The sequence below is a fragment of the Mus musculus genome, chromosome 2, assembly GCF_000001635.26.
Source record: "Mus musculus strain C57BL/6J chromosome 2, GRCm38.p6 C57BL/6J".
Classification (NCBI taxonomy): Eukaryota; Metazoa; Chordata; class Mammalia; order Rodentia; family Muridae; genus Mus; species Mus musculus.
The window spans coordinates 101,143,144-101,287,322 of record NC_000068.7 but is presented as its reverse complement, the minus strand read 5'-3'; positions in this window follow the sequence as shown (position 1 = coordinate 101,287,322).

The following is a 144,179-nucleotide window of genomic DNA, read 5'->3' as shown; positions in this document are numbered from 1 at the left end:
ATTTAAATTAATTTTTTATTACATAACTACCAATGTAAGCTTCTTGGCTATATTGTGTCATGTAAACTTTTATGTACATTTGAATATAGTACTCTTGTATGTTCCAAGTAAAAATTTCCCTTCTTCATTCATTTAAATTGATCTTATACACACACACACACACACACACACACACACACACATACACACCACACGCAGACACACTGTGCTGTCTGGTCTAGGAGAAAGTCCTATTAAATTGCTCACTCTAGTACAAATCTTGCCATAGAGTAGTTTGGCAATAAATATTTGCTGAATGGATCCATGAATATTTCTTCTGGCTTAATATCTGCTTGGGGACATCAAAGGGATGAGTCTCACTTCAAGGTCAATGGGAAAAAAAACCTTTAAATATTCCAGTTCTTGACACCTGACCTCAGTATCACTTTTTTTTGAAGTGCCAGGCCACTGTTAATATTCAGACTAAGGGGGGGAGATTTGTGATGTGAAACTAAAATGGGAAATACTGAAGACAAGAGAATCACTAGGACCCAGTGCCCCCATTCCTGGGCATCTCTGAAAATGCTTTTGAGATTTGTTTTCAAAGTTCAGTAGCTGAGAGGACGAACGTGATGCCTATCTGATATCCACGTAATTGTTCATTTCAGAACAGACAGCCCACGCTGTAAACAGTGAGAGTTTTTTCTTCTTATTTGTTTTCCCCCTTTTGTTTAGCTAAAAGTAATTATGTTTGCATTAGATTAAGCACTGGTTTGTTTTTGTGCAGAACAATAGGGCTCCCTCCCTCCCTGTCTCACTTTCACTATGTCATCCTGCCTGTAGAACTTGGAAGAAAAGCCACAAACATCCCCCAGCTGGGTTCTGAGATGCTGACTTGCCCTTTGCAGAAAGAAAATGGGGCTGGGAGGAAAGGAAATTGCAAGGAGGGAGTGAAACCACTTCAGATAACCTAGATGAGTTTAAAAAAAAGTTATGAAGTTTACCGTTTTGCATTCCTAGGAACTTCAAAAAGAGCTGAATTCTTTCAACATTCATTTGGTGCAATTAAATTGTGATTTGAGTCATTCATATTTTCTCATCAACCTCACCAGTTTTCCAGATGTGTGTGTTTCCTCCCTCTGTAACTGCCTTGGCTAGACCTTTCTATCTATCACAGGACACAGTATAGAAGTTAGAGACGTCTGGGATCCTCTGCGCCTGGGTTTAGGTGAGAGAAAGCCTGGGGACAAGTAGAGATCTGAATAAGCTTCTTTGTCTCCCTGGGACATCTCCTGAGAGGGAAGGGTAGGCTTCTGTATTGACTAGTGGTGGCCTTAGCTCTATAATCAGAATTCTGCGGATAACTGAACATTCCGACACACTCCCTCCCTCTCTCTGAGGATGGCTATACTCCCATGTTTCTCATGGGGACCCTAGGTATTTTCTCAGATATTGATGCCATAAATGGCTATGTTTGTTATGAAAGCTTTCATTTTGGTCAAGACTTTATTGGAAACTTTCCAAAAAGTTTACTCCTAACATCTAGTTCATTTTCCTCTCTGTGCCTAGAATGCTGTCTGGGATACACAGTGACAAGAGAACCTCAGAGAAGTCTGCGTAGGACTCAGACTCTCTGCCATGCAATCCTTGCAGCAACACTAGAGCTTCATTCTGTCCTACCAGGACTCATTTTGTCCCTCATGAAGGAAAAGGCAAGTGTTTGCTTGGTTCCATAGATGGCTATGAAGGAAAGTGTGAAGTGATGTAGATAGGACATCACAGTTTGGCTCTGTGTTCATATTCAAAATATGAGACCAGAAAGTCCTCCAAGGAATGCCTATCTTTGGCAGATTATGTCAGAAGCGACAGTCCCATTTCTACTTCCATTACACAGAGCTGTACTCTGTCCTATCCTTAACCAGGTATTATTTTATCCACAGCACTGTCTTTTAAGATAGGATCATAGATATAATTTTCTTGCATTACCTTAATATTTAATTAGTCAGAATGTCTATTGCAAGAGACATCTTATGTCACATAGTTTCATTTCTGCATCTCCTCATTTATGAGGGTTTTAATTAGAAGAGAAGGCACTTCAAACTAACATTTATTAAACACCCTCTATTGGCCATCTATAAATGGCATGTTATTTGATCTTTATAATGACTCTGGGTAGAAGATTTTACAAGTGTCACTATATTACAGGTATGGGATCCAGAAGCTGGCAGCTTAATGGTTACTCAGGAGGAGGTAGGGCTGGGATTCAAGCCAAGGAGTCTGATCTGAAAGCCCTTGCTCCTACAGCAAAATGCAGTTCTGGCTGCTGCCTCTCCCCTCCTTAGCCCTCTCTCCATTTTGCTGTCCCCTTCTCTGCCCCCCTCTCTCTTTATATTATAAGGAATAAAAAAAAAAGACATTATGGAATGCTCAAAGGGTTTAACTTCTGTCCATGAAATGATTTATTTTTTTTCCTTTTTTTTTAATTACGTATTTTCCTCAATTACATTTCCAATGCTATCTCAAAAGTCCCCCATACCCTCCCCCCCAATTCCTTACCCACCCATTCCCATTTTTTGGCCCTGGCGTTCCCCTGTACTGGGGCATATAAAGTTTGCATGTCCAATGGGCCTCTCTTTCCAGTGATGGCCGACTAGGCCATCTTTTGATACATATGCAGCTAGAGTCAAGAGCTCTGGGGTACTGGTTAGTTCATAATGTTGTTCCACCTATAGGGTTGCAGATCCCTTCAGCTCCTTGGTTACTTTCTCTAGCTCCTCCATTGGGGGCCCTGTGATCCATCCAATAGCTGACTGTGAGCATCCACTTCTGTGTTTGCTAGGCCCCGGCATAGTCTCACAAGAGACAGCTATATCAGGGTCCTTTCAGCAAATGCTTGCTAGTGTATGCAATGGTGTCATCCTTTGGAGGCATCTTAAAGGACAATGAAAAGACTCCTACAGAGAAAACACTCCAGGAAGACTCATGTGTGGCTTAGGATTCTTCAAGATGTGGTTTGGAACTGAGATTTGTAGCTACATTCTTGCTCCCAGAGAAAATTCCCACTTTCCCTTCTCACATAAGTCCAAGAAGGCCCCCTTTTTATTAGGTTACCCCTTAGGCACAGGTTATAGCCACAGACAAGGGGTTACTATGCAGTTTGAATAATAGGCTGAAGTGAAACCATTTCCCTTTGCTGATAGTGTCCCATTAGCCACTCCAACCCATAGTCAGCCATTATTCAGGCCATATTCACTCAGCTTTCTGAGGGAGTCACTGAGTGACTTTGAGTGATGGAAGGAATCTGCGTTCTGAAAAGCATGGCAGACTGACAGCTGGACAAGTTGACAGCTTGGCTCTAAAGTTACCTTTTGGTTCAGTGTAATTGGAGATAATTTTGTTCGGCTTTGTGCTGAGGTAGATGATGGCTTATTTCTCTCTATATAAAGAACTAGACCCAGTGTTGTTTCATGGCATCTATTATCCTAATCACTAGAAAACCTTAGAAGAAAGATTAGATTTAGACAACCTTACTGTGGTTATCACGCTGTTGTCTCCTTGTTTGTGTGGATCCATTTTCTATGAAGTTTGTATGTGCGGGATGCAATGAGACCAAAAGGTTGTCTCACATAGACGTTTGTGACTAGGTGGGTGACCAAGAAGTGATTACAAGCTGTTCACAGTAGTGTCCCCACAAGGGGTTACCCAGTTCACCAACACAGGCATTTCAAGTTATAATAGAGCCTGCAAGCTCTATGACAGGTAGCATTTTAAAATGAATTTCCAGACTGGCATGTGATATATAGCCAATAAAAATACATTCACAGAACAGATAAAAGAATGCTATGATAGGCAAATGAGAGATAAAGACGGGTTTCAGAGCAAAGTAGATAATTGTGGCTTTGTTATTTATTGTGTGGTGTGTGCCTAGTCATTGGTTCATTTTTCCCATATATAAAATGTGTGCAAAAGTATTTCTTGGTTTGTGATGATCTCATGAGAAAATGTTTGTAAAGAAACCAGAATGAATCTATGTACAAGAGCTGTAAGAGCAAGTCATATACACATATGTATACACACACAGACAGACACACTCACACACACACACCCCTCATATTTATTTTATTTCTTGTTCTAAAAGGATAGTCAGAATATATAGAACTCAAGTTAGGAGGATAATAAATTTACATGTGTATATGTAAGATATTAATCTTTAAAAAATATTAGTGAAGAGAAATTGGCATTAGGAAGACAGAAGTAAAATTTACATAGGTTGGATGTACTTCGTAAAGTGAATATCATACTACACATTTACAGAAGATTTATATGGACAAGAAATGCAAATTCATTTGCAATCTTCCTAGCAAACAAAGCAAAATTTACCTGATGAGATATGTAATTCACATTGTTAGTTAGATAAAATAAGACTATTTCTGAGAAGACCAATCCTGAGAAAACAAATGTGCTCTGAACTACACTATTATTCAGTGACTTCATTTTTCTCTACTATTTTAGTGCACATCAATGTGGAATTTAGTAAAAATTATGGCTTAATCTAGGAAGAAGAGAGTAAAACCTTGAAATCTAAATGTATGATGGCCATTCTTTTCTCCAGGATAAACTTAATTTATTCACTCTTATTGCAATTTAGAAAGGCTGTATAAGATAAACAAGACATTGATAACAAAATTGATGGTCAGTAATATAAAAGGCTGAGCACAGACATTTTATTTTCTTTTTTCTTTTAATGGATATTTTGTTTAATTACATTTCAAATATTATCCCCTTTCCCAGTTTCCCCCCTGGGATGCGCCCCCCCCCATCCCATCCCCACTCCCTCTTCTTTTATGAGGGTATTCCCCCTACCTACTCCCACCTCCCAGCAATGGCATTTCCCTACACTGGGGCATTGAACCTTCACAGGACCAAGGGCCTTCCTCCCACTGATGCCTCCCACAAGGCCTCCTCTGCTATATATGCAGCTGGAGCCATAGGTCCCTTTATGTGTACTCTTTGGTTGGTGGTTTAGTCTCTGGGAGCTCTGGGGGCTCTGGTTGGTTGATATTGTTGTTCTTCCTATGGGGTTGCAAACCCCTTCAGTTCCTTCAGTCCTTTCTCTAACTCCTCCATTAGGGACCCTGGAGCACAGACATTGTAAATAAGGACGTTATAGCATTGGTATTTACCTGATACCAATTGTATTGAGTATGATTTAGACATATTTTAAACATCTCATTTTTCATTTATTATTGTTGTTAGCTCTAAAATAATCAGTAGTCTGTTTAAATTTCCCTGAGCTCTTTTCTGGTGCGATTCATATTTTGTATTGTTAGGTTTTTTTTTGTTGTTGTTCTTCAAGTGCCATCTAGAAAAGAAAGAACTAGAGTTGAGAAAACGCCCCATCAGATAATCCTGTAGTCAAGCAAGCATGGGGTGGGCATTTTGTTGAGGAATGACTGGTGTGGGTGGGCCCAGCCCATTGGGTGGTATTATCCCTAGGCTGGTGGTCCTAGGTATTATAAGCAAAGACAATGAGAAAGATCTAAGAGCAAGTCAGCAAGCTGAATCCCTCTACTGTTTTGCTTGAATTTCTACCTCCAGATTTCTGATCTGTTTGAGTTCCTGTCTTGGCCTTTCTCAGTGATAAGTTGTAGATTGTGATTGATCAGATATGCAAAGCAAATTAACCCTTTCCTCTCCAAGGTGCTTTTGGTCATGGATTTCATCACAAGTAATAGAAAAGCAAACTAGTACAGTCTTCGTAATATTTTTTTAAAAAAATTTGGACGATAATTTCATTGGGTGTAAAATTTTAGTCTTAGTTATTAATTTCCTTTTTAGTATTTCTGAAAAGGCAACATTCATATTTTCTGTTTTAAGAAAAGACTAAAATTATTAATTAATTTCAGACTTTGTTCAATATGTGTGTAAAGCAAAATTTAAAAAGTTATTTCACAAAAAGGTGAATAATTATGAAACCTATAGGAGGAATAAGGAATAATGTGAAGAATGATTAATATAAGAATAAAAAATGTGATAGAAATTACAGTATAAATAAAAACAATAAGTTAAAAGAACAGGAAATGATGGAAAATTGATAGATGGTGATATTGTAAAGGAAGTAAAATAGCTCTTTAAAGTGATAAAAAAAACCCTTGCTATTTAATTATTTAAAGAGACATTATTAAATCAAAATACATAGTCAAGGTAGATATAGACTAGAAGAATCTGAAGTCAAGAAAATTAAGTACATGGAATCAATCATTATAATCATGGTTAATATTTTTTATGGCTTTCGCAATGCTTATGTATTTTTAAATGTCCTGTTGTAGCTGTGTCTCACTTTTCAATTGGAAGCAGAATAAATGACATGAGATTACATGAAATGGGTGTGGCTGTTCTTATGAACTGTATACATTGAGCAAGTGGCATTTTCAGAGGAGTCACAGATGGCTGAACTGATCTCTTCTATCTCGGACTCTACATTAGCCGTGGTTCCCAAGGAAACCAAATTACGGAGGCCAAAACGTCCCAAGATCTATAGTCAGAAAGCTGGGAATCCAGTTGAGCCCACATTGTTGTTTCATTTGAGCATAGGTAGGCTTGAGACCCAGAAAGAACTCATGTCGCAATTCAAATCGGAGGCAGGAAATTATTATTCTCTGCCAGATCAGGTCTACAAGGTCTCCTCAAGACCTTCAGGCTGATTGGATGGGTCCTTTTAGTTATGAAAGGTGATCTACTTTATTCATTTAAAAATTCACATGTAAATTTTAGCTATAAGTACTTTCATAGACATAATAAGGTTTGACCAGGTATCTGGGTACTATTGCCCAAGCAGGTTGACATATAAATGATGTCATTACATCTATCTAATGAGTTTTCAGTTTCAGGTAGAATCCTTTAAACAGGGAAAGGATGGCTGGAGAAATCCAGAGCCACATGCTTTTACGTCTATTATGGGAGTTGGAGACTAGTTCCTGGATTTGTACCACACAAAATACTGGCCATTTGTTATAGCAACTGTTTAATACTTATCAGCTTTTATTACATTTCTTGTAGAACCCCTTATATGTTTGGTGAACAATTTGTAGAAACAAACTAACATTCTCTTTTTTCTGTACAACTTTCTTGTCATAGAACTTCAGACCAATTATTTGCCTATTGTCTTTACAAGCTGATGTGCTCTGGCATGCTGATCAGCTTTTGGATCATGTTCTAAAAAATGGAGCGGGATTTCTAAGCCAGGGCTCTATTTTTTTCCTGAATGTCTGTGAGCCCTAAGTTTAAAAATGAGTTTTCATTAGAAATCATAATTCTCTTTCAGTGTGAACATTTTATGACTTTTATAAGCTCATTTGGGCTCAGCTTATATAGTTGGTTGTCAGTGATCTGGGGATGGTTCAGGAAATTAACACTTGAGGCCTGTGGCTTGTTAACAGCAGGGTGACATTCCTTATCCATCTTTAGGCCTGGATACACTTAAACTCTCATTGCGAGAACAGCAGAAAAAGCAGGCTTAAAAAGAACCCCACATACTAATCTAAACTTAACATATCATTGTCTACAGGAAAAAAAGTGTTTTGCTCTATCATGGACTAAGAGTCACCAGCCTTGATTGAGGGTTTGGTGGGTAATATATCAGCGCAGTCAGTAGATCTGTGAAGCAGGTACTATCTTAACACTTTGCGATGTAAGCATATGTGTGACGTGAATGCCTGTATGTAGACATGCTAGCATTTATGTGGTGCAGATGTATGAGGGTTCATGTGAAGGATAAAACTTGGCATCGGATGTCTTTCTTGATCCACATCTCTTTATTTACAGAGTCCAGTAGACGAATCCAGAGCTTATTGATTCTGGCTATCCTAAGTAGCCAGCTTGTCCCGGGGAAGCCCTGTCTCTGTCACTTGAGAATTTGAATTACAGGTGGGCATCACACATGTCAGTTTTTTATGTGAGTTCTAGAGCTATAAATTCAGGACTCATGATTTCATGGCCTGTACTTTACCCACTGAGCCATTTCCCCTGCCCATTTACAACTCCCCCCAGGGACCAGCTAGAGATAGTCTGGAAATTTAAATTGCAAAATGATGTGATCCTACAAAGCATCCAGTTGATAAGTCCATATGGTATAGCTGCAATTATAGGTCAGATCCTATCATTTCTTAGTTGTGCCTAAAACTTTCCAATGATACCCCTTTCAAGGTCTAACTTTGTACATGTCTTCAGAGGAAGTACATATCGATTCTATTACCATTCTTTTGTTCTCAGCCAGCTGTTATCTGCTTCTCACACCTGACTGAATCTGAACACAAGCTGAATCACAGTTAATAGAAAACCTTTTAGGGACCACCCTTCAACCAGTTTCCATGGAAACAAATGCCAGCCTAGTAATAGGCTAATTTTTAGTTTGATTAAAATTTTGACAAAAAGTCATTTTATAGTAAGTGTTTCTTCCTGATATGATAGACTCATCTATTTGTTTTCATCCATTCAAATATTCTGGATGCTGTGTTTGATGATCAACCAATTACCAAATACTGATTAACACAAAGAAAATTTTATTTGGGTACATCTAAATTGGGTTTGGGTTAGAATATTAGTATAAACTCTATATATACAATTTAATCCTGTGTTAAAATATTCAATAACTTAAAAATAATCTTTATAATGATATAGCTTATTTTGCACAGTAGATTAGTGTGACAAAGTAAGAAATTCTTATTTCAGAAACTATTTCTTGGAATTTTTTTCTCACTCACTAAAAAGGGTAATTTTAGAGTAGAGTTCTTGTAAAGATTTAGACACATGTTTTTATGTGCCTTCGGCTCCTCAGTATATGTATGTAATCTACTTGTGTCCTCTCTGGTTAACTCCTTCATAGAGGAAATACAATTTTATTTTACCATTTTTGAAAATTCTTTAATCTTTTTTCACAGTCTAGTTGCCATCCCTTTCCCAATCTGCCCTCCAACTGCTCCCCCTCCCACTTCCCTTCCCCTGCCTCCAAGAGCACACCTCCAACCCCATAACCTCCACACCATCAGACCTCCCCACTCCCTGAGGCCTCAAGTCTCTCAAGGGTTAGGTGCAGAAGACATACAAGTTTAAAGGAGAGTTGCCACAACTTGGAAGGAAAGATACTGTAAAGAGAGGATTGAATTATAAGTAGAAATCTTAGTCCCAGTGACCATTTAAACAGCCAGATGATGGAAGTAAAGTCACTTCAGTCATATGAGGGTTAGAATTGAGTCATGTAATATTAAGTTTCTTTTAGGTTAAGGTGTGTGTGTGTGTGGTGGTGGTGGTGGTGGTGGTGGTGGTGGTGGTGGTGGTGGTGTGTGTGTGTGTGTGTGTTGGTAGTATGGGTGGCCATGAAAATATATTATATTTTATAAGAAAGAGTCATTGGCCTGGAACTCACCAATTTCCCTATACTGGCTGGCCAGTGATATCTAGGAATCTGGTTGTCTCTGACTCTACTCTTCTGGAGTTTCAAGTTGGAACTATCATACCTGGCTTTTTTATTTGGATTCTGGTCAAAACTCGGATTCTTATATTTGAAGGGCAAGTACTTTCTAACTGAACTATCTTTCCAGTCCCATCTCTAGATTATTTATAGAATTATAGATTTAATTATAGAGTTATGTTATTAAGGAGGAATAACTTCACTCCCTCTATTTGTAAGAGGTTACTATATTGTCTAATTTTGATACCGATATACAGACACCATTGAAGAAAATTATGAGAATCTGAGTGTGCTATATTGTCATTTTCAGGAGGAAAATAAGAAAGGTTTTCTTTATCTTTAGTGTTTTAAATTAATAAAAAGATGTAAGAATCTTGTGAAAGAAGACAAAGTACAAGTTCTCTCTATCTTTGTCTCTTTCTTTTTTCCACAATGAGCTAATCATTAAGCAGGACTACAGGTTTGTGTCTGAAATAGATCCAAAAGACTTGTATTCTCTACCCTTATTTATTCTGTGGCCTATGTTTAAGAATAAGCCAAGGGCTCAATTGAGGATGCCTCAATCCCACTTGGGAAGAGTAGAAAGCAATCACAGGAAGGGGGAAGGGAGGGAGGAGCCTGGGTATGAAAGGGGACAGGAAAGGGAAGAGGGGAACAGGATCAGGTATTGGGGGTGGGGGTGGGGCAGGACTGAAGAAGCCCTGAGGGCTAGCAGAAAAAAATGGAAACAGGCAACCTTGGGAGGTAGGAGGTGGAGGAACCCTCTAAAATGTACCAGAGAGCTGGGAGATGAGAGACTCTTAGGACTCAAAGGGAGTGACTTTAGATGAAATGCCCTACAGTGTGGGGAGAGGGAACTTGTAGAGTCTACCTCCAGTAGAAAGATAGGGCATCAAGTGGAGAGATGGGGTTGCCATCTCACAGTAAAAAAAAAAAAAAAAAACAAAAAAACAAAAAAAAAACTCTGAAGCATAATTGTTCCTGTCTGAAAGAACTGTAGGGTCAAAGCTGGAGAAGAGCCTGAGGGAAAGGAGGTCCAGTGATAGGCCCAAATGGGGATCCAGCTCAGGGGGACTGACACTATTACTGATGTTATGGTGTGCTTACAAACAGGGTCCTTTCATGACTGCTGTTCGAAAGGCCCAACAAGCAGCTGGAAGAGTCAGATGCAGATATTTACATCTAACCAATGGACAGAAGCTGGTGACCCCATTGGTTGAATTAGGGACAGCTGGAAGAAGTTGAGGAAGAGGGCAACCTTTTTAGAATGACTAACAGTCTCAAATAACTTCGACCCCTGGGATCTCTCAGACCCCGAGACACCAACCAGGAAGCATACACCAGTTGCTATGAGGCCCCCAACACATATACATCAGAGGACTTCCTGGTCTGGACTCAGTCAGAGAAGTTTTTTTTTTTTTTTTTTTTTTTTTAAAGTTTGCGTGTCCAATGGGCCTCTCTTTCCAGTGACGGCCGACTAGGCCATCTTTTGATACATATGCAGCTAGAGTCAAGAGCTCCCGGGTACTGGTTAGTTCATAATGTTGTTCCACCTATAGGGTTGCAGATCCCTTTAGCTCCTTGGGTTCTTTCTCTAGCTCCTCCATTGGGAGCCCTGTGATCCATCCAATAGCTGACTGTGAGCATCCACTTCTGTGTTTGCTAGGCCCCGGCAAGTTTTACCTAACCCTCGAGAGACTTGGGGCCCCAGGGAGTGGGAGGTCTGGTGGGTGGGGTGTGGGGACATCCTCTTGGAGACAGGTGGGGGAGGAGCTGTGGGATGTGGAATATTTGGAGGGTGGACCAGGAGGGTGATAAAATCTGAACTAGAGAATAGTAGTAGTAGTAGTAGTACTAGTACTAGTACTAGTAGTAGTAGTACTAGTAGTAGTAGTAGTAGTAAAGAATAAGCCAACTAAGGGGAAGTTTAGGTCTGTAACTGGATACAGTTTTGTTCTTAGTTGTAGTATATTTGTTAGTAGCTGGAAAAGAAGAAAAGACATAAAAAGAATGGACATTCAAGGTATGCCAACCTTTGATAGATTAGTTCCACTTGGAAGAGAAATGTGAACCATTAGCAAGCACATTCCATAGAAAGCTTGAGATGAGTAAAGGGATGTGCCCAAGGTGAAACTTAAAAAGGGATTGAAGCGCAGTGCTTTCAGAGAGGAGCAGACCACTAAAAACTGCTTCCTGGTGGTAAGGAGCTCTACTTTGTGTTCTGAATGGGAGTAGAGAGAAATGACACAAGAGAAAGAAAGGAGGCCTCTGCACGTGGAAACATGCCTGCCCCGCACTACAGAGAAAGCCAGGGCTTCTTGATACTGAGACACATGCCACTTCTATCATGATGGTGCTTTGAGTAGAGAGTAGTGTAAAATGGGAACTGAATTGGTGGCTCAGCCCTTGGGAGGTATGCAGTGAGCAGGATTTTTGAGCAGTGGTGCCGACATTTAGAACCATTCAGAAAAGCCAAAGGATGTGAATAGATGTATTGCTGAGGCAGGATGAAAGTGAGGCTTGGAAATGTCTACCCTAAGGGAGATGAGAAAGAAGCACCCTCATAGATCCAGGGGGAGGGGGATGGGATAGGGGATCCCAGAGGGGAAACCAGGAAAGGGGATAACATTTGAAATGTAAATAAATAAAATATCAAATAAAAATGTATTAAAAATAATAACAATTGAAAAAAGGATACAACACACACAGAGACACACACAGACACTCACAGACACACACAGACACACACACAAAGAGGAACCAAGCTATAGAAGGTCCTTGAGGTGTCATGAAAATTCTAGGAGGAAAGAGTTTCAAGAAAAGAATCATATAAGTTGGGCTGGATATTGGGGAGAGATACCCGAGGGAGAGAACTATAATTCATCACCACTGGTAAGTTTTAATAGAGCAATGTCAACTTTGGATGTGTATAAAAGTCAGTCTTTATAGTGTAAAGGAGGTTTTGGCTGGTACACAAGCAGTGATGCCCTTGCTAAGAAATTCCAGCTATTAAATAGGGACTTTTACTCAAGGAGGCAACACTGGCAAGGAAAAGAAAGATTTATGATTGGAGAGAGCTATTTTCACACTTATTGGCGGGCACTGGGATTCATGCTGCAGCTTTCTTCATCATTGCTGTTTGAAAACAGAGCTTCAATTAAGCCATAAGATTGGAGTTGAGTATAATCTTTGACATCATTAACCTGACAAGTCATGATAATTGTAAGCAAGGGTGCAGTGAAACCACGAAACATTCATTGGGAGAAACAAAGATTTATTTAGGGAAACTCAAAACTGGTGAGGCTGTTTCTCTATATCTCTGGGAACTGAGAGGAGAGATAAAGACTAAGAAGACCTTGTCCATTTTAAGGGGGTGTGTCTGGACAGTGGGAGCAGCCTGGGAGTTAGAGGTTTGCATAGGGACTTGATATGTGTTACTGGTGTGTGTTGATAGGGAACTAGAAGGCTTATTGCTGGAGGGGACAGTTAAAGGATGTAATGGTTTTTCCTGACAAACAGAAATCAGTTTCTTAGGAATGCTAAATTTAGGCCTTGTTTATCTGTAAGTAATTCTTCTGTTTTCTCAGGTCAGAGTCCAGCTTGAGCTGAGCGCAAACATTCATTTATAACACTGTCAGTGGCACTGGGGGGCCCACTTTGGGCTTAACATCAATGCTGTCTGAACATGGCCCTTTTCTAACACTATATTTTTTCTTTCTCCTTCTTTTTTCCCTCTATTCCTTCCTTATGAATATTTACATAGTTTTAGGCATGGGGATTACAAGTTTGAAAGAGATCGATATGGTCTCTCCTGTCACTGTGGTTTTAAAAAGCGACAGAAAGGATTAGGAAGGGACCAAATATTTCAGGAGCCTGAAGTTTTATATCTGTTTTACCAAGTGCAGAAATTTTATAAGAGCATTACTTATTGATAAGTTGTCAAGACAGAATCAGCAGTGCTTATTTTTATTGAAATTGGAAAGTTGATTATGTCCAACAAGCTTGACAATTTATGTGGATAAACCTTGGGAGAGAAGTCAGTCTTTTAAAATAGTGTACTCGGCCATCTTGCATCCAGGTTTCTTTTATTTAATGAAGATCAATAATTGTATTTCAACAGCACACTCCTGTTTTTTTTTTTATTGCTACTTGATCCAACTAACAACTGTTCATTAAGCCAAAGCTCATTTGTTATCCTTGATTTTGTTGTTGTTGTTAGTGGTTGTGGTGTCTGTACCTGTGTGAGTGTATGTGATGAGTGTGTTTATGTGGTGTGTATGGGGTGTGTATGTGTGTGTGTGTGTTTGTGACAAGTGAAAGATATTAAATTATTTGCAATGATTTCTTTATCTTCTGGACAGGTTTTGGCACAGGGGAACTATTCAGTGTGTGAGGTGAGCTGGAAGGGACATTCGTTCCTGCAGAGGTTACACGAACAATTGCACTAAACTACAAACTAGCTGTGGGGATGCAATGGAATTTTCAAAAGGAAAATATTTCATGTACATTGCCTTGTCATGTTAAAGAATCTACTGCTCCCTGTAGGGTTTAAATTTTAACAATGGCTTCTGTGACAGGACAGACTCACATTGCACGATATATTTAATTCAACTTGTGCTTTTATAACACCTAAAACTGATCTACTCAGGACTTTGGTAAAGCTGAAAACCTCCCTGTGCCTCCTGATCACCTTTCGACCTTACTTGCTGGCTGGCTCCATTGTTGCCTCCTCACTGGGTGGGTGTTGGGCATCATGATCATGCTCAGCACCTCTATCTGTTACCCTCACTTATCTGCCAGAAAAATGTATCTGTTCTATTTATACCAGTTTAATAAAAAAAAAAACATGGCATGGTGTTACCTTCTCTCTACTCTGCCATTTTATTTATATTTCTGTATTAAATATAGAAAAGAAGAAATAGGAAATAAGTATATTTTGTAAATTTCATCGTGTTCTTTGTAAGCTCAATCAATGTCACAGTCATTGACACTGGTTTTAATATGTTCATAGAAAACTACCCAGAAACTTGACTTTAGTTTTACCCTGTCAGGACTTTAGCTGTTAACTTGACACAATCTTGCAGTCATCTGGGAAGTGTGTGTGGGGGGGTATGTGGTGTGAGGGCTCAACTGAAAAATTGCTTTAGTCAGAGTATCCTGTAGCCATGCTATGGAACATTTTCTTAGCTGTCAACTTATGGTGCTGCCCTTACACACTTAGATCTAAGCAGGGAGCTGAGCAGGAGCCTGGGAGAAAGCCCAGAAGCCTCACTCTTCCATGGTTTTGCTTCACGCTCCTGCCTCAAGTTCCTGCCTTGGTATCCCTCCATGATGAACTGTAACCTGTAAACCAAATAAACTGTTTTTCTCTTCAAGTTGCTTTTAGCTGTGGTGCTTATCACAGCAACAGGAACCAAGCTAGAACACCTTCCAATCATAATATATCCCGTCTCAAGCTTCCCTTCGGTTTCTTGGAAGCAAGCACACAATTGTATTTCTCACAGATAATCATCAGAAGTAAATGAGATGACTCACATGAAAGTGTTTTAGATATTTGTAGAGTAACATAAGTATAGAAATTATAACTACAAATTGAATTCTCTAGACCATTGATTTTTCACATATGTTATCTGTTCTATCTCAAAGTCTCTGGAGTCATATTTACCACATAGAACTAAGCAAGCATCAGGATTACACTATAAAGGAGTGTTCTCCATTTTGCCCATGAATGAAATGATCCTAAGACGCAGTGTTCTCATACACTGTATGGATGCACACTATGATCTTGTATGAACTATAGACAGCCCTAAAGCTCATTTGCCTTGTTATCTGTTCAGGAGATTCGAAAGTTGTATGCTTTCCCTTTTTGTCTCAATATGACAGATGATTTATTTATTTATTTATTTATTTATTTACATCCCAAACACTGCTCTCCCCACATTCCCCTCACAGAATCCCTCCCCTTACCCCTCTTCTCTTCTGAGAGGGCTCCCCCTGAGTATCCCCCATCTTGGTTCATCAAGTCTCTGATAGATTAGGTGCATCCTCTCCCACGGAGGCCAGATAAAGCAGCCCTATTGGGAAATTGATACCACATCCTTACTACAGCTTTAGGGAGAGCCTCTGCTCCAGTTGTGGGGGGAACCACATGGAGACTGACCAGACCATCTGCTACATATGTGCTTGGGGTCTTGTTCTAGCCCATGCATGCTCTTTCATTAGTGGCTAAGTGTCTGAGAGCTCTCAGGGATCCGGATTATTCGACTCTGTTGGTTCTTCTGTTGGTTGCCCATCCCCTTCAGGGTCTTGCTTCCCCCAATTCTTCCAAAAGGATCCTCAACCTCCATCTAATGTTTGGCCATGGGTGTCTGCATCTGTTTCAGTCAGCTGCTGGGTAGAAACTCTCAGAGGACAGCTATGCTAGGCTCCTGTCTGCATGTATAATAGAGTATCATTAGTAATGTCAGGGACTGGTGCTTGTCCATGGGATAGGTTTCAAGTTGGGCTGTTTTTTTGGCTGTCCATTTCTTCAATCTCTGCTCCATTTTTGTCCTTTTAGACAAGACATATTTTGGGTGGAAAGTTTTGTGGGAGGGTTGGTATCCTTATCCCTGCACTGGGGATCCTGCCTGGCTATAGGAGGTGACCTCTTCAGGTTCCATGCCTATGCTGTTAGGCATCTCAGCTAAGGTCACTGGCATTGACTTCCTGGAGGCTTTCCCATCCCAGGGCTCTGGGACTTCCCCAGCTACATATTTCCATTCGTTCTCCAGTCTCTCCCCACACCTATTACCCTCCCCTCTACTCCCCTCCAGTTTCTCCTTCCCTCTGCCTCCTATCACAATTTTCTTTCACCTTCTAAGTGTGATTCAAGCATCCTTGCTTGGGTCTTTTACCTTGTTTAACTCCTTTGGGTCTCTGGGGTGTACCATGAATATTCTATAGTTTATGGTTAAAATCCACTTCTCAGTTAGTACATACCATGCACATCATTTTGAGTCTATGTTACCTCACACAGGATGATATTTTCTAATTCCATCCATTTCCCTGCAACATCCACAATGTCCTTGTTTTTAATAGCTGTATAGTATTCCATTGTGTAAATGAGCCACATTTCCTGTATCCATTATTTGGTTGAGGGATTTCTGGGTTGTTTCTAGTTTCTGACTAATATGATAAAGCTTCTATGAACATAATGGAGCACATGTCCTTGAAGTATGATAGAGCATCTTTTGGTTATATGGTCAAGAGCAGGTTAAGTGGGTCTTCAGGTAAAACTATTCCCAATTTTCTGAGAAACTGACAGATTGATTTTCAGAGTAGTTGTATAAGTTTGCAATCCCACCAGCAATGGAGTTTTCCCCTTTCTCCTCTCCAGGATGTACTATCACAGAAGTTAATTATCAAAGAAAGCATTTATTCTAGGTTGAATTTGAGTTCTGAGATCTTGTGATCTAAGGATGTGGCCATAGGTTTCAGTGTGCACCATGAAAAGACGGGGTTACCAATAAAGAATAAATAATTCTATTATAAGAATAGAGAACCCAGATCTCCCTCAACAGAGGAATGGATACAGAAAATGTGGTACATTTACACAGTGGAGTACTACTCAGCTATTAAAAACAATGAATTTATGAAATTTTTAGACATGGATCTGGAGGATATCATCCTAAGTGAGGTAACACAGTCACAAAAGAACACACATGATATGCACTCACTGATAAGTGAATATTAGCCCAGAAGTTCAGAATACCCAAGATACAATTTGTAAAACACATGAAACTCAAGAAGAAGGAAGACCAAAATGTGGATACTTCAATCCCTCTTAGAAGGGAGAACAAAATACCCATGTAAGGAGTTACAGAGACAAAATTCAGAGCAAAGACTGAAGAAATGACCATCCAGAGACTGCTCCACCTGGAGATCCATCCCATAAACAACCACCAAGACCAGACACTATTCTGTATGTCAACAAGAGCTTTCTTACAGGAGCCTGATGAAGTTGTCTCTTGAGAGGCTCTGCCAGTGCCTGACAAATACAGAAGTGGATACTCTCAGCTGTCCATTGGATGGAGCACAGGGTCCCCAATGAAGGAACTAGAGAAAGTATCCAAGGAGCTGAAGGGGTTTGCAGCCCCATAGGAGGAACAACAATATGAACTAACCAGTACCCCCAGAGATCCCTGAGACTAAACCACCAATCAAGGAAAACACATGGTGGGACTCATGGTTTCAGCTACATATACAGCAGAGGATGGCCTAGCCGGACATCAGTGGGAGGAGAGGGAGGCCCTTGGTCTTGTAAAGGTTCTATGCCACAGTATAGGAGAATGTCAGGTCCGGGAAGTTGGAGTGGGTGGGTTGGGAAGCAGGGCGAGGTGGGAAGAGTTAGGGGATTTTCAGAGGGGAAACTAGGAAAGGGCATAACATTTGAAATGTAAATAAAGAAAATATCTAATAGAAAATTCCAAAAATAAAATAAGTATTCTTGAAAAAAGGAATAAAGAACACTTGATTATATAGTTTAGCTGAACAAGACTTTAAAATTATAAGTAAGATAGATGACAATCTGTTTCTTGGTAAATACAAGTTGTCAGCTAGGCATAGGAAAAAACTTGCTACTATAGACTGACTTGCTTAAACTAAGTTACAAAGGAATTACTGCTTTGTGGTTATGATGAACTTGTGGAGAGAAAGATAGATGGGAAATATTTAGTATGAGTTTCAAAAGAAGAATATATAATCATTAATCCTGTTGTAATTTCCTTTTGTATGTAATGATTCTAATCTGTTTTTGAAGAGTATGTTTTTGTGGTGATTGTTTTTAGAGAACATGTAACTTGTGGGTGTGAGTTAATCTTTTCTTACATAAAGAACTTTGTCTTAGATAGTATAAAAAGACTTAGACTAAAAATAAAGTTGTTGGAATAAGCTCGTTGATTCTTGCTCCATCCACCAAATGTGTATGTGTGTAAAATGGTTGGAGCTTTGCCCATTCTCCAGATGCATGTATCCATATGTATTTAAAGAAGTTGGAGCTTCATCCACCAAGTTGGAGCTTCATCCACCAAGAGGGTGTGTGTGTGTGCGCGTGTGCCATGTGCCTGCCTTACACTTTTCCTGACTCAACCTCCCCTCCTTAGATCAATGAACACACTGATAGAGCTGGAATTTGACAGTCAAATTTATGTAGACATAGTGTAGTTATTAGCATAACTACCATAACTTAGTGGTGTAAAATACAAGTTTATCATCTCATAGTTTTATGTGGCAGAATTTAAATACTACTCTCATCTTATTAGGTTCAAATAAAAGCAATTATTTCTGGAGACTCTTAAGGAAAAATAATTTTTTGTCATTTCCATTTCTACAGCATATCCTTATGGGTTAATTTATGATCTAGTTAATTTATCATCAAACTCATCAATGTGAAAACTCTAATCCATTTCTATTATCCTATTTTTCTATATCTGCCTGACCAGAGTCATGAATATTCTCTGATTTTAAGTACTCATTGGGTCCACTCCATAGAGCATAATATTTAAAATTCTCTTGCCACAGAAGTTACCAAAGTCATGGGTTCTAGGAATTACACCATAGATATTTTTGCAGATATTATTTCTTCCATAAAAAATAAAATTTATATTTACTTAAAATTGCTCATAACTATATTATGCCAGTATATCCTGAAAAGTTTAGGTCTTAGTCATAAATTAAAAATCATTAATGTAAGTCCTAATATATTTTAAAACTCTCACCCTTCATTTCTTTTGGGAAAGGAAGTAAAATGCTTAATCTTGATTATCAGCCTGATGAGGGTTACAATCACCATAGTAACAAACCTATAAGCATGTCTTAGAGCTTTTCTAGATGAGGTCAATTGCAGTAAAGAGTCACCCTAAATGTAATGGTACCATCCCACGGGATGGGTTTCCTAAACCTAGTAGAAAGGAGAAAGTGACCTGAGTGTGAACACTCAAAGAGTTTTGCTTCCTGATCATAAAGGCAATGTGACAAACTGCCTCTCTTTCTAGCACGCCTCAGATCGTGTTGCTATGACTTTCAAACCATAAAGGACCATATCTTTAAACTATGAGTTAATTAAATCATTTCTTGTCAGGTACATGATCATGACAATGAGGAAAGTAACTGCATTACGTTTCTCAAGAGCTTTAGGTTTATGGCTATTACAGCTATTATAGTTGGATGATTCAGAGTGCATGGATTTGATGAGAAGTTTTAGAAAGTGGTCAGGTCCAATGAAAGAGACTCAGAGCAGGGAAACACTTCAACAGAAGTTCCTATCTATGGGAAGAATTTCTATATGGTTAAGTAGCATCTTAAGTGTGAGGGGATCCCTGTGGCAGTGAATTTCTATATGGTTAAGTAGCATCTTATGTGTGAGGGGATCCCTGTGGCAGTGCATGTTTACATCACACACAGTGGCTTGGATAACAGAGGAGATGATCTGTATGGATTTCTTAAATTTAAATACTATGCGCATCTAGAACACACCTAAAGTGAATATGCCATCTGTCACAGAACTGTTATGCAGAAGTAAGTGTGAGCTAAAAAGGACAGCAATAAGGCTAACAATATGTCATTGTATCAGTAATATTGAGACACTTTTGGAGTTCTGTTATGTGCACTGGGCTTCCTCGTTGATCTCATAAATAGAGCCACAGTAGTGATTCAGTAGTTTCTTATGAGTAGACAAGGAGGGCACAGCCAACAGATTGCATATGATATGAAATAAAGGTGTGTAAGAATTTTACAACTTCTTGTTGGGTACTAAGTTTATAGCTCACCCCTTAGGTTTTTCTTGATCCCACTGAAGTAGCTGCTATTAACTATCTGTCCTTGAACAAAACAAATATTTTCACACCTCTGTGTATTGCCTTAGGCTGTCCCTGCTATTACAAAGTCCTTTCCCTCTCTCCCTCCATCTTCAAACCCCAGTTCAGTAAAGACCTTCTGACCCCACTGGATTTTTATCACCTATTCTTTCCTCTGAGTTGCAGTAATACTCCAAATATAGCTAGACAAATATAACCTTTGGAAGCACCGTCTATTCTTAAGGTGTAGCAATTGCTAATGGTTGCTAATGATAAATTGAGGTCACTAAGAAGACAGACATGTAAACAATTTAGTGCCCTGACTGCTGAATTCCCATATGCAGCATCACTAGATTTAGCCAAGGGAGATAAATTATAGTGTACGATAGTCTTTTTAGAACTTGGGCACAAATTCCACACTGAATCACCTGCTGTATCTTCTCCCTTATCAAATCTTCTAAGTATGTAGCATGCAATATGGGAAAATTTTCTTCTTTTGGGGTTAAGTCTAGTACTTCCAATATCTAGAGAGAAAAAACAAACATTTCCCTTAGGCTTATCTTGTCTCTGAAAGTCTCTCTCTTTGCTATCTACTTCTGTCTTCAGCCCTAGAGTAGCTAGTTAGTGTGCAGTTCCTGGAAGATGACATACTCTGTATGTGGATCTGGAAAACTGTCTCAAGGAAAAGACTGGAAGGAGAGACAAGGACTTGGGAATTCCGTGAAAAATGAACTTGTAGAAGTATCTAAAAACACGGAGGTCTGTAAGCCACAACCAGTTCTGTAGCATGCAAGCAAACAAGTGAACTATAGCATACAAAACCAACTCCAGTCCTTGGCCACCTATGGACCTAGCAATGGTTCATTTTCTTCAATGCATAGATACTAAATGAACTAGCAGAGGACTCACAAGATGCCAACTTCTTTTCTTACAAGAAACATTTTTTTTCAAGCAGAGAAATGTGGTATGAATGTAGGTTTGTCTTCTCCAGAACATACTCAATATGCAACATTGGACAACTTTTATTTGATTTATGGCTCTCAAAGTTTCCAGTAAAATGAGAACTGCAACCAGTATTTCAAAGGGCACAGTATCTGCCTTTTTGTCCTACTGTTCTGCATGTTAAAATGCTCCTAGACCTGACTTGGCTGGGCCTGACTTACATTATTGAAAACAATGAGCAACATGTTTCTGTATCCTTGAAGGAAGCTGCTACTGGGACAAATCCAGTTTATCTGAGATGCTATCTGAAAAGCACTGGAATGCAAACAATAAGATTCTTTGACTCTTTTCAAGCTCCTTGAACTTTAGTTAAAGATGCAGGGTATACATTTGTAAAATTAAATAGCCTATTATTTAAAAGTCAGTATGAACCACACCATGAAAGGATAACAAGCAATGTGGTGGGAAGTGCAGGATGCAGACTCACCACACCATCAAAAGGTAGTGTGTAATGTGAAGAGGAGCTCGTCAATGCCATTATCAGTAGCATCAATAAAGATGATATGGTGGAACAAGACCTCAGGGCCTGTAAGATGAGTGTGTGCCATCAAGGCAGTGACTTGAATTCAATCCCCAGGAGGAACGAGAAACCTAACTTCTATAGGTTGTGTTGTGGATAGCCCTGGGGCTAATTATATTTGATGATAATTCTGCTCTCCTGTGAGTGGTTGTGAACAAGGAATGAGTCAGCACTTAGGTGATTTCCTGTAAACCTGCTTCCCACCTTAATTTGTAAAATAAAGGAGAGCTGATGATTGGGCAGATAAAGGGAAGGTGGAGTGGAAGGTCAAGAGAGAGAAGAAGAAGAAAATGGAAGAGGGAGAGGATGCAGAGGAGGAGGAAGAAGAAGAAAAGGGGAGAAGAAGCACATGGCCTGGAGAAACCACAAGTTCTAAGCGGTCTCATAAGCTGTGGAAGATGGTAGTGTAGCGGTAGATCTGCCCAGTCTAGGCGCACAGCATGTAGTCATATGAGTTGAGTCTTGTTTTCATTGCTGGGGCATAATGGCAGGAGATTCACTGCAACAGGTTGTGCTCTGACCACCACACCTGAAACACGGCACACATCACATTGAATAAATAAATAATTGTTAAAAAGAAAAGAGGACTCTAGATTTTAGAGGATACTAGACATTGATTAAACAACTAAATCATCCATATAGTCATCTAAGCCAAGAAATAGCTCATTATCTTCAACCATTGTTTCTTATTCAATAAGCTTTATTAGTCTAAATGTGAGGCAAAAATGGCCTAATTAGATTATCTGGCCCTGTGGGGGTTAAGCCATTGATAAAATTAGTTTTATAATTTTATATTTACTTCCTTGTCTTAAGTAATAGAATATTGTTAAAAATAATGGATTTGATAGGGAAGAGTTATAGGCCATAGTGGGATGCAAGAGTAGCAAACTGAGAACTGAGGTGGGTAATCAATAACCTTTAAGTACTTTTTTTTTGTGGGAAGGGCTAAGTTTTTGTACTTTTGCTTTTTGTTTTATGTCTAGGTAGTTCGTGGTAATGCTCTCTCTAAAATATTCTAGGGCACTGAGAGCTGTAACTACCTGCATTCCTGTGAAAATCAGGGTTTGTATGTTGTGTCTGTTAGGTAAGCTATCAATAGAAAAAGCTTCGGCTTGTACTTGACACCAAACCGTCAGTTTGGATTTTAGAAATGATGGTTTTAAAACATGCAGTATACCGGCTCCAGATTTCAGTGCCAGCGACAGAGATCAATATCATTTGTCCACTACAGCTGGGGCATTTGTTAAGAAATTACTTCCTTTGAGTCCCAGGGAGAGAATAAGGCTTCTCTTGCTGAAGTTCTATGGCTGCTCTTGGCAGCTCTCTCCACTGAGAGCAGCAAGCCCCTGCCAGGTCCAACGAGCTGTGCTGTCTATCTGTGATTATGTTTGTATCTTGGAAGGGTGGGGCCAGTTCTCCTTTTTACCGAGCCCCACCCCCAAGCATTTATCACTACTTACATGTTCATTCTGGAACAAGAACTTTCATAGAAAATAATTCAGTTGGGAACAGTACCTCCAATGCACACCGAGAACAGCATGGTTGGCTGATGGAATGACCAGAAGGAAGCCAAGCTCCCATGGTGGGTTGTGAGGCCGTCAGAAAGAAGCATTTCTGAATGTAGCCTGATTTTTGACATAGGACACCAAGGAGGGAAAACCATGATGGGACTGGATAGAATATGATGACTGTAAATCAAATTATGCAAACCTTTGTTAGAGAGGTTGTAGGTATTAAATATAGGGGATCACAGTGAATATAAAATCATATGTACACAATTATGAAAGGAGCTAAAAAATCCTATTGCTTATAGACATGGCTGTTGAAGTGTCTTGGCCTAATACATTATTCATGTGTTTATGCTCAAAATATAATAGTTATATAGCACATAGCATCATATATGGTATTATTTGACATTAGCAAAAGACTTTCTGTCTTGTGTTTGTTATGCTATGTTTTAACCAGTGTTAAAAAGTTGTCAAATATAATTAAATCTATTATAATGTTTTAAATTATTCACCACATACATCTATGTTATGGGCAGAATGCCTCTGTCTCCTTCCTTCTTGTGGTAAATATTTAACTTTGATGCCTTAACACCTACTATGATGGTAATTGGAGGTGGTTTTGGGAATGTAACTAGGAATATATAAGGATGTGTTATATGACTGCAATTGAATTAAGACCTTTATGAGAAAAGACAGTTCTCTGTCTCTCCTATGTAAGCATGTCAAAATTAGGTCATGTGAAGATGGAAGATGGCAGCTTTTTGGAAGACAAAAACAAGAAGCTACTAGAATAATCCCTACATCGCCAGGTCCATGAGTCTACACTTCATAGACTCTAAAATCATGAGAAATAAATTTGTGTTTTCAACCATCTAGCCCTTGATCTTTGCTATGGCAGCCCAAAAACATTACACAGCTTCATAATGCTGTTGTTCACATATATTTTGTTGTACATATTGAATGTACCTTCTTATAAACTATGCTTTTTGTAATATTGTAGTCAGCATGATTTCACTATCAGTAGTTATAGAGCTTAAGATATATTTATTTGCCTCATAGTTGTACTTCACCATTTATAGGGTAAGAACTATAGAGGTATATTTTAAAATTGAAGTTATTTATTCCTTGTTTTCTTACCAATAAGAATAGGAAATTTATTTCCCTACCAATAAAAGAAAATACAACTAGCTATTTTTTATAATTCCAAATACCATATTACTGTACATTTTCTTGAAAAGAAATAATTTTTCTTTCTGTGTTTACAATTTTGCAGTCCTTTTGTACAGGCTTTACCATTTCAAATATGGCTTCTCCCCCATGACCTATATAACTCCACTGCCAGGTGCTGTAGGGCAGGTACACATTCAGTAACCTCTATACCCTGTAGTGTTGTGTTTATGACACTGGATGCGTTGGCACTGAGGGCTATGAGAGGAATCCTGAAAGCTGTTGTAGCCTGGTAAAGCTGGCGATAACTATAAACATCTGAAGCGAGGTGTATCTGAAGTTCAAAAACCATATGATAGAAATCACCAAGAGAAGAGATGAGAGTGATAAGAGAAGAGTCTTAATGAAAACATTCTCAAATTTTTCCCCCCAGAGCTCCATGGGACTAAACAACCAACCAAAGAAAACATGTGGTGGGACTGATGGTTCTAGCTGCACATGTAGCAGAGGATGGCCTAGTCAGTCATTAATGGGCGGAGAGGCCCTTGTTCCTGTGAAGGTTCTATGCCCCAGTATAGGGCAATGCCAGGGCAAGGAAGCAGAAGTGGGTGGGTTGGGGAGCAGGCGGGGGGGGGGGGGTAGGGGGCTTATGGAGGGGAAACAAGGAAGGAGGATAACATTTGAAATGTAAATAAAGAAAATACCAAATAATTTTTTCCAATATATAAAAGATATAGGTCTTCCTTGTCTTTCATTGTCTTTTGACAGAGGGTTTTGGATTCTCTTCCATTCTGAAAACTTATGTTTCATAAACTTTGTGTCTCTGTGATTAGTTGCATATATGCATGTATATGTGTATGCATATATATGTGTATATATATATATATATGATGTATATGTAATAATATTTTCTGATGGAATCATCATTCAATTTCCTTATTTATCATGAAAAGCATATTTTGTCTTTAAAAATCTAACTTTTAAAATACAATCAAAAACACTTTTGCTTATATACTTACTAAAGTGGTAATTGTTTTGATGTTATGTAAAATGAAGTATCATTTTTATTTGTATGTTGTCAAAATCATGATGATTAGAGAAGAGATATCTTATATCAAAAAATACATGCTTATCATAAGGAATAAGTAATCTTGTCTATAATTCAATTACTATTTGGATGTAGGTCAGTGAATGTAGGTCAGTGGATGTAGGTCAGTGAATGTAGGCTCTCCAGCAGGCTTATGAAGCATCAGTGGTCTGGATGAGGCTTAAAAAACAATCACAGTTGTAACTTAGAATCTCAATTTCAGTTTGAGGTGATAGAAGAGATCATATTTAGTTGTTTTATTGTTTTGTTTTGTTTTGTTTTTTTAAATAAATCTGTAATTCTGTTCTGTTGTATCTTTTTATCTATCTATCTATCTATCTATCTATCTATCTATCTATCTATCTATCTATCTATCTATCTAGTAGATATTTCTTTATATACATTTCAAATGCTATCCCGAAAGTTCCCTATACCCCCCCCCTCCGCCCTGCTCCCCTACTCACCCACTCCAGCTTCTTGGTCCTGGCATTCCCCTGTACTGGGGCATATAAAGTTTTCAATATATGGGGCCTTACAGAGACAAAGTTTGGAGCTAAGACGAAAGATTGGACTATCCAGAGAATACCCCACCCAGGGATCCATCCCATAATCAGCCACCGTTGCATCTTAATAACAGTTTCTGAATGAGAAGAACTTGTCTGTAGGTTCATCACCATGGACTTATTTTTGAGTTAGCAACAACTCTTGTTGGTTTCCAGGTTACAACGTAAGTGCAGGTCTGTCTTCAGCTTTGAAGTCTTGCCTCATTGCCCATAAATTCTCACCTCTAGGATTCTTTCCTGAGGAGGCAAACAGCCCCTGTTCCTGCTCTGTGTCCTTCAGTTTTTATACTCCCATTATTAGTTTTCATACAGCACAGTAATTATGTAATGTCTTCAGAATATTAGATAGTGAAGTTTTAAGACAATAAAGTTTATGTATTATTTATCTTTGATTCTTTCCTGTCAATATATGGTGCAAGCTTTGTAGGCACTTTGAAATTTAATTTTAACATTTGACGTAGTAAACTATAGCTAGAGAGTTTATTTGGGGAGTAAGAGAGAATAATAAAACAAAATTTAAGCAGGAGATTGTGAGTACTCATGTACAGTATTATGACTCCACCTTAGAATGAGGAAATAGTTTATAGAATTATATGTTTAAACATTAATATTAGTCCAACGAGATAACTGATGCTCAACTGATGCTCATTAAGTACTAATTGGTATATTATCTTTTATATTAATAAGTATTAATTGATATAATATATAATCATATATAATTTTATATAACATATAAATAAAATTTAAAATACAAAATATAATATATAAGATTTATTTTGTTTTTATGTTCTACTTAACACAGTTATTTTAATCACAAAGCAGTTTTCTTTTTAAGTAACTCTAAGCGTGGGTTGGGGGGAGGTTGGTTCAGAGGGGGAACCAGGAAAGGGGATAACATTTGAAGTGTAAATAAAGAAAATATCCAATAAAAAAGAAAGAAAACATACGTACAAGTAACATTCTATAGACTATATTTAGGAATATATATGTATATAAAATACATATTTGCCTACAACAATGAAAAAGAGGTCATGATTGTGAAGGAGGGTGGAGAGTGGTATATGGGATTATGCTGAGGGAGGAAAGGGAAGAGATAAATGTAATTAAATTATAATCTTAAAACTATGTTCATTTGGTACTCCTAACAATGAGAGTAGAAGGTGGCTTTGAGTCTCACCTGTTGTTGGGACCCCTTTTCTCCTCCTGGGTTACCTTGTCCAGACTTACTATGAGGGATGGGCCTAGTCTTATTGTAACTTGTTATGCCTTGTTTGGTTGATATCCCTGAGAGTCCAGAGTTTCCTGAAGGGAAGCAGAGGAGTGGACCTGGGGGAAAGGAGAAGTGGAGGAGGAACTGGGAGGAGTGGAGGGAGGAAAAACATCTTTCAGAATGTAACCGATGAGATAAGAATAATAAAAAATAAATGTTATATACATAGATGTACACACACACACACACACACACATACATATATCATACCAATAGCATAAAAGCCTGTTACTAACGAGAATTTTAATAAATTGCTGGGTTAAAATAGGATTTTATTTAATTTAGTGAAAGAAAGAATTCTGCCAAATTAATATATTGATTAATAGTTATTACGTTTGTCAGGTGCCCATTAATATTCATAGACTACAGTAGATGAATTTTTTTAATAATCTAAGGTGTTTCTAGGATGATTCATATTTTCCCCCTCAGGTCTGCAATATGTATATATAAAATCAGTATCTTGAATTTAAGGAGATCAATGCATTCTGATTTGCATATTTTACACATAACAAAAATTCAGCTTTAAGAAAGTAAGCAGTTTTTTTCTCCATTAAACAAGAAGCTACATTGTAAAAGTTCTTGTATAGAGCTTTTTTTCCAAAGTCATTCCTACTCTCCAACAGTTTTATAATCAGGTTTACCATTATTGGTATCCAATGGTAACCCGATCTTACAATGAAACTGGAGACAGAAAGGACCCAGGATGTCCAAAACAACTTTGAAAATGCTCACAATTGTAGATTTACATTTTCTGATCTCAAATCTCAATACAAAGCCACTGTAATTAAGATAATGAAATATTTGCATAATGGTAGTCCTTGATAGAAGTAAATAAAACTGAGAATCTAGGAACCAACTTTTTACCTTGATGGGAGGTTTTTGAAATATTGAAATGAGAGTGTCAAGAAGTCCAATAGGGACATTTTTCTGAAATAATACACACACACACACACACACACACACACACACACACACACATATATATATATATATATATACTTTAACTCAAAATAGACTATAAGCAATAACAGTAAGGATATGATATATGAAACCCTGAGAGGGAAATGCAAAGATATGTGTCAGCATTTGTGACCTTGACTGTGCAGATGGTTCTCAGATGTGTCATTAAAAAAAAATGATACATACAGAGTTACAAGCAGCAAAATAAAAAAATGTAGATAAAATGTTCCTTGTAAACATTAAAATGCAAAGCCACCCTACAGAAGAGAAGAACAAATCTCTATAATGAACTATCAGATGTGGAACTATCTTGAAAATACTTTTAGAATCCTATAATTCAAAAGTTAAAGGATAAGCAATCAAACTAGAAGTATGTAAATGACTTGAACAACCATTTCTCTAAAGAATATTTTAATTATGAATTTGTTATTAACTAATAAGTACAAGAGACCTCCAGCTTCCGTAGCCATTAGAATATGTAAATTGTACCTGTATGTCTCACAAGGTAAAAGAATGAAATTATATGGTTACACAAACTTATTTCAAATGTTCATTTCAACAACATTTATGATATTCAAAATGTAGAAACAGTCTAAATGTCTATCAACTCATAAATATATTATTATTTGGCAAGAAGAAGGAATTAAGCATTTATGTATGGACAGATGAACTTTGAAAATCTAATAATATGGAGGTCCATCATCATAGGCACAAGTGCGTGATTTTCTCATATTTCCATTTATACTAAAGGCAAGAATTGAGAGTTGCAAACACATATAAATGGAAAGCAAGGTTGTTAGCTAATGGCAGGGAATTTCTTATATTCGATGAACATAATCTAAAATTAAACATTGATGTTTGCACAACCCTGGAGATGTGCTAAAATCACTGGAGCTTACACTTTAAGAAGGTAAAAGTTCTTTCTCAAGGTCATTATATAAAATGCTATCACAAGATAAGGCTTATTATAGTTCCATTTTATATGTGAGAAATTTTAGGTATTTAACTAATTTTGGTATTTGAGTAAAATTCTCATTTAATATTAAGTAATACAGCAAAGATTTTTGTCAAGACAATTCTACTGTACTTCCTTCTTTAAAAGTTTGGCAGGGAGGTGTGGCAGGAGTGGGTAGGTGGGTGGGGGAGCATCCTCATAGAATCAGTGTAAGGCAGGATGGGATGGGGGTTTGCAGAGTAGAAACCAGGAAAGGGGTAACATTTGAAACGCAAATAAATAAAATATCCAATTTAAAAATATTTGGCTTTCTTGCTGTTTTAGGGATAGCTGTGGCTATATTAGTACCATAATTGATTGATGTGTACACACATGTGCATGTGCATGTGCGTGTGCGTGTGCATGTGCGTGTGTGTGTGTGTGTGTGTGTGTTTGTGTTTGTGCTTGGTTGCGGTGCACTAAGGCACATAGATCAACTCTCAGGAATTGTTTTCCTTCTACCACTGGTTACAGGGATCAAACACATTAGTAGGCTTGTCTAGCAAGCCCATTTACTGACTGAGCATTCTTGCTGGCCTATATTATTACTATAAAGTAATCATAGTTCTTTGAGGTATGGTATGCATCATAAGTGGTACAGTATAATTATAACAGACTCATCTGTGGCCAGCATTAATTTATTCCTCAGGCATTTCAATAGATAAAGCAACTTGGCAAGAAACACATCCTTTAACTCCACAGGAGAATGTCAATCAGGCAAATTCATCTCTTTTCCTTGAGTTGGCAAATATACCCATAGCTCTAAAGTGTATTTGGTTACACATCACAACACAGTCATGATTAAGTACACTGAAGTCAATAAAGAAAGTGAATTCGTGGCACTTCACAATTATAGAATGCTCACGAATAAATAGAATTTCCCATCTGTATAAATTTTCACACCTCACAACCTCACTAATTGGAGATATTTCTTTGTTCTATTATTTTTCTATTTCTAATACTCCATTTTTCAAAGAATTACTTCATACATTCTTATAACTCTCTGAGTTTTCACCTGCAACTTTTTCCACAGGTTGGAGAAGTAGCTCTGTAGAATTAAGGTGGGGTCAGCAAGAGGCTTGTGTAGTGACTAAAATAGTTCTTTCTAGACCTTTACTCTCCCTGCCTCAATTTGTTTAGTGATTACTCATTGCAAATGGTACTCAATTGCTTAAGAATATTTTCATGCAATAATGTGTTTTGTGTCTATGTCTCCCCATACTACCCTTCCCACCTAGTGGGACTGACTCTCTGCTAACCAAGCTCAGCTGGAAGCAGCCCAACATCTATTTAGAGAACATGCCAGAGTTGAGGGCGTGGTGGGTTTGAGCATTTCTCTGAGAGCGATGTCACCATTTTAGGCATTTCTCTACACTGTAGGAGAACAAACAAAGCTGTGGGGGAGAAACATTTATCACGTTATGAAAAATGAAAAAGCTTCCAGAGTTAGATGTCTGCCTCTCAGAGCAGAGACCAGGGTATATGTAATGGTAGAAATAACCTTTGCGTTGTATATGATCACTGCAACAGAGGCATCGAGTGTATAACTGCATTTAGTCTTTAATCAGTCTGCACTTAAATACAAGTGGTTTAATATAGCTATCAGATACTTTATCAGACAGCATAACTCTAGTTTATTCTTTATGAATATTTAAATAAGAATAGTAGCTAGTCCTTATTAATAATGTATAATGTAAAATATTATCTTTCTATTATCTTTTTGATCCTCCCAACAGCCAGGTGATAAAAGCACTGTCATTATCTTGATTTCACTCACAAGAAAATCAAGACACACAGAGATTAAGTGAAGGACAGACTTTAAGGTAGATTTTAGATGATTTGCGTTCAGAAAATTTGTTTGGAAATGTCACATTCTTTCTTTTAGACATGCGTTATTAGTCTCTCTCCAACCACATTTTGTAGGGTGTCCCTTTTTCAGTTCTTCATACTTCTAAGTTTTTCAACCACTTTGGTATGTATACATGTACATTTTTATATATCATCTTTGAGGCAGAATCATTCCATTTGTCTTATTCTCTGATCATCTTTGTTGAATACTAAGTGGATTCTTTGAACATGAAAGATTTTATCCTTGAAATATGTTTGGGAAATCTCTAAGTGCTCTCAGATATTTGATATTCAGAAACCTGATAATGCATTATCAATTCTACCACGGAAAAGTTTCCTTCAGTCCACAATGAGAGTAAACTCAGGGGCTTTTTTGACATGGTTTTCTATGCAGAAGGTGCTTTTCCCTTTGATACATTAGGAAGATGTGGGCTTATACTTGTACCTTTCATAAGGTAATTATATAAGAAGAAAGATCTGTGCTTTTATATTTTCATCTCAGGTGCATGGGAGCCTATGCTTGTTCTGAATCCTTAGAAAAAGGCAGAGCCATCTCTACATATCCTACAAGAACCGCTATGAACTGCAAAATGAGGATACAGACTGTGTGTAGAGCATATTAATAGTCCCTAGTCATACATCAACTCATGCACAGGTCAGGAAACTGAGGTATAGAGATGATAGTCATTCATCTAGGATCACACGGGGGGTGTATGGAGCCGATACCTAGGCTTTGCCTAGGTTAATTCCAAAACCATCTCCAGAGGGAGGAGCATGCAAGGTAGATTTCAGTTTCCTATAATACATTGCAGTCTTCTCCAGGGCATTAAAGAAACCTCTACTGTCTACCCTACAATGGAGACCAATTAAAATAGAATCTAGGGGATTGAAGATAAAGTTTGTCTTGGTGGTAGACTGTATGGAAGAGCAATTTTGCCGACTCTCTGATTCTTTCTGTCAGTCATTGCTGCAATAACCTTTAAGATTTGATAGCGCAGGATCAGTAAAAGACCTTTCAAAATTTACTGATGTACGTATGTATTATTTGCAAGAGATAATGGGTGTCGGTTTTTATTTTAGACCAAAAACTTAAATTATGTTTGAGCTTCTCCTCATTCTATCCTGCATCATGAAACAGTCTTATCTAGGTAACCTGGTTTTATCAACATTTCTTAAGACAAAAGACTTAAATGAGATGAAATTAGGAATTAAAACCAGACACATGGAGACTTAGCCTGGTTTCTTCAGGGTCTAGCCTAGAGAGTCTGCATGCCTTCTCAGCCTTCCAGATCTGGCCCTTATTCCACATTCTGGTATAGTAGTATCACCCCTGCCTGCTCCACAGCCAACCACTATGCTTTCTCCAGCCACCACTTTACTCAACCTGCATAATCTTTAATGTATTCTAAGTAGCTATCCTTATACCCACAGATAAGTGCAGCACCCCTCAGTAAAGAAACTTCTTTCAACAGGCAGAGACCTCTACAGAAAACCACAACAAATCTAAATACAAAGTTCTGGAGCCAAGTTCCAATGGATACATCTACAAGCAACTCCCTCACCTGAGGCTCATGGAACATTACAGAAGGGGCAGAACGACTGTTAAGAGACAGAGAATTAAAGAGTTTGCTCTAAGACCCTGCCTCCTAGGATTATCAGAAGTTATACCCATAGTCCCAACAACATGACTGCACAGACATGAACTGAATGATATAATAGAACTGACATGATAAGATACATCAAAGTGGATGGAGGAGGGCCCAGTAGGCCTAAATCCTACGCAGAGAACAGCAGCAACTCAGGAATGCTGAGAGTGGAGAAAATAGTTTTCCCTAGGGGAGAAGACATTAACTGGTTATCCAGTACCAAGTGTTTGGCACTGAAAACATACACACAAGGAATATTATTATACAGGCAGAACGTATTATATTTAGGAATATGTGTATATACACTCAATTAATAAAAAGATACCATGAATCTAAAAGAGCAAGAAAAGGTATACTGGTGCAACTGGAGAGAGGAACAGGAAGGAGAAAATGATAGAATTATAATGTAATCTCAAAAATAAAAGAAAAAAAAGTCATGTTTCTTTACCCTGTCTTTCCCCCCTAGGTTCTGATGAGCTAGCATAGCCTACATTCTGGGGAGCATCTGGCTCTAGCTATCTTCCTCCTTCCACCCATGCTGGGAGACAGTTGTTTGTTGTCTGGATGTTGTCTTTCAACTCTGTGGGTCTTTCCAAGCTTTGAGGTTCCAAAGAGTAGCTGCTGAAGAATTTCCCCTAGTGACTGTAAGGTTGAATCTGTGGGCTTAGTTCTATCAACTTCTCAGTGGACCTCCTGAGATACGGAAAGTTCCACCTGCCCAACCATACCAGTTGTATGTTGACCGCCAACCTAAATCAGTCTGCAGTAGTTGATGGTGAAATTGCTTTCCATCTTGTATTCAGGGTGTTTAAGTTTCAAGTTAACCTGCCAAAGGCTTTACATCTTTGGAAGACTGTAAGGTCTGGCAACAAATTACCATAAATGTGATGTCATAAAGCAACACACATTTACTCTCTTACAGTTTTAGAGGTCAAAATCTGTGCAGTCATGGTTAAACAGGACATGCTTCCTCCAGAAGTTCAAGTCAAGGCCATTTTCCTAGTGTTATGAACCACCTTCATTATTTGACACATGCTTCCTTCTCCCTGTTCAAAACCAACATATGCCTGTTTCAGTTTTTCTCTTTGTGCCCAGTCTGTTTTCTTGTCCCTGCCTCTCTCTCACCTTCTTTGACTCAGCAATCCTTCATTCTAAACAAGAATCCTATGATTGCTTTGGGTCTGATAATCGATGATAATACTGAAGTCTTTAATTTAATCAAAAATTCTTTCCCCATGTACAGAAACATTCACATGAGCTCTAGAGACAAGAACACTGACAACTTTTGGAGAATCATTTTCTTGACCTAAAAAATCAGAAAGAATTTATTTTCAAGAGAGCTAGTTGCTAAACATTTCCCAGCAGATACTCCTCATAACTGCCAGTGCCCCAGTGAATGTATGGGGGAGCCCACAGCCTGTCTGTGGCAGGCACTCTGCCCTCCTGGCAGACACCAAAGACCTCTTACCTTCTCTGTTTAAGGACATCTACGACTGTATCTTGAAAATGAGACACAATTAAGGTGTGCTCCCCACGACTCACAGATTTTATGTAAGGATTCAGACTCATAACTGAAAGGAGCGCGTATATTGCCCTGCTGTTTAAGCTACTATTTCTCTGTGATGTTTCTTTTCTCCCCCAGACATTGCAATTTACTGTATTTTAGGTGGCAAACTTGCTTTTATGTCGTTATAAATTTATTCTGAAACTGTGCTTATCAAATAAACTTTATATATCTTCTGTGTATTAGTTCTTAAAAGCTGAAGGCAAGATTTTAGAACTCAGCAAACCTTTTCTCAAAAAGATAGAATCTAACAAATCAAAAGCACCCGCCTTTTGGGATTCCATTTATTTCCAAGTTTCACAATCCTATTTTGAACCTCAAAGTCAATAATTGCTGTTTGGTTATCCCTTGAAAGCTATGACAGCCTCTGAATAATAAATGAGTAGCGGGGTCTTCAGAATATAATGCAGTACTTTTATCTTTTGACATAGCTAACAGTATGGTAGCATATGTATCAAAATGCTAAGCAGGTGGTACAGACAATACACGTAGAAGTTCAGCTGCTGCAGAGGCTGCTATGGACTAGAGGGAGCACCACTGTGTGTGTGTGTGTGTGTGTGTGTGTGTGTGTGTGTGTGTGTGTGTGTGCTCGCTTGTGTGTAACAGAGAGGAGAACCAGAATGGCAGGAAAGAATGGAGACCATGTTTCTAGCCAGGAAAAGTACTCTGTGAATAAGCTGTGAGCCTTTAGTTATTTGAGAGATGAGTACTGAGCTTGAAGCCTTTCAAAGACCCTTGAGTACCAGAACAATACATTGGTAAAACACTTCTGACACATCACCATATCTTTGTCTGCCCACCTCTGATGTTTCTCTCATCAGCATAGAAGCATTTATGCTAAAGTCCATACCTCATAGGAGGAGCGGGAGCAGGCCTTGATGTAGTTTGAAATTCTATTAAAAATTTTTTTCTCTATTCTTCACTATATTTCATTGAGCAATGGGCAGGGAATGCATGCATATGTGTGTCCAGTAGATACATATAGGTTTTGTGTCTATTTGGTATATTCATAGATACAGTGTGCATCTATATGTAAAGTGAGACATATATATGGTATTGCTGGGCTTGTATAGTATATAGTGTAGGTAGTGTGATGGGTTTGTGTGATCTATGTATACAAGCTACAGATTTGCATGTGTGGTGTGATATAGAAGATGTGTGTTATATGTACATCTGTATATGTGTGAATGAGAGTATCTATGGAAACGTTTAAAACTACTATTTGGACCTAGACTCATGAATTGATGACTAGGTCCATCACATGGGTAAATTATCTTTACAAAAGTATAATAATTAAGCTATTTTCAAGTAATCCTGTGAGTTACTATATGAAATGTACTTGGAACACTGCCTAGTACACAGATGGCACTTATCAGAGATGTTGTTTGGTGATATCGGATATATTTAGACTTTGAGGGTTATGTTAAAAGGTTTCTCTGCTTTTTCTAGTAGTTGATGAACTGTTGGAAGTAGTAGGTATTGGCAGTTTAGTACACAAGTATTAGAGCCCAGCTAGCTGAGATTTTCCTTTGTGTCCTTGCTGATCTCCAAACACCTACTCATCTTTAAATTCACTGTAGATTCTGACAACACATATAACCTGAGCTGTTTGGCATTTCAGGTACTTGTCTGGACTGGTAAAGTATAGAGGTTGCACTTTAGTGTGCTTGGCTAAGGAAAAAAGAGGCAGGAGGTGAGTGGCCATCAAATATTATTCACAGATATCACTGAAACTCATGAATAGTACCTTATGTTCATGTAGCAAGCAGTGTTTGCTAAGTTTTTATTCTTAGCAGAGGCAAGAAACCCAATGGAGACCTCTAGAAAGAATGGGAGATACCTATGGCTAACAAATAAGCCATTGACATTCAGTGTGGGCAGCAGGAGATAGGGGTTGAGGACCCTTAGCCTGTCTCTGGATCTGCAGAGGATTTTCGGGCTTGTCGAGAACTCATCTGGAAGGCACTGGAGGATCATCTTGTCTAGATTATCAATTGCATAGTAGCCATTAGTCAATATAAGTTAATACCTTCCAATTTCAGAAACTGGACATATATAAGTACATATAAATGTTTTTCCACACTTGATATAAGCAAGAGAGAGGCTGGTAGGACGGGTTGTCTGTCATTAGCAGAAGGATCAAGAATCTTTCAATATCCTCTTGTCTTTCTGTTTGCCTTTATGCTGTTTCACACACACACACACACACACACACATGTAAGTCTACCTGGAGACACATGTATCCCCTCCTCTCCAGGAAAACCACCTGATAAACTCTACAAAGGTTTAATGAAATAAAACTTCAATATAGTGGAAAACAATGGCATCCTTTAAGATGATAAATCTCACTTGAATCCACAGTTACTGTCACAGAAAGGCAGTTGACTGTTTAGTGAATAATACTATTGCAAAGTAGTTTGTGGTTGTATGTATCTGTATATATTTGATTGGCAAAAATTGTAGATTATATACATTAGCAATAATTTCTGAGTAGAAGAACTTTATTTCTTACTAATTTTTCTATTACATGAAAAATTAAACTGCAAGTATAGGTTGCTTTAAAAGTCAGAGAAATGTTTTTCTTTGGAAACAGGCCTGTTTGGAGCTCACTAAATATCCCTTGAAAGCCTTGACTCTGTTTTAATTTGCTCAAGTTTTTGACTGCCACTGAAACTTGGCACTTGAGATTTTTGAGAAGTATCCAGATAATTTTTGCTGCTTGATTAGATGGAGGTTGAGCTGTTTAGAGCTTTGGAAGGAAAAGAAGTAAAACACTAGCTCTTTGCATAAAATACACCCCCCCACACACACACAAGCTTGTTAACTGAAGTGAATAAAGTTGAAGGTCTTCTTATGACTTGTTCTTGGCTGATGTGACTTCTGTTGGCTCCAGGTCAAGTGTGGTTCTCTGGAGTTGAGAAAGTCTTCTAAAATCCAATATCTTGCTTTTCCTATGAAATATGATCTTTCAAACTTCCACCTTTCAGGTCAGAAAAGAGTGAGTAGGAATGAGTTGATAAAGGAAATTGATTCTTTTGAATGCAGCAGGTCTGTTTTGTGATTTAAGTAGATTGAGTTCCAGATTACCCTCTTTTGGGCACACTAACTTCATACCTCAGTCTCATTATACATAGGTTAATGGTAAAGGAACCATTAACACCAGCATAGCACTCACTATAGACTGTGCACAAAATTCTTGTCTGGCATTTCCTCATTTAATCTTTTTGGATACCTTTTGAGGTAGGTGTTATTATTAGTTTAATTTTGTCAGTGAGCCTGTTACTCCGGGAAAGTGGTACTCTACTTGATGTCATCATTGCAGATACACATTTATTTGGGTTCATAAACTATGAGCCCAAAGAAATGAACCATCTGCATACTCCATTAGTGTTCCTCTACTGGAGTGACTGTTCTCTCTTGTATTTAGATGTATACACATGTAAGTGTGCACACATGAATATGTGCAGATGAATGTGCACATCTGTGTGCATAGTGAGCTCTGAGACTGATGCTGTGACTCTTCCATCACTCTCCACTGTATCTTTTGAGACAGGGTCCCTTATCGAAGATGGAGCTTTCAGGTTCAACTATATTAGCTGGATCAAGATATTACAGGCACTTATGATCCAAACCTTTTTCTTTAGTAAGGGTAATGGGGTCCAAACTCAGGTCTTCATGCATATGCACTGAGTGCTTTCCACACTGATTCATCTCCCCAGTATGGAACAGTTAAATTTGATGGTAAACCTGATTGGATTAAGAAGCATTTTGGGGACTGATTGGAAGTTTTCTGGTAGTGTCTATGAGGGAATTTCCAGAGAGAAGTGAATGGAAGATACATCCTAAATGTGGATGGCATCATTCCATAGACATGTAACCTGAATAGAGTATAAGGAACAAAAGGAGACAGCCAGCTGTGTAATACAGTCTCCTTTCTCTTCTTCCTGACGTGCTATGACCTCGATTGCAGTACTCCACCCTGATGTCACAATCTTGTTAACTTATGAACCTAAATAAATCTTTTTTTTTCTGGATTTTTTTTTTCTGTTTGTTAATGTGGTCATAGTATTGATTGGGAAATATCAATCATACACAGACACAGGCATTGGAACACAGACATGCGCGCGCGCGCGCGCACACACACACACACACACACACACACACACACACAAATGGATGCATCTTCATCTCAATAAGGAAATACTTTCTTCTGCATATTTTAGGGAGTCATTAAGAGAAGATTTTGACATTGTCAATAAGAAGGAACCTTATATGAAACTGTTGGACTTGCTTTATTGTTTAGTGCCACTTCATTACTCATAGTAACCTAATTCTGAAGTTGGGAAGATGGCTGTCTGTCTGATTCTTGTCACAGTGGTATGAAGACTTGAGTTTGGCATGCCACACTCACATTAAAAAAAAGGTTGACATGATGCCTGTCTGAAATCCTAACACTAGGGATATTGATAGAGACAGTGCAATTCCTTGGATTTGTTGGTGAGCTACTTTTGTTAAATCATTGAATACCACGTTCAGGGAGATACCCTGTATCAGAAAATAGAGGGGATGAGGCCCGCCATTGATCTCTGACCTCTATGTGCACATATGTGCACATATACATGAGAATATTCTAACACCATAATCACACACAAAGTTAAAAAGGAAAGAAAAAAAACCACTTAAATTAAAACATTTAGCTTTTTTTGGGAGTGCTATGTAGAAACAAACCAGCCTGTATGACTTGCCGGTTTAATTAGCCAACAATTTACCACAGATTATTTTCAATTGGTAGAATGCTTTCAGTATTGACCTTGCATAAATGGAAAGGGATCAGGTTCATTTGATTTCATTTAATTGATTTCATATATAAAAGGAAACTAGGGTGTTTGTACTTATCCACATATATCTCCTTAACTAGAGCCTTACACAGCTTCTTCATGAAGTCATTATTATTTAGGAGAGAATAAGAGGTGAATTTGTTTGTAATAGACTGCTCATACAATAGTGCTGAATTACTGCCCAGACTTATAGTCAGAATCTCACCGAGCTGAGTATGTAAATGGTACAGTAGTGTTCATTTTCAGTGTCCGTTTAGTCTAGTGATTAAATAGCGGATCTAGAAAACAGTTGCTGGGGAGGTGGTCCTTGGGCAGAAACCAGGAACTCTTTTCAGCAGCTGGTCCCACTTGCAAGTTCATGGCTTTGCTCTTCTCTGACTTGGAGAAGGTGAGGAGAAGCTCCCGGTAAGAACGGTAAGAACATTGTCCTTTCTCTGCCTTCTCTCTTGTGTGACGATCAAAACGAGAGCACATTCTCCCCAAGGACAGTGTTATATTGCTATTTGACTTATAATAAGTGTCAGGAGGATACTACGGGGAGAAATGAAAACTCAGCCTTAGCAGGACTGCTCTTGCTGGGGAAGCAGATGTCTGAATAAACCTGCCTAAGCTACTTAGAATGGGAAAAAACCTTTCCCTGCTGGCAGCAGCCCATAAGCATGTCTGCCTCCTTCAGTTCCCACAGGGGACATTATCTTAAGACTAGGCCCAGGACAGTGCTTCCGTTGTCATCTTAAGTTACTCAACTCAGTGAATGTCTAAGCCCCTTTCCCCTGGATGATTGTAAGATGAGAGCCAGAGGTGCTGAGTGATACATGAATTCCTGGTAGTACTTAGGCTGTGTCACTTACTGTAGTTGTGAGATGAAAGCTGCGGGAGGGAGCACACAGACACCAGTCTGGATTCCAAGACAGGCAAGCAGGAAGAATAGCCCAGTGACACTCTTCCTTGTATTGCATTAGCTCACGTCACACTGTAAATAACATTGCTGTTATTTTTTGAATTAAGTATAAATATTATCACGCTGGGTGATGGCCAGGCTTTATTCCTAGCATTTCCTCTTAAAGACCTATGGAATGTGGAATTAAGCAAATAAATTCAGAATAAGTACGTGACGCAAACTCCTGTTTTGTTGTTTGTTTGTTGGTGTATACTGATAAAAGTAAAATGGAATTTAGAAAGATTTTATATTGAATTCATCAGTATCAGCTGGAGGGTATTAGGTTCAATTTAGATTCAATCATATTCAATCAACTTTTCTCTTTTTCTCCCCTTTTAAAAGTAGAATGTGCTCAGCAAAATTAAATGTCTACTAACTTGTATATGCTCACATTTGTCTTGAGATCTGACAGATGGAACATTTTCTTCACCATGTGTCAATCTATCTATTTTCAGTGTAATTGACTTGAAAGTACCCTTTGCTTTTAAACACAATGGCCCTTTCCTTCCTTAGCAATTGATAGCTCTCTTCACTGTGAGGGGCCTTAGGCAGGGTATCTGCAGTATCTTTCTTCCTGGCTGGTTTAATTCAGTCCCTTGTACTAAACAGGTGTTTAATGCTTTGTTAGTTGAACATAACAGACAAACATTCTGGAGCTGATGTCCTTGAAGTTTCATTTTTTATCTCTACATGAGTTTTCATAAGTTAAAAGAGATGTTTGGAACAACAAATTTTCAATGTAAATGAATGAATTTATGAAGGGGGGATTTCAGGTGTGCAATAGAGATATTTTGGGCTGAGTCCTTTACATGCTAGGGATTCTTTCTCTGTGCTTATAGTAAAAGCTGCCTGCAACTTCTGTTAAAACCTATTGTGCGTGCTTTTTTATGCAGAAAAGCAAATGTAATAGAAGCAGAGAATGAAGCCTTTGAATTCAAATATCCTCAGCCTTGAGTATCCCCTCTACCATTTCTAGACAGCTGACTTAAGCACTGGGACAGAGGATACAAGCTTCAAACTGAAGATTAAGCTGAAGGTAATGTGACTTTGAAGTATAGTGTAGGCATTCAATAATGACTGTTATTTAGCAAGTGGTTTTGTTCTTAGGAGGAACTACACTTATGTAATATTGCCAGGTGTTTGTTAATAGCTAAAAATTCAAATGAAACAAAAACATCTTTTTTAAAAAGTTGTTTATTTTAAAATTGAAAAACAATAATCATTGTATACAGATAAGGTAAAATGTGATTATCTTGATCCATTTGTGTATTACAGAAAATTTAAATGAGGATTATCAACAAAGTTGTTGCTATCTAACTAACTTAATTTGGTTTCTCTGCTTGTTTATTTATTTATGTATTTATTTTACAAAAATTTTGTAAATTTTGGTTGTAGGACATTTGCTTGAAGGACAGCATATTATATGTCCCACACTATCTCCATCTTTTAGAAACATACCTATTTATTTAATCTTGAAAAACAGGTTTCTTTATAGCTAATGGAATCACAAGGACTCCTTGTTCATCCTCTTGACATTTCCCAAAGGGCTTCAACTCTTTAAAAAAACACCCATTACTTAATGGTTTCATACATTAATACAATATATTTAAATCACTATCTACCCCCTTCCTACCTCCATGTCTTCCTGAAGGCTCTCCCTCATGTTCCCCTCCCAATTTCTCCTTTACCTCCTTCCCTCAACTGTCAATTTAGTGCTTTGTAGTATGCACATAGGTAAAGGGTATCAGCTACTGGAGCATGGGCCATAGCAGTGAAGAAAAGATTACTCTCCAACAGCAGCTATCAATCATTAACACTCTCTTGTTGCTAGGAAATGTCTCCATGAACCCACTCTATTTCCATACTATAGTGTTGACAACTTTATGCAGGTCTTGGGTTGGCAACTCCTCCCATTGTGAATCCAGAAGGCACTGTTTTATGGAAACAATGCTGTAACTTTGGCTCATACAATATTTCTGTTCTCTCTTCCACAATGTTCTCTGAGCCTTGGGGGAGAAGTTTATAGACTAAGTATCCTGTCTAGGGCTGTTCAATCCAACAGTCACTTATTCTTTATAGTTTGACTAGTTGTAAATTTCTGTATAAACTGCTACCTATTGCATGGATATGTTACTCTGATCATGGGCGAGAATTGCCCTAGTTTATTAGTATAAGACTTTTTAAGGCTGTGTGATAAAAAAAAAAGTACTCTAGTCTATGCCCTCCATAGTAACAGGTTCTTGGTCAGTTATAGTGCCAGGCAAAAGTTCCTTCCTTTGGGATCTTAAGATCAATTAGAAAGTTATTGGTTACTCCTATAATATTCATGCCAGTATTGCAATAATAGGCACAGTTTTACAAGCCAGACGTTATTAAGAAAAACAAATCAATGTTTTAAAAATCTTTCTAATGCAGGCAAGAAAAAGAGGATCTACATTGTTTAATAACCTTTGATGTAAGTTTTATAAAGTGATGTTAATTTTTCAGAGTTGAAGTCACTGCCATATAACATGGCCATAGGTATAGATTATGAAAAGAAAATGAAGATGTTTTCTCCCATGGAAAATGAAACTTCTAAGGACAGCACTGTCAATCCTGGATTCGTGGGACCCATCATTATCCATCCAATGAGGTAAACCCAGGTATCAAGACTTACTGAGTGTTTAATACTCTCACTGTGCTTACATTACAAGTAATTTGCTTCTGTGTAAGTGATGGATCTTGCGATACAAATTCCTTTGGATAATCTTCACAGCAGAAAAACAACTTGAAAATCACTTAGCTTTTATTGGCCCTTTGAGAAGTCATATCAAGAAGGCAGACCAAAGAAAGCCTGATGATGATATTTTCATAGAGAAGAAAATAAAAGGAGGAGGAAGAGGAGGAGGAAGAGGAGGAAAAGGAAGAGGAGGAAAAGGAAGAGGAGGAGGAGAAGAAGAAAAGAAAGCCATTGTGCTTTTGCTCTTTTCTTCTCCATCATAAGGTTTCCTGAAATGATCTCTACCTAAGGTTATTAAATTTACTTGCTTATTAGAATCATGAAGTAAAAGGAAGTCTGGTATTTAGCATGCATTCCTAACAGATTAAGGAGGGGTGGGAATCTGAAAATTCTCTTATTTGTTCTGATTTGCAGTTAAATTTTGCCATTGGAATTCACTCTTTAAGACTACACCTGCTTCTTGAGTCACAATTCCAAAAACATACTGTTTGGGACGAGAAAGTCAAAGTACACAGTGGTCAACCATAGACTCCTGAGGAGCTCTACATTTTGAAAACTTTAAAAGAATTTTGAGAATTGAACACTAAAGATTTCTTGGATCCAAAGGTTCCCTCTTATCTCTGCAGTAAAATATCCTTCCTAATCATGTGAGTTGGCAGCTCAGCAGGAGAAGTCTTCCTGGAGGAGCTGCATTTGAACTTCTTCTTGTCATTTTCTCTGTGCTCACAGTGGTCAGGTAATTTACAACATTTCTTAGTGGGGACAAGCTGGAGGGCTTCAGTAAGGTGGTACTTCATTCATATCTGGATTAGTACAGAGGCCACAAGATCAAACCCAGTACAAATACTGTAGGGAAAATTGAAATGTATAAACTCTTGAGCCACTTGGGGAAGGTTTGAAATTCTTCCATGACAAAAAATGAAAACCTACACATTCTCTATGCCAGAATTGCCATGTGAGGGATGGCAGGTGTGAGGTCAGTCTGGGGTTTGTTGTGAGACCCCATCTTAAAACCAAAAATCAAAGTTGACAGCAACTCTGTACAGCCTATTGTACCAGCTGGAGCCTTATTCATCTCTAGTGTACCCTGTCTATTGATGACAGAGACCTTTTCATGTGTTTAAGCTATTCCACAGTTGTGGTTTAAATATGCTTGACCGATAGGGAGTACTGTTGGGAGGTGTGGTCTTATTTGAAAAAGTATGCCATTGTGGGGGTGGGCTTTGACTCAGTGTGAAAGAGGAAGTCTCCTGTTTGCTTTCAGAACAAGATGTAGAACTCTCAATTGCTTCTCCAGGCCCACATCTGCCTTCGTGCTGCCATGCTTCATGCCTTGATGATAATGGACTAAAGCTCAGGGCCTGTAAGCCAGCCCTAATGCCAATGTCTTCCATATTCCTATTAGGATGGCTCATTTAGCCGCTCTTAAATCATTCTACTGCTTTCCAAATCTCCAGTCCCCAAATCCAAATTCCTCCGAACAAAAACATGATCAGGTCTATCACAGCAATGCCCTACTCCGGATACCAACTTCTGTCTTAGTTTAGGTTTCCACTGCTGTGAAGAGACATCTTGAGCAAGGTAGCTCTTATGAAAGACACCATTTAATTGGGTCTGGCTTACATATTCAGAGGTTCAGTCCATTATCACTGATGCAGGAAGCATGACAGCATTCAGGCAGATGTGGATCTGGAAAAGGAGAGTTCTACATCATGTCCCAGAGGCAAACAGGAGAAGACTGACTCTCCTGTGCTGGGCATAGCTTCAAAGCCCAATCCCCACTGTGACACACTTCTTCCAGCAAGGCCATACCTCTGAATAGTACTACTTCCTGTGGGTCAAGCATATTCAAATCACTACAACCATATACATTTGCGGATTAACACAATAGCAAACTAAATGAGAAGATATTTCTCAGAATATTTGCTTGTTATTGACTAATATGTTTCTGAGGTTTTTATATTTACAAGCATGTTTAGTTTTTTTTTTTTATTACGTATTTTCCTCAATTACATTTCCAATGCTATCCCAAAAGTCCCCCACACCCTCCCCTCCACTCCCCTACCCACCCATTCCCATTTTTTTGGCCCTGGCGTTCCCCTGTACTGGGGCATATAAAGTTTGCCTGACCAATGGGCCTCTCTTTCCATTGATGGCCGACTAGGCCATCTTTTGATACATATGCAGCTAAGAGTCAAGAGCTCTGGGGTACTGGTTAGTTCATAATGTTGTTCCAACGATAGGGTTGCAGATCTCTTTAGCTCCTTGGATACTTTCTCTAGCTCCTCCATTGGGGCCCTGTGATCCATCCAATAGTTGACTGTGAGCATCCACTTCTGTGTTTGCTAGGCCCGGCCTAGTCTCACAAGGGACAGCTATATCACGGTCCTTGCAACAAAGGCTTGCTAGTATGCCTTGGTGTCATCATTTGGGATGGATCCCTGGGTATGGCAGTCTCTAGATGGTCCATCCTTTTGTCTCAGCTCCAAACTTTGTCTCTATAACTCCTTCCATGGGTGATTGTTTCCAATTCTAAGAAGGAGCAAAGTGTCCACACTTTGGTCTTCATGCTTCTTCAGTTTCATGTGTTTTGCATCTTGTACCTTATATCTCCCTATACTAAGTGTCTGGGCTAATATCCACTTATCAGTGAGTACATTTCATTTGAGTTCTTTTGTGATTGGGTTACCTCACTCAGGATGATGCCCTCCAGGTCCATCCATTTGCCTAGGAATTTCGTAAATTCATTCTTTTTAATAGCTGAGTAGTACTCCATTGTGTAAATGTACCACATTTTTTGTATCCATTCCCCTGTTGAGGGGCATCTGGGTTCTTTCCAGCTTCTGGCTATTATAAATAAGGATGCTATGAACATAGTGGAGCATGTGTCCTTCTCACCGGTTGGGACATCTTCTGGATATATGCCCAAGAGAGGTTATTGCAGAATCCTCCGGTAGTACTATGTCCAATTTTCTGAGGAACCTCCAGACTGATTTCCAGAGTGGTTGTACAAGCTTGCAATCCCACCAACAATGGAGGAGTGTTCCCCTTTCTCCACATCCTCGCCAGCATCTGCTGTCACCTGAATTTTTGATCTTAGCCATTCTGACTGGTGTGAGATGGAATCTCAGGGTTGTTTTGATTTGCATTTCTCTGATGATTAAGGATGTTGAACATTTTTTCAGGTGTTTCTCAGCCTTTCGGTATTCCTCGGGTGAGAATTCTTTGTTCATCTCTGAGCCCCATCTTTTAAGGGGGTTATTTGATTTTCTGGAGTCCACCCTCTTGAGTTCTTTATATATATTGGATATTAGTCCCCTATCTGATTTAAGATAGGTAAAGATCCTTTCCCAATCTGTTGGTGGTCTTTTTGTCTTATTGACAGTGTCTTTTGCCTTGCAGAAGCTTTGCAGTTTCATGAGGTCCCATTTGTCAATCCTCGATCTTACAGCACAAGCCATTGCTATTTTATTCAGGAATTATTTCCCTGTGCCCATATCTTTGAGACTTTTCCCCACTTTCTCCTCTATAAGTTTCAGTGTCTCTGGTTTTATGTGAAGTTCCTTGATCCACTTAGATTTGATCTTAGTACAAGGAGAGAGGAATGGGTCGATTCGCATTCTTCTACATGATAACAACCAGTTGTGCCAGCAACATTTGTTGAAAATGCTGTCTTTCTTCCACTGGATGGTTTTAGCTCCCTTGTCGAAGATCAAGTGACCATAGGTGTGTGGGTTCATTTCTGGGTCTTCAATTCTATTCCATTGGTCTACTTGTCTGTCACTATACCAGTACCATGCAGTTTTAATCACAATTGCTCTGTAGTAAAGCTTTAGGTCAGGCATGGTGATTCCACCAGAGGTACTTTTATCCTTGAGAAGAGCTTTTTCTATCCTAGGTTTTTTGTTATTCCAGATGAATTTGCAGATTGCTCTTTCTAATTCGTTGAAGAATTGAGTTGGAATTTTGATGGGGATTGCATTGAATCTGTAGATTGCTTTTGGCAAGATAGCCATTTTTACAATGTTGATCCTGCCAATCCATGAGTATGGGAGATCTTTCCATCTTCTGAGATCTTCTTTAATTTCTTTCTTCAGGGACTGGAAGTTTTTATCATACAGATCTTTCACTTCCTTAGTTAGAGTCACGCCGAGATATTTTATATTATTTGTGACTATTGAGAAGGGTGTTGTTTCCCTAATTTCTTTCTCAGCCTGTTTATTCTTTGTGTAGAGAAAGGCCATTGACTTGTGTGAGTTAATTTTATATCCAGCTACTTGATTGAAGCTGTTTATCAGGTTTAGGAGTTCTCTGGTGGAATTTTTAGGGTCACTTATCATCTGCAAAAAGTGATATTTTGACTTCATCTTTTCCAATTTGTATCCCATTGATCTCCTTTTGTTGTCCAATTGCTCTGGCTAGGACTTCAAGTACTATGTTGAAGAGGTAGGGAGAAAGTGGGCAGCCTTGTCTAGTCCCTGATTTTAGTGGGATTGCTTCCAGCTTCTCAGCATTTACTTTGATGTTGGCTACTGGTTTGCTGTAGATTGCTTTTATCATGTTTCGGTATGGGCCTTGAATTCCTGATCTTTCCAAGACTTTTATCATGAATGGGCGTTGGATCTTGTCAAATGCCTTTTCCGCATCTTATGAGATGATCATGTGGTTTTTGTATTTGAGTTTGTTTATATAATGGATTACATTGATGGATTTTCGTATATTAAACCATCCCTGCATCCCTGGAATAAAACCTACTTGGTCAGGATGGATGATTGCTTTAATGTGTTCTTGGATTCAGTTAGCGAGAATTTTATTGAGGATTTTTGCATCGATATTCATAAGAGAAATTGGTCTGAAGTTCTCTATCTTTGTTGGATCTTTCTGTGGTTTAGGTATCAGAGTAATAGTGGCTTCATAAAATGAGTTGGGTAGAGTACCTTCTACTTCTATCTTGTGAAAAAGTTTGTGCAGAACTGGAATTAGATCTTCTTTGAAGGTCTGATAGAACTCTGCACTAAACCCATCTGGTCCTGGGCTTTTTTTTTGGCTGGGAGACTATTAATGACTGCTTATATTTCTTTAGGGTATATGGGACTGTTTAGATCATTAACTTGATCCTGATTTAACTTTGGTACCTGGTATCTGTCTAGAAATTTGTCCATTTCGTCCAGGTTTTCCAGTTTTGTTGAGTATATCCTTTTGTAGAAGGATCTGATGGTGTTTCAGATTTCTTCAGGATCTGTTGTTACGTCTCCCTTTTCATTTCTGATTTTGTTAATTAGGATGTTGTCCCTATGTCCTCTAGTGAGTCTAGCTAAGGGTTTAATCTATCTTGTTGATTTTCTCAAAGAACCAACTCCTAGTTTGGTTAATTCTTTGAATAGTTCTTCTTGTTTACTCTTTGTTGATTTCACCCCTGAGTTTGATTATTTCCTGCCATCTACTCCTCTTGGGTGAATTTGCTTCCTTTTTTTCTAGAGCTTTTAGATGTGTTGTCAAGCTACTAGTATGTGCTCTCTCCTATTTCTTCTTGGAGGCACTCAGAGGTATAAGTTTCCCTCTTAGAAGTGCTTTCATTGTGTCCCATAGGTTTGGGTATGTTGTGGCTTCATTTTCATTAAACTCTAAAAAGTCTTTAATTTCTTTCTTTATTCCTTCCAGGACCAAGGTATCATTGAGAAGAGTGTTGTTCAGTTTCCATGTGAATATTGGCTTTCCATTATTTATGTTGTTATTGAAGATAAGCCTTAGTCCATGGTGGTCTGATAGGATACATGGGACAATTTCCATATTTTTGTATCTGTTGAGGCCTGTTTTGTGACCAATTATATGGTCAATTTTGGAGAAGGTCCCGTGAGGTGCTGAGAAGAAGGTATATCCTTTTGTTTTAGGATAAAATGTTCTGTAGATATCTGTCAGGTCCATTTGTTTCATAACTTCTGTTAGTTTCACTGTGTCCCTGTTTAGTTTCTGTTTCCACGATCTGTCCATTGATGAAAGTGGTGTGTTGAAGTCTCCCACTATTATTGTGTGAGGTGCAATGTGTGCTTTGAACTTTACTAAAGTGTCATTAATGAATGTGGCTGCTCTTGCATTTGGAGCGTAGATATTCAGAATTGAGAGTTCCTCTTGGAGGATTTTACCTTTGATGAGTATGAAGTGTCCCCCCTTGTCTTTTTTGATAACTTTGGGTTGGAAGTCTATTTTATCCGATATTAGAATGGCTACTCCAGCTTGTTTCTTCAGACCATTTGCTTGGAAAATTGTTTTCCAGCCTTTCACTCTGAGGTAGCATCTGTCTTTTTCCCTGAGATGGGTTTCCTGTAAGCAGCAGAATGTTGGGTCCTGTTTGTGTAGCCAGTCTGTTAGTCTATGTCTTTTTATTGGAGAATTGAGTCCAATGATATTTAGAGATATTAAGGAAAATTAATTGTTGCTTCCTTTTTTGTTGTTGTTGCAGTTTGCATTCTGTTCTTGTGGCTGTCTTCTTTTTGGTTTGTTGAGGGATTATTTTCTTGCTTGTTCTAGGGCGTGATTTCCGTCCTTGTATTGCTTCTTTTCTTTTCTTTTATTATCCTTTGAAGGGCTGGATTTGTGGAAAGATGATGTGTGAATTTGGTTTTGTCGTGGAATACTTTGGTTTCTCCATCTATGGTAATTGAGAGTTTGGCCGGGTATAGTAGCCTGGGCTGGCATTTATGTTCTCTTAGTGTCTGTATAACATCTGTCCAGGCTCTTCTGGCTTTCATAGTCTCTGGTGAAAAGTCTGCTGTAATTCTGATAGGTCTGCCTTTATATGTTACTTGACCCTTTTCCCTTACTGCTTTTAATATTCTATCTTTATTTAGTGCATTTGTTGTTCTGATTATTATGTGTCTGGAGGAATTTCTTTTCTGGTCCAGTCTATTTGGAGTTCTGTAGGCTTCTTGTATATTCATGGGCATGTCATTCTTTAGGTTTGGGAAGTTTTCTTCTATAATTTTGTTGAAAACATTTGCCAGCCCTTTAAGTTGAAACTCTTCATTCTCATCAACTCCTATTATCCGTAGGTTTGGTCTTCTCATTGTGTCCTGGATTTCCTGGATGTTTTGAGTTAGGGTCTTTTTGCGTTTTGTATTATCTTTGATTGTTGTGCAGATGTTCTCTATGGAATCTTCTGCACCTGAGATTCTCTCTTCCATCTCTTGTATTCTGTTGCTGATGCTCGCTTCTATGGTTCCAGATTTCTTTCCTAGGGTTTCTATCTCCAGCGTTGCCTCACTTTGGGTTTTCTTTATTGTGTCTACTTCCCTTTTTAGGTCTAGTATGGTTTTGTTCATTTCCATCACCTGTTTGGATGTGCTTTCCTGTTTTTCTATAAGGACTTCTACCTGTTTGGTTGTGTTTTCCTGTTTTCCTTTAAGGACTTGTAACTCTTTAGCAGTGTTCTCCTATATTTCTTTAAGCGAGTTATTAAAGTCCTTCTTGATATCCTCTACCATCATCATGAGATATGCTTTTAAGTCCGGGTCTAGCTTTTCAGTTGTGTTGGGGTGCCCAGGACTAGGTGGCGTGGGAGTGCTGTGTTCTGATGATGGTGAGTGGTCTTGATTTCTGTTAGTAGGATTCTTATGTTTGCCTTTTGCCATCTTGTATTCTCTGGAGCTAGTTGTTATAGTTGTCTCTGGTTAAAGCTTGTTCCTCAGGTGATTATGTTAGCCTCCATCAGCAGACCTGGGAGACTATCTCTATCCTTAGTTTCAGTGGTCAGAGTACTCTCTGCATGCAAGCTCCCCTCTTGCAGTGATGGTGCCCAGATATCTGGTGTTTGAACCTGCCTCTTGGCAGAAGTTGTGTTCCACTCACCAGAGGTCTTAGGATCCCATGACTGATCCTGTGTGGGTCCTTGCGGGTGTCCGCAGACTCCCCCGGGCCAGGGACCACGGTGCTGCAGTGGGCCGGCCGGAAGGGACTTGAGCCCCATATCTGGCCGGGTTACCTGCTTCCTTAATAATGCAGTCTCAGGTCCTGCGCGATTGGATTGGAGCAGGCCCTGTGTTCCACTCACCAGAGGTCTTAGGATCCCATGGCGGATCCTGTGAGGGTCCTTGTGGGTGTCCGCAGACTCCCCTGGGGCAGGGACAATGGATGTTTAGTTTTTGACAACTTTTTATTCTATAATTCTTGTTTAGAATTGCCTTGGAATAATTGAAAATAGAAATGACACTTGGGAAAATTTTAGCGTTTATATCTGGAATCATTTTGTTTTTAGGTAAGACAACATTTTTGTGGTACCAGAGGATTTAAGGGTTTCACAGTTTTTGTTGTTGCTGTTGTTGTTGTTGTTGTTTTTGGTGGGGTATCAATTCATCTGGTGTCACCTAAACTATGCATGAAAGAGGAAAGACATCTCTCAGGGTTGCAGAGTAGTTCACCTAGTCAGCAAATGGCCATGCCTATATTTTGCTTGTAGAGCCCCCAGGTCTTCAGCTCCTATGGGCTTTCTCCTCTGCTCTTGGGTAGTTTTAACAGTAAAATTGTCATCATAGTACATCTTAAGTAGAATGGTCTCAATAAACTTGCAATTATTTTTCATATATACAGACACACACACATACACACAGACACACACATACAGACACACAGACACAAACACAGACACACACACAGACATAGACACACACACACACACACACACACACACACACACACACTCTCTCTCCCTCTCTCTCTCTCTCTCTCTCTCTCTCTCTCTCTCGTTCCCCATGCCTGCTCGCTGAGTGAATATCTTTGTCTCAGGTGGCCAAGATTTTTTACTACTTGAAAAATCCCTCAAACTTCAAATAAAAAAGCACCACAAGTTAACTATATTTCTCTATATATTTTCCTCACAGAAGCACAGAAAAGGCATTAGGGAATAAACCTAAAATATCATGCTGGGCTGGTAGTTTTCCACACTGATTGAAGTTAATGCCAGTTGAAGCACGAAATCTGTCAGTGTGATTGGGTGTGGGTAGTCAGGTTCTAGGGGTTTTTTTTTTTGTTTGTTTTTGTTTTTTTGGTTTTTTTCCATCTAGGTCTTCCCCACTGGGCTGCTAAACTTGATTCTCCTTCCTTGCATTTGGGTACTTGAACCTTCAGGTCTCATGTGTTTCCCTATGGACCTGCAAAGAAGATGCTGTGGGTTTTCTGGTTTATAGCTCCTCACATAGTTTTAGAAACAGCAAGATGACAGCAGCTGTGGTCATCTGCAGAAGACTTGCACAAGTTTAAGCCTGGTAAAACTTCCAGCATTCAGTGAACAGGTGGTCCCAAGGCCCTACCATTAGTGGAGGGGTCCTTGGTTGTTAATGACTGCTGGAAGAAGGGAGTCACTTTTATTTGAAGGGTGACTACTGTTAGGTTGCTCATGATCCAGTGATCCAGTATGTGACTCCATATCAATGCACATGTGCAGCACTAATTGAATATATATATATATGTGTGTGTGTATATATATAATGTTGAAATATATGTAAGAATTATATATACATATGCATATATATATATATTTAATTTTTTTTCAAGAAGCTTAGGGCATGTTGGAAGGAGGGAGTGAAATGGATATGAGACACATGAAATTTTCTAAAAATGAAATGCTTCAAGAAACTAAAAAGGAAGAAAACTTGAAAAATCAGCTATGAAAAATTAAGGTAGAAAGCATTTGACACCGTGTGTGTGTGTGTGTGTGTGTGTGTGTGTGTGTGTGTGCATATATATGTGAAAGCCAGAGGTAAAATTTGGGTGCGGTTCATCTTGGTTTTTGAAATAGAATCCATTATGGGTGGGAGAATCAGACATCTTATTTCTGGCTTCCCAGTACTGGCATACCACTGTACCCAGGTTTTTAAAAAATGTGTTTTTTTTGTGGATTGACCACAGGCCTCATGTTCAGATGGCAAGTACTTTAAAGATTGAGATATTACCTGACATGTCACACTATTAAAATTACGTTAAGACATGTTTCTATATCTTAGGACATGGAAATCATGTAGGACCTTGTATCTTATAGTCTTTGTATCCACTGCCTACTGACTTCTGCTGTTATTTTCTTGATGATGATTTTCTCATCTCAAGTAGTCAGATTTGTTCTACTTGTTGATTATGGGATGTCTGCTTTCAATGATACAGTGGCTTCTTCTTTACTCTAATTTTTTTCAAATTTAATTAAGATATAATTACATACTTTCTTTACTTCCATCTCTTATCTCCCTACCCTACCATGTCTACCTCCATTCCTTCTAAATGTATGGCTTTCTATTCTTTAAATGTTGTTGTTACCATACATAACAAACCACCAAAACAACAAAAATAAATAAACAATAAAAACAAACATAAAACAAATCTGACCCATTGAGTACATTTAGCATTTGTATATTTATATATTTCTAGGGCTGACCACTTGGTATTGGATAATGAACCAGTGACTCATTCATGACAGAAGACTAATTCCCCCCCCCCTTTTTAAAGCAGTTGTTAATTGCCTATAGCTCTTGGTCTAAGGGTGGAGCCCTGTGACATTTCTCCCATCTACACTGGGCTGTGAACTTACTAGAATTGTTAAGGTCTTGTTTCTATCCTGGCAACCATGTTGTTGAGATTTCATGGGTTTAGCTTCTTTGTATCTAGAAGGTATTATCTTACAGGAGACTTTCAAGGCCTCTCTCCTTACAATATTTATTCCTGTTTTTTCTGGAATGTTCCCTGAGCTTTAAGCATAGCAGCTGTGCTATAGATATTCTAGTTGGGTTTGAGTAACAACCTAGTCAGTTGTTCTTGGCATTTTGACTTGCTCAGCCTTTCTGTAATGGTCTAGCCCTACTACAAAAATGAGCAGAGGTATCACTCATCATTGGGTATGAAGATAAGGATTTAGAATGAAGTTAGGAGTTGGAGCATTTAGGAAGGTGGCAATAGTAAGCTCTCCTCTTTAACTTTTGTGTCTTTCTCCTGGGATAAAACTGATGTATCCCACTCAGACTCCTTGGCTCATAGTAACAGCACAGAACACTGTTGGGATTTAGTAGAAGTAGATGCCCTGGAATTATTACACACGTGAGGAATGTTTGGTTTTCCTAAGATGTGTCCATTCATGAGGCAGTAAGTTAATTTCCTAAAACAGGATTTAATGTTTATTTGTGTTTCACAAGGTCAGGTAACTATACTATGTGAGAACTTTGAATGAAACAGTGGCTTCTTATTTACTCTAATTGTTTCAAATTTAATTAAAATATAATTACATAATTGCTTTTCTTTCATCTCTTATCTCCTTACCCCACCATGTTAACTTCCATTCCTTCCAAATTTAAATCACAGTATGGCCTTGTTTCCTTTATGAATCATCTCCCTTATCCCATGCAATTGAAAAGATCCTTTTTATTCTCTCCTTCTTTTCTTTTCTCTCTTTTCAAATATTTCCTTTTTCTACCAGATTCTTCAGACACACAAGCCCTAGAAAGAAGAGCACCTGGTCTTTCATGTCCCATCCCCTTATACATTTTTAGTGTTTTCTCCTTTGATTTCCTCAATTTAACTTCAGTCATAGCTGGTTTCTCAATCCTCAAGGTTGGTTCCATCTTGCATTGGGTTGATCTTCTTGGTGATGAGCTCATATAATTTATGCAGTATAGTAGATCAGTTAGCTCATGAGCATCACTATATGAGCAGGAACATCACTCATCACTCCCTAGATTTTGTCCCAGCTCTTCTGAGTCAGTTGTCTACTGTATCTGAGACATTCTTTACTAATACTAGAAGATCAATTGCCTACCTCACTCCCATTTCCTCAATACAAGAGATTAAAGAAAGGGACTCACAAAAGCTAAGCAAGTATTCCACCACTGAATTAACAACTACTCTCATTTTGCTTTTTATTTTTATCTTGAGACTGTAAGACCCCCAAGGCTGGGCCTTCGCTCACGTCCCGGGATGAGCTGGCCGGCACCCCAATGACTCGAGAGAAAACCACACCTGATGCAAACTGCAAGAGGTTTTATTATCAGCTAACTGAGGATGAACTCCTTCCACCACGCAGGGCAGGGGAGTTCAACCCCCAGCGGTAACAGTAGGGGGCTTTTAAAGGAAAAGTGAGGAATTGGGAGGAGTTGGGAGGAGTTGGGAGGAGAGTTGGCTACAGCTCCTTTCTGGCCGGGGTGGGGGGGATGGGCGGTGAGCTAAAGCTCCTCTCCGTGTCCTTGTAGGTCTTTGTACAATTATAACATCTCTGGCTGTAAGGCATAGAAACAAAAAGACTTTTTGTTGGCTATAGAGAACAAAGAGCTTCTTTCTGGCTGTATTTTTAGAGATCAGGGAAAACAAGCTTGGGAAACGTCCAGGGGCTTTACCTCCCAGGGAGAAACGCTCTAAGTCTGGGCCTCACAAGACAATGTGTCACAAAATTGTCCAAGGTGGCATTGACCTCATTCTCTATCCCTGGCACAAACTTTTGATCCTCCTTGCCTAGCTTCCTAATTGGATATGATTCCAGACTTGAATCACCACATATGGCTGAAAAGATGTACCTTTACTCTGCATTCCACCATTCAAAACTCAGTTATTAGCTAGTTCACCAATGACTATGGTATAAAGAATACTCTCTGTCTATCTGTCTGTCTCTCTGTCTGTTTTTCTCTGTGTGTATGTGTGTATATGAAAGACAGACAGGTAGAAAGATAGAGACACAGATAAAGATGACAGAGAGACATAACAGAAAGACACATAGATGATAGGTAGATAGATAGATAGATAGATAGATAGATGGATAGATAACATTCAAGTTATGAATGCACTTGATTGTCAATCTTCAGAAGGTCCAGAAGGTTTTTAAATTCAGAATTAGTAGATCATTTCTCCTAGAGGTTATCAATTGAAATTAATCTAGTCCTTCATGTGTTCTCAGACTCTAACACCTTTTCTCTGATGTTTTCTTTGTGACAGTAGTGGATATTCTTCCCCCATATGTCTACATAGCCTCTTATATCCTTAAGGTGGCAGTAACAATCAAAACTGTATTTAAAGAAAAATCTCTGAAGAGTGAAGAAGTACGGAAAAGAGAAACCAATCCCTCCTGAAATACTCTATAATTTTGCATTTTCTGCTTTGTGGAGTTATATCCATAGCAGGATTATTCTTTATTAAGAGATTATTTCATCCTGGAGTCTGTGTGTCAATAGATTAAGGCACAGAGAAGATTAGCTGCTCACAGTGTGTGCTGCAAATATGTTCCTTATCTGATCATTAAAATAGGTTGCTTAAGCTATTTTGATCATAATTATTAGTTCTGTCAGGGGCTTCTGCATGTTGATTAGGTTTCAGTTTCTCATCTGTTGTGTCAGGATTCATCTGTATCGTACCAGGCCGAAAAGAGTGTGTAAAGATATATTGATCTTCAACAGTTCTCAGTTCTCTGCAGTGGCAAATTCATATCTGAAAGTATTTAATTATTTAAAGACTTGACAAAATGATAGTATTACTAATAAATATGTTAGAAGGTAGTATTTACAACCTACAATGTGTCTGATATGATATCAGGCACAAATTCAGGCAAGAGTCATCACCTTATCTCCATATTAAAGACAAAACTCAAAGCAGAAGAATGGAATAACTTCCTGAGGGCACAGAGCTGGGAAATAGTCATATTTTTCACTTCTAACCCCACCCCTACTGTTTGCCAAGAAAATGATTTCTTGTGTGTTTGGCCAGAGAATAGAGTTCTTAAATTAATACACTGTCACAGTTTAGCAAAATGAACACTGATTATAAGCCTAGGGCTTCAGATATTTATTGTTTGTGGCAAAATATAAAATCTAAAGAGAGAAAAATTTTGTTTTTAAAATGTGTTAGGTGGTTTTCTCTAGCGATACAACTATGCATCAGACAAGTATTTGAGTGTGAAGCAATGTGTTAGATGCATGGGTTACAACATGGAATGAGACACAATCACAGTTCCTGGAGGAAATTTAAATGTTGTGACAAATGTGTAAACAAAGTACTGTGGAGACCAGAAGGGAAAGAATCATTCATTTTGCTTCATAAGAGAAGGGATTCTCACAATATGCTATAGAATTGTCTGTCCACAGTTTCTATTTTATGAAAATAAAAGTGTATTTCTCAGCTATCAAAATACTCTTCTCCCATAATGGCCTTCATGGCAATGTAAGGTTGGCCAGGTAAGGCCTGGTGGCCAGGTCCACTGCACTCACTTTGTAGAAGTTCTGTTGCTGATGTGCTCTGAAGTGCAGAAAAAGGTGTGAAACCTGGTGTGGGATTGGGGGTAGATGACGATGGTTGGAGACAATGAGGAGATGCTTTGTGGTCCTGACCTTTCTAAGGTAAACATTCAGAATTCAGGGAAAACAGAATCTTCATTACATCAACTAAGACCTGGGACCCACAGGCTTTTCCTCACTGGGTTTGTCATTTGTTACGTGGGAAATGAGTCTATAGTTTACTTAAAAATTAGGATGAGCTAAGATGAACATGGTGGTGATCTCTACAAGCTCATTACTTAGCAGGCAGACGCAGAAGGAGGCCGTGAGTTCAAGTTCAGTGTGTGCTACTTAGACCTCATCTCAAAACAATAACAACATGAGATGAAAACTACCTACATGCCTACCTTAAGAGAATCACCATGGAAGCTGGAGAGCTGGGCCAGCTGTTAAGCCCTTTGTACTTGCAAAGGACCCTGGTTCAGTTTCCAGAATCCACCCAGAGGCTCAGAACCCTCTGAAACTACAATTCCAGAGGTTCTAATATTCCCTTCTGTACTTCTAGAGGCACCAGACATGCATGTGGTGCACACACATACATTGAGGCAAAATGCTGATACACATAAAATAAAATAATCTATGAAAGAAAAGTATTGTGCTTGAATCTATTGAACAAAATCATGTAGGCTTAATGAGAATGATAGAGTGTCTGGAAGATCATTACGTACTTAGGCCATGGCACCAAAGAACAATCCCACAAAGATAAATTGCTTGTTGATTGGATTGAAAGGTCTTTATTAGTATATATGGTGGGAACTAAGAGATTGTGCTGGGGTTGGAAGTACTTGCTTTTTCCAGTATGCATGGGAAAAAGGGTCAGGCAGGAGCCTTTCATTATTTTCTGACTTGCCCAGTCATATTATATGGCACTTTCTATAGGAAAGCACTCTATAAGTAATTTATCATGACAAACTTACTGGGCAGAATTTATTATGGGGTGTGGAGATTCCCTGTTGCTCAATAAAAAGCACCTGAATTTGGATCTCAGCACCTACATAAAAACTGGGCATGTTCTAAATATTTATGTTTATATGTATGGGTTTATCATGCTCTTGACTTTGATCACAAAAGGTTCTGTTGAAGTGATAGAGGTCAACAGGGTGCTTGTAATTGTTCAAAATGAAGAAAATAGGTGTGAGTGCTCAGAAGTATATGGGACACCTATATTGTTCCCTTCTCCGATGGCTCTTGGAACAAGTTGCTCTGGCTTTGATATTCAGGGCTGCACATACATGTACATATGATACCCATGCATATACAATATGGTAATATGTATAGTATACATATCTACCTTCTTTCTCATCCTCCAACTCTCTCTTGGAAGGAAGGATAGAAAGAATGTGATATCTAGGAGTGCTGTTATCTGGACATGACATGGCTGATACATACAAGAACACTCAAAAAATGGTGGCAACTTTTATAAGACTTGTGGAAGAACAAGCCACTCAAAATTCTCTCATGATGGCGACAGGGATGCCTGAGGCTTTCTTTACTCTTAGTTGGGTAGTTATTGGCAACTGACGGGTTCTGAGAGGAGAATCACTCTTCTTTTGAAGGTAGAAACTGGCAGGTTGCCCATGCCTCTGGATTACTCCGCACTCAAGCACATATGGACAGCACTAATCAGACTCCATGACTTATAAAATCAAAAAAGACATGAGGCTAGATGGAAGATTTATAGAGAAGAGTGCTAGGAAAGTAGTATTGAGAAAGTGGGAGGTGAGTTATACTTAAGATATTTTGTATACATCTTTGAAAATTTCCAAGAATAATTAAAGAAAAACTGGGCATGGTCCCATGTATCTACAAACTATGGTGTTAGAGTTAATGTAATCACTGACTTAATGCCAGCACACTAGCTCTGGGTTGGGTGAAAGATCCTGTCTCAAAGAACTGAAATGGGAAGTGACAGAGCAGGACATCCAACAAGTTCTTCTGGACTTGATGAGCAAAGCTACCCAGACATACACACATGCATACATGACATACATGAACCTATGACACTCACCCACATATGCATACACACATCACATTCCTACACATATGTATCTGCTTTCACATACATGTGCCACCTAAAAAACTACTATACATATTTTAAAGATGAAGAAAATACGTTATGAAGACTTTGAGTGAATTAACCAAGTTGTTTTAAGCACATTTCCTCCCAATACCCTGAATCAGTAAGTTCTTCTTTATTTCATGGGGACAGCTGAGTTTTAAATTAATATTCTCAGGAGAGGGAAGATTTCATGGACTTAGACTTGTGCTTTCTAAGCCCAACAATGTCACGACCAATCAACACTTCTCTCTTTTTTTTTTTTTTATGACATAACAGCAGATCTTGTGTGACTGAGGCCTCAAAGTTGGAGTGAAATATACCAAACCCCTTGTTGCTAACAACTTTTGCAATTGACCATCCCAGTAGATGCCTCTCCCAGCTAAAACTCATACTATACCTCATACAGGCTTGAGCTTGCTAACACCTCAGTCCTTGCAAAGGCTCCCATATGGCATACAGTTGTTATCTTGTAGTCTGGCTCCAGATATGAATATGGAAAATAGTCAAAGGGACGTTAGAAAGCTACAACTCAAAAAGCACAGCTAACCACTGACCGGCTGAGTGTTACTGCAAGGAGATTTTGGGTTCAGGACTTTTTCTTCTATTTTTAAGTCAGGAGTCTGAGCAAAGAGCCTCAGGTGCCTCTCAATTCACACTCCTTGTCCACAGAGAAGCACGTTATGTGGACAACAGTGGCAGCTGAATGAATTGCTCTGGCTTACTGTGTCTTTCTGCATCTGTCTCTGCCACCTGGGTAGAGCTACTGTAAAAATCGCTGTCATTAAGGGCATCTCAGCTGTAGGCTAGAGTGGTTGGTAATTGAGAGCTTCCTGAGTCTCTTGGACTTCCTGAACCTCTGGCAGGCTCTTTACTGTTCTTTGCCACTCACTGTCTGGTAGTTTTGAAGAAAATGTCCCGTCATAAGTTGGTGATAACTGTTACTCTGCTCCTGGAAGTAATAGAAACAACCCTGTATTTGCATTAGAGATCTTGCATTTCTGTATGTATATACATAATGGTTGTATTCTGGAAGTATATATTTTGATGAGGTATTTTTTTCCAGCTGGGTTTGTGACTCTTGTATATGTGTTTGTGTTTTCTTTTAATAATGAATATTCAAATAGACATCCAAAAGAAATATATTTAAAAGGAGTTTAGTTAATGGTGGATTTTGTTTTTATATTAGTTGTTTAAAGTTTTTCAACTGGGTCTTTCTTTCTGTTGGTATTTGGACATTTGTGTCCAGTGAGGAATACACTACTTCAAAGAAACAAAGATCTCATGCTTGTCCTTTGTTGGTATCTGGAACATTAGTCAGGACAGTTTTTGTCTTCACATTTTCTCAGCCTGTTTGTCTCCATAGTCCTGGACTACCTCTTAGTCAAAGATCCCTGTCTGTCACTGTTGTGGTATCCAGTTTTCTTGTGTCACGAATTATCTTTATTTCTTCTAGGTGGGAACTTGACTCCAGCACACCATCTTTTATGCCTTAGTGCACCAAACAAGCTAAACAGTTCCACTGTAGAGATAGTGATCTCTGCTACTTCTAATCTTGTATAAACAAAAAAGTTTTGGATATGAAAATTAGGTTTTCCAGAGACAGCTAGGAGTAGTCAGTTAACACAGCCTGAAAATATAGGGGCAAACTTTGACCAGTTAGAAGTGTGTGTGTGTGTGTGTGTGTGTGTGTGTGTGTGTGTGTGTGTGTGTGTGTGTGAGAGAGAGAGAGAGAGAGAGAGAGAGAGAGAGAGAGAGAATGAACTTGTAGATATTGTTTGCATTCTTCCTGTTTCTTCTGTTTGACCAGAGCACTGGTTGCACAGATGTGTTATGTTATATATAACAAGGAACTGGCTGTGCTTTATTTGTGAGGGCCAGGTTAGCAAAGTACCTCCTTGCAATTCATTTCCACCTTTATGCCTCATTTCCTTTCTCTTCTACTACCTTTCTCAGCAAATCTCTCCCATGCAGCTTTGGGCATCATTTTCTACAGAACCTGGCCAAGACAAAAGAACTCTCTTCTCAGATAATCAAGTAAGATAATGGTATAAATTAAAGGTAAGGAGTAGCTTATAGTGTGTAGATTATCCAAGAAATAAGCAGGGAAGGGAATATATTTAATTCAAATAATGCAGTTAAAGCTAAGCAAATGATGGTTGGAAACAGATGACACGAAGAGGAAAGGGAGAGATTTCTGAAGGGAGTGTTGGCAGATTATGTTGCTTCTGGAGCTTATAGAAAGTACAGGTAGCTGGTGAAGAATCCTGACAAAAAAAGACAAAGAAAGAAATAAAGAGAGATAGAGGAAGAAGTGAAGCCACAGAGCCAGCAGCGTGACTACCTCACAATGAAATAGAACAGGAGTCCAATGCAGTGCAAAGCCTTTAGGAACTTTGACCATAAAATAAATTGGGGCAAGGAACAACCCAATATTCCTTAGCATAAGGAATACGGGAATTAGTAATTCACAGACCCACCACTGTGACTTTTTGAAACTGAAATATTATAGATAGATGTGCAAGTCAAACCAATTTCTACTCTCTGAGACTTCCCTGTCAAAGCCAGCCCTGCAAGGTCCTGGACTGCAAGCTTTCTTTATGAGATGCTGCTGCAGATGTCCAAGGTAATGTGACTCACTCACATCCCCTACAAGCAAGGTGTGGGCCTCAGAATACAAACTCAGTTGTTTTGAGGATCAAATAAAATGTTTGACACATTCTAATTCACTTTATTACTATTATTTACAGTTTTTTAAACCATGATCCAGATTCTATTTTGTGGGTTGGAAAACTGATGCATAAAAAAGGTAAGATAACTCTGTGAAGATATTATTAACAAAATCATACACAGATGAGTATTAGTTAATCTGAGGGTTTTCTTCAAGAAAGATATTTAATGTGGGCCAATATGAGACTGGAGAGTAGCATAGGCTTAAACTGACTTACATGTATTGACAGTGAATCACCTTCTGAGGGCAATGTAGGCTAGTAAAGGGCTTTAAGACGTTTAGCACTTTGTGAAAATCACTTCATCTGTATGGACTGGAGAATAAGCTGGTGAGAAGGAAGAATGTGAATATGCAAAGCAAGAAGAAAAACATTGTTAATCTAGCAAGGGGTGATAGAGACTCAGAGTGGGGCAACAACATTGGAGATGGAGATAAATGCAACATTTCAGTATTTGTCTTGACAACAGAGACAATAAGAGTCAAGGCAGGAAGTTTGGCTGCAGTCCAAGTCCAGTTTTTTGTTTTGTTTTGTTTTGTTTTGTTTTGTTTTGTTTTGTTTTGTTTTGTTTTTTGTTTTGTTTTGTTTGTGTGTGTGTGTGTATGTGTGCATTTGTATAAACATCTATAGAACTGAAGGGAACTTTTGTTTAGATGTAGCATGATGTCCAAGTTCATTTCTGTCTTACAACAAAATACCAGAGCCTGAGGACTTTATAAAGAGATTTTGTCAGAACAGTAGAAAAGGAACCAATGTATCAATTATCCACTGACCTCAATCACCTTCCAAGTGTGTGTGCTGATCCATCCCTTAGTATTTCATAATGGCATCAGATATAAACATGTGTTCCAGAGAAGACAAACTATATTCAATTATAACTACTGAAAGATTCTACTGTCTGGAGTTTGTGTCTTGGGTGAGTGGTGTTTATTTCAAGGAGGATGTGACTACAGATGTGACAGTTGTTGCTTCTGTGATTATGTTCTAGTCAGCAGAGATAGATGGGTCTTTTGAGTATCAAAACAGCTCTCAGTCAGCTGACGTTGACATAAACCAAAGGGGAGAGGATTCTGAATGGGCCAGACTCAATCCTAGAAACCCTGTAAAAGAAGATTTTTGTAAATTTTCTTGGAAGGTATGTCCTGGAGTAGTCAAGCCAGGCAGCGAAATGGCAGTGGATGCTGAGGTCTGAGAAGAGTTTCCAGGTAATGGCTAATAAGAAAGTGGGATTCCTGGCCTCAATTTGATGGTTGGCTATAAGTATCTGCATGTGTATTGGTCAGTTGCTGGTAGAATGGAAGAGCTAGAGGAAGGACAGAAGGAGATGAAGGTGATTACAACCCCACAGGAAGAACAATATCAACTAATTGGACCACTCAGAGCTTCCAGGGACTAAACCACCAACCAAAGGGTATACATGGAGGGAGCCAGGACTCCAGATACACATGTAACAGAGGATGACCTTTTCTGACATCAATGGGAGGGGAGGGAAGCTGGATTCCCCAGCATAGGAGAACGGTAGAGGGGGGAGGGGAGGTGGGTGAATGGGTGGAAGAGCTTCCTCACAGAGGCAAAGGAGATGAAGTGAGGGAGGATGGGATGGGGGCTGCTTGGGGGGGGGTTACCGGGAAGGGGATATCATTTGAAATGTAAACAAATAAAATGATTAATAAAAATTGTAAAAAAAAAACTAAAGTGGGATTTTCAATCTCACAATGATAAGGAATGAAATTCTTTAGTTGGTGAAAGGACAGATAGGACTGTGACCAACCTGACACCTCTCTTCATCCTGGTGATTCTGATGCAGCCTCCTGCCACACACAGTGAAATAATGACATCGCGCTGCTGGACTATGATATCTGTGGAAACTTGTTATGTAGTAATAGAAAAGGGAATGTGGAGAATGCCTGTCATGTGTGGTACCCAGAAACCAGTTTATATAACAGCTTTGTTGCCATTGGTTCTCGGTGGCTATCAAATAACCAGTGCCTTCTATCATTTTAAATGAAGTATCCCATGACTATCTACAGTTATTATTTAATTATTGGGGTTTTTTTTAGTAAACTTTCTAAGATTTTCTTGAAAATTACCGTTTTAGTTAGGGTTTCACTTTCATATAATCTAATACACATAGAGTTTGAATTAAATGGTTTTTATAAATGTGTAATATTTTCTATCCTTTTCATTCTTAATGTTTTAGTATATTTTTGTATGTGACTATTTGTGTGTGTGTGTGTGTGTATGTGTGTGTGTGTGTGTGTGTGTGTGTGTGTGTGTGTGTGCTTGATGGGACCAGAGATCAACTCAGGTGTTGTTCCTCAGGTTCTGCCCACTTTGTTATTTTGAGACAGTATCTCTCACTGGCCTGGAACATGTCAAATAAGGTAGCCTGAATGAGCTCTAGGGATCTCGATGTATCTATGTCCTCAACACTGGTGTGACAAATGTGCACTTGTCTGAGTATTTTCATATGAGTTCTAGGGGATCTAAGTCAGGTCTTTGCGCTTGAGCTATGAGCCTAGTCCCTAGCTTTGTGTAACAGTTACATGCTGGAGCGCATAGAAACCAGAAGGGCATCAGATTCCCTGGGACTGGAAGTACAGATCACTGTGAACTGCCATGTGCACACTAAGTATTGAACCTGGATCCTCTGGAAGAACAGTGATCACTCCAGTCCCATCATATATTGATAAAACGATAAAATAGAGACAAAGTTAGGGCTGTCTTTATAGTCCTATTTAGCAGAGAGTATTTTTCTTTATCTGCTCTTCTGCCTTCACATGGGATTTGTCACTAGAGCTACAATAACCTTTTAGGAAGATGTGCATATAGTTTTTTGATGTTACATCAGGCAATAAAAAATGTAGGAATGCAAAAATAATAGTCTATAATGCTTATTTTTAAATGCTTGTTTTAATTTTGCTTATTTTTCTAGAGTTGTAATTTTATATGATTTTATTATTGTTATTATTTTTAGTTTTGAGATACAATTGACTCTATTAGTATTTTGAATTTCCCTTGTCAATAAACTCTCAATTATACTTTCAGAAGCCCACAACAACCCACATGGTTTTTCCTTTCCAGGGCCTCCTTCGCTTTGTGTTCTGAACCCAGCAGCTGTGGTCTCCAAGTGCGATAGCATATTTATTTCTCTTACTTTGTCATAGAATTTGACACTTTTCCCCCCAACAAGTCACTTGGGCACACCTAATGCAGCCATTGGTGATGATGCCAACTGTGAAGATACCAGCATTCCAAAAATGCTTCCAAGTCTAGTGTTCTGGCAACGACAAGAGCCTTGTGGCTTTTGTCCTAGCCCTAAACAGGGGAGAGTATTTTTCTTTATCTGCTCTTCTTCTTTCAAATGGAATTTGTCCCTAGAATCACACTAACTTCTTGGGAAACTCTTCATATAGTTTTTGATATTGCATCAGGCATAAGTCTGCAGACTAAGGGTCAGGAATAAAATGCTTATTCTCTGTTTTCCTGTTTTTCTTCAGTCTCTCACCTCTTACCAGTTTCTTATACTCTTCCATGAATACAGAAGGTACTATAGTGACTGAGACTGGGAAAGCTGGTGCTAGGCTTCCTGGATAGAAAATTTTCATTTACCACTTGCTACCTTTATGATCTTAGGCAAATGACTTTCTTTTTCAGTCCGTCTATGCATTGATCTCTTCTCTAATATTTGAGGGAGAATCTTTTGTGTTGCAGCAAGGGGTTCATATGAAGTTAGTAATACAAACAAATTTGAATTATACTTGATATTTTAAGTTCCTCAGTATATATAAACAGCTATCACCATATGCCTTGTACTTTCTGATGACTCTAATGCCTGTGATCAGGCTATATTTATAGATTAATGAATTATTTTATAGCTTCCTCATATAAGGTAACTTATTCCTTTCAGATCAAAGAGCTCATGGAGTATAGATGTTTTGATTCATTTGTAAAAATTGTTAATAAAACGAAAGATGTAAAAATACACACAAATTATAAATAGTACATGAATTTGCTTCTGATAATAGATAGCTTTTATCTTTTCAATTTCCAGGCAATGGGATCCTTTTAGAATTTGTTTTAGACAGGTCAGAAGAAGTAGCTATTTCTCACAGTCAGATTGACCAGTAGCTGGAAAGACACCAAAAAGGCAAAGAGATTTAAAACTTAAAGGGCAGAACATAAAACACACATTGAACTGATAAGAACAGAAACAAAAAGGTGTTTAAACTAAAGATAAAATGAAATGTTAAGAGTTCTGGGCTCCAGCCACATGAAGGCATAGGGCTTTAGTTCTTGATGGGCAGTCTGACAAGAGAGTAAATGAAGTCCCAGAAATCTGGGCTTTCTGCCAAAAGGGATTTAAGACTGCAGACTTCTGATTCAGTACTGCAGTATGGGGATGAAGAACACAGCTGTCCATATGTGTGCTTCAAGGGGCCAGCCACAGTCTGCTGTCCCACTCTGAGATGAGAAATGATGTATACAAAGACATTTCTGAATTTGTCCAGGACTGTGTTTCTCTTACCATATCAACATGGCAAAATTTCTTAAATTATCTGTGCCTCAGTTTCCATATAAACAGAAGATAAATTCTGTTATTATAAGATATGACATATGAAGAGGGAAAACATGATTTATTAAATGTGTTATGTCTATAGTGTGTAATGTTTTCTAAGGGCCTTTCAGATGCTAGAGCATAAGATAATTTTTTCTCTTCACGTTCTAAATGGAAAAAAGTGGAATATTGAAATTGAGAGTAATTTTAAGTCTATAATTATAAGTCATTTCAATCTTTTTAAATGCCAAAATTATAGAATGTGGAATGTGGGTACATTTTGATAATTATGATATCATGGGGAGCTTCCAAAATTAATACACTTAGGAAGAGTCTGCATAATAGTAGGGTTTTGGAACACATTAGGTACGGAATTAGTGGTAATTCTTTTTTACTGTCTTTTATCACCCTGGAAGTCATTTGAAATCTGAAATCTGGAAAGAAGTACAAAACCATAGCGAGAAGGATGGCTTTACTAGTCACCATGCTTACCACATAAGCATGGGGACCTGAATTTAGACTAAACATAAAAACTTGTGTGTGGTGATGTGGTCCTCTGATCTTGTCACTGGGGAGATAGAAATGCAGATTCCTGAAATTTTCTCATTAGCCAGCCTAACCAAATCAATGAGCTCTAATAAGTAAGGTGGAGAACTATATATTCAATATATCCAACAGCAATCTCTGGCCACATGCATGTTCACACCCCCCCATAATTAAATAATTAAATTAATTAATGAATCAATTAAATGAATCTGAAAATCAAATAGTGTAAGATCTTATCAAATGATAAATGTAATATTGAGTACATAACAATATATAGGGTGATAAAATTATTTCCATGTTCACTACATTTTTTATAGTATTAATAATTTTACAGTATGCTTAGCATGTGCCAAGAACTGTTCTAAACTTTGAAGTTGGTTAAAGCACGTAGTGGTAACGCAAAGCCTTAAATACAATGGTTTTGACTTTGGAGCCTAAGTTTACTTATTGAATGTCATCCTTTTTTCTTTGAGGGTATTTATTTATTTATTTATTTATTTATTATCTTGACCAATGTAGTTTTCTCTGTTTATGGAATGGCATAAATATCTATTTAACAACTTTAAATAACTTTCTTCTGTGATAATTTCATACATACATATAGTCCATTCTGATCACTCTTATCTTACATTGTTTTATCTCTCTCCTACCTCTATCATCCAATCTTTCCTACACGTCCTCGACCCTCATTCATGTCCCACTGAGCTTAATCAAGGCTGCCTGTGCAACTAAGAATTTAGAGCTATCAGGTGGGCTCATCAGTGGTACATAACCAAAAACAATGACTTTATTATTAGCCAACAGTACATCAGGAAGAATAGGGCCATATGGATCTTTCTCAATGATTGACTGTTGATAAGTTTAGTCTTGTACTAGCTAAGAGCACACAAATATAGCTGCTATGATATCATGTTTCTAAATGTAGTGCTATGTCCCAATGATAGTATTTTGCCTTTATTCCTATTTGGGGGTTCTTACATTCTTTCCTTTCCATCTTCTCTAGTGATTTCCAAACCATGGTGGGAGAGGTATAAATGTTTTATTTAAGGGTGTGCAGTCAACTTGCATGTATTCTCAGTAGGCTGACTGGCCATGGGTCTCTATATTCATTGCCATTGATCGCAAAGAAAAGTTTCTCTAATTAAGGCTGCAGCATTTTGTCTGGGTAGAAACACACTCTAGTTGCATATGTAGCAGAAGATGGCTTAGTCGGCCATCATTGGGAAGAGAGGCCCCTTGTTCTTGCAAACTTTATATGCCCCAGTACAGGGGAATGCCAGGGCCAAGAAGTGGGAGTGGGTGGATAGGGGAGCAGGGTGGTGGGGGAGTGGTATAGGGGACTTTTAGGATAGCATTTGAAATGTAAATGAAGAAAATATCTAATAAAAATTGAAAAAAAGAAACACACACACAAATGTTTGATGTAGTGCAATGTAAACTTAGCTAAATGACAGCAGACAATTACCTCTTATAACCCAGCACCTCCTTAGCCATGCTGTTTTGATTGGTTATGTGGATCTAAGCAGAGAGTAATGGTCACTACCATTATAGTTGTGCCACCACTGTGACTGTAGTTACAGCCTGGAAAGTTGATCATACAGTTCATAGGATTCATACAAGTGTACGATCAGTGATTAATTCTCTCCCTCACCAGCATATACCATATAGCATATGCTATATATATTGCATATAACACCTTCTGGCATCACAAAAGCAAACTAGCAGAAAGGAAGCTTCTGGTTCAGTTCCAGCTTGAAATCTCTGTAACTTACAACAAAAGTATGTAGCATTTTAGCCACTGGCCTGATCAGTTAGTTCTTATAGTCAACCAAGAAGAATAGAAAGAATCTATAATGTTTTGGAGGTCACTGGGTGATTACTGAATATCTCTTAATGAGGTATATGTCATCTGGCTTACAGAGTTTCTATATGGCCCTGTGTTTTAATCATTCTGTTAGGCAAATCCACTAACATTCTCCACTCTAATTGTGCTCTCCATGCTAAAGCTATTAAACTCACAGTATTCAGTCCTCATTGATTACCTACACTTTACCTTTATCTTCTCTTTCTGAAATTGTGCCCTCCCGGGACAGTCTCTCTTTAGTTCTCTGACTTCTGTATGTATTTCAAGTTGAACATGGAGTCACAGGTTCAAAACTTGAATCCACACTTGGGGATGGATTTGCAGCATTTGCCTTCCTGTTCCTAGATTAATTCACTCAGAAAATATTTTTTTTTAAAGTTCACATACATTAAATTACTTTTGATATAAAATATCACGATTATAATATAGATATAGTTATGCACTAGCTTAATTGTGGAGGAAGGCAATTTTTTTCGGTTTTGAATTAAAGGAGAAAACAAAATATTCCAAGCAAACATTTAAAAAATATCTTCACAATTGCTGCAACACAGAGGTAGCTGGGCACAGGCATGATTTGTATTTTATGAAGATAGCACACGTGGATAAGATTAGAAAGTTTCTTTCATTTTCAAAACTGTAAAGCTCACGTAAACATCCAAACTTCATATACTCTATTGTCACAGACATATATTTAGCAAGTCTTATCTGAGAAAACACATAAAGGAATAGAATCTAATAGTACATGTATGTTGCTCACTAATTCTTGGAACAAATGTAAATTACTAGATTCCAATAATGAACGCTTGTCCTTACAGAATGGACTTGTGGCAAATAAACGAACTGAAATGTCACACAGAGAGCTCCAGTTACTAGAGCATGGTTTGGGTAGGATTTTGCTGAGCACTGAGAAGAAGTGAAACTTCCTTTTATGTTGCAGTTTTATGATAGCATTCCAGGAGGGTGTAGAGGTAGAAATGAAATGAATACACAAGCACAAAACTTAAACCAACAACAAAACTGCTCAGGGGAGAAGAAATTATTTTTGTACAAATAGGATATATGGACTCTCTGTAAAACAGAAAAAAACACACTGAACATCTTGAAGATATTTTGCATATGTTTCAATTTATTTCTCTTGCTTAGAAAGGATCTAGGGACCTTGCTACATTTCCTGAATATTTTATAAAAGTTTACTATCTTAAACTACATAGCATTCCCATCAAATGTACATTCATAACTAAAACCACAACTACTTTCTTTGCTGTCTCATATAGTACTTAATTAGGGAACTTCCTCTTATAAAACTGTTTATATTATTTTTTTAAAATATTCTATGCCTGTGGATTTATCCTAAGAAAATTATCAGAGGTGACTGTAAATATCTTTAGGTAAGGATTATTACAGTAGAGCAATTTATAATAAGCAATATCTGAAAACGTTGCTCTGCTTATCAATGGGTGATTTATTACTCAGTCTCAACATTTTGGTGATATGGTACCACACAGGTGTGTAAACCAGAGCTCGGAGGAAGAAGACACTGGGGAAATGTTTCAGTGCTAATCCTCTTTGCAAAGCACATTTCCAGGGCAGCCACTGCAAGACAAAAGAGGAACATGACAAAGGAAGGGGATAAGAAAACATAAGCGATGTTCCTGCCTTATCTCCCATTCCCTTCAGGTTCCTAGTACCAGAAAGGCTGTGACTTGGATCATCGTCTCTTAGGAAAGACTTGAGAAAGAATTTATCTCTAAGCTCCAACCTCTCCTCTATCCACTCTTCTGGTCAGAATAGCACAACTACATTACTCTTGGAGAGAGTTAACTCTGCACACTTCTGCACTGTGTTCCTAACTGTTCTTAGGTCCATGCACTGTGTAATATACAGAGCGGGGTAGGGTTGGTAGCTGTCTACTTAGTGAGTATTTATTTACCAATATATGTATCTGGGAATGAACAGGAATATACAATTGGAGAGTTGGGGACTAATAGGACTGAGAAAATGTTAATACTTGTCCACTGAAACAGATGTAGAAACCAAATTGAGGAGCAATTTCTAAGCACACATTCAGGAATGACGGTGAGACAGAAGTTTGTATTAATTAGTTTCGTGTTGTTGAGACAGAATACTGGACAAAAAAAATGGGCCAAAAGGGGGGAGTGGGTGGGTAGAGGAGTGGGGGTGGGTGGGTATGGGGGACTTTTGGTATAGCATTGGAAATGTAAATGAGCTAAATACCTAATAAAAAATGGAAAAAAATGATCAAAGGATGACAGCGTTTAATCTGAATAACAATTTCCCAGGGTCTAGTACATCACAGTATCCTTCACATGTCAGTGGACAGGAGTACAGGAAAGGGATGCTAACATTTCATGTTTCTGCCTTTTATTTTATGCATGCCCCCAGCCCATGAGATGGTACCCACATTTGGGGAGGGTCTTCTATTCCTAGTGGGTCTATCCTGGGATCACCCTCACAGGAAAACTCAGGGAATTGCTACAACAATCTCTGAGGTAGTTTTAAAGCCAGTCAAGTTGATGTGACCCATCACAAGGCTAAAATGTGTGTGCAGTTTGATACTGTTTTTATAACGGTGCGTACAAGTATAAGAGAAAGAAGCAAATACTAAAAAGACATGGAATAAAACCTCATTATACAATTATCTTCAGAAGATGGATTTACAACTGACCTTTGAAGCCTTTATTTCAATAGGGTTTTCTGTTCTTTTCAAGGCTTTTGTGTTGAACATGAATTACTTTTTTGCTACAAAACAAACCATAGATGGGAGCAGAGACTTTTATGTAGGGCAGTTCAATGTGCAATGTTAGTTATAACAATGAGAAAATAAAATGCTATTCATGGACACAAAAATGAAAACCCAGCAATTGAGCAGAAGCTTTGATGGTGAAGGGAGTTACGGTAGCAGAATAGGACTGAGCAGCACTTGTCCCTTCCCAGAGATGTCAATGCGAAAAGCTATCCATAACTGAAACTATCTCCATATAAGGCTAGGAAAGGAACAGAGAGAGGTTACAGTGTTTGATGTAGCTTTGAAATTAGAAAATATGTAAGAATAAGGTAGCACTGTCATTGTGAGAACTTTTCTAGCTCAGGTAGTACAGTATCTCCAGATATAAACCGTACTTTGAACAAGGAGAGAGAAGTGAGTATTGACTTTGCCTTGGACCTTTCAACTCATCTTCTCTACTAACTGAATACCAGCAAGACCCTCATAGCCCCACACTTAGGCTGGTACCTGTAGGCTCAATCTCTGGGCTGCCCTATTCCAGGTTAGTTCTAAAGTCATTGGCTCTAGTCCTTTGAAATATTTAATTTCTAACTTTACATCAATATCCCAGGTTTCAGATTTCCCTTGGTGCAAAGGTGACCCTATCAACCTTTACATTCTGGTCTATCCTCAATACTAGGCTGTTTCCCATAACCATATCAAGCCTACATATATACTAATTCAACTCTTATAGACTCAATCAGCAAGGTGAGAATAGGGAATCCAGTCTGGAGGTTGGCAACTTTTGATACATGCTGCTGTCCACCTACCATCAGGCTCCTTTGGAGGGAGCAGAAGTCCTGAGTGAATGTGTACTGTTGACATGGGCATCACCACTGTTAAGGACCCCTAAGCTTCAGATCCATGGGAATAGCAAAATCTTCCTGGTATCAAGCTCAAAGGAATAGCAGAGCCTTTCCCAGGTATGGGTGTTGATCAGTGGTTGATCTTTAGCTAAAACCAGGGTGTGCAGAAAGTATCAATTGAAGCTTCTTCATCCTGGATGCTTGCAACGGTGACTGCTACAGATGCCTCCTACCCAGATTAGCTAGCCACTTTGCTCATGCTATACAGAATAAGCAGAGCTTTTCTGTGCTTGTTTCTGTGTTCATTCACTGTCACCTCAATTTCTAAGCCATGGATGTTACTGCATTCTCTCTTGCAGTCCCTGCCATTAGGCTTGCCTCTCAGACCAACCCTGAGCACTTAGTCTCTAGTACTAGGTCTACATCTACAAAAGCTGTTAATTTCTTTAATGTCAAGTTGGTCCCTGAAGCCCCACACACCAGTAGATCCAGAGTTCAGTTTTGTTCTAGAAGATTCCTGGGATGGTCTGATCCTTGTTTTGGGTCCAGGCTGTTTTAGAGTACTTGGGTTTCAGAGAGGTCTAATGTTCCTGAAACCCGGCTAAACATTGCAAATATGGCTTTTAAGCCAGAACCTGCACTCAAGTCTCCACACATAGATCAGCTGACACAGGCTCTACACTAGGACCCGGTGATCTATGATGCAGACAGAATGACCATCAGTGAGACTGCTGCCTTGATCCCATGGACTCAGTATAGAAACTGGCCTCTGTTGTGTGATGTAGATTTTTCCTGGAGAAAGATAATGCGCCTTTTCCTGGAGAAAGATACCACACACACCAAACACACACACACACACACACACACACACACAAACACCTCTCTATTCATCCCAGAACGAGAGCTCCTAACAAACCAATGTAAGGATTTCATGAATGTGCAATTTGGTGAACCAATGAGATTTTTACTGAGTTACTGAGTTAACTAACAGGAGAATGGGTGAGGGTTTACATACAAGGAACAGGGATGACTCAAATGCAGCTGCATCATCAAAACCCTACCCCAATCAACTTCTGAAGACCTGAAGCCTGGGGCTCTCTGAATCTTGAAGGCAACTACACTGTACAAATGTCCCTTCTCATTTTGACTGATCAGCATTCAGCAACAGCAAGTGTTATATTTCTTTTTATACTGTGGGATATAGGCTCTCAGGAACCTTCCAAATTTCTATTCTTTCTATTCTTTCTAACAGGTAACATTTTGTTTACCTCCTGAGGCTTATAATAATCCAACTGCTCAACACACACCCACACACACACACACACACAGAGAGAGAGAGAGAAACACATACACAGGCACAGACACACACACAGACAAACACACACACACACACACACACACACAGAGAGAGAGAGAGAGAGAGAGAGAGAGAGAGAGAGAGAAGACATGCAACATGCAAGCACAGACACACATGGACACAAATCCTTCCTAGAGTAATTGTTTCAATTTGGAGGAAGGGAATGTTGAAATTCAGAGGAAAATGCCACGCAAATAGTCCCAAGAGACAAAAATTAGGGATCTGTTCCCATGGACCTAGAATTTAGAACTGCTTCAGCACATAAGCCCCAAGCCTGTCCCCACATTAGGCAAACCCCAAAGCTTCAAGTTCTAAGTCCATCCAAGTGTTCCAGGCTGGCACATGCATTTCCATGATGGTTTTCAAGATGACTGGGAGTCAAACCAGTCTGCCCTTTCCCAGAATAGCTCGTGTGTAGAGATTGACAAAGGAAGCTTCAATTGAACAGAAAGAAAGAATAATGAACCCAAGAATGGCATAGGAACTATAGTAAAAGTAGAAAAGAACAACAGAGCCAAGACTTGCTTTTTATATTAGTGGATGTGATTTGACAAACCCATACCTAAATAAAGACAGAAGAGTGAGGATCAATAAAAGTAGAAATGTGAGAAGAAATATTATATTTGGTACCAAACAACCACAAAGGATTATAAGAGATTACTACAAAGAATAACATGCAAACAAATTGGATAACCTAGAGGAAATGAATAAATTCCCAGGCATATACAACTGGCAGGAACTGAATTATGAAGAAATTGAAATCTGAACAGATCCATTATGAGTAAGAAGATTGGATCTATATAACAAAAAAGTTTCCCATTGAAGAAAATCCTAGCATCCAGTGATCTCAACTGCTGAATTGCAGCAAGCATTTAAAGAACTAATACCAATCCCCAAAGCCTTCGAAAATACTAAAGAAGAGGATACAAATACATTTTTAACTCATTTCAGAAAGCCATAATTTCTCTAATAGCAAAGCTAGAGAAAGACATTACAAGAAAATAAATTACAGACAAATCTTCCTAATCAACATGTGTGTGGGAGTCCTTAACAATACACTAGCAAACTGAATTCAACAACACATTAAAAGGATCATGCACTGCAATCAAGTGGAATTTACCCTAGGGATTCAATGATAACTTGGTCAGGGAAGAAATAAAGAAGGGAATTAAAGGCTTCCTGGAATTTAATGAAAATGTTGACATATCATACCCAGACTTATGGGACATAATGAAAGCAGTGCTAAGAGTTCATAGCACTAAGTGCCCTGGTAAAGAAACTGGAGAGCTTACACTAACAACTTAAGAGCACACCTGAGAGCTCTAGAACAAAAGGAAACAAACTCTTCCAAGAGGAGTAGAAAGCAGAAAATAGTCAAATTCAAGGCAGAAATCAACCAAATAGAAACAAAGAAAACAATACAAAGAATCAGCAAAATCTTGAATGGCTGAGAAGCACCTAAAGAAATGTTCAAAGTCCTTAGTGATCAGAGAAATGCAAATCAAAATGACCCTGAGATTCTACCTTACATCAATCAGAATGGCTAAGATCAAAACCTCAGGTGACAACACATGTTGGAGAGGATGGGGAGAAAGAGGAACACTCCTCCATTCCTGATGGGATTGCAAACTGGTACAACCACTCTGGAAATCAATCTGGAGGTTTCTCAGAAAATTGAAATTAGATCTATCTGAAGATCCAGCTATACCATTCATGGGCATATACCCAAAAGGTGCCCTACTATGCCACAAGAGGCACATGATCTACTATGTTCATAGTGGCCTTATTTGTGATAGCCAGAATCTGGGAACAACCCAGATGTCCCACAATGGAATAATGAATACAGAAAATGTGGTTCATTTTACACAATGGAATACTACTCAGCTATTAAGAATGAGGACATATGAGATTTTCAGGCAAATGAATGGAACTAAAAAATATCATCCTGAGTGAGGAAACTCAGACCCCAAAGGACATGCATGATATGTACTCACTAATAAGTGGATATTAGCTCCCTCCAAAAAAGCACAGACTACCCAAGATACAATCCACAGAATTCAAAAAGGTCAACACACTGAAGTACTCAAGTGAGGATGCCTCAGTCCCACTTGAGAGAGAGAAGAAATCAATCACAAGTGAAGAGGAAAGGAGGGATGTGGGAGGGAAAGTGGACAAGATCATGGACTGGGCAGAAAGGGGAACCTGATCTGGTATTGGGTGAGAGAAAAGGACTGAAGCCTTGAGGGCCAGCAGAAAAAATGTAAACAGGCAGCCTCAGAAAATAGGAGGTTGTACACCCCCTCCCCCAGAATGCATCAGAGACCTGTGAGGTGAAAGACTCCCAGGACTCATAAGGAGGGACCTTAGATTAAGTGCTTGACAGTAGGGAGAGGGAACTTATAGCGCCCACCTCCAGCAGCAAGACAGGACATCAAATGAGGGATGGGGTTGCCATCCTACAGTCACATATCTGACCCATAATTGTTCCTGTCTGAAAGAATACAAGGATGGAAATGGAGAAAATCTGAGAAAAAGAAGGTCCAGTGACAGGTCCAAAGTGGGATCCAGCTCAAGGGGAGGTCCTTACACTATTTATTACTGAGTCTATGGAACGCTCACAAAAAGGGATCTATCATGACTGCCCTCCGAAAGACCCAACAAGCATCTGAAAGAGTCAGATGCAGATATTTGCACTCAACCAAAGGACAGAATTAGGAAAGGCTGAAAGAAGCCAAGGAGGACAATCCTGTAGCAGGACCAGCAGTCTCAATTATCTGGACCCCTGAGATCTCTCAAACACTGGACCACCAAACAGACAGCATACAGCAGCTGATAGGAGGCCCCCAACACACATACAGTAGAGGACTGCCAGATCTGGGTTTAGTCAGAAAATGCACCTAACCCTCAAGATACCGGAGGCCCCAGGAAGTTTAGAGATCAGGTGGGGTGAGGGGTGCAGGCATCCACGTGGAGAAGGGGTGGTGTGGGGAGGAGGTATGGGATGTGGCGCAGTCGGAGGGTGGATGGGGGGAGGCAGGGAATGGAATATGGAGTGTAATAAATAAATTAAACATAAAATAAAATTTTAAAAAAAGAAAAAGAAAGAAAATAAATTACAGACAAATCTGCCTAATAAACATGTGTGTGAGAGTCTTCAACAATACACTAGCAAGCTCAATCCAACAGCACATTAAAAGGCTCGTGCACTGCAATCAAGTGGGAATTTACCCTAGAAATTCAAGGATGATTTAGTGCACACAAAATTTACAGCAGCACATTGACAGAATGAAAGAAAACATATGGTCACCTTAGTAGATGTAGAAATAACATTTGATAGAATTTAAGATCCTTTCTTGATAAAAGCTCTCAATATATTTGCTATAAAGGAGCAAGTTTCAAGCCATTCAACTGTATATGGCATACATCATACCCGGTGGTGAAGTATCAAAGCTGTTCTAAGACCTGGAATGGGAGAGAGTTGCAGATTCCAGCTACTTCTTTTCAACGTTGCTCTAGAATTCCTAGCCAAAACTATTAGGCAAGAGGGAGGAATTAAAGGCAACCAGATTGGAAAGTAAAAGCTAAGTTGTGTCTCTCCATACACAGCAACTTAGATATGGCACCTTGAGGGTTTAGAAGAAAATTGTCAGAGATGATGAATGCATAAAGTAAAGTTGCAAGATACAAAATGTATATACAAAATCCAGTGGTGTTTCTGTACATTTAAAAACAAATTATCCGAAAGACAACTTAAAAAATTCCATTTGTAACAACTGCAAAAATTCCTTGCAATAAATTAAACAAGAAAGAGAAAGACCCATATTGTGAGGCTAGAAGACATTTTTAAAAGAAATTGGAGATAATACAAATCAATGAAAGATATTCCATCCTCATGGATTGACACAATTCATTTTGTTAAATTGCCTGTAGTTACCTAAGAAGAGCTTCCATGTCAATGACTATTGTTCAGCAGAAATAGAAAACACAATCCCCAAATTCATGTAACGCTAGCGACAATCAGGAGCAGCCAAAGCAATCTGAGTCAAAAGAATAAAACAGAAAGTACCATTCTACGTCATTTCAAAGAATACTGCAAAGTGCCAGTAAGAGAATGTGGGTGTGCTGTCTGAAACCACAGGCAGCAAAAGTGAAAACAGAAGAAAAGATCACATCAATCTTTATGTGTGACACATAAAGCCTAAGAGACAGCCCGTTCAGTGATTTTTTTAAAGATGTATTTATAATATCTAAAATACATTTAAAAAAATCAACCAACTTCTATTAATAATTTAAAAAGGACAAAATATCTTGCTTTGCTTTTTACTGCTCTGATAAAAACATCATGACCAAAAGCAATTTAGGAAGGAAGATTTTATCACTTTACATTCTACCATGAAGAGAAGTGAGGGCAGAAAGTCAAGGCGGGAACCTTAAAGCAGTAACTGGCACTATAGAAGAACTTACTGGCTTGCTTCGCATAGATTGCTCAGCCTGCTTTCTTATACCAATTAAGTCTACATGCCCAGGGTGGCATTGTTCACAGTGGCTAGACCCTACTATGTCAATCATTAATACCCTAGAAACTTACCTACAGGCAATCTGATAGAGACTTTTTTTTTTTCAAATGAGATTCTTCTTCTCAGATGGCTTTAGCTGGTGTCACATGGACAAAAAATAACTAGGGCAAAATCTAAATAGAACTTTCTAAAAAATCTATATATAAAATATTTAACTTCTCTATATATAGACACATTCACTCTCTCTCACAAACACACACAGACACACACACACACACATACACACGGAGAACAATATGACTCAGTAAGTAACTCACTTAGTTCCAAGCTTAGTGATTTGAGTCCAAGTTGTCCTCAGGTTTCCATATGTATACACACAACCACAGACACACAGACAAACAAACAGAGCGATACATGCATATGCACACCCACAGTATGTAAATATAAAAACATTTGAAGATACATAAATACACAAAATACATGAAAATGTTCAGCACTAACAATAATCAAATAAATACAAATTAAAACCACAGTGAGATATTACTCAAACTTGGTCGAGTAGATACTAGAATGACAAGTAATAATAATGATAATAATAATAATAATAATAATAATAATAATCGACCACCCAACAACAAAAAAACAAAACAAAACACCAGCCATGATGTGGATGAAATAGTTCTCTGTACACTGTTGACTGTTGGGCTCATAAAAATACCGTAATAAGCTAAAATTCCAAGTGAAAAAGCAGAAAGGGGATATGGGGGGAAATAATAAGAAAGCAACACAAAAAGGCACTGTACTCAGCCATGGGTCTGCTGTATCTGCATCAGTATTATAATTTAGGTGAGCCATGGACACCTCTTTCTGAGCTCCAGTTCAAGCACTGGTTCTGTGCAACTTCATAAGGGAACTATTACCATTAACACATCTAACTTTACTGTTTTTACAGCTCTAATAAAACATTTATTCCTGGCCTGTGCAATCCCACCTCATGTCTTATTAGTTGGAGACACAAATATGAATTACATTGACATCCTGTGCCATATTTTGTGTGCCTTTTGTTGCATCCCTCAGTGTATTAGCATATACCTTCAAGTCTACTTTTATGATACTAAATTAACTCTCCTTCATATGGGTTCCAGTAAAAACAGAAAAACAGTCTTCAAAAAATATTAATGCTATAATTGGAAAATTATTGATAGTACTAAAAACTAGAACTAAGGTTTATAGGATTGTTGATTGTTGGAATTATGATACTTACAGGAATCATAATGGCTGGTATGGCAGGAGTGTTGGTTCTCAAAGACAGAGTACACATAGGTCACATCACCAATAATTTAGTGAAAAATATTTCTGAGCTAGGAAAATCTCCCCACTGCCAAAAATAGACATAGATTTTTCAAAAAGACTTGATTCCCTTAAGGATAGAATTGAGTGGACTAGGCAACAAGTGCATGCTATTAAATATCAATTGCCTATCAATTGCCATTGTAAACATACTTATATTTGTATCTGCTTTATCTTATCAATGAATCTATGTACCTATGGAAATTTGTTAAGAACTGTCTAGATTAACCGGATGGTTTCAAAACAGCAGTGCTATTGACCTTGGATAGTTACATCCAGAATTATATTTATTAGAAAACCCTCATTTGTCACTAGTTTCTGGCCAATGGTTTGTGAATAAATTGCAAACACCTTACAGCATCTTAATCCTTTTAGTATTTCACATGATGAAGCTAGGTAATTTAAATTTATCTGATAAATTTAACATTAGTTGATATTATTATTTTATTGCTTTTAATAGACTGCCCCTGTACCCAAAGAACCCGGACAAAACTGATTTTGCCCAAAAGGGTTGTTTATGTAACTCTGCTGTCACAAAATCAGGAGTGGGAGATGTTGAGGCCCAGAAGGTCTGCAGTTTCTTTCTTGAGCCAATCCTAAGCCCACTGTGGCCCTGTGATTGCAGAAAACTGCTGGCATGAGATAAAGCCTAGGGGGAACTTTCTCTTGGTCTGAACAGGGTCACAAGGGCAGGGAAGTGTGAAAGGAAGAACTAGACAAGTGAGGGGGGGGGGAATGTTTGCCTTGGCTGCATAGTGAGCTCTAGGCCAGCCTTGGCTGCATAGAGATAGCATTGATTTGCTTAATGCTATCTCTTGTATTTAGATAAGCAATGCATAAAAAGTCGTGAGAAAAATAAAAATTGTTTATTCTTCAATCGAATTCAGAGTTTTGTGTCTCTACTTGCCTTGACCTCCCTTTCCGGAACTCTGTGTTTCCAACAGCTAGATGGCTGGGACAATTGATGAGATTCTAAATTAGTACAGATAACATGGAAAAAATGTATGAATGCTTCTTCTAAAACTAAAACTTAGTATGTGCTTCAGAATTCCCATAACTTGGTATAATGATGGCCCTTAACTCACAATGGTTTAATGTATAAATTTTCATTTTATAATTATTAGGCAGAATACTTAGTGATGAATTTTACAAAGATATTTCACTCAGTTACACAATACAGTTTCAACATTCTCACCCACCATTCCTCATTTCTTTTTATCTTCCCAATAATTAATTTTCTTCTCTCAGATAGGCTCTAATATCATTATGTATTTGTAATATAGATACAAAGTACAGGATATGCATATGAGAGATGATATAAGGTTTGAATATATAATGGTATGAAAGTGGTATACAGTGGAAAATATATTTATTTCAAAATTTGACTTTTCCCCAAGCCAGTGATTGCTGGGCTGTCAAAACCACAACTCTCTGGCATCCATGTGATCAAGTGGGCTAATAATAGATCTAAGTTGTTAAATTTTGATGGAACATAGCTTAGACATGAACTGCATAGGGAAATTAAAGTATTTCAACAGATGGTATCTTTGTTGTGGAATAAGTCACCAGTAAATGGTCACATCAGGACATGAAGTATATCAGTAATAAGTACACCTGGAAATGAGGGTCTCTATTTCCAGGCTCATGGCAGAATCATCCACAGTAACCATGCTACTGAATCAACATTAGTCATCCTGGATAAACAGATCAATAAAATGAGTAAATGCACACAATGAACTACTATTCAGATTTTACGAGAAGGAAATTTGTCATTTATGAATGAATCACAACGACTTCCCTATGTAAACTAAGACAAACATGTGAAGGTAAACAGTGCCTCACTTTTCAGTGGATACTGTAACTAAAGAAACACAGAATGGAATGGTGAAGCCTAAGGGTTGGGAATTTGGTCAACATTTAAGCTATGTAAGAGGACTATGTTCAAGAGATGTACTGTTAATCATCATACATTAATTACCTTGATGAGATTATCCTTCAATGCATCTACTCAATTTTTAATATATCAATAAAATAGTAAAACATCATATTGGTGAGAAGTTTTCCTGGTCTTTTAATACCATGATGCCAGAGTAAATATAAAAATAGTAACCAGAAAGTATACATGGATATTGTTCAGTAAGTTATGAATTAGTGCATTTAGTCTAACATTTACTCCAAAAGTATAGCATCGTTATTTCAAAAGAAGTTCTATTGTGACATTCTTGGACAGCAATGCCTGTCCTCATGATTGAATATCATAAAATTATACACTATTCTCAAGTTACGCCTAGTTAATAAAATTTCAATCAGAGGTTCATTTTTTTCAAATGGAAAAATACTCTTAAATTTCATATAAAAGAATAAATGCACAAATTATAATGTTAATTGTATATTTTCCTGCAATCAAAATAATATGATAGTATAAGAACAGGCAATCATACTGTTGGAAGTGAAAAGAGAACTTAGAAAATAGACTAAAGCCTGCAAAGGTCATAATGTATGATAAAGATGCCTTGTATGTTCAGTGGCAAAGTGATTTTCACTTATCTGGAAGAGCTGTGAACAACTCACAGCTTATCTAAAATACTTCTAGGTAAAGAATCAGTATAAAAGAAAATTATCAAAACATCAAAAGCTTTAGGGAAAATTTCTTGTAACTCTTGTAGTTTTTGTAAATAGTTCCTAGAGATCCATACATTAAAGATCTGGTCCTCTGTTTGTGCCCCTGTTGGAAGAAATGCGAACTCTTAAGAGGTGAGGTTTAGTGGGAGGAAGTAGGTCATTGGAGTTATGCTTTTGAGCAGACTTGTTTTCTGACCACCTCTTTTGAAGTTTATTATACCAGATATTATGTTACAATTGTAAAAACATAAATAACAGAACAGCTTTTTAGTTTATTGTATTTTACATAAAACGAAAACCCAGAAAAATGGAAAAATGATTGATAGACATGAAAATATATTAACAAAGTACTACACAGTGAGAACTAACTTAGATCATCAAGGTACCCTAGCCTAGAGAAAAGCACTCTCAGTGAATATAATAGATAAGGAGTACATAATTTTAATGTACGTACAAGTCCTAAGAGCCACTGAGAAAAATACTATGACTAGGGAATTCACAAAAACAGAATTGAACTTGGCGACACAGCTTAGTGACAGGGCACGTGTATAGATTATAAATAGAAGGATCCAGGTTCAATCTCCAATATCGGAAATCAAATCAAAACAAAACAAATCCAACATGATGACTTTGTGGCTAAAGGCATTTGTCAAGGAAGCTTGATGATCTGCGTTTGATCCCTGGAATTACAGTGGAAGCAAAGAGAATGGACTTCTGAAAGTTGACTACTTACTGATCACTCAGTGCTGCTGCATGTGCATAGCCAGCACTCATATCCACACCCCACAAGTACTACCAGTAAGCTGACGAGTAAATGAGTTAAAAAATAAAAAGTCAATTAGACACATAAAAAGATCTTTAGAATTTGGGGAGCATGAGCCACATATTGAGAAGCTACTTTGAAAGTACAAAAATATACATTGTAAAAAATAGGTAAGACTGAATAGTAGGCAATCATATAGGGTAATGATGGTGACTTCTTACTTTTAGGAACGTGCCCTTCAGAAATAATTCTACTTATAAACCTAGTGGAATTTTAAGTGGAATATTATATAAAAGAGAGATACTAAATAACTTGAATGGACCAATTGACTAATCTGAAGATATATAATATATATATAAATATATATATTTATATATATACACTAGTGTATATATACACTGAAATATTAAGCATCTATCACAAGGAGTAAGTTTAAATTTCAATGTATAGCACTTGAGGAACCTGAAGAATTATGCAAGTTTCTGAAAACTCAGAGTAGAATAATAAATTTGACTCAAAAGCATTTTAAAGAAAATAGGAAACTCTAATAGACTGAATTATGACATAGCTATTCCAAAAAGAGAAAGGTGATAAAATGTTGTTTTTTTTTAAAGTAACAGAGTAATATAAGAAGTGGGGAATTATATAAGAATGGATTTTAAAAGTAGAAATAATAAAATGGCAGAGTTTGAGTTAAACCTAAGGCTCAAAGTGTGAAACAATGCATTGGAACACTGTTTTATTGAGTTAGAAACCTGAGGAATACTTTTCCCTGGAGAAATAAGTGAATAGAAATACAGAATGTGTGGTTGATAAGAAATAGAGATGCTTTAATAAGTAATGGTGGAAGCCAGAGCACATAAATGAAAAAAAAATTTAAAGACATAGTAAAAGAAATTTGTATTTGAAGTAAACTAGTAACTATTTATATTGATGTAAACGGCCTCATCAAATGAGCATGGATAAAAGGTTGCCTCGAGGAGGCCAGAGGACAGGTGTCTGCCCGGACCAGGAGGCTTCTGCCTCAGGTTCCGTGGAAGCCACCTTTGTTTCGGGACTCCACGGCGGGCAGTCTGCACAGGTGAGAGTGTGGACTACAGAGGCTAGCAGCTTCTGGGACAGGCAAGAGCCACAGAGCTTCTGGGGCAGCGCCGTTTTTGGGCTCCAGACATCTGGCCACCTTCCTGGCCAGAGGACAGGTGTCCACCCAGCCTGGGAGGCCTTTGCCTCAGGATCTGCGGAAGCCATCTTGGTTTCAGGACTCCGCAGAAAGTAGTCTACACAGGTGAGAATGTGGACTACTGAAACAACGGCTTCTGTGATAGGCCAAAGCAACACAGCTTCTCAGAAAGATCCTGTTTTGGGCCTTCATCTTCGGCCAGGAGGAGGTACAAATGCTAGATAACTGTGCACCTTCCCTGAAAGAGGAGAGCTTGCCTGCAGAGACTGCTCTGACCACTGAAACTCAGAGGAGAGAGCTAGTCTCCCAGGTCTGCTGGTAGAGGGTAACAAAATCACCAGAGGAACAATCTCTAAACAGAGACAACTATAACAACTAACACCAGAGATTACCAGATGGCGAAAGGTAAACGTAAGAATCTTACTAACAGAAGCCAGGACCACTCACCATCATCAGAACCCAGCATTCCCACTTCGCCCAGTCCAGGGCACCCCAACGCACCCGAAAAGCTAGACCCGGATTTAAAAGCATATCTCATGCTGATGGTAGAGGACATCAAGAAGGACTTTAATTACTCACTTAAAGAAATACAGGAGAACATTGCTAAAGAGTTACAAGTCCTTAAAGAAAAACAGGAAAACACAACCAAACAGGTAGAAGTCCTTATAGAAAAACAGGAAAACACATCCAAACAGGTGATGGAAATGAACAAAACCATACTAGACCTAAAAAGGGAAGTAGACACAATAAAGAAAACCCAAAGTGAGGCAACGCTGGAGATAGAAACCCTAGGAAAGAAATCTGGAACCATAGAAGTGAGCATCAGCAACAGAATACAAGAGATGGAAGAGAGAATCTCAGGTGCAGAAGATTCCATAGAGAACATCTGCACAACAATCAAAGATAATACAAAACGCAAAAAGACAATAACTCAAAACATCCAGGAAATCCAGGACACAATGCAAAGACCAAACCTACGGATAGTAGGAGTTAATGAGAATGAAGATTTTCAACTTAAAGGGCCGGCAAATGTTTTCAACAAAATTATAGAAGAAAACTTCCCAAACCTAAAGAATGACATGCCCATGAACATACAAGAAGCCTACAGAACTCCAAATAGACTGGACCAGAAAAGAAATTCCTCCCGACACATAATAATCAGAACAACAAATGCACTAAATAAAGATAGAATACTAAAAGCAGTAAGGGAAAAAGGTCAAGTAACATATAAAGGCAAGCCTATCAGAATTACACCAGATTTTTCACCAGAGACTATGAAAGCCAGAAGAGCCTGGACAGATGTTATACAGACACTAAGAGAACACAAATTCCAGCCCAGGCTACTATACCCAGCCAAACTCTCAATTACCATAGATGGAGAAACCAAAGTATTCCAAGACAAAACCAAATTCACACATTATCTTTCCACAAATCCAACCCTTCAAAGGATAATAACAGAAAAAAAAAACCAGTACGAGGACGGAAACCATGTCCTAGAAAAAGCAAGAAGATAATCCTTCAACAAACCTAAAAGAAGACAGCCACAAGAACAGAATGTGAACTTTAACAACAAAAATAACGGGAAGCAACAATTACTTTTCCTTAACATCTCTGAATATCAATGGACTCAACTCCCCAATAAAAAGATATAGACTAACAAACTGATTACACAAACAAGACCCAACATTTTGCTGCCTACAGGAAACTCATCTCAGGGAAAAAGACAGACACTACCTCAGAGTAAAAGGCTGGAAAACAATTTTCCAAGCAAATGGTGTGAAGAAACAAGCTGGAGTAGTCATTCTAATATCTAACAAAATCTACTTCCAACCCAAAGTAATCAAAAAAGACAAGGAGGGGCACTTCATACTCATCAAAGGTAAAATCTCCCAAGAGGAACTCTCAATTCTGAATATCTATGCTCCAAATACAAGGACAGCCACATTCATTAAAGAAACTTTAGTAAAGCTCAAAGCACACATTGCACCTCACACAATAATAGTGGGAGACTTCAACACACCACTTTCACCAATGGACAGATCATGGAAACAGAAACTAAACAGGGACACAGTGAAACTAACAGAAGTGATGAAACAAATGGACTTAACAGATATCTACAGAACATTTTATCCTAAAACAAAAGGATACCTCATGGTACCTTCTCCAAAATTGACCACATAATTGGTCACAAAACAAGCCTCAACATATACAAAAATATTGAAATAGTCCCATGCATCCTATCAGATCACCATGGACTAAGGCTGATCTTCAATAACAAAATAAATAATAGAAAGCCAACATTCACGTGGAAACTGAACAACACTCTTCTCAATGATACCTTGGTCAAGGAAGGAATAAAGAAAGAAATTAAGGACTTTTTGGAGTTTAATGAAAATGAAGCCACAACATACCCAAACTTATGGGACACAATGAAAGCATTTCTAAGAGGAAAACTCATAGCTCTGAGTGCCTCCAAAAAAAAACTAGAGAGAGCACACATTAGCATCCTGACAACACACCTAAAAGCTCTAGAACAAAAGGAAGCAAATTCACCCAAGAGGAGTAGAAATCAGGAAATAATCAAACTCAGGGGTGAAATCAACCAAGTGGAAACAAGAAGAATTATTCAAAGAATCAACCAATTGAGCTGGTTCTTTGAGAAAATCAACAAGATAGATAAATCCTTAGCCAAACTCACTAGAGGACAAAGGGAAAGCATCCTAATTAACAAAATCAGAAATGAAAAGGGAAACATAACAACAGATCCTGAGGAAATCCATAACACCATCAGATCCTTCTACAAAAGGCTATACTCAACAAAACTGGAAAACCTGGACGAAATGGACAAGTTTCTAGACAGATACCAGGTACCAAAGCTAAATCAAGATCAGGTTAATAATCTAAACAGTCCTATATCCCCTGGAGAAACAGAAGCCGTCATTAATAGTATCGCTACCAAAAAAAGCCCAGGACTAGATGGGTTTAGTGCAGAGTTCTATCAGACCTTCAAAGAAGATCTAATCCCATTTCTTCACAAACTATTCCACAAAATAGAAACAGAAGGTACTCTACCCAACTCATTCTATGAAGCCACAATTACTCTGATACCTAAACCACAAAAAGACCCAACAAAGATAGAGAACTTCAGACCAATTTCCCCTTATGAATATCCATGCAAAAATCCTCAATAAAGTTCTTGCTAACCTAATCCAAGAACACATCAAAACAATCATCCATCCTGACCAAGTAGGTTTCATCCCAGGGATGCGGGGATGGTTCAATATACGGAAATCCATCAACGTAATCCAGTATATAAACAAACTCAATGACAAAAACCACATGATCATCTCGTTAGATGCAGAAAAAGCATTTGACAAAATCCAACACCCATTCATGATAAAAGCCTTGGAAAGATCAGGAATTCAAGGCCCATACCTAAATATGATAAAAGCAATCTACAGCAAACCAGTAGCCAACATCAAAGTAAATGGTGAGAAGCTAGAAGCAATCCCACTAAAATCAGGGACTAGACAAGGCTGCCCACTTTCGCCCTACCTATTCAACATTGTACTTGAAGTCCTAGCCAGAGCAATTCGACAACAAAAGGAGATCAAGTGGATACAAATTGGAAAGGAAGAAGTCAAAATATCACTTTTTGCAGATGATATGATAGTATATATAAGTGACCCTAAAATTTCCACCAGGGAACTCCTAAGCCTGATAAACAGCTTCAATCAAGTAGCTGGATATAAAATTAACTCAAGTCAATGGCCTTTCTGTACACAAAGGAAAAACAGGCTGAGAAAGAAATTAGGGAAACAACACCCTTCTAAATATTCACAAATAATTTAAAATACCTTGGCGTGACTCTAACTAAGGAAGTGAAAGATATGTATGATATGAACTTCAAGTCTCTGACGAAAGAAATTAAAGAAGATCTCAGAAGATGGAAAGATCTCCCATGCTCATGGATTGGCAGGATCAATATAGTAAAAATGGCTATCTTGCCAAAAGCAATCTACAGATTCAATGCAATCCCCATCAAAATTCCAACTCAATTCTTCAACGAATTAGAAAGAGCAATCAGCAGATCCATCTGGAATAACAAAAAACCTAGGATAGCAAAAAACTCTTCTTAAGGATAAAAGAACCTCTGATGGAATCACCATGGCTGACCTAAAGCTGTACTACAGAGCAAATGTGATAAAAACTGCATGGTACTGGTATAGTGACAGACAAGTAGACCAATGGAACAGAATTGAAGACCCAGAGATGAACCCACACACCTATGGTCACTTGATCTTTGACAAGGGAGCTAAAACCATCCAGTGGAAAAAAGACAGCATTTTCAACAAATGGTGCTGGCACAACTGGCTGTTATCATGTAGAAGATTTCGAATTGATCCATTCCTATCTCCTTGTACTAAGGTCAAATCTAAGTGGATTATGGATCTCCACATAAAACCAGAGACACTGAAACTTATAGAGGAGAAAGTAGGGAAAAGCCTCAAAGATATGGGTACAGGGGAAAAATTCCTGAATAGAACAGCAATGGCTTTCCTGTAAGATCGAGAATCGATAAATGGGACCTCATAAAATTGCAAAGCTTCTGCAAGGCAAAAGACAGTGTCAATAAGACAAAAAGACCACCAACAGATTGGGAAAGGATCTTTACCTATCCCAAATCGGACAGGGGACTAATATCCAATATATATAAAGAACTCAAGAAGGTGGGCTCCAGAAAGTCAAATAACCCCATTAAAAATGGGGCTCAGAGCTGAACAAAGAATTCTCACCTGAGGAATACCGAATGACAGAGAAGCACCTGAAAAAATGTTCAACATCCTTCATCATCAGGGAAATGCAAATCAAAACAACCCTGAGATTCCACCTCACACCAGTCAGAATAGCTAAGGTTAAAAATTCAGGTGACAGCAGATGCTGGCGTGGATGTTGAGAAAGAGGAACACTCCTCCATTGTTGGTGGGATTGGAAGCTTGTACAACCACTCTGGAAATCAGTCTGGTGGTTCCTCAGAAAATTGGACATAGTACTACCGGAGGATCCCGCAATACCTCTCCTGTGCATATATCCAGAAGATATCCCAACTGGTAAAAAGGACACATGCTCCACTATGTTCATAGCAGCCTTATGTATAATAGCCAGAAGCTGGAAAGAACCCAGATGCCCCTCAACAGAGGAATGGATACAGAAAATGTGGTACATTTACACAGTGGAGTACTACTCAGCTATTAAAAAGAATGAATTTATGAAATTCCTAGGCAAATGGATGGACCTGGAGGACATCATCCTGAGTGAGGTAACCCAATCACAAAGGAACTCGCACAATATGTACTCACTCATAAGTGGATATTAGCCCAGAAACTTAGGATACCCAAGATATAAGATACAATTTGCTAAACACATTAAACTCAAGAAGAACGAAGACCAAAGTTTGGACACTTTGCCCCTTCCTAGAAATGGGAACAAAACACCCATGGAAGGAGTTACAGAGACAAAATTTGGAGTTGTGATGAAAGGATGGACTATCTAGTGATTGCCATATCCAGGGATCCATCCCATTATCAGCTTCCAAACGCTGACACCATTGCATATACTAGCAAGTTTTTGCTGAAAGGACCCAGATATAGCTGTCTCTTGTGAGACTATGCCGGGGCCTAGCAAACACAGAAGTGGATGCTCACAGTCAGCTATTGGATGGTTCACAGGGCCCCCAATGGAGGAGTTAGAGAAAGTACCCAAGGAGCTAAAGGGAACTGCAACCCTATATGTGGAACAACAATATGAACTAAGCAGTACCCCGGAGCTCTTGACTCTAGCTGCATATGTATCAAAAGATGGCCTAGTTAGCCATCACTGGAAAGAGAGGCCCTTTGGACTTGCAAACTTTATATGCCCCAGTACAGGGGAATGCCAGGGCCAAAAATGGGGAGTGGGTGGGTAGGGGATTGGGGGGGGTGGGTATGGGGGACTTTTGGGATAGCATTGGAAATGTAAATGAGGAATATACCTAATTAAAAAAAAAAGGTTGCCTCGAGTCTTAGATGAGTCTTTGAACTTTAGCTAGAGAAAGCCCCCAAGGAGCTGAAGGGGTCTGCAACCCTATAGGTGGTACAACAATATGAACTAACCAGTACCCCCAGAGCTCGTATCTCTAACTGCATATGTAGCAGAAGATGGCCTAGTCGGCTATCACTGGGAACAGAGGCCCCTTGGTATTGCAAACTTTACATGCCCCAGCACAGGGGAATGCCAGGGCCAAGAAGTAGGAGAGGGTGGTAGGGGAGCAGGGCGGGGTGGGGGGAATATAGGGAACTTTTGGGATAGCATTTGAAATGTATATAAAAAATATCTAATAATAAAAAAAAGAGAGTCCAAAAAATTTTTTTTTGAATCGTGTTGGGGCTGTTAAGGACTATGGGAACTTTTAAAGTTGAACTTAAAATTTTATACCATAAGCTGTCCCATAGCCTTCTGGGCATGGGAGGAATGCTGTGGTTTCAAGAGAAAATGTTCTGCCTAGGCTCATTTATTTGTACATTTGCTCTCCAATGTGGTGGCACTGTTTGGGAAGATTTGGAAATCTTAGGACATGGAACCTTGGTGGAGAAAGTTTATCCCTTGGGGAGGGCTTTGAGAACTTATAGCCTGGCCCCACTTGCTCTCCCCCTCTGCTCCTTGTGCACAGATGAAATGTGATTTATGCTCATGCTGCCATGTCCTTCCCACCATGAGGGACTGTATTCACTGTAGAATTGTAAGTTCAAGTAAATCCTTTCTTCTCTGTCAGGTATTTTGTCACAGAAGTATAACTGATACACCAACCAAAGAATACTTTCAGTTGTGATGGTACAAAAAGAGTGATAAAGGAAAAAAATGATGCAAATTATATTGAGTTCTATTTTAAATAATATAACTATTGAAAAACAGCATCCTGCAGTGTAATAGGTAACATTGTAGGAATACATGAAAGATTAAATGTTTTAAAATTACACTGAATTTCATTTTAAAATAATGCAACTTGCCTAATCATTAATTCATTCTCCATTTTGCTCTCCTCTCATTCCCTAAGCCACACAGGAAAGTTTCCTCTATTTCAAAACCTAGAGAATCCATCCCTTTTTGTTCATGTAATATTTTATTCTAATAACTTTATGAAACAATACAATATTATCTCTTTTTGAGTTTTGCATTATAACTCATAAATAAAGAAGAAATGGAGGCGAAGAAGTTTTATTTTCTGTGGTGGTGCTTATGGTGTGCATGGGATGACAAAGTCAAGAGATACCATCTGTGTACTATGATGATAGAAAGAAACATGGGTGTCTGGTCAGCAAAGCAGGGTTGGGGCAGCAGTAGGATTCTTCAATACATGCTTCAAAAATGAAAGGTTGTTGGACAAGAAGTGAAGAGAACAGGGAAACACATTCATGGGACCTACAAAACAGCCATCCTTTTATATTTAGAACAATATAAATATAAATATATTTCTGAAGTGTGACAGAGGTGGGAATGGGGTAGGTGCCTAAGGAGCTTGGGAAATAGGAATATTTTACAAAGGTTCTGATGTAGCCATGCATGAAGCAGGAGCTGAGGACAATGGAGGATGTTGACCCATGAGAGCCTGGGAGGCACTTATAGCATTCAGTTAAAGGTGCTTCATCAGCCATAAGGTATTTGTAGATAGAAGTCAAGTGCAGAAAACTTGAAATGTGTATCTACTGGCTTGGCTTTACTTTCTTGTCATGCTTCATAAAGCACGAGTATTCTTTAAGCTTTAAAAGACATCAGTGTCTTGCATTGACTCAGAAAGCAGTGAGGGTCCTTTGTCTTGATAAGAGTGTTCCAGACAAAAAATCTTGTGTTTATTACAGCAGAGGTTAATTTTTCTTTTATTGTGATAGAATCTCAAAAATACCAATTCATGTGTGTATAAACTATGGGCTTTTGTCTGTAATTTAAAGAGAAACTTCAACATATTCAATTCATTCAAATTGGTACAGAGTAGATATTTATTTTGGAGGTCTTATTAGAAATACAACCCACAATTTCCCTTTAAAATATGGAAAACATCCTGAAAAGTGTCTTATTCCTAGCACTTATGGAACATTTTTAGCCTGAGGAAGAGGATAAAGCTCTTTCCTTCTCCTGCAATGTGGGCAGGAGTCCAAGAGCACTAGTGGTATAGATAACTCAGGCATTTGAAGCAGGCAATTGAATTATCCCTGAATAAGTCTTCTAACACTAATCAGCCCTGGATAGACAGAAAATCAAACAGCTCAGTGCTAGAGGGGTAAACATGAGGATTTGTATCCAACGAGGGCACTTTACTGTGATAATACTTTATCCGGAATGAGTTCTTAGCAATCCCTGTGCCCTCCTTCCTCCCCTTATCTCCTGGTTCTAGCTAAATTCAGAAAGCATCATCAAAAGGTGAGCTATGTAAAAGGCCTGGAATTACATGTTATGAGGTTATAGCAACTTTTATCCCATGAATTTAGAAGGATTAGCTGTAGTAAGAACACACTGAAAATGTGATAAGGCTTTTATACAAAGAAGCTGATAATCTGCTATGAGTGCACTTTTAGGAAAAGCTTTGTAATTCACACAGCATTTGTGTATTATTAATTGAATTGCTAGGTAAAGAATATTTATACAACAAATACATACTTACACTAGGGAGGGATAAAATATGAATTTTCTGTTTTTGTTCCTATATTAGGAATTATATTTGAATTGTGAATAAGAGATAAGGATTCATTATGAAAGATTAAAATGTATGCAGTTGGAATTATAAAACCCACAGAGATATCAACTTGCAGATGAAATGCAAACTATTATGTATATGGAGGGCAAATTTTATGCCTTTTTAAAAAAAAGCTGTTATTTGCCAGTGAGAAAATAGCCATGGTACTCCACGTAAGAATTAATAGTGGCTTCCTCCTTTTCTCTGGTATTCATTCCATAGAAGGGTTACTTCTGGTCACATATCCATATAATTAGTTAGGATTAAGTTATCACACACAGATGCAAGTTCTGAAAGACAAGATTAATAATTATTTTTTCCACTGGAATGAAATGCTTTTTTCTTCTTTTTATTAATTATTTATTTATACCCCAAATGTCTCTCTTCCCAGTCTCCTTTCCGCAAGCTGCTACCCCATCCACCTTCCCCTTTGCCTCTAAGAGTGTGCTCCCCAATCTAACCACCTACTCCCACCTTTCCTACCCACTTCCACCTCACTCCTCTAAGATCCCACTTCTCTGGGGCAACAAGCCTCCCCAGGCCCATGCACCTCCACTCCAATTGACACCCTCTGCTCATATGTAGCTGGAGCCATGAACAGACTCATGTATATTCTTTGATTGGTGGTTTAGTCCCTGAGAACTCTGAGGGGCCCTGTTAGTTGATATTGTTGTTTTTCCTATGGGATTGCAATTCCCTTCAGCTCCTTCAGTCCTTCCCCTAACTCTTCCATTGGGGTCCCCAGGCTCAGCCCAATCGTTGCCTGTGAGTATCTGCATCTGTCTTACAGCCTCTTAGAGGATAGCTATACCTGACTCCTGTCTGCAGGCACTTCTTGGCATCAACAATGGTGTTGAGGTTTGATGTCTGCAGATAGGATGGATCCCAATGTAGGACAGTCACTGGATGGCCTTTCTTTCAGTCTCTGCTTCATCCCCCACCCCTCCACATGTCTTTTAGACAGGAGCAATTCTGGGTTAAATATTTTGAGATGGGTGTATGGCCCCATCCTCAACTGGGGACCATGACTATCTACTGGAGGTGGTCTCTATTTCCCCTCTGTCGGATATTTCAGTTAGTATCACCCCCATACTCTGCATAATGGAACATACATGTACTATCAAAGGGAGAGGCTGATGCAGGGGGAACCCAAGTTCCAAGCTCAGTTACAAGTGAGATCCCATCTCAAAACAAAACAGCCACAACAAATAGCCTTCTCATCTGATAATTGCTCAAGCTAATATTACTTCATATTTCCCCCACCAGGCTTCAAATTTAGAATCTAATAAGAGGAAAAATATGGATTTAGAGGAACTAAGCTGTTTGACCCAAAGGGCTCTTCCTCTGAAAGGAGCACAGAGAGAATCAAACACCACTATTGAGAGTGTATTAAATTTTTTCCATTTGTTTTATATATTTTTTTTCTTATCCGATCCTCACTAAATCCCGTTGAAAAGAACTTCTTGTGTACATATTATACAAAATGCAACATGGGGTCATGTCAGTGAAATAACATGATCAAATTCAGTCACTGAGTGAAAGGTTTGAAACATAAGTTACAGTTTACCATCCCTAGACAAAATGCGGAGCTAAAGTATTTTCTGGAAATTCTGACTAGGCCATTTTTTGTCTCCCCATACCCCTGCTCCCCGCCCCACATTCTATGGCTGCTTATTCACTGGTGATTGCTTCCTTTGCTGTGCAGAAACTTTTAGATTTCATATAATTCCATTTGTCTATTCTGGGAATCCTTGCTTGTGTTATTAGAAGCCTGTGCAGAAATCTCTGTCTATGCCTATATGTCTAAGTGTTTTTATTACATTTTTGTAGCAATTTCAAAGTTCTGTATCTTAGAGTAAGATTAATTTTAAGGTGGTTTTTGTCTGGGATGGGAGATATGAATGTACTTTTATTCTCCTAGTTTCCCCACCACCATTTATTAAAAGGGCTGCCTTTCTTTCTTTCTTTCTTTCTTTCTTTCTTTCTTTCTTTCTTTCTTTCTTTCTTTCTTTCTTTCTTCCTTCCTTCCTTCCTTCCTTCCTTCTTTCCTTCCTTCTTTCCTTCCTTCCTTCCTTCCTTCCTTCCTTCCTTCCTTCCTTCCTTCCTTCCTTTCTTTCTTTCTTTCTTTCTTTCTTTCTCTCTCTCTCTCTCTCTCTCTCTCTCTTTCTTCCTTCCTTCCTTCCTTCCTTCATTTCTTTCTCTTTCTTTCTTTCTTTCTTTCTTTCTTTCTTTCTTTCTTTCTTTCTTTCTTTCTTTCTTTCTTTCTTTCTTGAAAACCACCAAGTATTTTTGACAGCTATCTCAAAATATGTTTCAGAAAATAAATTGAAATTTTAGCCATAGAAGAGAGCTTTAAAATGTATGCTTTTCCTCATTCCTATTAATTCTTTACTCTTTATAAATGTTTGAATTTGTTTTAATCATGTGTGGGTTTGCAGGTGCATGTGAGGGTAAGTGCCTACAGAGGCCAGAGGCACCCAATCCAATAAAACTGTGTTACACGTGGTTGTGAGCTGCCTAATATCAGTGCTAGAAATGGAGCTCAGATTTCTGCCAGAACAGTATGGGTGACTAACTACTGAGTCACTTCTCCAGCCCCATACCATATTAACCTTTTAAAAGAGAGTCTATAAAATTAGCTGGAGCCATTTAACTCTTACCATCTTTTCTTTGGGGATGTTATATCTTTGATAGCATTGACCGTGTGTCTTGGGTAATGGCTTTCTTCTTTTAGTGAGTCTATGTGTATGGATGCTTAACTGTATGTGACAAAGGAAGGAGGAGGAAGAAAATGAAATCTTGACCAGTTGATATTTTAGCCTAAAATTATTGAGAAAGAAATTAGTATGGAAACAGTCCTTATTCAGCAATGAGAGTAAGTTGTGAAGAAATACACAAGTTCTTAACCCTTGTGAAGTCAGTCACTCATTGGTGACATGTTCATTTCACAGACAACCCAGCACAAGGAAGTGTCTGCTGTCTAAATACCAGGTATTTCCTTCCTCACCCTGCCTTGGATTTTGTCTCATTGTAAGCTTCCTTGTCCTCTGTCTTGCTAGTTGCTTTTAAGGAATCACTTCTAGTTAGTCTTCTGTCAAACACTAACCTAAGGTATTTTTATGTCATATCTAGGTTATATTGGGTTATGAGGAACTGTATGATCCCTTCAGAACTGAAGACATGGAAGGGGGGCTGCTTTGGTTCAATGGGGCTGTGGCATTCAAATGCATCTGTGGGTGGAATGTAGAGTAGAATCCAGCTGTTTGCCCCACCCCCAATCCCACCATTACTAGCATCTCCATGGAATGTAGTCTCTCTTGGAAACATTTGAATACCTCTAGATGAATGCTATTTTTCTCACTTAAATAAGAAATTAAAAAATATGGTGAAATTTTCTTCACAAAATACTGTGTTAATTGTCTAATATTTATCATATTTAATAATATTGCTACACCTTTCATTCTTTCTATAAATATACTATTTCTAAGAATCTTTTTCTGAGGCAATACAATTTCCCAAAAGCTGCTCTAGCTTATGTACAATATACTTAATAACTAGTTTAATTGAACATTGAGAAGAATTCACTCAGTTACTCCTGATTTGATGAAGCAAGAGACTGTATAAATCCTAGCTGAGGTCAATGCTAGCTGAAGTTTTTTTTTTTTTCCTAGAGTGTGACTTTTCATATAATATACTTATTTAATGGACACACAACAGTAACTTATCTTGGAGTGTGACAGGCAAATTTTCTGGGAAAAAAATCAATTTCCCTCTTTCAATATTTCTTTTAACAGGGTTGAAAACCATATATCTTAACACAGAACATTCCCTAGGTCCTCTATTAACATGCAAAGCTGTTTCTTAACAGCTCTCTCTCATTTTTAAAATGACATCGAGAGTGTAGAGTCACTTGTTCTTAATTTTTAAACCTACTGATTTCATTGTGCCTGACACAAAGCAGAACATCTCTGCCATAATTACTGTATAACAGTTATTTTTCTCAAAGTAGTAATTTTCCTAAAATTAGCTGGACAGCCTCAATTATGTAAATTGAATCCTGAGACTTTAATGAGAGTATTTGTGGGAACACCATAGAATTTTATCGGGGAGATATTGGGGAGGAAAAAAAAATCTCTAAATTATTTTGGTTTTACTTTAAATGAGGCCAGAGGAAAGAGACCCACTATTGGTCACCATTGTCCTTTGGAGAAACTGTTTGGATTGATCCTCCTGGGATCTACAACCCTATAGGTGGAACAACATTATGAACTAACCAGTACCCCAGAGCTCTTGACTCTAGCTGCATATGTATCAAAAGATGGCCTAGTCAGCCATCACTGGAAAGAGAGGCCCATTAGACAGGCAAACTTTATATGCCCCAGTACAGGGGAACGCCAGGGCCAAAAAGTGGGAGTGGGTGGGTAGTGGAGTGGGGGGGGGGTATGGGGAACTTTTGAGATAGCATTGGAAATGTAAATGAGGAAAATACCTAATTAAAAAAAAAAGACAAAAAAGAAAAGAAAAGAAAATTCACCCAAAGTAACTTTTAGAATGTGCCAGGTGAAACACATATGCACACGCGCAGTGCACCCCTAAGGACTCCACAAAGATGTCAGTGATGCTAGACTGCAGCTTCACTTTGTCTCCTCTTACTAGGGTGTTCTCTTCTTCCTCACTGTAACCTGGCTCCACTTATCTACTATTCTGCAGATGACTACTCTAGACTTAGTGGTTTCAACGATAATTTCATTTGTCATTATTTCTCTCATTTCTTTTGTCATTATTTCTATCTTCATGGATCTGTGAGTTGAATAGACTGATCTTTGCTCTGGATCACATATGTGGGTAGAACTCCTTGGAGGTTCAACTGAGCCAGATGTCATGGCTTCTTTACACCTATCAACTTGCTTTCCAAGTTGTCTCTGTATCCATCACAGTAGCTAGGACTTCTCTGTGTCTCATCAAGATACCAAGAAGAAAAAAAGCAGGAAACTGTCACATCCTTCAAGAATTAAGTTCAGGCTACCAGGACAACACTTTGGTACTCAACTGTTGACAGCATGTGAAGTTCAGGCTGGATTTCACCTCTCAGTGGAGGAGGATGGTCAAGAACCTTGAATTTGTTATTCCTCTCACTGAACCCTTAGTCTCTGAGTTTTGTTTGCTTGTTTTCTGCTATTTTCTTGTCTAGTTTCCTTCTTCCATTGTTGGTTACTCTGTTCCTCACTACAGGGTCAACTCATTAAATTCACCTTCTTTTCTGTTTATTCCATTACATATTCTGAATGAATAGAAAAATTTTAATTGATCCTTTCTCATTGACACATAACTCTTCTCAATCTTTACATTTTCTTCATAGGAAACTCCTTCTTTATGTAAGTGACCAAGACATCTTATCACTTCCTGGTCTCTTTCTACTCTATTTTTCCAGTCTCCAAAGCTGTGACTTTTCTCCTTTTCTCTGGTTGTGACTATAGTTTTCATGGGTGTGCTTTATTGTAGTATCTATAATATATGGCTTACCTATATCTACTAAAAAGGACATGCCTAGTCTATAATATTAATGACAAAATCACCAACTTATATTAATAGAGAGCTTATGTGTGCCAGAGTTACAATAAATATTACATGTTATCTCACTTCAATGCTCAACATGTACAGTAGATATCATTGGTTCATTTTACAGATTAAGAAAATAATATAAAATACCTAGGCGTGATTCTAATTAAGGAAGTGAAAGATCTCTATGATAAGAACTTCAAGTCTCTGAAAAAAGAAATTAAAGAAGATCTCAGAAGATGGAAAGATCTCCCATGCTCATGGATCGGCAGGATCAATATAGTAAAAATGGCTATCTTGCCAAAAGCAATCTACAGATTCAATGCAATCCCCATCAAAATTCCAACTCAATTCTTCAACGAATTAGAAAGGGCAATCGGCAGATTCATCTGGAATAACAAAAAAACTAGGATAGCAAAAACTCTTCTCAAGGATAAAAGAAACTCTGGTGGAATCACCATGCCCGACCTAAAGATGTACTACAGAGCAATTGTGATAAAAACTGCATGGTACTGGTATAGTGACAGACAAGTAGACCAATGGAACAGAATTGAAGACCCAGAGATGAACCCACACACCTATGGTCACTTGATCTTTGACAAGGGAGCTAAAACCATCCAGTGGAAAAAAGACAGCATTTTCAACAAATGGTGCTGGCACAACTGGCTGTTATCATGTAGAAGATTTCGAATTGATCCATTCCTATCTCCTTGTACTAAGGTCAAATCTAAGTGGATTATGGATCTCCACATAAAACCAGAGACACTGAAACTTATAGAGGAGAAAGTAGGGAAAAGCCTCAAAGATATGGGTACAGGGGAAAAATTCCTGAATAGAACAGCATTGGCTTGTGCTGTAAGATCGAGAATCGATAAATGGGACCTCATAAAATTGCAAAGCTTCTGCAAGGCAAAAGACAGTGTCAATAAGACAAAAAGACCACCAACAGATTGGGAAAGGATCTTTACCTATCCCAAATCGGACAGGGGACTAATATCCAATATATATAAAGAACTCAAGAAGGTAGACTCCATAAAATCAAATAACCCCATTAAAAAATGGGGCTCAGAACTGAACAAAGATTTCTCACCCGAGGAATAACGAATGGCAGAGAAGCACCTGAAAAAATGTTCAACATCTTTAATCATCAGGGAAATGCAAATCAAAACAACCCTGAGATTCTACCTCACACCAGTCAGAATGGCTAAGATGAAAAATTCAGGTGACAGCAGATGCTGGCGAACATGTGGAGAAAGAGGAACACTCCTCCATTGTTGGTGGGATTGCAAGCTTGTACAACCACTCTGGAAATCAGTCTGGTGGTTCCTCAGAAAATTGGACATAGTACTACCGGAAGATCCAGCAATACCTCTTCTGGGCATATATCCAGAAGATGTCCCAACCGATAAGAAGGACACATGCTTCACTATGTTCATAGCAGCATTATTTATAATAGCCAGAAGCTGGAAAGAACCCAGATGCCCCTCAACAGAGGAATGGATACAAAAAATGTGGTACATTTACACAATGGAGTACTACTCAGCTATTAAAAAGAATGAATTTATGAAATTCCTAGGCAAATGGATGAACCTGGAGGGCATCATCCTGAGTGAGGTAACCCAATCAAAAAGGAACTCTCACAATATGTACTCACTGATAAGTGGATATTAGCCCAGAAACTTAGGATACCCAAGATATAAGATATAATTTGCTAAAAACATTAAACCCAAGAGAACGAAGACCAAAGTGTGGACACTTTGCCCCTTCTTAGAATAGGAAACAAAACACCCATGGAAGGAGTTACAGAGACAAAATTTGGAAGTGTGACGAAAGGATGGACTATCTAGTGATTGCCATATCCAGAGATCCATCCCATGATCAGCTTCCAAACGCTGACAGCATTGCATACACTAGCAAGATTTTGCTGAAAGGACCCAGATATAGCTGTCTCTTGTGAGACTATGCCAGGGCCTAGCAAACACAGAAGTGGATGCTCACAGTCAGCTATTGGATGGATAACAGGGCCCCCAATGGAGGAACTAGAGAAAGCACCCAAGGAACTAAAGGGAACTGCAACCCTATAGGTGGAACAACAATATGAACTAAGCAGTACCCCGGAGCTCTTGTCTCTAGCTGCATATGTATCAAAAGATGGCCTAGTCGGCCATCACTGCAAAGAGAGGCCCATTGGACTTGCAAAGTTTATATGCCCCAGTACAGGGGAATGCCAGGGCCAAAAAGGGGGAGTGGGTGGGTAGGGGAGTGGGGGGGGTATGGGGGACTTTTAGTATAGCATTGGAAATGTAAATGAGCTAAATACCTAATAAAAATGGGAAAAAAAAGAAAATTGGACTAATCAAATAAAATACCTGTATATGTCTTAAAAAAAAAAAGAAAACAAAACATGGGGAGGTCAACGTGAATATTTTGAGTGTTTTTATGTAAGGACAAACTATTTGCATAGCAGTTATAACTGAGTTTTTGGCAGTCATGAGTGAAATCCTCACTTCTTCAGAAGCATCGCTGTGGTTTCTCTTATTTTTTTTTTTTTCAGTCTAGAGAGATGTAATTATTTTACTGTGGTTTTGATTTCTATTTTCTGTTGTGGTTATATTCTATTTTAATCATTCCATTCATTGCTGCTACCAAAAGCCTGACAAGAAAACAAATTCACGGAAGGAAAATTTTAGTTAAGTTTGCAGTTCAAGGGAAGGCCCAGCATGGTAGAGAAGTCATGATGATTTTGAGGGAGATATCACATGTTTTTCATCCCACGGGGAACAGATTGCTGTGGATGTTCATGTTCAGCTGGGTCTCTTCTTTTTACTCAGTCTAGAAAATCAGCCCATGGAATGGTGCCTTACATATTTAGGGTAGGTCTTTCCATGTCAATTAACTTCATACAGAAAGTCCTTCAGAGATGTGCTCAGATATATATCTCCAAGATGTCTCTAGACTCTGGCAAGTTAACAACATAAACCACAGACATAGATTTTATATAATATGTTGATCATGATCATTTAGTCATACATAAATATGAAAGGCTAAGATAGAAAACTGAAGTGACAGAACATGCTGGCAAGGATGTGGAGAAAGAGGAACACTTCTCCATTGCTGGTGGGATTGCCAACTTGTGTAATAACTCAGGAAATCAATCTGGCAGTTCCTCAGAAAATCGGAGATAATTCTACCTGAAGACTTAGCTGTACCTGGGCATATACCCAAAAGGTGCTCCACCATACCATAAGGACACATGTTCTACTATGTTCACAGCAGCCTTATTTGTGATAGCCAGAAGCTGGAAAAAACACAGATGTCCCTCAACAGAAGAATACAGAAAGTGTTGGTTCATTTACACAATGGATTGCTATTCAACTCTTAAAAATGAGGACTTCATGAATTTTGCAGGCAAATGGGTGGAACTAGAAAATATCATCCTATGTGAGGTAACCCAGGCCCAAAGCACATACATGGTATGTACTCACTGATAAGTAGATATTAGCCAAAAATTTCAAAATACCCATGATAGAATGCACAGACTGAAGGAACCTCAACAAGCAGGAAGACCCAAGTATGGATACTCCAATCCCACTTAGAAGGGGGAACAAAATAATCATGGGAGGCAGAAGGAGAGAGGAACCTGGGTGGGAGAGGGGAGGCATAGGGGAAGTGGGGCGTAGCATCAGGTATGGGGGAGAGACAGGAGAGAAGCCCAGGGGGCCAGGATAATGAAGGGAATATGCAGCAGTTTGGGAGGGGGGCGGGGAGAACCTCTAGAAAGTCCCAGAGACCTGGGATGTGAGAAGTTCCCAGGGCTCAATGGGGATAACCTTAGCCCAAACACCCAACATTGGGGAGTGGAACCTGAAGAGACCACCTCCAGTAGATAGATAGACACGGAGGTTTCCAGTTGAGGCATAGGGTCACCCACCCATCTTCAAAAATTTTGACCCAGAATTGTTCCTGTCTAAAGGAAATGCAGGAACAAAAAAATGGAGCAGATACTGAAGGAAAGGCCATCCAGTGACATGGGCCATCCAAAGCTCAACTTGGGATCCATCCCATGTGCAGACACCAAACCCTGATGCTATCAGTGATGCCATGTTGTGCTTGCAGACAGGAGTATAGCTTGGCTGTCCTCTGAGAGGCTCTACCGGCAGCTGACTGAAACTGATGCAGGTAATTACATCCAACCATCGGATTGAGGTCAGAGACCTCTATGGAAGAGGTAAGAGAAGCACTAAAGGGGCTGAAGGGGGTGGCAACTACATAGGGAGACCAACAGTCTCAACGAACCTGGACCCATCAGAGTTCCCAGAAATTAAGACACCAATCAAAGGGCATGTAAGGTCTGGTCTGTGGCCTCTAGTCCCTGTAGCAGAGGACTGCCTTTTGTGGCTTCAGGGGAGAGAGGATGAACTTAATCCTGTAGAAACTTGATACCTCAAGGATGAGGGGTGCTGGCAGGGGTGAGTTAGAGAAGGTTGGATGGATGAGGGAGCACCTTCTCAAAAGCAAAGGGGAGGGGAGGTGGGGTGAAAAACTCCTAGAGAGGGAACCAGGAAGGGGGGCAACATTTGGAAGGTAAACAAATATAACCATTTAATAAAAAAAGAAAAATGCATATGAATCTTTTCCCTTTCTTGTAACAAAACCAATTTTATTAATTTATTGGTGTTTTTATACATCGTTAGTAATTTCTTTATTGATGTACATATTTGTGGTAGCAATATTATTCTTCAGAATGTGGCTTATGTTTTCAGTGGCATTTTGGTGAAAAGTGTTTTGTATGGGTCTTAGATAATTCTGAAGACTTTCGGTGTGTAATTTGGTGTCTATTATTAGATCACCGACTCTTTTGTTTGTCTGTAGATATATGCCAAAGTGACTGCTATTTTGTGTATATTTCCAAGATTTTGGATAAAATTTTATATAGTTTGTTTTATTTTAAGCTGACAAATCTGAGATGATTCACTACACAGTATTATATCACAAACTAGCATGTACTTTTTGGATTGATTTCTGAATCAACATAAAAGTAAGACAGGAAATAATGGAAAACCAGAATCCTAGGTTAGTCTCAAGAGTGGCTTTTTGTTGTTGTTTGTTAATTTTTTATTTAAGTTGGAGAACTGAAGCAGAGGACATGGAGGCGAGGTACTGAATACTGGCTTGTTTTCAAGGCTTGCTTAGTTCACTATTTTGTGTGTGTGTGCATCTAGGACCACCAGTCTAGGGTTGCCCTGTCCCTTGACAACAATCACTAGTCAAGAAAATGCACTACAGGCTTGCCTACATGCAAAACTGGTAGGGGAATTTTTATAAATTGAGGATCTCTCTTCCCAAATGAACCTAGTTTGTATCAAGTTGACATAAATCTAACCAGCACAGCTATCAAAGCCAGAAACACAATTAAAAGTACAAGTAATATAAGATCTATTAAGACATGAGCATTTGTGCATGTGTGCCTGCATACATGTGTGCCTGTGTGTGTTTATATGTGTGTGCATATGTGTGTGTGTGTTATGAATACATATATGCAGAAGTGAGAGGACACTGCATATCCACTAAGTCAGTTTTCAACTAGGCTCACTCATTAATAAGTCTTAGCAATCCTCCTATCTCTATTTCTCACCTATGGGGTTATAGACACATCCAGGTTGTACATGGCTATGGAAAGTCTTCATGGTTTTGTAGCAAGCACACTTACTTACTGATCTAGCCCTCACATCTCAAATTTTTATTTTTCCATCTCTAAACAAATTTGCCGACACACTGAAAACTTCAAGTTCAGTTTCTATGATCCTCCATGGTCTACTTCCGGCTCATCCTTGTTCTGTGCTGCTATGCATAAATGTATTCTTAACTAAGGACACGCAAGTGATTTGTTCATGTTTGTTTTCATCACCAAGACTGCAATGTTTGGAGGGGTAAACATTGCAGCCTGTGTCTCATTTACAGAACTAACTCTTAGTAAGTACTTTCTAAAACTTCAGAATGTTTAGTATGTGACCATTTATTATAACAGACTGTCTCTGACCTCCCAGCTCTAAAAGTAATGACACAGAGTCTTACATTTATTTATGAAAGCTTGGCCTTAGCTTAGGCTTGTTCCTATCTAGGTCTTATACTTAAATTGGCCCATTTCTACTAATCTACATTCTGCCATGTGGCTCATAACCTCCTGAGTACTAGCACTTACTTCTTTTCTGCGACTGTCTGGCAAATATTCTACATCTGACTCTTTCCCAGAGTTCCTAACTTTGACTGCAAATCCTCTTTATCCTTTATAGCTTTACTACAGGCCATTCAGATTGGTTATTAAACCAATCATAAGGTGATGGAGAAGATGTGTACAAAATACTGGTGATGCTTAAAACCTATACACTGTACACAAGAGAGTGTCCCAAAACATTTATAGCCATACAGATCATCAAATTCAAACTAGAATTATTCTGTCTTCTTTAAGAGTGGAATTTTATTATTTAGAGTATCAAAGAAAATGACACAGCCTTCAACTGGAATGGGTTAGTAAACCTTTTGGCTCTGAGTTTGTGGATGATTAGATAACACTGGCATCTATGTATGGGGGGTCCTAACCAGCCTTGGGATGTAGATGTTAAATGGAAAAGTGTGAAGCAGCTCACAGAGTACACTAGAAGATCATTTCAGTACACTTATTAAAATGGATAACTCGTATGGAGACACTGCATACCTTGTCTTCACTGAACAATATTTGAGAAATAAAAAACACAGATCATCAATCATGTGATCACTGTGATGACTCTGGGTAGATAACTTAGAAGTAAGAGTGTAAATTTATTACTATTTCTTCTACATGGATAAGAAACAAGTCACTGTGGGAATTGTTGGAGAAAGGAATGTGTGAAAGTGTGTTATTACAGTAGATTACAGTAAGTAGGCTATAATTTCTTGAGAAATCAACCCAAAAATATTTCAGCCAAGCTTATTGGAATTAAAATGAAAACTTAATGATAGTAAACCCAACGAAGACCACTGTCACAGATAACCCTGCAGCAAAGAGGATTCATGTAGTGAAATGACATTTTTTTTAGTCCTCAAGACAAATAAATATAATATTTACATAATAAATATAGTATTACATAGACATTTCAAAGTGTATCAGAACCACCAGTAGATATTGAAAATGTTAAGAAGTAATGGGTGTTTCTAAATTTTACAAAGCTTACTTTTTAAAGCACAGTACTTTCATAAAATAATTCTTTATTTACTCAGTAATTAATAAGTTGTTAGAAGTGTCAGACACAGGAGATTTCCTGAAAATGTGAGTGAATAAGATGTATCATATAGCCCATAATACCAAAACAGTCTTTTTTTAAAAAATAATTTATTAGATATTTTCTTCATTTACATTTCAAATGCTACTCCAAAAGTCCCCTATACCCTCCTCCCCACCCTGTTCCCCTACCCACTCACTCCCACTTCTTGGCCCTGGTGTTCCCCTGTACTGGGGCATATAAAATTTGCAAGACCAAGGGGCCTCTCTTCCCAATGATGGCCGATGAAGCCATCTTCTGCTACATATGCAGCTAGAGACACGAGCTCTGGGGGGTACTGGTTAGTTCATATTGTTATTCCACCTATAAGGTTACAGACCCCTTCAGCTCCTTGGGTGTTTTCTCTAGCTCCTCCACTGGGGGCCCTGTGTTCCATCCTATAGATGACTGTGAGCATCCACTTCTGTATTTGCCAGGCACTGGCATAGCCTCACAGGAGACAGCTATATCAGGGTCCTCTCAGCAAAATCTTGCTGGCGTATGCAATACTGTCTGCGTTTGGAAAGAGGAACACTCCTCCATTGTTGGTGGGATTGCAAGCTTGTACAACCACTCTGGAAATCAGTCTGGCTGTTCCTCAGAAAACTGGACATAGTATTACCAGAAGATCCAGCAATGCCTCTCCTGGGCATATACCCAGAAGATGCTCCAACTGGTAATAAGGACACATGCTCCACTCTGTTCATAGCAGCATTATTTATAGTATCCAGAAGCTGGAAAGAACCCAGATGTCCCTCAACAGAGGAATGGATACAGAAAATGTGGTACATTTACACGATGGAAGTACTACTCAGCTATTAAAAACAATGAATTTATGAAATCCTTAGGCAAATGGATATATCTGGAGGATACCATCCTGAGTGAGGTAACTCAATCACAAAATAAGTCACTTGATATGCACTCAATGATAAGTGGATATTATCCCAGAAACCTAGAATACCCAACATACAATTTCCAAAACACAAGAAAATCAAGAAGAAGGAAGACCAATGCATGGATACTTCATTCCTCCTTAGAATAGGGAATAAAATACCCATGGAAGGAGTTGCAGAGACAAAGTTTGGAGCTAAGACGAAAGGATGTATCATCCAGAGACTGACCCACCCAGGGGTCCATCCCATAATCAGCCACCAAAAAACAGTCTTTAAAATGATGATATTATAGGAAGTTAAGAAAGTGTGTACCTGATGCTTTAAAGCATCCTCAAGTTGCCTAATAGGGGTTCAAATTATTTCCAGGGAAAACAGCTTTAACATTCCCGAGAGAATTCAGAAATAATTCTTCATTTGAGATTTGAATATGTTCTTGACACCAGTTGCAGTTATATCTTCAGAAAAAGTTTTTCACAGTGGGTTAGAAATCACAGCCCTCTGACATATACATTCTCATATGCACATATGACACAAATGCATACCAAATGTGGCTTGCTCATTCATCTACGAGTTGTTCTAGGCTTCAGTTCACACTGCTACCAGTGTCCTCTACAATGTGAGGAGAACTATTTTCTTCTTAGATCCAGCTCCTTCATGTGGTATTCCTTAGCAGAGCACTTGGGCTGCAGGGAATCAGTGATCCAGGAATACACCATTTGCTGGGATGGGAGGAGATTCAGGGAAAGATGTAGAGAAGGATTTGATAATGACAGTCACATCTGTGCCTATCACACTTAGCTTGAACTTGATGTTCAAACCTTGGTGCTGAATCTGGCAGATTTTAACAGGATTTTAAATTCCCCACAGCAGTTTGTCTCAAGGGAATATATCTCTGACAATTGCCCTATTGGGAATATACTTGAAGGCAGTCACTCCTTTTTTAGTGTCTTAGGCTACTTTTGCATCAGGGGTATAACTAGACCCGGAAGTGTTGTTAGGTGTCTTGATATAAAGAAGGTTTTTGGGAGAAACTGTTCTATAACTCTATGGTTGCTCACAAATGACTGTTGCAGGTAAATTATATACAATTATACTAATTACTAAAAACATTAATGAGATCACAGTATATGTATATATATATATATATATATATATATATATATATATATGTATGTATGTATGCATATATCAAAAATATTTTATTTGTATGAGTGTTTTGCCTGCCTGTCTGTGTACCATGTTCTTACAGTGCTTGTGAAGGCAAGAAGATGGCACTGGATCCCCTATGCCCTGAGTTTCAGGTAATTGTTAGCCACTGTGTGGGTGCTGGGAATCAAACCTAGGTTCTCTAGAAGACAAACAATTTTCTCTTAACCTTTAAGCCATGTATTTAGCCCTAAGCATATTTTGTAGATGGAGATGTCACACATTAGTATCTAAATATATGTCTGATAAATTCCAAAATAAAAGATAAATGTCTTAAAATGGACAAAAGCTGAGATTTCTAGGAAACAAATGATACCATCATGGCAAAGTTTTAGGAGCTTTTAGAACCTTTGTGGTTCACTTTTCTAATTGAAAGGATACTCAGTTTCAGTTACACGTTAGTGGTGATTTAGAAGAACCGTTTTTTCATTGAAGCTCATCTTCTGTTGAATTCTATTGTGGACTTCCTTCAGTGACATGTATTTATTCAAGTTTCCTGTGCCATCTTTTTCTAATAGGTGGAATTTGAATCCATATATAAGGTTTGTGTGCCTGCAATCCCAGAATGCCAAAGGCTGAAGTAGAGGAGACAATGCATCAGTGGAAACTGATTCTTAGACTCTCAAGTGGCTTTGGCATGGAATATCAGCATGAAAGACGTGGATCATGAAAAAAATAAAAAAGGTTTTCCCTATAGTAAAGAAGATAATTGGAGCGGCATGAACTGAAATGCCTGGCCACTCTGAGATGATCAAGCCACAAGAGAGTAGGAATTGTGTGAACAATGGCCCATGATTAGCTAACATCAATGGACAATTTTGCAGGAAAAATAGTAGCATCAAATATTGATGCTGAGCTGGATCTGGAGGTGGAGACTTCTAATCTTTACTACTTCTGAGGATAAGGCAGAAGAACCATGATTTCAAGCCCAACCTAGGATGCAGATTAAGTTATATGTCACTGTGTATAGGTAATTGAAACTCTGTCTTAGAATAAAGTCTATCCCAGAGTATATAGCAAATACTGTGCACACTGTGGTCATACAGCAACACTTAATTTTAGAACACACACACACACACACACACACACACACACACACACACGGTTCTACACAGGTAGAAATAGCCTAAGGTAGAAAATTCACAAAGGATGGTGAACAAGATTTTAAAGTTTTAGTTCCAGCTTCAATTCTGCTACTAAGCGTTTAGGCTACTTTAGGCAATGAGACTTATCCTCAGGTCTCAGATCTCATCAGGAAAATAAGGAAGTTGGACCAGCTGATCTCTGAGGAACTATTTTGATTTCACTTTCTATAGTATTCTTAGAATCTTTTCTTTTACTTGGTTCCATATCACCCATATTTATTCCTGTATGATATTAAACAGGAACAGAAAAATGTCATATCATTTGCAGAGCTATTTCCCCAGGATATACTTCACTGCGGAATTTACCTTTCTTTCTCCTCCAGGAATAGGAACATTACCTGAAACAAATGTTCTTTGCCTTGAATGAAGATATTTGTCAGCTGAAGTAGACTTTGCACAAACTTGAGAGAAAAGCAGGTTGTGTTGAATAAGCTGTTTCCTGGGCTGCCTGAGAGCTCTGCATCTCCTTCACTGGTTGCTTTTTTATTATTTTGAATTTCAAAAGAATGTTTTTATCACAGCCTGCCTTCTCTTGTGGAGAATTCTTCAGTGAAACTATAAATAATAGGGATAATTATAATACTAAGGGAGTGGAATGGAAATGAACCAAACAAAAATTATCACACCACACTGCCTTTCCTCTCGCTTTAATCAAGACTGAAGAAATAGTCCCAGGGAAGCTCAAGTGCTTATGGTCCAAGCTGAAGCTTTCCCAGTCGTAGGAAACTTCTCCCCAGTGTTCTAGCAGCAAAGATTTGGCATGCTCAAAACCCAGGGAGAATGAAGAAATCAGCCATGCAAAACTCAAATGTTGGTCAGTTTGCAGGATCTGGGGGCTCTTCTGAACATCAAAGACCATCAGTTTGAGAAGCTGTGTGAGAAGGTATGGGAAGGTTATAAGTGAGGGGACGTGGGAAAGATTGGAGGGAGGAAAAGAGAAGGAACGAATGTAATTATTTTTTATTAAACTATATGAAAATAAAAGTGAATTAAAATGAAGCATAAAATGGAAAGGCAACTAGAGACACAGAGATCTGTTTTAGTGTCTCTCAAAGAGAGATACTGAAACAGGGAAAGCAATCTGGATCTCCCACAAGATCTTATGACTTCTATATTAAACGTCAATTGTGTGACTTTAGATTTTCAATCACTGTGAGGTTTTAGTCTCTTCAATTACTTTGGCTAAATCCTTTCTAGGAAAGGTTGCTTTGAGTCTCATTATTCTCTCCTTTGTCCTGAGCCAGATGGTTTCTCCAGAAACTATGCAAAGTTCACAGAAAAGCTCTCTGATCCATTCTGCACATTGGAATTCTCTCTGAGTTGAAGCTGCTGTTATTTCTTACTTTCTACTTTCCTTTGGGTCTTTCAATAAGCCAACTGGAAGATAAATCCAGCTATGCAGTTCCTTGTAAACAGCAGAAATGTGTGGGACATTTATTGAAAAGGTAACTTCTGGTTTCTTGTCCTGGACATCTGGTCTCCAGATTGACTTGGAAGGAAGTGGTTACTCCTTCTCATCAATAAGGAAAAAACAAAACAAAACAAAACAAACAAACAAACAAACAAACAAACCAGCATAAACTGAAAAATCAACAATGCCAGGGAAAGATAGTTAACCCAAAAGGGAGATAGGCAAAAAATACTATGATTTATGGAATAGAAATCTCTCCTGGAAGCAGTTTTGGGGTAGAAACTCTAAATTCAAATTCAAAAATGTCTGTAGGCTCCATGCAGATATTTTGAGAGTTGAGAAGCTCAGATGGCTACAGTCATAGGGTATCGGCACTAGGAGATATACCAGGATTTAGCAGTAAATGTCAGAGGAGAATAAGTTTGTACATCTGAATAGAAGTCACATAGACTCACAGGGACAAATAGCCACACTGAAATATGTCAGAGCATTTCTCTTCTTAACCCAGACTACTCTCAAAAGAAGATGCTTTGTCAGAAAGCTCAAACTATTAGGGTATTATGAATGATGTAGAAGAAGGGAAATAATTTGCTATAGCCCCACTAACTATGCTGCCCCATGCAAGCGAGTCATGTTAGAAGGACGCAGAGGCACTAGGGAGTGAACAGGCAGAGTCCAGGCTCACCACCATGCTGTGTTTGAATCAAGGCACCAAGGGGGTTTTTCTTCACATATTTTCTTACCCTGTCACCAAAGTGCAATTGAACATATTTTTAAAGGCTAGTCTGCTAAACTCAACTTACAAAAATAGAACTGCTTTATTCTAATTAGCTAACAAATAAAAATATCACTCTACTGGCTTAAATAAACCACCCAAATATATGTCTGGTATCAAACTGCACACACACAAAACTCTATGTATGTAATCTGAGTGATCGTGAGTGAATCTCTAGTGCTTCAGAATGACCATTCTAGTACATAGACATAGAATTCCCAGAGGGATTTGGAGTTTTTCTCTAGTTTTCAATAAAAAAATTCTAAGGCATAACAAAATACCTATATAAGGGGAGAACATGCATTAGAACAAGAGTTAGACAACGCAGAAATTGTAGAATTATCAGATAAGGAATTTCAGACAATGATTCCTATTAAATTCTATGTGAAAAGTAAAACAAACAAACAAACAAAAAACATATGAGAAAAAGTGGAGAAACAATTTCCATAGAGGTGAGAATTATAAGAAATATTCAAAAGAGATGCTATCATACTGTTTGAAGTGCTAAGGGTAGGCACCTGTGGGGTTTCAGCCATGGATGGGTCAGCTGGATGACTCTTCCATGCAAGGCTCGAGGCACATCACAGAAGAGGAAGCAGAAGGAGTGTTAGAGCCGAGGAGGAAGTGGACAGTTGTGCAATGCTGTCCTCTGCATAGGACATGCTGAATGCATACAGGAACTTACATTAATTGTTACCTATAGAAGACCTGCACAGTATCAAACCAGTTAAAACTTGCCTAGCTGAGAGCAGCTATTGGCAGTTAATGACTGGAGTGGGGTGTTATTTATTTTTTTTTAGGAGTGTGGGTACTGGTCGGTTCCACGCAGCCTAGGGGATGATCCCACCCCATATGTGTATGAGTAGCACTAAGTAATTGTTCACACAAAATACAAGAGGGGAATGTGAACTTGAGAGGAAGACGTATGGAAGGAGTTGGATGAAAAGAATGAAGGGTAGATATGATTGAGATGAAGTGTATATATGTAAAATCCTCAAAGAATACAAAGAGGAAGTATATTATTTAAAACTCTAACAAAAGTTCCTTGATGGCCTTATTAGTAGATTTGATGGGACCGGGGAAGGAAGATGACTCAACTTACATGTTTCAAACGAAAAGGCAAAGAGAAAAGTAGTTAAAGGAAAGGAAACAGATCAGTATATCCAAGGATGCAGGAACAACTACAAACTGGGTGGCATGAGGAAATGAGGAGAAGAAGGGAGGGGCTGAGCAAACCTTTGGTGCAACAATGGCTGGATTTTCCTGGATTAATTAATGTCAGGCACTAAAGTGCAGATTCAGGAACCAAAGAGAACGCTTTGGAGGATAAAGCCGAAGAAATGCTACAAAGGGCATTGTATCAGACTTCAGCAAATAAAAGATAAAACCCCCTGACATTAGCCAGAGGGGGGATCTTCTCGACAGAGAAGCGTATATGAGAACTTCATTCAGCTTCTCTTCACAAACTGCAGGAGTGAGAAGAGTGGAGTGAAAGCCACAAAGAGGTGACAGAGAAATGTGTAAATGTATTTTCTGAATGTGGCATTTATACATATGCAGATTTGCATTCTGAGTTGGAGGGAAGACTTGAAAGCTAGTCAGAAATCGATTTGACTTGTTGGTAGCTGGTTAGAAAATAAACAAATGGCCGTTTACACCCTTCTACACCCTTTATAATGTGTTTTCTTTTTTGTTCCTAAAATATTTTTCAACCCTCCATTAGAGTGGATATCATGACTTGGTTTGACCATTAGAAAAGGCTAGAAGGAGACACAGTGACATATATCTATGGACTCAGTCAAGATCCTGTCTTTACCATATGAAATGGAGCTGAATCAGCTTGGCTAGTCTATTTCATCTCCCCAAATGACAGTCCAGTGAAAGTCGGCTAAAATTGCCACCATGCACCACTGCAGACCTCAGATGTATAAAGGATCCCAAGGAGAACAGACGAACTTGCTAACCAAACTGAGCCCACATGTGGAGCTTAATAATATGAGATAATTAAAGGATGGTTGCTTTAGGGGAGTAAGCCTTGATGTGTTTTGCTATGTAGCAACATTGTCAGGGATATCTCATAGTCTCTGCTTTTATCCTCTGACATCTTGGCACGAGACATCTTGAAATATAACCATTTCTCTCTCCCTTCTTGCCTCCCTGTCCCCTTCTCTCTCTTCTTGGCAGTCATTGTGAAGATGGAGTTCAGAACACTGCATAGGCTAGGCCATTTGTCAAACCCTGAGCTAAATCCTCAAACCTCTTCCTCTTTTAATTGGCAGCAATAAATACATAGTGTCATAGGGTTGTCATGAGCTCACATGGCCAGATATCATAGAAGGGCTGGGTGCTACTGTTGTTTCCTTTCCTAGTGTGAACAAAACATTATTGACAAGGCTTCTGTGTGAGACCTTTTGCTTTTATTCACTTGCTTCTTGCCTTTCTTTGGGGGGTACAAAGGAATAAAGAATAAGAAATACAATCTAAAAATTCTGTTACCACAGCATGAAGGTAACAGAAACTGAAATAGAATTCTCAGAGTTCAAATCCCCTACCTTAATATTTTCTAGTTGTACAGAGTTGAGGCACTTAATTTCTTTTTTTTTTATGATTTAGCTCCTTCCCTTTAATATAATACAAACTATACTGAGCTGCTGTGAAGAATAAGTGATGTTTCCCTAAGGTGCTTATGTCATTGGAACAACTCAGGAACACGTGAGAATGCTGCATATTATTTTTATTGTTAAAACTTTAGCATTGCCTAGAGAGGAGCTGAATTCTTGCTTGCACAGGATTTGCCGAAGTTTCTGAATTAAGCAAAAGAACCCAGCCACTCCTTAGTTGCCTAAAGATCAGTGGCCATTTGCTAGAGTTAAGCCATCTGGCAGGCAGCTGGTGGACACTCTGAGTCTTTATAGACTGTCATAGTGAACAACTGATCCAGAAATAACACACTGAAAGGATCCTGAAGGGAGCCAGCACGTGGGAAGTGGGAACAATCCATCGCACTGAGAAAGTGGCATTTGTTAGCGTGAAGATGGATTGGGGTTTAGCCATTGAACAAGTGAATGAACGTGAAAACAAACAAAGCTCACAACAACCATGCAGTTGTCAATGTGACTAGGTTAAACAATCGATCTAAGGTGAAGGGTTTTTAGCCCTTAAAATGGGCAGCAGCACTGTTGGGGAAAAAAAAAAAGCCTCAGATGCTATTTAAAAAGAACCACAACACGTTGTTGATGATAAGAAGAGAAGAATATAGAAGAATACAGGCAGAAGATTTTTGTGGGGCATTAGTTATAGTTGTCTTTCAAGTCAACAGGACTGGAATTAATTTCTCATTTAATAGCTATGTGACCTTGGCCAAGTGTCTTTGGCTGTCTGAATTTCATGATCTTACTTCTAACTTATGGAAATTCCCCTTCCATAGAACTAACAAAGGGGTTAAATCACTTAAGTTTATGGAAGGCCTAACCATCACTGACATCTAAGAGAGGCACTTAACGAACAACATTTGCTGTTATGTTATTGTTATTCATTTAAAAACCACCTGCCAAAATTTTGGTTTTGTCAGAGTCTCCTCTGTGAACAGTCCTTTCCTGTGGCTTCTTTGCTCTGTTAGCCTCTGCGCTCTTCACACACTCCATAGAACTTTTGACATCTGGCCCTTTGATATCCAACTAATGACTTGGACATCACACAGCTCCTTAGTTGCCTCCTGGGCTGACTTTGACACTGGGTCTCTGTTTCGCATTTTCTTGTCCATTCAAGGTTTTAATTTTGTTATATATTTTCCTTGTCACTTAACCAAGAGATCAAAGAAAACCATGACACCTAAGGAACCATCTAAGGATAGAGTTAGTGTCAGGAAAGTGGGGAGCAGGGCCTGTGGGTCAGCCAGAAGAAAGGAAAGGGTTAATAGGCAATATAATATTAGTACTTATCTAAAAATTGAGTAGACTTTTTTTTTTTTTAAATGTGCTCTTACTGTGAACCAAGTTAGGTCAGATTCAAGCTTTTAAGTTAGGGACAGAATTTAAGGGTCACTTAATGTTGAATATTTGGAGAGTTCCCAGTATTTCTATAGTACTTTACTTCACCTCAGCTTTTCTGTATGTGAATTTGCCATTTCTTCAGTGTCTGTGGCTTCTGTTTTATCACATTCTGCATTACCCAAGGTCCAGGTGTTCAGACCAACCCATGCAGGACAAGGAAGTGATGCTTCTAATGCAAGGTCTGGGATTTAAATTACTTGTCTCCTCTCTGGTATACATGTCTTGCAGGCTTTCTGAAGATTTCAAAAAAAAAATAATATGTCCCTTGTGGTGTTCATAAATAAATGCAATAACTAATGATGTGCAACTGCTTTTTATTAAAATCCATCATTTCATTTCTTCCAGCTGAGAATGTTTTTATGACATTATTTCAAATCCCAAGACAGGTTTAATGAGGAAATGAACCAAATCATAGAAATGAAGCTGGTCACAATACCATTGTTCTTCGAATCCTTCTTCTGTGCTCTATTTATAATGCAAGCTTGGGACTGAGCCATCTTTGTACTTTGTCTGTGGGATGTGATAGAGTGTTTTTTGTTGTACAGTGTCTTCCTCTATAAAGTAGTGATATTAGCACTGCTTTTGGAGGGTTGGCTTCAGAGCCAAATGTGATCACAATATCAAGGATATTCACAGATATCCATGTAGATTTAATGGATTAAATGATATCTTTTATCATTAGTTTACCTATAAGCAATTAGTTTTGAGGGTTGCAGTGTGAGGCTTCTGAAAGGTTGAACCTTGACAATTTTAGCTGGGAATTGAGTTGTTATACACGAGTAGGACAAATAATGTAGAGAAATGTATAAAGGCATTTCGTTTTGTTCATTTCAGAATAATTCACATGGATGGTCTCAGTATTAGCATGCTGCAAACACTGTTTCTGTAAATTACCATTTCTATCTCTTTTAAGCCCAATTTTAGCTCTCTGAGCTTGAGTTAATAGTAGCAATGAAAGTGGTAATACTCTCATCCTAGTATTTTTAGTCTAGACAGTGTATTTTTCCTAAGATAATCTTTAGATATTTAACTTGAAAAAAAAAACAGGACATAAATTCTCTCCTTTACAACATGATTGTGTGTTGGTCCATAAAATCTACTCATGAACTAATAATCACATTCTAACGTACATGTTTTATCTTATAACAGTGGTTCTTAAACTCTGGGTTTACCTCTTTGGGGTTTACATATCAGATATCCTGTATATCAGATATTTGATTATGATTCATAACAGGTAGCAAAATTGTAGGTATAAAGTATCAATGAAGTAATTTTATGGTTGAAGTAACTACAACATGAAAAACTGTATTAAAGGGTCACAGCATTAGGAAGGTTGACAACCCCTGCATTAAAAGTTTGGTTAAGTCTCAAGGAAACAATATGTCTGCCTTCGAGGAATTTCTAGATCTGTGGATATATATACAAATGTATAACTCATGTTTTTCACATCTCAGGAGATACCTGATGGTTATATTTCCAACAATATATAAACAAGAGCAAAAACTACATTTGTCATAGTTACAAGCACTAGCTATGGTACAGAGGTACAACAGAAGAAAAATTTTGACCCAAGAATGATTTTGAATATAATCAATGTGCAAAAGATTTTACTTTAATATCTTTTGGTTAAAGCGTCCAAAGTTTAGCAGAAAAACTCAGAAGGCTATATATTTGTTCTCTGGAATATCTATGCAATAAAGAGTGTTTGATTTCAAGAGGAGAAAGGATGTGTTCCTAGCTCCTTGGTCACATGTATTGTCTAACCACTAAAATAACTAGTTTTCTTTGATCATATCATGGGAAAGCTATTCAGAAGGCAACCAGCTTCTCTTAACATACGTCACATTGTGCATGGGGTAAGGACAGAACCTCTGTATTCTTGCTTTGTAAAGACTCTACTTGTTTTATACTCATTTTCATTTGGTGTTTGGTTCACATTTATGATTCATCCCTGGACTTAAGATCTATGTTTCCTTTTTATAATGGATTTTAATGTGGACTCATTGTCATTGCAGTGAGTGACTAGAGACATATCTCTTGCTTGTGTCTAATCCTTACTCCATCCATCAGAGATGCTCTTATTATTTTAAAAGAGAAACTTTCTCAAAATCTTATAGCATGTCAGTGTCAGAGCACATGCGTTAACTCAGGTGTATCTGTTTCTAAAATGTGTTCTTGAAACAATCTTTTTCTAGGGTTGTTTTCATGTATACGACTCTCTGTGATGCCTCTGCCTGTCCCAGGCTATCAAATCTGATACCTAGTTATACATTCTTGGTGACTCAAAGTATTGTTGAATTTGTTTGTAACAGGTCATATCCGAAGGGTCTTTCTTATCAAACTCTTGACAAGGCTACTGTGGTTTCATTTGCTGCATGTGACAGGCCTCAGAAAGGGCATCCTGGTGTCTCTATTTAACTTTGCAGCCACAACATATGTTGTTACCACTGATCATCATATATGCATAATTAACACACCGTGCTGGAGGAGTGAATGTACAACTGTTGGCCTTCAATCAGCTTAACTTCTGTTTAGCTTGAACATGTAAATGTTCAACTTTGGCCAGATATGGTAATTTTATTATGTGCATAGCACTAAATGGTGTACACTATGTATTAACTTAATAAATAAATCTAAACAGTAATTGCATTTTTGCATTAATGGAAAGTATTTCCTGTAAAGAAAACCAAAAAGGATTTCCCTTTCATCTCTGATTCCATCTTGAACATAACACAAAGATTTTCTCCCCATCCCTTTTTCCCTTAACCCATCCCATTATAACAGGCTCTGAAACCAGCCACACACTGGGAACATACCAGCTAAGCAGAACAGGGAAACTAAAGAACAAAGCACCTATTCAACACAAAGAAATCAGCACTTAGACCTGTAATTATCTCAAACTCAGATGCTGAGATGCGAGCCTAAAACTACAATCAATAACAACCAGGCAACTATGTCCCCACTTTAGAGTCTAGCTATCCTACCACAATTTTTCCTGAATATTCCAACACAGCTGAAGTACAAAATTCAGGAAAAACGGAAATTTTGAGGAAATGAATAAATGATATTCTGCTTTCCTCATGGATTGGTGCCTTATCCAATCATTGTTGGAGAGGTTTCCTCCAGCCACAGGTAGGAACAGATGCAGAGGTTCCCAGCCAGGCATTATAAGGTGAGAGTGGTTAAATGGGAGGACTCCATCAAATTGTTCCCCTATGAGTTCAGGGAATCTTGCAGAATAAGCAGAAAGTGTATAAGTGCCAGAAGGGGTGGAGTAAACCAGGAGAACAAGGTCTCCTGAACCAACCAAGCAAGGCACAGATGAGCTCCCAGAGACTAAACCAGCAAGCACAGGACCTAAATGGGTCTACAGCTGGTCCTCTGTGCATGTTGTACAGCTATTAGCTTAGGATTTTTATGGGACTACTGACTGTAAGAATGAATGGGTCTCTGACACTTATGCTTGCTCTTGGGACACTTTTCCTCCTGTTGATTTACTGTGTCTAACTTTGATATGATAGCTTGTGCAGAATATCATTAGGAATCATTTTATTGATATTATGTATTTTAAACCAGTAGTGTTTGGCCTCACTCTAGGTCTCTGGGCTATCTAGTCTCAGGTTCTTAGTGACACAAGCAGTGCTGGTTATGGGTTCCTTCTCCTGGAGTGGGCCGCAAGTCAAATCAGACATTGCTTAGCTGCTCCTACAGATTCTGTACCTGGTACACAATGAGGTGCAGAGATTAGGAATCTGGTTCTGGAGCTATGAAGACCTGGGATTTCACCCACTCACCTTTTCCAGCTAGGTAAAAATTTACATAGGTAAACTGGGTTGAGGATCTCATTCTTGCCTTTGCAGGACTAAACAACTTTGCTGGTGTCTGCTCTCAGCTAACTCTTTCAGCAGAAGTCCAGGATGGGGCTGCACTTTAACAGGCCATAAAGGTACTTGCCAATAGATTGGGATCCCTATATCCTCTAGGTCTTCCTAAATTCTCCCAGGAAAACCCAGGCAAGTATATCCCAAGAGAGTTCATTTGGACCTTTCTCCAGTTGTTTCTACATGAGTACTGCCATGTCTTTGCATCTGTACTGACTCATACTGGTTTGGGACATGCAGAGCTTTCTTTGTCAATAAACACTGTTTTCTAAAAACTTTAGTGCCTGTTCATCTTCAGGGCCATTCTGTATTTTTCATCTTTGGTCAGTGGGTCATGTTTGAGCTTCTTATCTATGTAAAATACTGACCCTTACCTCTTGAATCATATACTCACTCTGTGTAGCTAGAGCTCCCAGTATTAAGAATGTTGGATCCAATGGCTTTCCCTGTGTTCTTCATTGCTTCTGGTGAGCTGTCCACTGTTATGCCTTTAAGGGCAGCTTAAGATCAGTTTAATACCCATTCAGTTCCTTAGTCCCATAGTTCTTAGAACATGACCGATATCAGAAAATTTAAGAATATGTGTGTGTATATGTATGCATGTATACACATACATGTATCTGCACATGCATTTTTCATTATGAATTGACATGTTCCTAATCAGATCTTTAGCTCATTTGCCCCCCACCTCCCAGATAGCATCATCCATAGTAATGGGATCTGCTATTGCCCAGCTGTCGTATAGGCATAGGTCCTTGGAGAACGAAAGGGTCTTGCTTTTGTCCCAGTGTGTGCATAGGGAAGCACACCTCTGTGTGTGGCATTGGTTTTCCCCACCTTTCTCATGTTTTCTCTCTTCTTTTCCATTTTGTCAGAGCAAAGGTTTATCTCTAGTCTTAAGTCTTCCATAGGGGACCCCACAGAGCCTGACTAGCCCTTTCGTCTCTTCAATCCTCTCAGTCTTAAACATGGGTGAAAATCTCTCAAGTATAATGCCAAGGCCACCAGCTGCCATGGCACCCCCAGCATCTAGTGCATGCCTCCCACATGGAAGCTGTTTATAAATGTCTAGCTACCACCTGTAATAATCTTCTATGTTGACTGGATCGGAGCATCCACATCTGCTCCTTCTTTCATATTTCCATAGACTTTGCACATATAGTTCTGTTTAGGGCAGGAGAGATGGCTCACTGGCTAAGTGGTTAAGAGACTGCTGTTCTAGGTGACCCAGGTTCAATTCTCAGCACCCATTTGGTGGCTCACAGGCCTCCATGATTCCAGTTTTCAGGGATTCCAATCATCTTTTCTTGCCTCCATGGGCACCAGACATGCAAGTGGTATACAGACATATATGCAGGCAGGACATTGATACCCATAAAATAAGATAAAAATAATGTAAAAATTGGGGAAGAACAAATTTTGCTTTACTTTCTCTTTTGTCCCTCCACCCCTAGTGGAGGTGATGATGCACTTGTGAAACCTCAGAACTGCTTTGAACAGATAAAGTAAAGTTCTGTTATAGTCCAGTGCCTACCTCATGGTGAGAACGAAGAGCTGATAGTGAATAGTCCCAGTATCAGTTCATCATTTACATCTCAGTGCAGATCAATGACTGTAAAGCTATATTTGGATGGTGTATTTTGAAATGCTCCACTATAGATAGACCTTTCTTACTCTATCCAGCAGCAATAGGCAGGTGATGGCTCCTGGCTCCTAAAGAGGAAGAATACACATACATGAATTCTGAAATGAAGCGTAGAATTCTCAGGCAATGGGACCCTCCGGCTGTCTGCTGTCCAGTGTGAGCAACGTGGGAGGAAGCAACAGCTGCTTCTAATGCTTCCGGTAATTATGATGGAAGATGATTCAATTCCACGTAGGATCCAGGACCTGAAGGGAACAATCTGGGCTAAGTCAGCATGTGCCTAATGAAATCATTTAGCTTGGGCTGCGGCCTTACCTACCACAAGCTGTGATCTACTGTGCCTTAACAAAGCAGCCCTGGGAAGTGATGCTGCTTAGGAAAGAAAATGCTCAGTAACATTTACTCCTTGTATCTGGCTTTCCAAACCTAAATGATGCCCCAAGTGACTTGTGGGCTAAATTGGAAGTACTCGCTCTCTTTGGACAGAGCAGGAGTTTCCATCTTTAAATGGAGATGCTTTAATTCTTAAAGAGGCCTTCACCAAATTAGTGGCACTTAGTGCTATGGCAGCACAGGGTACCTGTTTAATGATTTCCCATTGCTCTGTACTGCTTCTAGCAACAACTAGGAAAAATGAATCTGGTGGATTCTCACATGGGTTTCAATTAGATGGCTAGTTTATTAATGCACTACAGTGCAGTAAGTGAACGGAATCTTGCTCAATGTAGTCTCAGAGCTCAATCTAGTTTCAGAGCTCATGTATCTGTCTTCTGCTGTGGGACCTTCTGCTGTTTCTTTCCTTCAAGAAGGAAAAAGTGTAAGGTGTATGACCCATGGGTTAAAAGGGATGCTGCAGATGATCATTGTAATGTTATCTCTATTGATCTCTTATGTCCCAAAACTAGAGGAATGCTAGAAGTTTGAAGTAGTGTGCTGGAAAGGCTACAATGAGAGGAAAGTTCAGTTCACGTGCACTGTGCCTTGGTGAATCAGGCTCCATCTTAGGCACTGCTTCTATTTTGTGATATCCTTGGCTTTAGCATTTTGACTCATGCTTTGTGACATCTCTGTGACAATGACTTACTGATATAGAATGTCCACTCAGATTTTGATTGAGGAAAAAGACACTAGAATCAATATTGATTAGTATCTTCAATTTATATCTTTAAAAATAAGTGGTAAATGATTTGCCTTGGCTAAAGTTCGAGAATGAATGGGAGTTTGAAAATACAAGTAATGAAAGAAACCAGACATGTAAAACAAAGTGATTTCTCTTTCAAAATAAATTGTCTGCTTATTGCACTGAATTTGATTAAGTCATCTGGTTGTTCTGGCTTCATGCAGTACACAATAATCATATGTGTCAAGCTAATGAACATTGGAGCGAATCAATGAAACAGCTGTTTCCAGTGAAGTAAACACCAAAGTGTCATGTAAATGACAATTCTTACACAATACCAGATTATATCCCCCCTCCCCCCGCCCTATTCTCAGTTGCAGCAGAGCGATGAGATTGCAGAAAGTTACCATTGACTGGATTTTCATGAGACTACTGTGAGAATCCTCTGTGGAGTAACTCAGAAAATGGCCAAAGTCAACTTCATTTTTTAATGTCCTTGCACCCTATGTATCTCACATAGGGGAAATAGCATAGCCTTGGCTTGCATCAGGATCCTGAGCAAGAGTTTAAATATAAGGGATAGAAGTGCTTAGAAGTTATAAAGTGTGCTCATATGTTTACATAAAATAAACATCTTTGCCTCTCCATTTAAGTTTTTCCCTATTATTCTGGAATGCCAGATTTAAACTGAACATTATTAGATTTGTCAAAATTCTGTGTTGAAAATTTGACGATGTACAGAGTTCCTTGCTTCTAGGACTCAGTAAGATGTTGTCTTACTGTTTTTCTAAGTCTAATTTCTTTCCACATAGGAATAAACACTGGAGTCTGTGCTTCTAAGCTCTGTAGACACCCTCTCCAACCTTTGGATTTATACATCTTGTTTGGTAGGGGAAGACAAGTTTTGAATAACTGAGATGTGTCTTCAAAGTAGAAGCCAGCTTATAGCAGATCCTCTTAGCATGTAGAGGGTATCACCATGGTGTGAAAATGATCTTGCTTCTTTCACAGTGGTAGAGAATTGGTCTCAACAACACAATCAATGTACTTCAGTGTTTCCTCTTCTGAGTGTTTCCCATTGGTTGAGCTGCTATCCCATTGCATCATTAGTTCTTTGTCAATTGAAACTCAGCATCCTTCACCTTTCTTACAACTACAGATTGATTGCGGTATGCATTATACCTCCTCCTTACATACATGGCTAAGGGCAGAGGTTTTTAAGACAGATTCATAATTTTCCAGTTATGTAACCTTTCGAAGTAAGAGTATCCATTCACAAGGAAAAGGGTAGAGATTAACTGGAAAAATAAAAGGTGCAGTGATGTTTCAGTAAGTCTTCTGTTGGTGTAACAACGTACCCAGAGATGAACAACTTATAAAAGATTGTTGTGGTGCATGGTTTCAAAAGTGTCAGTATGAGCTTGAGTCTGTGGCAAGATCATAATACGATTTTATGTCTAAACAAACAATTAATGCCCTGCCACATGGCAGCCAAAGTGACAAAGGGTACAGAGGGAGAGGGTGAGGGAGTGGGAAATAGAGAGAGGGATGGAAAAGAAAGAAAAGTAAAGGCTGTATTAATAGAAAGGGAGATGGAGGAAGAGCCAGATTCCAATAGTGTTTTCCAAGGCATACCCCCAATGACTTAACTACTTTCCACAAGACTCTACCTTCTAAATATTTCTCCACTTCTCTGTAGTGCCACACACCAACAACAAATCCTTTAACATATAGACTTGTGTAACATTCAGGATTCAAACAATAATACATAGTTCATGCTAAGTAATGTCAATAACAATTCATAGAAGTATAGCTTTATCATGATTTACTTATTGCTACTGATTGAGGATGGTGGTAAAATTGCAAGACTGTCTGAACTTGAAATATTGCTTTGTATGTGACAGGTCATTGTATGACAAAAGGCCAGTGACTGAATATGTATGTGCCAGTTTCTGCATCTATAAAGTGGAGGTAGGAACTGATTTTGTTTCCTAAGCCTTTGTAGCTATCACCTTTAACTTCAGATCCATCTACCTTGCTCCAGTCGTGTGTGTGTGTGTGTGTGTGTGTGTATTAATAGTCAAAACACATTTGTTGAGATACTAGGTTTTCTTTGAGTTTTCCTACTATATTGAGTGTCTTGGCACTATCTGAGTCCTAACTAAATGAATCAATGAAATGAGTACTTTTGGTAATGTCTCAAGAGATACCACATGGATATCAAAAGGAAGAAACAGGTTTGAAAGTTGCTTATCTGTGGTATGCATGTTGGGTCCAGCTGTGGTTCCTTCTCCATTTCCTCCCTCTGAGGCTGTCCAGATCTTCAAGGATCTTACTGTTACATCTCTTTTAGGCAAAGGCCATTTCTGACACACCTTCCATGAAACAGCTTGCTGAGATGATCTTAGCTTAGGCACATACCTTTATTCAGGGAGGACTTGTATGCATACATTTTATTTGAAGTGAACCAGGGACACACACACACACACACACACACACACATACACACACACACACTTTGGGGAGGACGAAGGAGATTTTTTTTTTTTTTTAATTAGCTAAGGCTAAGCATACCCCGTTTGCATAGAGAAGCACTCCAGAAAAGTGAACCTGTAATTTCCCCAGGGATTATGTGACATTCTTCAGGTAGAATGTGGATTGGGCACCTCTGATCTAGTTGAAAAGAAGAAGCCTAGCTAAGAAAAGGGAGTCCTCCATTTTGCAAATATCTCAGGAATGCTGTCCAGGCAGGGTAGACTACAACTTCATTAGGGAGGTGCAACACCTCTTGCCTTATCCATACTTTCTAAGAATGGTCATGTTTTACTGATTGAAAACCAATCTAATCAAGGAATGTTTGTGGCTTGGAAACATATGGGAGAACTAACACAGATCTGGTCAGTGGACTTCTCCATTGTCTCTTTAATTAAAAAAAAAAATCTAATAACCAAGACATTAGAAAGCTCACTAATAGGTCTACTCAACCATTCAAAAGCTCCCTGGGGCTTAAAATTAATAAAAGAAAATACTAGCCTGAAGATAATCTTCCAATTATCAGTTTAAAAATGGCCCATTTCTAGACAATTCTGTAAAGCTCTCTAAAGCCCTTTCAACTGTGTTTATGATCCAAAGAACACACTGCTTCAAGATGCTCTGTCCCTGTGTTCCTCCTGACCTATCTGCATTGGGCAGTAATGAAGAAATGCTGGGAGACTTCTCACTTCTTGATAGTAGCATCAAGTTTAATTTAAAATTATAAAGAGAAGGGGAATGGGAGATAGCTCAAAGAGTGAAGTGCTTGCTCCACTGACCTCAGTTTGGATCCCTAGCAACCACATTTAAAAAAGCCATGGATGTGGTCAGTGTACACACCTGGAAACTGAGTACTAGCAAGGTAAGCCTAAGTACGGAGGATTCCAAACCAATATTTCCTGGGTTAGGTGAATGGCTCTCACAAACCAAGCTGGGAAGTTATTGAGGAAGACAACTTGAGTTGATCACAGGTTCTCACATGTGAGCACACAGAGAGAGACCCAAATACAAAAGCAAATGCACACACATACGCACGCACGCACGCACGCACGCACAGCATAAATAAATATACAAACAAAATCATTTTATCTTGTGTATAAAAGCCAAAGCTACTGACAAATAAAAACCTTTCTCCATTGGGAAATGTGTCAGCAGAAATAACATTATTTACTAATTTTATAGTTAGTAGCAAAATAAACTCTGTTCAAGACATGCTCACACCGATGGCCACCATACCCTTACCAAATAATCACTGAGCAGAATTTTCCCCCTGTAATTCCAGCACACATTCTGATATAGAGAAAAGAAAGAATCTCTGCTGTTTTTGGATAACATGAAAAGAAGGCAGATAGGTTTTAATCATAGATTCTAAAAAGGATTATGCATCTTGGATGATCAGTACAAAAATAAACAGTACAATTTTAATTATGGCCTTATAAATGTTTTAAAATTCTTCAAGAGGATAGCTGATCAAACCTGTAGCTAATTAATTAATGACATTCTAGGTAGCTACGTTTTCTGTTTGGGTTACAGAATCATATATAATTATTCCATGAAATTACAATTATAGAAACCTTAAAAATAACACCTCGCAGTATGTCCTCATGGTACAGGATTGTTTTTTCACAGATTTTCCCGCTGAGGTTTCCATCCTTCATCAAGTTCTCCAGGAAGGGCAGCTTGTTAAAATCCAAGCCTCACAACTGCAGACATTGGCCCTGGAGCACATTATTTTCCTTAAAGTGATCTGAATGTGACATGTAAAGAGCATTTCTCATCTCTTATAAAGATGGGAAAGACGAGATTCTGCCCAAACTCCTGCCATCTGCTCAGCTCCCAGCACTGACAAACCTCAGAGGGTTCTTTATGAAGTCAGCAGAGTCATAACTGATCAGAGTCCTGACAATAAGGGATGGAGTGCTCAGCCCTAGAGGGGGCAGCTATATTATTGTCATCATCTCCAAGGCCCAGGAAACAAATCAGAGGGGGAGGCACCAAGAATGTAGAGTTGGTAGATGGGAGAAAGACTGTGAAAGTCTGTCTTCTGGATATGGCATAGCTACTACACTCATGAACTAACAAGCATCTGTGATTACTTGTTACTTATAACAAGGGTCAAGCCAGGAACTATTCCAGCATAAATAGAGTCAATGATCTTCAAGTGTCACCTCTTACTGGGGGACTATTGATAATTGATTCTCCTCTCATGCTGGAGAGACAATCACTTGATTCTGAGGACATGGCCATTGGTAGTTTTTTTAATGTTCCAGAAGATGGCCCCATATCCATGCACATATGGGCAACTGTAAAAGGACTTGACATGGGGTAGGGGGCCGATTGAGGGATGTGGGAGAGGTGGAGAAGGGAAATAAGGGGTATATGTCATTCCACTGAGCGCACACGCACACACACACACACACACACACACACACATGAAATTCCAGAAAAGCAAAATCTTCAACCGAGAGAGAACACCATTTTGGAAAAATGTAAGAAAATGAGAGTCCCGGTCAACTACAACCTCCTTTAGAAATTCCTTCAGAATCCATTGCTAGAAATTCCAAGACAGTGGCTTCAGTTGAAATGTTCTGAACCCCTGGAGATGTTTGGCAGTGTCAACAAGCACACAGCAGGTGGAAGGCAGGGGTGCTGTCCAGTATTCCACACTTCATAGGGCAGCCTTTTGTGACAAGGAGTGGCTCCACCCTTACAGGCTAACAGTTCCTAAACTGAGAATCCTTTCTTCAGAGGAATAGAACTAATTCCCAGTACACTGATAACAGAGAGACCTGAGATGTGAAGACACTTACAGTGTTATAGTTTTTATTCATTTAAGCTAAATATTTGTAAATTGATTAAATGCGCTAATCGGTTTGTAATTACATTTGTAATTAGCTTCACCATTGTTCTTAAGATGCACTCCCTAGAGTCCCTCCTTGAAACGCCCTTTAATTTATCAAAGTCCTGTTCATAATTACAAATTCAAACTTTCAAAATCTCCCATATGTGCTTCAACTGTGTTTAACATAAAGTCCAGGGCAGAGCATTGTCAAGGAAACACTGATGAAGGGATAATGACATTATCAGCAAGGAAAGTTGGCAGAACAGAAAAGCACTAGGCCTGAAAATCTCCGAATGAGACTCATTTTCTTATGCGGATTACAAAGCAAATATTTTTATTTGCCAGCATTGGGTTAAATGATGACAGACTTCAAGGATACATTGTAATACCTGAATCTCCCAGTTGGGGGAGCCCAGTCACTAATTCAAAGTGTTTCTTAAGCCTTTATTGCAAAGTTCTTCAAAAAACTTTGATAGAAGAGGAAAGGTTGTTTTTTCATTTTGATTTGTTTGTATCAGCCATATATTGAGAATTTAAATCAATGTCACGATGATTTTACAGTTCTAGACCGACATGGGAGCCTTGTGTGTTTCCTTTATGTATAATCACATAGCACACTTTAGATTCCTAGTGGAGCAAGAAGATAGGAGGTAGGGGAATAAAAGAGTGCTCTGACTCTTTGAGAGTTCAGATCGGGGTGAGGTGGCAGTGATAAATTCAAAAACTATGCTCCATCAGGGAAGAAGGTACCATAGCAAACCCTCCTCTTCTACTTTCTGATACTACTTCCACAAAATTGGCATTTGCTTAAAGTTACTGGCCAGTGGGTTGGGCTTGAAAATACCATTCCTTTAGATTTGATGGATAATCCCCTTTTGTAAGGACATTCACTCCATGCCTACCAACGCACTAAGGGGCAGCATCTCTCTTCAGAGCAATCCCCAGGAATGGAATGGCTTATATCAGTTCTCTTCTGTAAGCCTCCAATGACCAGGAAGTGTTCTCTTCCTGTAGAGCGCCTCGCCTGTGTGTGTAGTGGTCTGATCTTAGTGAGTTTCCCATCTTGGTTTTGAAGGGTTGACTATCACTCTGTCTCTGTAAACACTGAGAAGCCACCCAGTGACTGAGAAGCTGAATACCAGATGCCACCAACCATAGTTGTACATAATTAAGGAGTCAGCATTATGAATATCCTGCTCACTGGTGCAAACCAGGAGTTTACTAGTGACTAGATTTAGCTTCTGTGAATTCTAAGTCTCCAAGCCCAGCTATTTATTTGAAGAAATCCTGACACAGAAGTATAAATACGGGAAATTGCATCACAAACTTGGATGGGATTCCCTGCTCCCCGCCCAATGTGCCCCCTTATGTTCATGACCTCTAAATGCTACTTTCCCCCCCAGATAACCAAAGTTTATACCTATATACTTATGAGGAAAACACATCCACAAAAAAATCACCTTATACCTTGCAAAATGGCATACAGTTATTTATATGATTGTGTTTAAAATATATCAGTTTAATACTAGGATGAGCCAGGCGTGGTGGTGCACGCCTTTAATCCCAGCACTCAGGAGGCAGAGGCAGGCGGATTTCTGAGTTCGAGGCCAGCCTGGTCTACAGAGTGAGTTCCAGGACAGCCAGGGCTACACAGAGAAACCCTGCCTCGAAAAACAAAACAAAACAAACAAACAAACAAACAAAAAATACTAGGATGATGGTGAAGATTAAAGAGGTTAGATCATTCTCAACAGTATTTGGGGAAACAACTGTGAGGTCTGATGGGGTGGTGGCTTGACCTATGTACGACCATCAAGACAAGCAGATGGGTACTGCAGTCAAGTGCAGACTGCATATAGCAAAACAGAAGATATCCACCCCACCCCACCCCACCCAAGGAGAGAGTAGAGATTATTCTGCAAATAAAAAGTTTCACCAAATATATTCAAAAGGCTTTGTTTGTATTAGGTATTATCTTTAATGAGGCAAGTTAGAACTAACAAAGTATGCAAATGCTATAATTGAGCTATTTATATAACTGACAGTGAAAAGAGATAACAGGAAAAACAATTCAGGAATTTCTCAATCGAGAGTTTTTTGTTTTTTTCTTTTTCTTTTCTTTTCCTTTTCTTTTTTTCTTTTCTTTTCTTTCTTTTTTTTTTTTTAAAATAAGCAGCAGAGAGAAAATGACTCCTTAGTTTGAACTCAGGTAGTTTGACCTGCCCAAATTTTAGCTTCTTAATTTATACAGCAAGGTGGTTTCTGAAATGATCTTTAATAAGCTCCCAAGCTGACATCGTTTTCAACCTTTCTTATTTAGAATTTCCTTATTCTAGTGAGTAGTTTTGCTTCAGTTCTGTACCTGTGCTGAGAATAAAAGAAGGGAAAATCACCACATTTGTGTCACGGTCTTATGTGAGCCATGCTGCAGTTATAGATCTCTAGGAATTAGTGGTGGCTGAGTACGGATTTGTCTATGTCTGCAACACAGTGTGGTATGGAAGTGTTTAACCCTCATCTGCTTTGGAGTGAAGAACAACACACTGACTCTGGTCAGTCAGTGTTTTCTTTCTTAAAAGGCTCCCTCAGAGAATTGAGCTCCTATACCTGTTTTGGGGTCTCCAGACAGCTTGGATCATAGAAGAGGGCATTGTGAATAGTGGGTATTTTCTACTGGCTGAATGGAATCCAGCATCTTGCTATAAAGCATATTTCTTTAGAGTTATTGATATGCGGTGTGCAGGCAACAGTGCACCGGATGATCTCAGACTTGGCAAAGGGAAGGGGAACTAGGAGTCATCTGACCCAGACCAACTGGCTGCTTACTGAAAGGACAGAGGGCAGCCTGAGGGATGCTCTTGTTTTCTTTCAGCTGAACAGCCCAGGAGAGGGAAATTCATATTCATTCCCCTCTCTCCTTGCTTTCTCTCCTTGTTCCTGTGGCCTCTGCCCAGTGCCCTTTCTTTCTGTCCCCTCCTTAGCAGGGTAACCTTAGTTCTCCCCTCCCCCCGCCCCCCGCCCCAGTGAATTTTTCCCCAGCTTTTCATCTATGTTTCTTCTGATCTGTTCCTCGTGAATGAATTTTATGCTCTGCTTCTTTAGGGCTTAAAATCCTTTTCCAACTGTTCTAACCTCTTTAACATTTCAGTTCTCACTTAAGTGTTCTGCCTTTCAGGAGTATTGTCTTTGAAACAGGCTTCAAGTGACTATTTTGGAAGTCAAATACCGCATAGTGACACTTTGCTTCTCTGCCTTCCTCCTCTGACAATCCTGATTCTTCCTGAGGCAATGGCTGTCTCTATTGAATAGCAGTTAGTACAAAAATAAAAAAAAGCATGGACCATGGACTGACACAGATTTGAAAGCATTTCCTCACAGCCACCAAGCTGCCAGGCTGTTCTTACGGGCACACAATTCACCAATTGTGACATGTACCTTTCTTATTTATTGAATGCATTGAAATTGTACGACATCCTGATTTCCTGTACATATTTACAGTGGCATCATTACTGTGTTTAGGCAAATTAACTTATCCATCACCTACCAAGTTACCTAGTTACCTTTTCGTGTGTAGGTGGCAAAGGTGCCTAAACCATACATCCTTAGAAAAATTTCTATGAGGAATATAAAACGAATAATGGTAAGGTTCTGAGTGTAAATTTGCTTTCTGGTTTTTGATATCCCACACCACTCCAAGTTTATACATCTTTATCTACTGTCCTTAGTTTTTTGAGCTCCCTCCACCTTACCCATGGTAATCACTGCTTGTTTTTGTTCACTTTTCCTTTTTGTATTCTACATACGAGTGAAATGATGCAAGCCTTTATTTTCTGTGTCTGGATTACCTCATAGCACAGTGAATGTCCTTCAAGGTCATTCACTCAGTTACAAAGGGTATTTCAGTTTTCAAAGGCTGACTAACATTCCAGAGTGTATAGATGCACCTTATCTGTCCATCTACCTGCCCACACTCACCTAGGTTGTTCCCATACCTTCACTGTTGTGAGCAAGGCTGCAAATGGATACAGGAAAACTGATGCCACATAAAAGTGCTGATTCCATCTTACCTCCTGGGCATGTGTTGGTAGGATGACTGGTCACACGGAACTCTATTTTTCATGGTTTGAAGAACCCACTCTTTGTTATCCACATTGGCTGTGCTAATTGATCATCTCACCAAAGACACACAGAGTTTCCTTTTCTTTGTACCCTCAGTGAAACCTCTATCTTTTGTCTCTTTGATAATGGCCACTCTAACAGCTATGAAGAGGTATCTCATTGTAGCTTTGATTTGTATTTCTCTGATGATTAGGGCGATGAGAAAGATTACAAATACATGATAGCTATTTTCATATATCTTTTGTAAAATTGTCTATTTAAGGTATGTATTTGCCTTTTGTTCATGCTGTAGATTAAACCTGGGACCAGCAGAAAGTGTTCTATCAATGGGGTACAGCCTAGTGCATTTAAATATGAACTTTTACTATTGAGCAGTATGAATTCCTCATTAAGTCTGCATTCAACCACTTATCAGATATATCATTTTTAATATTACACATGATTTTTGAGGTCCTACTGGGTGCCAAGGATATGGAAAGGTCTTCCAAGAATAAAGCGCATGTTACACCCCCCACACACACACCCACACACACCCACAAATTCACACCTATAAGAGTGATGATAGAAAAGATATTTCTGGAGAAGTAATTCGTCAGTAAGAATCATATGTAAATAAACTTCAATTCCCTTTTACTTCAGTCAACCCTACAGTACATCTGTGAATCAAATATATCTGCTGCTTTATTTTATAAATCATTTCTTTTCATATGTGGGGCTTTGCTTAAGACAAAATATGTTCGTATCAATGCCTATGACAAGTATGTATTCTCTATAACATATCTTATAGTTTATCCTTAGGAAATGTTGTTCTGTACTTTTTCTTTAGGGGTGCAAATATCATGGTCATAGATTCCCTTCAAAATGATTTGATCACTGTACTGCTGACAAAAGTGTTGATAAATTGTCTCAGTGCAATGTACATTAGTCACATAATCTTGAAATATTATTGAAAATAAGTTTTTCCAATTGATTTTCAGTTTTGCTTGGAACTCTTACTACTGGCATCAGAACAGTGTCTGTCTATGGCCATATTGACAAAACAACTCAACCTTGAACTTGGACCTAGTCCCAGAATATGATCTCAGTTCTTTTCCAGATAATTTAATCATTGAACAGGTTCTGAAATTTCTAAAGTCCCCTTAAATATGCAGAAATTTCTTTTTGCATATCACAAAAATAGATTTACCAGTGTGTAGCTAATAAAGTTTCTAGCATCACATATTACAATCTTAAATTATAAATATGACTGAATAATTAATTATGTGATATTATAAGTCAAACCATTGCTATCAACATTTCAAACATATCAGTGTTTGAAATGGGCAAAAAAAGCACAGATTCATGAGGCAAGACATTCATTTATAGAACAAGTACTAGCTAAAGTCTAATGTCGTACCTTGGACTTTTAGGCTGTAGGAACCAGGGAGGAAACTGAACAGATTCTGTTCTTGTGGAGCTGATGAAAGTAAGGAAACTCAGTCAGGAGCTACTTTATATTCTTCAAGGCAAAGAGTATTTTTGAAGCACTGTCTGTCTTAGGGTTTTACTTTATTCTTTCCAATTCAGTTTCTTACGGCCAAAAAAACCTGTAAAAGGATTGTTTCCTGATGAACATGTGTCTTATAAAATCTAATATGTGAAAAAAAATTTCTTGAACTTAAGTCAATAAGTGTAGTGAATGAACATGTATCTGTCCATACTCTACCAACTGAAAAAATATGGGGCTAGGTTGATAAATAGAATATTTTACAAGAAGTATTTTTCTTGCCTTATTGCACCCAGAAACATGAACATGTCTACCTTCAAGAACTTAAGAGTTTAGTAGCAAAGAAATTAACTACTTGAATGCCGTATTCTTTAGATATCTTGCATATGGATAATGAGTGTCTGATCAAAGCATAAAAGGCATATAGGCAAATAAATAAACTATAAAATGCTTCAGAAATATCATGTGAAATATATTTATTTTTATTGTCTTTCTAGTGTTGCAATAGAGAGAAAATATCTTTTCTTTTGCTAGATTCCTAGGTTTATAGTTGAGGCAGAGTAAATCTTGTAACAAAATTGGTTGACATAAGATCATCTGTATTTCTTCAAATTTGAAACTTGAAAACATTTGTAAGGCAATAAATTCATGTAGAAATAGTTATGAATATAATTTATGCCTTATTGACTAAAGAATCGTGGTTAATGTCATGGGATAGGATCTAGTGGTTCTGACAGGAAATGTAGCTAGAACAGACTATTACCCAGAATTTTGTTTTTCGTTCTTCATTTTCAGATACAAGGCTTACTTCTGTTATTAGACGCGTTCTCACGACCGGCCAGGAAGAACACCACAGACCAGAATCTTCTGCGGCAAAACTTTATTGCTTACATCTTCAGGAGCCAGAGTGCAAGAAGCAAGAGAGAGCGAGAAGCAAGAGAGCAAGAAGCAAGAGAGAGAGAAAACGAAACCCCGTCCCTATTAAAGAGAATTCTCCTTCGCCTAGGACGTGTCACTCCCTGATTGGCTGCAGCCCATCGGCCGAGTTGACGTCACGGGGAAGGCAGAGCACATGGAGTGAAGAACCACCCTCGGCACATGCGCAGATTATTTGTTTACCACTTAGAACACAGCTGTCAGCGCCATCTTGTAACGGCGAATGTGGGCGCGGCTCCCAACATCTCCCCCTTTCCTTTTAATAAGAGCAAATAGGCCACCCATATTAATGAGAGTGGAGATAGAGGTCAAATCCCCAGTGTGTAGGTAAAGGAGCCATGTACAGGATTAGCTCTTAGGCTCACAGGCTTTTACCCAGAGCAACCCTGACCTGTTCCCGTGTCGTTTTGCCTGGGGGAAGGGAACTAGGACACTGAACCTTCATGAAAGATGACATGTCTCCCTAGAATAGGCTCATATATGCCGCAGAGCCTTTCCATTGCAGTGCTTAGCCGTGCAACTCTCTCGGGCTGCTGAAGCACACTCACTCTATCCCGTGCAATGAGACTAGCCTCATGGGATATAAGAGCTGAGTGGCCAGCGACCTATTGCCTAAGCATAGATAACCATATATCAGGGGGAGCTCCATGTTCTAGTCCTGCAAGCGCCTGGGCAATAACCACCTTGTCTCTCCTAGTTTGGGCCTTAAGCTTACAGACCAATCAAAGAAGCAACACTAATCCACAGCAAAGTGTATCTCCAAATAATATTAATCCCACCCATTTTTTAAAGAAAGAAAATGCTGAGGAGATCCAATTGGGTAATCCTTTGGTCAGGGACAGGTCCAAGCGCGTGGAGTTGACCTGAAGTCTCAATTCCCGAAGGATCTGTTCAAATTCAGCCGTCCAATTCTGTAACATATACTGAAAAAGACTTTTTGACAAATTAGCTGCCCTAGTAAATTTCTCATACTGAATGGAAGTAACACACAATCCCGGAAACTTTTGTTCACATCCCTGCTGAGTTATTTGTCATAATACATCTAGTTGTATCTGGATAAGATCTATGAGTTGATTAACCAGCATGAGACCTCTCTGTATCTTGACATTAGCTGAGGCCTGTTCATCTATGACTGTAGTCACTGAGGCTGACAAAGTGTTAATGGTGTCAGTCGTCTGGACCTGTCCAGACAGAGCCAAGGCTGTCTGAATCAAGGCCAAACCCAGTTCCCAATTAGTGGTAAAAAGGCAGGAGAATACTTGAGCATTATACATCACCGTCATTGGGAGTGGAAATGTCGACATTATCCCCCAACGCTGCTCTCTCTTTATTATTGACGCCCTGGACATCACCAAGACGAGGGACATTAGTATTCCCTTGGTCAGTCTGGATTTTTCGGGTGAGTCTTTCTGGTAACCAAAATGGGTTGTCTTCATTCTGTGGGAAAACACAGATAGCTCCCCTGGATCTTATCAAAATAGGATCCGGGCCATACCATTTATTATCAAGGACATTTTTCCATTTGACCATCTCATTGGGCCTATCTGGCTCTGAACAATGACGTTCAGCCGCAGTATGGCCATGAGCATCAATATTTAAAAAATTGAGTGTAAAGAGTGCCATAGACACCGACACTCTTGGTGCTCGGGGTACAGTCTCCTCAAAAGTTCCCCTCTTCTGTTTTATAAGATAGGCTTTGAGGGTGCGATGCGCACGCTCAACAATACCCTGTCCTTGAGGGTTGTATGGAAGTCCAGTCAGGTGGGTTACGTCCATCTGACGGCAGAACTGTTGGAATTTTTGAGACGTATAAGCTGGTCCATTATCAGTCTTAAGGAGTCTGGGTTTCCCCCAAGCACTCCATGCCTCAAGGCAATGTTGAATCACATGTGAGGCTTTTTCTCCGGTTAACGGAGAAGCAAACATGATGCCAGAACATGTGTCAATGGACACATGGAGATATTGAAGTTTTCCAAAGGAAGAAACATGTGTAACATCCATTTGCCAGACCTGTAGAGGTCGAATACCGCGTGGGTTAATTCCCACATGAGGAACTGGCAAGAACTCACAGCAGCTTTGACATTGAGTAACAATGTCACGGGCTTCTTTTCTTGTCAAGGAGAAACGACTGCGTAATGTTTCAGCCGTCACATGAAAATTGTTATGAAAATTTCTTGCAGCCTCTACCGGGGATGATAGGGCAGCAGCCATCACTTTAGTGGCCTTATCTGCCAAATCATTTCCCAGAGCCATGGGGCCAGGTAGGCCTGAATGGGCTCTAACATGAGTAATATAAACAGGAAACCTTCTAGATAACAAAACTAATTGTATCTGCTGAAAAATATTGGCAACTCTACTGGAAGGCTTAATCACTCCAGCCACTTCTAAAAGATTTACTGCATTAACCACATAACAGGAATCTGACAAAATATTAAGGGGTTCTAAAAAGGTTTTTAAAACTTCTAAGACCACTAAACATTCTACCACTTGAGGTGAATTTTCATTATATTGTTTGGATACCACTTTACCATTAGCCACATAGGCACCTATGCCAGTTTTTGATCCATCAGTATATACCACAATCCCATTTTTAAGTGGGTTTCTTACTGTTATTTGTGGAAACACAACAGATTGATTTTGAGCAAACTGTAAGATTGGATGTTTTGGATAATGGTTATCTATTTTTCCTGAAAAGGAGGTAACTAAAACTGCCCAATCATTAGATGTGGCTGCCAAGGTTTGAACCTGTGCAGCGGTATAAGGTACAATTAAAAGATATGGACTTTGCCCAAAGTGGGTGATTGCTGCTTTTAGACCTTTAAGGGCAAGCTGTGCAATTGCATCAGGATACCAATCTATTATTTTAGCTGGGGATACGTTTGGATGGATCCACAACAATGGCCCATTCTGCCACAAAACTGCAGTTGGCAATTGTGCTGTCTTAAAGACACACAAACTGAAAGGTTGCGAATCCTCAATACGTTGTAATTGTGCATTCTGTAAGGCATTTTCCACTTTTTGTAAGGCCTGGTTAGCAGCTAGAGTAAGAGTCCTAGGGGAGGAGATATGAGGATCTCCTTCTAAAATACTAAACAAAGGCCTTAACTCAGCGGAAGGAATCTTTAAAAAAGGTCTGAGCCAATTAATATCTCCCAACAGCTTTTGAAAATCATTTAAGGTATGGAGGTGATCTCTTCTTATCTCTACCTTTTGGGGCACAATCTTATCTGGGGACACCACAGAGCCCAAGAATTGTCCTGTATCAGAAATTTGGACTTTTTCTGTGGCTATCTGTAAACCCCACTGACTTAAAGTTTTAAGTAGAAGAGGATATGCCTTTTGTAGCATGGTAAGGTCTTTATGGCACAGGAGGATGTCATCCATGTAAAGGAGCAAAATTAAAGATGGGAATTGTTCCCTCACTGGCAAAAGAGCTTCTTGTACATAAAGTTGACACATAGTAGGACTATTGGACATTCCCTGTGGTAAGACCTTCCATTGATACCTCTTATCAGGTTCCATGTGATTAATAGAGGGGATGGTAAAGGCAAATCTGGGCCTATCTCTTGGACACAAAGGTATAGAAAAGAAACAATCTTTAATATCTATAATAATTAAATTCCAGCCACGTGGTAAGGCGGAAAGTACAGGGAGACCCCTCTGTACTGGGCCAAATAAGTTCATTTGCTCATTAATGGCTCTGAGGTCATGGAGCAGTCTCCACTTTCCTGACTTTTTCTTAATTACAAAAATTGGAGTATTCCAAGGTGAGGTAGAGGGTTCAATATGGCCTAATTTTAATTGTTCCTCTACCAGTTGAATCACAGCTTCCAGTTTTTCAGAGGATAGGTGCCATTGAGGAACCCACACTGGGTCCCCTGTTTTCCATGGTATGGGTCGTGCTGCCCCAATGGCCGCTAAGGAAAACCCAGACCCTGTCTGTCTTGGTTTCCATTAGGTGAGATGGGCTCTATCCTTCCCTGTTCTTGATGTCCTAACCCTTTTCCTTCTTTATAACCCATCTTTGCCATGATATTTTTTGCTTTAGCTGAATACCCTCCTGATGGGGCGTTTTCATTGGACAAAATAAGGCCCAAATGCTGCATAATATCCCTTCCCCAGAGGTTAACCGGGAGTGGGAGCACATAAGGTATGAATTTCCCTTGCTGTCCTTCAGAGGATTCCCACGTCAAGGCAACGGAGCTTATAGTGGGACATGATTGATATCCTAGGCCCTGTAATGAATGAGATGACTCTGTGGTGGGCCATGCTTTGGGCCACCAATGTGTAGAAATTATACTTTTATCTGCTCCGGTATCAAGGATGCCTTCAAACTCTTTTCCGTTGATCTTAAGGCGGAGCTTAGGTCTATCATTTAAAGATACAACCAAATAGGCAGAATCATTTCCTGAGGAGCCCATTTTCTTTATCTCAGGTCCTGCAGATTTTTCCCTGGTATTATCAGGGAGGAGCAGCAGCTGAGCTATCCTATCTCCTTTACTAATAGAAAAAACGCCTTTAGGGCTTGAGCACAGGACCTGTATTTCAGGGGAATGTTGACAATCCATAACTCCAGGGTGGACTACTAAGCCCTGTAAGGTGAGTGAACCCCGGCCGAGAATAAGGCCCATGGTTCCCGGGGGCAAGGATGGTATAGGCTCCACCGGCACCGGCTGAATACTCATTTGAGGCATTAATAGGAAGTCGGAGGCGGCACGCAGGTCCACCCTTGTGGGTCTTCCTGGGTCGCCTCTCTGACTGCTTCCTGGGTCCTGACAAACCGGTTCCCATATCTTTGAGGGCCCTGGGACCGAGGGCCCGATGACCCGTTTTTTGGCACATCAGCTGATTGACTATCAGGTGGGGGAAGGACTCTGCCCTTTATATCCCTCACAGAGCGACACTGGTCAGCTCTATGATAACCCTTGCCACACTTAGAGCAAAGAGTGAGAGTCCCTCCCTGTTTATCTGGAGCTCTGCAATCTTTCTTAAAATGCCCAGGCTTTCCGCAATTAAAACATGTCCTCTGATTATTTCTGCCCATGGAGCGGTTCTGAGATTGGAGGATGGCGGCCGCTAAGCCTGCATTGGTGAGAGGTCCCCCAAGCTCTCGACAGACCCTGAGCCAGTCTTGTAAGCCTTTGTTCTTTCTTGGGGCTATGGCCGCTCGGCACTCCTTTGTGGCTTGCTCATAGATTAGCTGTTCTATCAGAGGCGCAGCTTGCTCTGACTCTCCAAAAATACGCTCTGCTGCCTCTGTCATTCTGGCCACAAAATCTGAGAAGGATTCCTGAGGTCCCTGGATTATCTTTGTTAACTGACCAGTGGTTTCACCTGCTCGAGAGAGCGCCTTCCAGGCCCTAATAGCCGTGGAAGAAATCTGGGCATAAGCTCCCCAATGGTAGTTTGTCTGATCAGCAGAATAAGCTCCCTGACCCGTTAACAAGTCAAAAGTCCAATCTCTCTGCTCTGGAGTCAAAGCAGCTGCGTTTGCTCGGGCCTGCGCTTGTGCAGCTTCGTGCCAAAGCGCTCTCCATTCCATATATTTGCCCATACTAGGGAGAGCGGCTTTTACAACCGTTTGCCAGTCAGCAGGAGTTAGTGCCATGCCGGCGAGCCTGTCTAACTGCACCAAGGTAAAATTAGCATTGGTTCCGTATTTACGGACCGACTCGGCAATTTCTTTAATTTGTAAGTATTCTACCGGAGCGTGGACACGCCCACCCTCGGCTCCTTCAAAGACTGGAAATGCCTGTTGTATTTTCCTTTGTTCCTCTCTGGGAATGAATGAGTCTGCGCACTGCCTCTCTGCGCATCTCTCTGCGCATTGCTGACGCACTACGCAGGGCGGGGGCTCCGCATAGGGTGGACCTTGAAGCCGACTGCCCTGAGGCCAATCAGCAAACTGGCCTTCGCCAGCCGCTTTTGGCTTTTTTCTTGACCAATTAGCTGGCTGGTAATGGGCTGCTTCTTCCTCCCAGTCTGTTTCCTCAGAGGAGAATTCTTCATCTGCTTCAGAACTACTAAGAGCTGGCTTCCTGAGCTCATCTAGTGACGAGTATCTCCTAGAGACCTCCGCTAATTGATCTTTCTTCTTTTCCCTTTTTCCTCTTTTTCTTCTAATCTCTCTCCAGGTATTCCTACCTAACCTTAACTTTTCCTCGGGTTCAAGACCCTTGGAAAGGCCTGTATACTTATTTTGTGTACCATATTTTCTCTTTGCTCCTACTCTCTCTCCCCGCTTTACTTCTGATAGCTTGTCCTGAATTTCCTCTAGAATTTTCAGCCCTATCTTAATCACTTGATAACATGTGAAAAGGAACAAAAGGGCTCCTAACACCAGAAAAAATTCAAGGCCAAACATATTCCACTTTACTTCTGATAGACTGTCTTGAATTTCCTTAGAAAGTTCAAGATCAGACTTACCTCGTAAAGCTGTACTCACTGGTACTCTCGTTCCCCAGCTGAAAAGTTCTGAATTCATACAGTTGAATCCTTCTTAACAGTCTGCTTTACGGGAACCTTTATTACCGCGACCCGCAGTTCTGGTTCTGGAATGAGGGATCTTCCTTGCGCCAGTCCCGAGTTTTTTCTCGTCCCGGAATTCGGCACCAATTGTTATTAGACGCGTTCTCACGACCGGCCAGGAAGAACACCACAGACCAGAATCTTCTGCGGCAAAACTTTATTGCTTACATCTTCAGGAGCCAGAGTGCAAGAAGCAAGAGAGAGCGAGAAGCAAGAGAGCAAGAAGCAAGAGAGAGAGAAAACGAAACCCCGTCCCTATTAAAGAGAATTCTCCTTCGCCTAGGACGTGTCACTCCCTGATTGGCTGCAGCCCATCGGCCGAGTTGACGTCACGGGGAAGGCAGAGCACATGGAGTGAAGAACCACCCTCGGCACATGCGCAGATTATTTGTTTACCACTTAGAACACAGCTGTCAGCGCCATCTTGTAACAGCGAATGTGGGCGCGGCTCCCAACATACTTCCATGGATAAGAGAGGCACACTAACACCATGCTTTTATGTCCCATGTCACAGAAAGTCAAAAAGTCTTTTCTTTTTCTACATTTATGATAAACTGAAATGGAGAAGGAAAGAAAGTCAATGAAGTCTTACTTTTTATACTATTTCCTCAAAGTTATTTATCTTAGAATAGTCTACATGTCACAGTGTCATACTCTGCATTAATTTATCTTAGACCTCAAAGATATAACTATAATTCTTTCATTTCTGATTTGAGAAATTGGGCTCTTCATTAGTGTTGTTGGTAGTTTATAATTTTCATTAATTTTTATGTAAAATCATCGCGATAACATTGATCTTTACCATAGAACTCACCTTGATCATCCAAGTTTGCCTGCCTTTTGAGTCATGTAGGAGACATGGGTTTAGGTTCATTTTCTGAGTGAGTTTCAAGAGAAGTGAAGGGAAGAGTCACCGTGAATATGAGTGATATCTTTAGATAAAAGCTGGGATCCTGAGTAAGTTAAGAGAGGAGAAAGAGAAGTCCAGTTGAATACTAGTGTTTCTTCTTCTGTTTCCTGATCTGTGGAGATGTGATATCTTCCAACCACATATGAACTCTGCAATGCTCCTTTTCTTGTGAAATTGCTTATTTTCACACCTTTCTGACTTAATTCTTTTTGTGGATGTCAGAAAACACTGAACAATAACCATGTCACAGCCTCAATGTTGAATTGCCTTGAGAGGTCCTCTGTGTAACTATATCCTGTTACTTCTGAATTCAGCCTTACTTGATTGTAGGCGATGGTCAGATTCAGCTAGAGTTCTTGCCAGAATATAATATGAAAGGTCTACATAAAACCAGATACACTAAACTAAGAGAACTAAGAGAAGCTAAGAGAAGAGGAAGTGGGAAAGAGCCTTGAACACATTGGCACAGGGGAAAATTTCCTGAACAGAACACCAATGGCCCAGACTCTAAGAACAACTAAAAACAAATGGAATCTCATAAAATTGAAAAGTTTCTGTAAGGCTAAGGACACTGTCATCAAGGCCAAAACAGCAACCTACTTATTGGGAAAAGATCTTTACCAATCCTATATGTGATAGAGGGCTCATATCCAATAAATACAAAGAACTCAAGAAGTTAGACTCCAGAGAAACAAATAACCCTATTAAAATGGGGTACAGAGATAAAGAATTCTCAACTGAGGAAACTCTAATGGCCAAGAAGCACCTAAAGAAATGTTCAGCATCCTTAGTCATCAGGGAAATGCAAATCAAAACGACCCTGAGATTCCACCTTATACCAGTCACAAGATCAGAATTCAGGAGACAAGAGATTCTGGTGAGGATATGGAGAAAGAGGAACACTACTCCACTGCTGGTGGGATTACAACCACTTTGGAAATCAGTCTGGCGGTTCCTCAGAAATTTCAACAGAGTATTTCCTCAGGACCCAGCTATACCACTCCTGGGCATATACTCAAAAGATTTTCCAATATATAACAAGGCCACATGCTCTACTATGTTTATAGCAGCCTTATTTATAATAGCCAGAAGCTGGAAAAAAACCCAGAAGTGCCTCAACAAAGGAATGGATACAGAAAATTTGGTACATTTACACAATGGAGTACTAATAAGCTATTAAAAACAATGACTTCATGAAATTTGAGGGCAAGCGGATGCAACTAGAAAAAATATCCTGAGTGAGGTAACCCAGTCACAAAAGAACACAACAAGGTATGTATGCACTGATAAGTGAATATTAGTCCAAAAGCTCTGAATACTCACAATAAGACTCACAGACCATATGAAGCTCAAGAAGAAGGAAGACCAAAGTCCTACTTAGAAGGGGGAACAAAATACACATGGGAGGTAGAGGGTAGGAGGGACTTGGGAAGAAGAGAGGAGGAGGATGGGGAAAAGGGGGACAGGATCAGGTGTGGGAGGCGACAAGGGAGATGTACAGAGGGTCAGGAAATTAACAGAGGTATGTAGCAACGGGGGATGGAAAACAGGCTACCAGAAAGTCCCAGATGCCAGGAAAGCAAAAGCCTCCCAGGACCCAACCGGGATGACATTAGCTGAAATGCCCCACAAAGGGAGAAGGAACCTGTAGCGACCATATCCAGAGGTTAGGCATGGCCCCTGTTGAGGGATGGGGTCACCTACCCATCTCCAAAATTTAAACTAAGAAATGCTCCCGTCTGAAGGAAATACAGAGACAAAGTATGGAGCAGAGCCTGAAAGAAAGGCCATCCAGAGACTGTCCCACCAGGGGATCCATACCATATACAGCCACCGAACCCAGACACTATTGTAGGTGCCAAAGAAGTGCTTGCTGACAGGAGACTGATATAGCTGTCTCCTGAGAGGCTCTGCCAGAGCCTGACCAATACAGATGTGAATGCTTGCAGCCCAACCATTGTACTGAGCAGGGGGATCCCAATGGAGGAGTTAGAGAAAGGACTGAAGGAGCTGAAGAGGCTTGCAACCCCATAGGAAGAACAATAATATCAACCAATCAGACCCCCCACCCCAGAACTCCCAGGGACTAAACCACCAACCAAAGAATACACATGGAGGAACCCATGGCTCCAGCTGCATATGTAGCAGAGGATGGCCTTATCTGGTGTCAGTGGGATGGGGTCCTATGATATCCCAGCTTAGGGGAATGCCAGCGGTGGGGTGGGAGTGGGTGGGGGATATGGGGGTGGGTGGGTGGGTGGGAGAGCACCCTCATAGAAACAGGAGGGAGGCGAAATGGGATAGGGGTTTTGTGGAGGGGAAACTGGGAGTGGGGATATCATTTGAAATGTAAATAAATAAAATAACCAATAAAAATGTTTTTTAAAAGAAGAAAGGTCCCTAACCTACTTCCATACAGAATCCTTGGTTTTGTCTAATACCCCATTATAACAGCGTTCCATAGTGATCTTTTTGTTGGTCACCTGGGTCTCCACACACACCAAAAGGGCTCATTAACCTCTGCTTACAAGATTCCACACTTTTCCAAATTTGTTCCTCAAACCAATGCCTTTCTTCCTGATAAAGTTGAGATACAACCAGTTGCTTCATGATCCTGGTGCCATTCCCATAATCTACAGTCTCTACTTAACCTTCATATTGCTGTGGACCATACTGTGGGCAAATAACCTCTGAATCCTCTAAGTTACTTCTGGTTAAACATAAACAAGAGAAGTAACTAATAAATA